Here is a 144,179-nt window from a genome sequence, read left to right as displayed (position 1 = left end):
AGTGACAGAAAAAGAGAATGGGGGAGAGGTAATGCTCAAAGGGAGAATATTTGAGACTGTTTCAGAATTGATTATAGATAAAAATGCTCAAAATCATGAAGTTCAGGAAATTCTGAGCAATATAAATAAAAATAAATCTATACCTAAACACATTATGAAATTATGGAATACCAAAATCAAAGAGAAAAATGCAACCAAAATGAAAAGACAGATGAACTACAAATGAATGAAAATTAAACAAAATCTAACCCATCAATAATGAAGCAAGTGAGAAGACAGGGAAATAAAAGCCTTAAAATGTTGAGAGGAAATAATATTCAACCAGAAGGAGGACAAAATAATGTCATTTTCAGATAAGAAAGAAATCATGGTATTTTTGCTGGCAAGATGGCCGAATAGGAACAGCTCCAGTCTGTAGCTCCCACTGAGATCAATACAGAAGGCAAGTGCTTTCCGCATTTCCAACTTAGGCACCTGAGTCATCTCATTGGGACTGGTTGGACAGTGGGTGCAGTCAAAGTTGGGGGAACAGAAGCAGGGTGGGGCATCACCTCACCAGGAAAGTGCAAGGCGTTGGGGAACTGCCTCTCCTAGCCAAGGAAAGCCATTAGGGACTGTACCATGCACTCAGGCCCAGATACTGCGCTTTTCCCATGTTCTTCACAACCTGCAGACCAGGAGATTCCCTCCAGTACCTACACCCTACACCACCAGGGCCCTGGGTTTACAGCACAAAACCAGGTGGCCATTTGGCAGACACCAAGCTAGTCGCAGGAGTTTTTTTCATACCCCAGTGGTGCCTGGAATGCCAGTGAGACACTCCCCTGGAAAGGGGGCTGAAGCCAGGGAGCCAAGTGGTCTGGCTCAGCAGGTCCCGCCCCCACAGAGCCCAGCAAGCTGAGATCCCCTAGCTTGAAATTCTTGCACCAGCATAGCAGTATGAGCTCAACCTGGGATGCTCCAGCTTGGTGGGAGGAGGGGCGTCTGCCATTGCTGAGGCTTAGGTAGGCAGTTTTACCTTCACAGTGTAAAGAAAGCTGCCCAGAAGTTTGAACTGGGCGGAGCCCACCACAGCTCAGCAAGCCCACTGCAGCCAGACTGCCTCTCTAGATTCCCTCCTCTCTGAGCAGGGCATCTCTGAAAAAAAGGCAACAGCCCCAGTCAGGGACTTATAGATAAAACCCCCACCTCCCTGGGACAGAGCACATTGGGGAAGGGGTGGTTGTGGGTGCAACTTCAGCAGACTTAAATGTCCCTACCTGTAAGCTCTGAAGAGAGCAGTGGATCTCCCAGGATAGCATTCGAGCTCTGATAAGGGAAAGCCTGCCTCCTCAAGTGGGTCCATGACCCCCGTGTATCCTGACTGGGAGACACCTCCCAGTAGGGCTCCCAGTAGGGGCCAACAGACAGCTCAAACAGGAAAGCTCTGGCTGGCATCTGGCAGGTGCCCCTCTGGGACGAAGCTTCCAGAGGAAGGAACAGGCAGCAATCTTTGCTGTTCTACAGCCTCCGCTGGTGATACCCAAGCAGACAGGTTCTGGAGCAGAACTCCAGCAAACTCCAGCATACCTGCAGCAGAGGGGACTGACTATTAGAAGGAAAACTAACAAACAGAATGGAATAGTATCAACACCAACAAAAAGGACGTCCATTCAGAGACCCCAGCCGAAGGTCACCAACTTCAAAGACCAAAGGTAGATAAATCTATGAAGATGGGGAGAAACCAACACAAAAAGGCTGAAAATTCCAAAACCCAGAATACCTCTTCTCCTCCAAAGGATCACAACTCCTCACCAGCAAGGGAAAAAAACTGTATGGAGAACGAGTTTGACGAGTTGACAGAAGTAGGCTTCAGAAGGTGCATAATAACAAACTCCCCCCAGCTAAAGGAGGATGTTCTAACCCAATGCAAGGAAGCTAAGAACCTTGAAAAAAGGTTAGACAAATTGCTAACTAGAATAACCAGTTTAGAGAAAAACATGAATGACCTGACGGAGCTGAAAAACACAGGACAAGAACTTTGTGAAGCATACACAAGTATCAATAGCCGAATCAATCAAGTGGAAGAAAGGATACCACAGATTGAAGATCAACTCAACGAAATAAAGCAAGAAGACAAGATTAGAGAAAAAAGAGTGAAAAGAAATGAACAAAGCCCCAAGAAATATGGGACTCTGTGAAAAGACCAAATCTGTCCAAGATGGCTGAATAGGAACAGCTCCAGTCTATAGCTCCCAGCATGAGCGATGCAGAATACGGGTGATTTCTGCATTTCCAACTGACGTACCAGATTCATCTCACTGGGGAGTGTCGGAGAGTGGGTGCAGGACAGTGGGTGCAGCGCACTGAGGGTGAGCCAAAGCAGGGCAAGACATCACCTCACCTGGAAAGCGCAAGGGGTCAGGGAATTCCCTTTCATAGCCAAGCAAAACTGTGACAGACAGCACCTAGAAAATCGGGACACTCCCACCCTAATACTGTGCTTTTCCAATGGTCTTAGCAAATGGCACACCAGGAGATTATATCCCGTGCCTGGCTCGGAGGGTCCCACGCCCACGGAGCCTCACTCATTGCTAGTACAGCAGTCTGAGATCCAACTGCAAGGTGGCAGTGAGGCAAGGGAAGGGGCGCCTGCCATTGCTGAGGCTTGAGTAGGTAAACAAAGCAGCCAGGAAGCTCGAACTGGGTGGAGCCCACCATAGCTCAAGGAGGCCTGCCTGCCTCTGTAGACTCCACCTCTGGGGGCAGGGCATAGCCGAACAAAAGGCAGCAGAAACCTCTGCAGACTTAAATGTCCTGTCTGATAGCTTTGAAGAGAGTAGTGGTTCTCCCAGCATAGAGTTAGAGATCGGAGAATGGGCAGACTGCCTCCTCAAGTGGGTCCCTGACCTCCCAGTAGCCTATCTGGGAGGCACCCCCGAATAGGGGCAGACTGACACCTCACACAGCTGTGTATCCCTCTGAGACGAAACCTCCAGAGGAAGGATCAGACAGCAACATTTGCTGTCAGCAATATTTGCTGTTCTGCAGCCTCTGCTGCTGATACCCAGGCAAACAGCGTCTGGATTGGACCTCCAGCAAACTCCAACACACCTGCAGCTGAGGGACCTGACTGTTAGACGAAAACTAACAGACAGAAAGGAATAGCATCAACATCAACAAAAAGGTCAACTACACCAAAACCCCATCTGTAGGTCACCAACATAAAAGACCATAGGTAGATAAAATCATAAAGATGGGGAGAAAACAGAGCAGAAAAGCTGAAAATTCTAAAAATCAGAGCACCTCTTCTCCTCCAAACAATCACAGCTCCTCACCAGCAACGGAACAAAGCTGGACCGAGAATGACTTTGACGAGCTGATAGAAGAAGGCTTCAGAAGGTCGGTAATAACAAACATCTTGGAGCTAAAGGAGGATGTTCGAACCCATCACAAAGAAGTTAAAAACCTTGAAAAAAGATTAGACGAATGGCTAACTAGAATAAACAGTGTAAAGAAGATCTTAAATGATCCGATGGAGATGAAAACCATGGCACGGGAACTTCGTGACACATGCAGAAGCTGCAAGAGCTAATTCAATCAAGTGGAAGAAAGGGTATCAGTGATTGAAGATCAAATTAATGAAATAAAGCAAGAAGACAAGGTTAGAGAAAAAAGAGTAAAAGGAAATGAACAAGCCTCCAAGAAATATGGGACTATGTCAAAAGACCAAATCTACATTTGATTGGTGTACCTGAAAGTGATGGGGAGAATGGAACCAAGTTGGAAAACACTCTTCAGGATATTATCCAGGAGAACTTCCTCAACCTAGCAAGACAGGCCAACATTCAAATTCAGGAAATACAGAGAACACCACAAAGATACTCCTTGAGAAGAGCAACTCCAAGACACATAACTGGCAGACTCTCTAAGGTTGAAATGAAGGAAAAAGTGTTAAGGGCAGCCAGAGGGAAAGCTCAGGTTCCCCACAAAGGGAAGCCCATCAAACAAACAGCAGATCTCTCGGCAGAAACCCTACAAGCCAGAAGAGAGTGGGGGCCGATATTCAACATTCTTAAAGAAAAGAATTTTCAACCCAGAATTTCATATCCAGCCAAACTAAGCTTCATAAGTGAAGGAGAAATAAAATCCTTTACAGACAAGCAAATGCTGAGAGATTTTGTCACCACCAGGCCTGTCATACAAGAACTCCTGAAGGAAGCACTAAACATAGAAAGAAACTGGTACAAGGCACTGAAAAACCATGCCAAATTGTAAAGACCATCGATGCTATGAAGAAACTGCATCAATTAACGGGCAAAATAACCAGTAAACATCATAATGACAGGATCAAATTCACACATAATATTAACTTTAAATGTAAATGGGCTGAATGCCCCAGTTAAAAGACACAGACTGGGGAGCCAAGATGGCAGAATGGGAACAGTTCTGGTCTACAGCTCCCAGCATGAGCGATGCAGAAGACGGGTGATTTCTGCATTTCCATCTGAGGTACCGGGTTCATCTCACTAGGGAGTCCAAACAGTGGGTGCAGGACAGTCAGTGCAGCACACCGTGCACGAGCCGAAGCAGGGCGAGGCATTGCCTCACTCTGGAAGTGCAAGGGGTCAGGGAGTTCCCTTTCCTAGTCAAAGAAAGGGGTGACAGATGGCACCTGGAAAATCGGGTCACTCCCACCTTAATACTGCGCTTTTCCAACGGGCTTGGAAAATGGCACACCAGGAGATTGTGTCCCGCACCTGGCTCGGAGGGTCCTACGCCCACAGAGTCTCACTGATTGCTAGCACAGCAGTCTGAGATCAAACTGCAAGGCGGCAGCAAGGCTGGGGGAGGGGCGCCCGCCATTGCCCAGGCTTGCTTAAGTAAACAAAGCAGCCAGGAAGCTTGAACTGGGTGGAGCCCACCACAGCTCAAGGAGGCCTGCCTGCCTCTGTAGGCTCCACCTCTGGGGGCAGGGCACAGACAAACAAAAAGACAGCAGGAACCTCTGCAGTCTTAATTGTCCCTGTCTGACAGCTTTGAAGAGAGTAGTGGTTCTCCCAGCATGCAGCTGGAGATCTGAGAACGGGCAGACTGCCTCCTAAAGTGGGTCCCTGACCCCTGAGCAGCCTAACTGGGAGGCACCCCCCAGTAGGGACAAAATGACACCTCACTCGGCCAGGTACTCCTCTGAGACAAAACTTCCAGAGGAACAATCAGACAGCTGAATTTGCAGTCCACGAAAATCCGCTGTTCTGCAGCCACCGCTGCTGCCACCCAGCAAAACAGGGTCTGGAGTGGACCTCTAGCAAACTCCAACAGACCTGCAGCTGAGGGTCCTGTCTGTTAGAAGGAAAACTAACAAACAGAAAGGACACCCACACCAAAAACCCATCTGTACATCACCATCATCAAAGACCAAAAGTAGATAAACCCACAAAGATGGGGAAAAAACAGAGCAGAAAAACTGGAAATTCTAAAAAGCAGAGCACCTCTCCTCTTCCAAAGGAACACAGTTCCTCACTGGCAATGGAACAAAGCTGGACGGAGAATGACTTTGACGAGTTGAGAGAAGAAGGCTTCAGACAATCAAGCTACTTCGAGCTACGGGAGGAAATTCAAACCAATGGCAAACAAGTTGAAAACTTTGAAAAAAAATAGATGAATGTATAACTAAGATAACCAATGCAGAGAAGGGCTTAAAGGAGCTGATGGAGCTAAAAGCCAAGTTTCGAGAACTATGTGAAGATTGCAGAAGCCTCGGGAGCCGACGCGATCAACTGGAAGAAAGGGTATCAGTGATGGAAGATAAAATGAATGAAATGAAGTAAGAAGAGAAGTTTAGAGAAAAAAGAATAAAAAGAAACGAACAAAGCCTCCAAGAAATATGGGACTATGTGAAAAGACCAAACCTACGTTTGATTGGTGTACCTGAAACTGACGGGGAGAATGGAACCAAGTTGGAAAACACTCTGCAAGATATTATCCAGGAGAACTTCCCCAATCTAGCAAGGCAGGCCAACATTCAGATTCAGGAAATACAGAGAACGCCACAAAGATACTCCTCAAGAAGAGCAACTCCAAGACACATAATTGTCAGATTCACCAAAGTTGAAATGAAGGAGAAAATGTTAAGGGCGGCCACAGAGAAAGGTCGGGTTACCCACAAAGGGAAGCCCATCAGACTAACAGCTGATCTCTCGGCAGAAACTCTACAAGCCAGAAGAGAGTGGGGGCCAATATTCAACATTCTTAAAGAAAAGAATTTTCAACCCAGAATTTCATATCCAGCCAAACTAAGCTTCATAAGTGAAGGAGAAATAAAATACTTTACAGACAAGCAAATGCTGAGTGATTTTGTCACGACCAGGCCTGCCCTACAAGAGCTCCAAAAGGAAGCACTAAACATGGAAAGGAACAACTGGTACCAGCCACTGCAAAAACATGCCAAATTGTAAAGACCATCGAAGCTAGGAAGAAACTGCATCAACTAACGAGCAAAATAACCAACTAACATCATAATGACAGGATCAGATTCACACATAACAATATTAACTTTAAATGTAAATGGACTAAATGCTCCAATTAAAAGACACAGACTGGCAAATTGGATAAGGAGTCAAAACCCATCAGTGTGCTGTATTCAGGAAACCCATCTCATGTGCACAGACACACAGAGGCTCAAAATAAACAGATGGACGAAGATCTATCAAGCAAATGGAAAACAAAAAAAAGGCAAGGGTTGTAATACTAGTCTCTGATAAAATAGACTTTAAACCAACAAAGATCAAAAGAGACAAAGAAGGCCTTTACAGAATGGTAAAGGGATCAATTCAACAAGAAGAGCTAACTATCCTAAATATATATGCACCCAACACAGGAGCATCCAGATTCATAAAGCAAGTCCTAAGGGACCTACAAAGAGACTTAAACTCCCACACAATAATAATGGGAAATTTTAACACCCCACTGTCAACATTAGCAGATCAACGAGACACAAAGTTAACAAGGATACCCAGGAATTGAACTCAGCTCTGCACCAAGCAGACCTAATAGACATCTAGAGAACTCTCCACCCCAAATCAACAGAATATACATTTTTTTCAGCACCACACCACACCTATTCCAAAACTGACCACATAGTTGGAAGCTCTCCTCAGCAAATGTAAAAGAACAGAAATTATAACAAACTGTCTCTCAGACCACAGTGCAATCAAACTAGAACTCAGGATCAAGAAACTCACTCAAAACAGCTCAACTACATGGAAACTGAACAACCTGCTCCTGAATGACTACTGGGTAAATAACGAAATGAAGGCAGAAATAAAGATATTCTTTGAAACCGACGAGAACAAAGACACAACATACCAGAATCTCTGGGACACACTCAAAGCAGTGTGTATAGGGAAATTTATAGCACTAAATGCCCACAAGAGAAAGCAGGAAAGATCCAAAATTGACACCCTAACATCACAATTAAAAGAACTAGAAAAGCAAGAGCAAACACATTCAAAAGCTAGCAGAAGGCAAGAAATAACTAAAATCAGAGCAGAACTGAAGGAAATAGAGACACAAAAAACCCTTCAAAAAATTAATGAATCCAGGAGCTGGTTTTTTGAAAAGATCAACAAAATTGATAGACTGCTAGCAAGACTAATAAAGAAGAAAAGAGAGAAGAATCAAATAGATGCAATAAAAAATGATAAAGGGGATATCACCACCAATCCCACAGAAATACAATCTACCATCAGAGAATATTACAAACACCTCTATGCAAATAAACTAGAAAATCTAGCAGAAATGGATAAATTCCTCGACAAATACACCCTCCCAAGACTAAACCAGGAAGAAGCTGAAACTCTGAATAGACCAATAACAGGCTCTGAAATTGTGGCAATAATCAATAGCTTACCAACCAAAAAGAGTCCAGGACCAGATGGATTCACAGCTGAATTCTACCAGAGGTACAAGGAGGAACTGGTAGCATTCCTTCTGAAACTATTCCAATCGATAGAAAAAGGGGGAATCCTCCCTAACACATTCTATGAGGCCAGCATCATCCTGATACCAAAGCCCGGCAGAGACACAACCAAAAAAGAGAATTTCAGACCAATATCCTTGATGAACATTGATGCAAAAATCCTCAATAAAATACTGGCAAACCGAATCCAGCAGCACATCAAAAAGCTTATCCACCATGATCAAGTGGGCTTCATCCCTGGGATGCAAGGCTGGTTCAACATACGCAAATCAGTAAATGTAATCCAGCATATAAACAGAACCAAAGACAAAAACCACATGATTATCTCAATAGATGCAGAAAAGGCCTTTGACAAAATTCAACAACCCTTCATGCTAAAAACTCTCAATAAATTAGGTATCGATGGGACGTATCTCAAAATAATAGCTATCTATGACAAACCCACAGCCAATATCATACTGAATGGGCAAAAACTGGAAGCGTTCCCTTTGAAAACTGGCACAAGACAGGGATGCCCTCTCTCACCACTCCTATTCAACATAGTGCTGGAAGTTCTGGCCAGGGCAATCAGGGAGAAGAAGGAAATAAAGGGTATTCAATTAGGAAAAGAGGAAGTCAAATTGTCCCTGTTTGCAGATGATATGATTGTATATCTAGAAAACCCCATTGTCTCAGCCCAAAATCTCCTTAAGCTGATAAGCAACTTCAGCAAAGTCTCAGGATACAAAATCAATGTACAAAAATCAAAGGCATTCTTGTACACCAATCACAGACAAACAGAGAGCCAAATTATGAGTGAACTCCCATTCACAATTGCTTCAAAGAGAATAAAATACCTAGGAATCCAACTTACAAGGGATGTGAAGGACCTCTTCAAGGAGAACTACAAACCACTGCTCAATGAAATAAAAGAGGATACAAACAAATGGAAGAACATTCCATGCTCATGGGTTGGAAGAATCAATATCGTGAAAATGGCTATACTGCCCCAGGTAATTTATAGATTCAATGCCATCCCCATCAAGCTACCAATGACTTTCTTCACAGAATTGGAAAAAACTACTTTAAAGTTCATATGGAACCAAAAAAAGAGCCCGCATCACCAAGTCAATCCTAAGCCAAAAGAACAAAGCTGGAGGCATCACGCTACCTGACTTCAAACTATACTACAAGGCTACAGTAACCAAAACAGCATGGTACTGGTACCACAACAGAGACATAGATCAATGGAACAGAACAGAGCCCTCAGAAATAATGCCACATATCTACAACTATCTGATCTTTGACAAACCTGACAAAAACAAGCAATGGGGAAAGGATTCCCTATTTAATAAATGGTGCTGGGAAAACTGGCTAGCCATATGTAGAAAGCTGAAACTGGATCCCTTCCTTACACCTTATACAAAAATTAATTCAGGATGGATTAAAAACTTAAATGTTAGACCTAAAACCATAAAAACCCTAGAAGAAAACCTAGGCAATACCATTCAGGACATAGGCATGGGCAAGGACTTCATGTCTAAAACACCAAAAGCAATGGCAACAAAAGCCAAAATTGACAAATGGGATCTCATTAAACTAAAGAGCTTCTGCACAGCAAAAGAAACTACCATCAGAGTGAACAGGCAACCTACAGAATGGGAGAAAATTTTCACAACCTACTCATCTGACAAAGGGCTAATATCCAGAATCTACAATGAACTCAAACAAATTTACAAGAAAAAAACAAACAACCCCATCAAAAAGTGGGCAAAGGACATGAACACACACTTCTCAAAAGAAGACATTTATGCAGCCAAAAAACACATTAAAAAATGCTCATCATCACTGGCCATCAGAGAAATGCAAATCAAAACCACAATGAGATACCACCTCACACCAGTTAGAATGGCAATCATTAAAAAGTCAGGAAACAACAGGTGATGGAGAGGATGTGGAGAAATAGGAACACTTTTACACTGTTGGTGGGACTGCAAACTATTTCATCCATTGTGGAAGTCAGTGTGGCGATTCCTCAGGGATCTAGAAGTAGAAATGCCATTTGACCCAGTCATCCCATTACTGGGTATATACCCAAAGGACTATAAATCATGCTGCTATAAAGACACATGCACACGTATGTTTATTGCGGCACTATTCATGATAGCAAAGACCTGGAACCAACCCAAATGTCCAACAACGATAGACTGGATTAAGAAAATGTGGCACATATCCACCATGGAATACTATGCAGCCATAAAAAATGATGAGTTCATGTCCTTTGTAGGGACATGGATGAAACTGGAAACCATCATTCTCAGTAAACTATTGCAAGGACAAAAAACCAAGCACCACATGTTCTCACTCATAGGTGGGAATTGAACAATGAGAACACATGGACACAGGAAGGGGAACATCACACTCCGGGGACTGTTGTGGGGTGGGGGAGGGGGGAGGGACAGCATTAGGAGATATACCTAATGCTAAATGACGAGTTAATGGGTGCAGCACACCAACATGGCACATGTATACATATGTAACAAACCTCCACATTGTGCACATGTACCCTAAAAGTTAAAGTATAATAATAATAATAATAATAATAATAATAATAATAATAATAATAAAAAGACACAGACTGGAAAACTGGATAAAGAGTCAAGACATCAGTGTGCTGTGTTCAGGAAACCCATCTCACATACATAGTTGCACATAGGCTCAAAATAAAGGGATAGAGGAAAATTTACCAAGCAAATCGAAAGCAAAGAAAACCAGGGGTTGCAATCCTAGTCTCTGATAAAACAGACTTTAAACCAACAAAGATCAAAAGAAGCAAAGAAGGCCATTACATAATGGTAAAGGGATCAATTCAACAAGAAGAGCTAACTATCCTATACATATATGCACCCAATACAGGAACAACCATATTCATAAAGCAAGTCCTTAGAGACCTACAAAGAGACTTAGACTCTCACACAATAATAATGGGAGAATTTAACACCACATTGTCAGTATTAGACAGATCAATGAGACAGAAGGTTAAAAAAGGATATCCACGACTTGAACTCAGCTCTGAAACAAGCAGACCTAATAGATACCTACAGAACTCTCCACTCCAAATCAACAGAATATACATTCTTCTCAGCACCACATCGCACTTATTCTAAAACTGACCACATAATTGGAAGTAAAGCACTCCTCAGCAAATGTAAAACAACAGAAATGACAACAAACTGTCTCTCAGACCACAATGCAATCAAATTAGAACTCAGGATTAAGAAACTCACTCAAAACCGCATAACTACATGGAAACTGAACAACTTGCTCCTAAATGACTACTGTGTAAGTAACAAAATGAAGGCAGAAATAAAGATGTTCCTTAAAACCAGTGAGAACAAAGACACAACGTATCATAATCTCTGGGACACATTTAAAGCAGTGTGTAGAGGGAAATTTATAGCACTAAATGCCCACAAGAGAAAGCAGGAAAGATCTAAAATTGACACCCTAACATCACAATTAAAAGAACTAGACAAGGAAGAGTAAACAAATTCAAAATCTAGCAGAAGGGAAGAAACAACTAAGATCAGAGCAGAACTGAAGGAGATAGAGACACAATAAACCCTTCAAAAAATCAATGAATCCAGGAGCTGGTTTTTTGAAAAGATCAACAAGATTGATAGACCTCTAGCAAGACTAATAAACAAGAAAAGACAGAAAAATCAAATAGACGCAATAAAAAATGATAAAGGGGATATCACCACCAATCCCACAGAAATACAAACTACCATCAGAGAATACTATAAACACCTCTATGCAAATAAACTAGAAACTCAAGAAGAAATGGGTAAATTCCTGGACACATATGCCCTCCCAAGACTAAACGAGGAAGAAGTGGAATCTCTGAATAGACCAGTAACAGACTCTGAAATTGAGGCAATAATTAATAGCCTACCAATCAAAGAAAGCCCAGGACCAAACGGATTCACAGCCAAATTCTACCAGAGGTACAAAGAGGAGCTGGTACCATTCCTTCTGAAACTATTCCAATCAACAGAAAAAGAGGGAATCCTCCTTAACTCATTTTATGAGGGCAACATCATCCTGATACGAAAGCCTGGCAGAGACACAACAAAAAAAGAGAATTTTAGACCAATATCCCTGAGAAACATCAATGCAAAAATCCTCAATAAAATACTGGCAAACTGAATCCAGCAGCACATCAAAAAGCTTATCCACCACGATCAAGTTGGCTTCATCACTGGGATGCAAGGCTGGTTCAACATATGCAAATTAATAAACGTAATCCATCACATAAACAGAAACAATGACAAAAACCACATGATTATCTCAATAGATACAGAAAAGGCCTTCAATAAAATTCGACACTGCTTTATGATAAAAACTCTCAATAAACTAGGTATTCATGTGACATACCTCAAAATAATAAGAGCTATTTATTACAAACCCACAGCCAGTATCATACTGAATGGGCAAAAACTGGAAGCATTCCCTTTGAAATCCAGCAGAAGCCAAGGATGCCCTCTCTCACCATTCCTATTCAACACAGTTTTGGAAGTTCTGGCCAGGGTAATCAGGCAAGAGAAAGAGATAAAGGGTACTCAATTAGGAAATGAGGGAGTCAAATTGTCCCTGTTTGCAGATGACATGACTGTATATTGAGAAAACCCCATTGTCTCAGCCCAAAATATCCTTAAGCTGATAAGCAACTTCAGCAAAGTCTCAGGATACAAATCAATGTCCAAAAATCGCAAGCATTCCTATACACCATTTCACAAGCATTTCTATACACCATTAACAGACAGAGAGCCAAATCGTGAGTGAACTCCCATTCGCAATTGCTACAAAGAGAATAAAATACCTAGGAATCCAACTTACAAGGGACGTAAAGGACCTCTTCAAGGAGAACTACAAACCACTGCTCAACGAAATAAGAGGACACAAACAAATGGAAGAATATTCCATGCTCATGAATAGGAAAAATTAATATTGTGAAAATGGCCATACTGCCCAAAGTAATATATAGATTCAATGCCAACCCCATCAAGCTACCAATGACTTTCTTCACAGAATTGGAAAAAACTACTTTAAAGTTCATATGGAACCAAAAAAGAGCCCGCATTGCCAAGACAATCCTAAGCCAAAAGAACAAACCTGGAGGCATCACGCTTCCTGACCTCAAACTATACTACAAGCTACAGTAACAAAAACAGCATGGTACTGGTACCAAAACAGAGATACAGATCAGTGGAACAGAACAGAGGCCTCAGAAATAACACCACACATTTACAACCATCCGAACTTTGATAAACCTGACAAAACCAAGAAATGGGGAAAGGATTCCCTATTCAATAAATGGTGTTGGTAAAACTGGCTAGCCATATGTAGAAAGCTGAAACTGGATCCCTTCCTTACACCTTGTACAAAAATTAATTCAAGATGGATTAAAGACTTAAATGTTAGACCTAAAACCATAAAAACCCTATAAGAAAACCTAGGCAGTACCATTCAGGACATAGGCATGGGCGAGGACTTCATGTCTAAAACACCAAAAGCAATGGCAACAAAAGCCAAAATTGACAAATGGGATCTAATTAAACTAAGGAGCTTCTGCATAGCAAAAGAAACTACCGTCAGAGTGAACAGGCAACCTGCAGAATGGGAGAAAATTTTTGCAATCTACCCATCTGACAAAGGGCTAATATCTAGAATCTACAAAGAACTTAAACGAATTTAGAAGGAAAAAACAACCCTATCAAAAAGTGGGCAAAGGATATAAACAGACACTTCTTAAAAGAAGACATCTGTGCAGCCAGCAGCCACATGAAAAAATGCTCATCATCCCCGGTCATCAGAAAAATGCAAATCAAAACCACAATGAGATACCATCTCACACCAGTTAGAATGGCAATCATTAAAAAGTCAGGAAACAACAGGTGATGGAGAGGATGTGGAGAAATAGGAACGCTTTTGCACTGTTGGTAGGACTGTAAATTTGTTCAACCATTGTGGAAGACAGTGTGGTGATTCCTCAAGGAGCTAGAACTAGAATTACCATTTGACCCAGCAATCCTATTAGGTATATACCCAAAGGATTATAAATCATGCTACTATAAAGACACATGCATACGTATGTTTATTGTGGCACTGTTCACAATAGCAAAGACTTGGAACCAACCCAAATGTCTTTCAATGATAGACTGGATAAAGAAAATGTGGCACATACACACCATAGAATACTATGCAGCCATAAAAAAGGATGATTTCATGTCCTTTGCAGGGACATGGATGAAGCTGGAAACCATCATTCTCAGCAAAGTACACAAGGACAGAAAACCAAACACTGCATGTTCTCACTCATAGGTGGCAACTGAACAACGCGATCACTTGCACACAGGGTGGGGAACATCACATACCGGGGCCTGCCAGTGGGTGGGGGGCTGGGGAGGAATAGCATTAGGAGAAATGCCTAATGTAAATGATGAGTTGATGGGTGCAGCAAACCAATATGGCACATGTATACCTACGTATCAAACTTGCACATTGTGCACATGTACCCTAGGACTTAAAGTATAATAAAAAAAATTAAAACAAAAAAGAAAATTATTCAGACAAGCATCCAACTCAAAACATTAGAAAAAGAACACAAAATCTAAAGAAAATAAAAAGGAAGGAAAATATAAAGAACATTAAATTAAAAAAAACATCTAAAAGGGAAAGAATAATTTGTGCAAGCATCTCAGGCATTAGATACTATGCAAAGGAGACCCCTACCCTAAAAGCCTATTACTGGGGCTTCAAACATTCTATGAGCACTCTCAGTTTCCGATGCGAGTTGAGAATTCCAGGCTATTCTCATGTCTTGTTTTTTATTTGCATTTTATGTGGCAGTTAGAAGGTAGCCCTGAAGAGTCAAGGAAGTTGTTACCAAGCCCAGGAAGAGTTGTAGCCATGGAAAAAGTGTTGTGTAATGGGGACTGTGGCCATAGGAGGTAGAACTCAGCCACTACCAAAATGCAACCACCCTCCAGTCTCCTGCTAGAGTCTCCCACCAGGCAATCAGTCAGAGGGGCAAGCAAGCCTAGATGTGACTGGCCAAAGAAATCAGGCTCCCAGGGCATAGAGCAGGTTGAGGGACGAACAAGAGATATGTAAGTGTGAGCAGAGAAAAACCAGCAAAGAATCTTTAAATCTCTTAATGATTCTTCTCATGTTAGAGCATTATCTAGGATCGTCAGTAGTGAGGACAGTGATACCTTTCTTTTGATCTTAATTAGAATGAATGCAAAGTATCTTCATTAATTATAATGCATGCTCTAGGTTTTTGATATATAGCACTTATCAAGTTAAGAAACTTCAGTCTCATTCCTTGTTTTCTAAGAGTTTACTACAAATAGACATTCAACTTTATCAGGTTTATTTGCATATATTGAGATAATTATTTCTTCCCTTTGATCCATTAATATGGTAAATTACATAGATACATTAAAGATTTTCTTTTTTTCCCATTGAAAATGTTTTACCTTTTACGTGAAACATAACTGTAAAAGTGTGTAGGTAAAATGTATATATATTTTAAGGAATAGTAATCAAATGAGCACTCATGTAACATTGATACAGCATGAGAAACAGAACATTACCAACAATTTAGAAGCTGTGTACTACTCCCCAATCACATACCCTTTCCTCTGCCAGAGAGGTAAGCACATTCTTAAAATTCATGTTAATCTTTTTTTAAGTCCTAACTCTTATATATGCACCCTAACAATACAATGTTTAGTGTTGGTTTTTAAAAAATGTTCAGATAAAATCATTGTATATATATTCATCTATAACTCATCTTTTTTTGCTTGTTTTTGAGATTCAGTTATGTTGAATTTCTAGCTGTAGTTAATTTTCACTATGATATGGCATTTCATCAAATGATTATACTGCAGTTTATGAATCCTTTCTACTGTTGATAAATATTTGAGTTGTTTCTAGATTTTTGCTACTGTGAATCATTGTGCTAAAATACTCTTTTATAGGTACCCAGGTACCTATGTGAAAGAATTTCTTTAGGTTATGTATCTAGTGTATACATTGCTGATTTGTAAGGTATGTACACCTTACCAAATGATAAAAAACTGTTTCCCACTGGCTGTACTAATCCACACTACCCTTACCAATATACCGAAGTGCCAAAACTTGCTAGTGTCCAACTTTTTAATTTTTGCCTGTCTCATAATTGTGAAAATGTATTTCATGGAGGTTTTAATTTGCATTTAAGTATTAATGAAATTGAATATATTTCCATATATTCCATGACCATTCACATTTCACCTTGGGCAAAAATGCTTATTTTGTCTATTTGCCTACTGGGTTATTTGAGTTTTTTTGCTTTTTGTTTTGTGTGTTTCTTTTTTTTACAGATTCATAGGAATTATCTAATATTCCATATACTATGCTTCTGTTTGTTTTAAATGATGCAGATCAATCTGAAAATTCATAAGTTTAGAAGATTAGGATGTGGACAACTTTGCGGGGAGCATTATTTTGCTTACCACAATTTTCTTTTGCTATTAGATCTGACTTCTTAGCAAGACAAGTTTCGGGTTTTCCTTTTTTTGAGACAGAGTCTCGCTTTGTCGTCCAGGCTGGAGTGCAGTGGTGAGATCTTGGCTTACTCCAACCTCCACCTCCTGGGTTCAAGCAGTTCTCCTGACTCAGCCTCCCAAGTAGCTGAGATTACAGGCGCATGTCACTGTGCCCGGCTAATTAATATATTTTTAGTAGAGATGTGGCTCTGCCACATTGGCCAGGCTGGTCTCAAACTCCTGACCTCAGGTGATCCGCCTACCTTGGCCTCCCAAAGTGTAAGGTTACAAGTGTGAGCTACCGCGCCAGGCCTGGGTTTTCCTTTTCAACTCTTCTATCCTATGTTCTTCATTTATTTGGCAGGCTAAGATATTCAATGCAGTCCTCAACAGAAGTAGTGATAGTATCATCCTTAATGTTCTTAAACTAAAGAGAATATTTCTAAAAAATTCATCACTGAATATGAGTTTACTGAATTTTTTTGAAGTTGCCTTTTATTGGTTAAAGTTTTCTTCTATGCATAGTTTCCTAGAAATATTAACCATGAATGTGTGTTGAAAATTATTGAATGTTCACAATTGCAAAGATACGAAACCAACCTAAGTGTCCATCAATCAATAAGTGGAAAAGTAAAATGTGGTATATATACATCATGGAATACTATTCAGCATAAGAACAAAATAATGTCTTTTGCAGCAACTTGGATGAAGCTGGAGGCCATTATTCTTTTTTTTTTTTTTTGAGACGGAGTCTCGCTCTGTCACCCAGGCTGGAGTGCAGTGGCGCGATCTCGGCTCACTGCAAGCTCCACCTCCTGGGTTCACGCCATTCTCCTGCCTCAGCCTCTCCAAGTAGCTGGGACTACAGGCGCCCGCCACCACGCCCGGCTAATTTTTTGTATTTTTAGTAGAGACGGGGTTTCACCGTGGTCTCGATCTCCTGACCTCGTGATCCGCCCGCCTCGGCCTGCCAAAGTGCTGGGATTACAAGCGTGAGCCACCGCGCCCGGCCAGGAGGCCATTATTCTAAGTGAAGTAACCCAGGAATGGAAAATCAAATACAGAGCGTTCTCACTTATAAGTGGGAGCTAAGCTATGGGTATGCAAAAGCATGCAGAGTGGTAACATGAACTTTGGAGACTCAGAAAGAGGAGAGTGGGAGATCGGTGAGGGATAAAAAGCTGCAGATCGGCTGGGCACAGTGGCTCATGCCTGTAATCCTAGCATTTTGGGAGGCTGAGGCAGGCAGATCGCTTGAACTTAGGAACTGGAGATCAGCCTGGGCAACATGGCAAAACCCCGTCTCTACAAAAAATACAAAAAAATTAGCCGGGTGTGGTGGCGCAAGCCTGTAGTCCCAGCTATTTGGGGGGCTGATGTGGGAGGATTACTTAAGCCCAGGAGGTTGAGGCTACAGTGAGCTGAGATCTTGCCACTGCACTCCAGCCTGGTGACAAACTGCGTATTGGATACAATGTACACTACTCGGGTGATGAGTGCACTAAAATCTCAGATGTCACCACTGTACAATACTTGCATGTAATAAAAAGCTACTTGTACCTCAAAGGCTGTTGAAATAATATATATTTATAGTATAAGTAATGCGTGTTATTATATATTATATAATATATATAATATATATATTTTTGCCATGTTGCCCAGGCTGGACTCCAACTCCTTCTCCCATTCTGAATATATATATTATGTATATAATAGCCTTGATTAAAAAAAAAGAAAATTATTGAATGCTTTTTCTCCTTTAATCTTTCTCTTTTAATCTTTTCATATGAAGAATTACATTAATTGATTTGACTTACTTGTATTTAATCCACCTTGAATTCCTCCAGTGAACTCAGGTCATGTTATATTTACTTTTTTTTGGACATTGCTGGATATTTTCACATATGTTCATAAAGTAAGATTAACAGAATATTTTCATTTATTTTAATTTCCTTATCTGATTTTAGACAAAGTTTTGTGTGTTTCTCCAGTTCATAAGAGGAACTGGAGAGTGTTCTTTTTCTATACTCCAAAAGAATAGGTAGAATTAGAGCAATGGTTCTCAACTGAGGGCAATTTTGCCCCTTAAGGGACATTTGGAAATATCTGGGACATTTTGGGTTGTCAAAATAAGGGAGGTGCTACTGACATCTAGTGAGTAGAGGTCAGGGACGCTGTTGAACATCCTCCAATGCACAGGACAGTGCCTCACCTCCCCCAGCAAAGAACTCTAGCTAACCCCAAATGTCAACAGTGCTGAGACTGTGAGATTTTCTCCCATTCTGAATAATCAGAATTTGTATTTGTAATTTTGTATTTTTTCAGAGGATACTTCAAAAATTATATAAGCTTCAGTCCCCATAGAACCAAAATATGGTGGAGGAAAGAGAGGACACTGTGAAGGAGATATGTGTGTCTGTAGGTGTATGTGCAGGTGCATGGGAGGGCAAGAGAGACAGAGACACACACATACACGCAAAGAGAGCGAGAGACCAACTAAATACAATGGTAGAGAGAGGAAGCGAGAGAGACGGGGAGAAAAAGAGAGAGAGAGATGAACTAAAGACAGTGGTAGAGAGAGGAAATGAGAGAGATTTTGTTCTGATATAATTTTTTTTTTTTTGAAACCAGGTATTGCTGTGTCACCCAGGCTGGAGTGTAGTGGTGCCATCATGGCCCACTGCAGCCTCAACCTCCCCAGGCTCAGGTGATCCTCCTTCCTCAGTTTTTGTTTTTTTCCTTTTTGTGGAGAATGGGTCTTGCTGTATTGCCCAGGCAGGTCTCAAACTCCTGGGTTCAGGCTATCCTCGGGTCTCTGCCTCCCTAAGAGCTGGGATTACAGGTGTGAGCCACCGTGCCCAGCCACAGTTTTTGCATTTTTAGTAGAGACGAGGTTTTGCCATGTTACCCAGGCTAGACTCCAAATCCTGGGCTCAAGCGATTCACCCTCCTTGGCCTCCCAAAGTACTAAGATTACAGGCATGAGCCACTGAGTCAAGCCTGTACTGACATAATTCTCAAATTATCAGTAACCAAGAAATTTGCCACAAGCAATAATATCCACAATATCAAGAAACTGAAAGAGAGTAGTAAGTGTGGTATACAGTCTAGCAATTCTAAACTTTGGTATCTATCCTAGAGAAATGCTTGCACATGTACATAAAGACATATCCCTGAAACACTGTAAAAATGAAAAACTGGAAGCAATCTATATGTCAAATCAGTAGACTAATGGATAAAGTGTCATATACTCATATAAAAACTCTACAGCAATAAAAGGGAACTAGATTTATATGTATCAACATGGACACATTTCAAAATATATACTTTTTAATATAAAATCAAATTGTATAACTATTCTTAGTGTATTTTTATATTAATACATTTATGTATGTATTTAACATATTGTTTATGTAATACATTTGCACTCAAACTATTATTACATATTCTCTATAGAAAAAATGCATGTAAAATACAAAGATGGCCTGAAAGGACATTATACACTGCACAAGTGCATATGAGTAGTTAACTCTGGAGGATAAAGGATAAAGCAACAAGACTGAGAGAGATAAACGTCAAATGCACACTAATTTTATTTGTATTAGTCACACTTTTAAAAACGGAATGTAATCATATGTTTCACATGTAATTTATTTTTTATTTTGAAGCAGAGTCTTGCTCTGTTGCCCAGGCTGGAGTGCAGTGGCACAGTCTCGGCTCACTGCAACCTCCACCTTCTGGGTTCAAGCAATTCTCATGCCTCAGCCTCCTAAGTAGCTGAGACCATAGGCACACACCACCACGCCCAGGTAATCTTTTTGTAATTTCAGTAGAGACAGGGTTTCGCCATGTTGGCCAGGCTGGTCTTGAACTCCTTGCCTCAAGTGATCTGCCTGCCTCCCAAAGTGCTGGGATTACAGGCATGAGCCACTGTGCCCGGCCCCACATGTAATTTTTTTAAAAGTAGATAATAGGAAAGAAAAAAAACTAGAAGATATGTCAAATTGCCATGTGTTAATTTTTTTTGATTGTAGGAATGTGGATGAATGGTGATTGGTTTCTGCTCTGTGCTTTTTGGATATTCAAATTTCCTAATAACAAAAATACAAAAATAATTTTACTTCTAAAAAAAAATTATATCTACTAATGAAAGCAGGGGAAATGAGAACTTAAAACCAGCCCGTTTCTGGGGGAGTTTGGCAGCATCCCAGCTTGTTAGAACAATGCTAGGATGAAAGTGCCACTCTAGGAGACTGATACCAAAAGACTCGTTTTATAATTTAGGTAGCTGGTTTCTGAAGTTTTACCACAGTTCTGACAACTACCAATTTTCTTTCCTTTGGTAAGTAACGGGGTAGGAGAAGAAACACTCGCCCACTCCCAAAGTCCTCCCAGGGCTCTGCTTACGTTCCTGGCCTTCCCTGGGCAAGAAGGACTGTAAGTTCAATAAGCACAGACTTCCAGGAAAGGAGATTACACAGTGCTTTAGCAACTCATTCATGATCTTTCTGAAACTGAAGGTCAGTTCTTCTGGAACAATTTAATACTGTTTTCTCATTTTACATCCTTGAAAGAGATGAAGGCCCATTCATCTTTAGGCTATTTTAACACATCACAAAGAACACTTGAAATGTTACATTAATTCTGATTATTTTTTTGAATCTTTCCATCAGTTTTTGCACCCAATAAATAGAAATTTTAGAAAGAGGCCAGTCTGTCGAGACATTGATCCAGCATATAGAAATGAGATCAGTAAAGGTGCTTAGAACCATAGTTGGTGTGTGGTAAATGCTGTTGTATTAGCTATTACTACCAATTCTACAGCTACTACTATACAGTTCCAACGTTAATACTACTACAGTAAGAAGCAGCAGACATTTTGGTCATTTTAAACTTTTGTATGATGTTTGAAACAAATGTTTAAAAATGAAAAACTTTAGAAGGTATTCGTATCTCCAGCAGAAGCCTGCTGTATGGGGTTTTAGTTTCCCCCGTGGGAGGGGCACTGGTTTTCCTCAGACCCCTAATCCCTGCCTAGATCTGTTCCACCAGTTCTTTAACAAGATTGATTAGAAAGTGTGTGGTTTTGCTCGGTGTTTGGAGGGATGGAATGGGACTTGGTCCTAGGTACCAAGGACTTGAGTTTCAGCATCTGCCTTCTTTCCTCCCTTTCAGGCCATGAAGTTTCACTTATTTACTTTATGAATTTGCCAAAAGCAAAAGTAATATGCCCTCAGTTAGAGACGGTCTCACAGGGTTCTATTACATGCATCTTGTTCCAATTTCTTGTGGCACCATTATCAAAAGCTTGGAGTGAGGCCAAAAAAGAGAACATAGAAGATAGTTGTTATGGTCTGAACGTTTGCATCCCTTCAAAATTTATATGTTGAAACTTAACCCCCATTATGATGGTATTAGGAGGTGGGAGCTTTGGGAAGTGATTAGGTCACGAGGGCAGAGCCCCTATAAATAGGATCAGTGCCCTTACAGGAGGCTACAGAGACGAGAGTTCTTCCTCTCCACCATGGGAGGACACACTGAGAAGGCACTGTCTATGAGGATGTAAGCCCTCACCAGACACCAAATCTGCTGGTTCATCTCGGACCTCTCCAGCTCTAGAACTGCTAGAAATAAATTTCCATTTTTATAAGCTACACAGTCTATGGTATTTTCTTACAGCAGCCCAACCCAAATGTATTAAAACAGTGTATTGTGATAGTGAGGTGAAATATATGTATAATCCTTGACCCTGCCCATTTCTGTCAACTTTTTATTTGTGTCAGTTTTCAAAGTTCCTGCAGAATTGGAAGGCTGTCACTCAAAATGGCCCTGGTTACTTACTCCTTGGTCAGTAGAAAGTTAAATACAATTGCTTTGCCATGTCTATTAGCTGATGACTGACTTTAAGCCCTGAAAAGTAGCATTGGCTCTGTTGTGGCTCACTCGTTAATTAGCATCAAATTCAGGTTGATATTCTACTTCCAAAAATCTCTGCCTTTTTAAAATCACCTCTTTCAAGATGGTTTGCAAAAGTGGAATTAAGTAATCGAGATGTGGCAAGATAATGTGTATACTCTGACAGGTGCGTGAAATTTTCAAAGTGTTAAAAAGCACTGAGCTAGTATAGTTTGCCAGAGTAACTTTGGTTATGCTAACTTCCAGTCATACAGAATCCAACAAATGAGAACTATTTAAACCAAGAATGGTACATTTGTTTAATGGAATACTATGTGATTACTTAAAACTATATCACAGAAAAATAGTTAATGGCATGGAAAGTTATTCATAATATATTAAGTGGGGAAAGGGGTAAATATGGTATATATAGTACAATTTGTGCAGAATCATCCATTTTTAAAACAAAAGGCACAGACCATATGTACAAGTATACAAGAAAAAAAGATGCCAAAACATACACCAAAATTTTAACAATGATTAGTCTGGGTAGAGGAATTATAAGTTTTTCCTTTGCATGTGTTTGTTTTTCTGTGTGTTTTCCCAAATTTTCTGCGTTGAACATGTGTTGTTATGGTAATCAGAGCTAAAACCAATAACATTTCCTTTTTAAAAGGATGGTGTTACAGCATGACTGAGTAGCTATTTAAAACTTGTAGAGTGTCTACATTTGTGAAGTCACCACAAGTTCAGGGACTCATTCTAAAATTTCAAGTTTAGAAACACAATTTGATTAGTTCACTAAAGACTAATCACATAGAAGGAACACATTCTAATGTTTGATAGAACAGTAGAGTGACTATAGATAACAATTATCTGTTGTATTTTTCAAAATAGCTAGAAGACTTGAAAGGGACCCATCACATAGACATTGTAAATACCCTGACTTAATCATTACATATCATACACATGTAACAAAATTGCACATGTACCCCATTAATATGTACAAATATATATATTCAAAAAATAATTTTTAAAAAGCTGAGGGGGAAAGAACAAATTTTAAAAAGCTGGAGGGGAAAGAACAAATTAAACTTTAACAGAAAGTTAATTACAAAGATAAGTAGAAATTATGAAATCAAAAGCCAACAATAGCAAAAATCAACAAGTTGTTCCTTTAAAAAGATTAATATAACATATGTAACCTCTACTAGATTAATAAAGAAATGAGAGGAAGAAATGAACAATTTACCAGTATCAGGTGTGAAAGAGGAAGCACCACTACAGATGCTGCAAATGTTAATGGATATTAACACATAACTTCATGTAATAAATTTGACAACTTAGATGAAAAGGACAAATTACTTGAAAAGCACAACCTATTAAAACTGACTCAAGAAGACATAGAAAATCTGAAATTATTTAATCATGCTATTCACACAGCTACTTCAGAGGCTGCAAGTCTTACAATGCGGGGTTTCTTGGCTCTTTGCCCCTCTCCTGGGGGATCTAGGAAATAAACGTTGCTATTGATCGCCAAAAAAGGGAAGGAAAAAAAAGGACTGATCATTGTACAAAAATGATGACTAGCTCCCTGCCCTCAGCTCCCATTACTAATGTCTATAATTCTTATTTGTTCATCAGGGTAGATTCCCCTAAACGTAATAACTTCATCAAACAATCGGACTTTTCTACAGCTCTTGAAGCAGAGCCTTTACTTTTCAAAAAATTCATGCTAGCAACTCAGGGAAGGACAGTACTGTTCCCTCCTGAGCACTGAGTTTTTTCGTTACTGACCGCCATTTGAACAGTTTAAAAATTATTCTTTATTTTTGTTGCAGTCTCACCAATGCACCTCAACGTAGCAGTTTCTCATTGTCTGAACTACTACCCTGGGTTCTTTGTCCTTACATCCAAGAAAATTAAGGAACGTGGACACAAAGGTGGGGTTGGAGCAAAAGTTTAATAAGTGAAGAAAGAAAATAAGCTCTCTGCATTAGAGAGGGGAGTCTGAGTGGACTGCCAAGTTGTAGAAAAAACGTCAGGGTTTTTATAAATGGACTACTGAGGAGGGGGTGTCTTATCTTCCCAGGGCCTGAAGATTTAGTTGGGACCAGGTGTGCTATCGGCATAGGGCAGAGTTTCCAACAGCCTTTACCCAATTCCTTGATCACATAAGCAGGCTTTTAGTTTGTGCAGCTCTGTGCTGCTTTGTGTCGCTTAAGTTTCTGTGTCTGTTCCCAGACATTTCCTTGCAGCTGCAGGCATCCCCCCCACCCTCCCTGCATAAGCGTCTAGCTTCCCTCTTAGTGTGCCTAAAGGGAAAGGAATGTACTTATTAAGTCCCACAGTTTTTACTGGGGCCCATTGTATGAGTATGAAGTCGAGACTTTCCCACTCCTGTGCTTGCTTATCTGTGCTTAAAGCTGTCTATCTGTCCAGGTGCAACCTGAGGTTTTCCCAGGGTTGTTTTATTTTTTGCCTGTTGCTGTGACTTTTCAGGTAGGCTGCTTCTGCAGTCTGAATTTTTTCAGTAATTTTTCCTTTCTGTCTCTCTCATTTTCATTTGCATTTAAGAAAATTTCCAGTAACTACGACAAGTTCACATGCTTTTTACTTACTCTTTTCTCTGGAGTGGAGTCCTTGTGTGAGAGGAAGAAGCAGAGACCTGGGAAAGGCGCTTTGGTCTAGGAGTCAGGAATCAGGGTTCTACTGCAATAGCTTTCTAAGTGGCCTTCCACTTCCACATTTGGTCCCCTCTAATCCATTTTCCACACAGCAACCAGAATGATTATTTAAAAACTTTAAGGCCAGGCACAGTGGCTCATGCCTGTAGTGCCAGCACTTCGGGAGGCCGAGGTGGGCGAATCACTTGAGGTCAGGAGTTATAGACCAGCCTGGCCAAAATCGTGAAACCTCGTCTCTACCAAAAATACAAAAATTAGCCAGGCGTGGTGGCGTGCACCTGTAATCTCAGCTACTCGGAAGGCTGAGGCAGAAGAACCGCTTGAACCAGGGAAGTACAGGTTACAGTGAGCTGAGGTGGCACTACTGCACTCCAGCCTGGGCGACTGGGTGAGACTCTGTCTCAAAAAAATCAAATAAAAAATTAAAAAAATTAAAAACTTTAATCAGATCATGGCCCTCTCCTGCTTAAAACTTTGCAATGGTTTCCCATTGCTTTAAAAATAAAATTCAGGCTTTTCCACGATGGACAAGGTTCTGCTAAAACCTTGTTCACTGCTCTGCAGCCACACTGGCCTTCCCACCTCAGAGCTTTTGTCCTTACTGGTGTGTTCAAGCAAAATTCTTTTGCCTGGGGTGCTCTTTTCTCAGATTAGTCACACAGTTTCTTCTTGTCCTTCAGGGTTTATCTTAAACATCACCACCTCTAAGAGGCCTTCCGTACTTCCCACCCATCAGGTTCATTTTGTTTTCTTCCTAACACCTGTCACAGTCTGAAATTATCCTAATCATTTGTTGTGTCAACCTTAAGTAGTGAAATTCAGAAAATATCATTAAGTATGGAGTTTATTCTAACGCAAAGCTTGAGGACAGTCACCTGGAAACACCAACTCCAAACAAATAGGGTCAATGTTCCAAAGTGAAGTTAAGGTTTCATTTACACAGGCAGAAACAGAGAAGGTTCAGCAGGAGTACATTTTCAATACAAGAGCAGTGCATAAATTACAGCGATTAGACTAGTTATAGATAGCTACATTCCAAGGAAGATAGCTATATTAATTTATGAAGAGGGGTAGTTATCTGAGGGGGTCTTACCTCTGTCTCTGTTTGGTCTTCCTATTTACAGGAAAAAACAAGGCAGACATTGCAGCCGTACGCCATGGGACTCAGACCCCATAGCCACATTCTTCGCAAGGCTCAGAATAATTTAAAGTTTCAACAGCTTTAAGTTTGAATTATTTAATTTCACAGTTGATTCGCTTGTTCTTTTCCTGTCTCCCACAATAGAAAATAAGCTCCCAGGGATGCAACCTTGGCAGGCTCCTAAACTGCCACGGCTCCAGTTTCTTGTAGATTAGACATTCATTATTAGTTGAATGAAAGGAGATTTAGACAGGCCTCGGTGCGCTGCCTCCTCTTTAACGAGAGGGCTTACTAGATGAATATGAGCAGACGGAAGCAGAACAGCCTCTTAATAGGCAGTGCATTCTAGCTCAGGGATTTCTAGAAACCTCCGGGGGCGGAAGTTTAACCAGAGAATTAGGAGGCAAGGGGAAGAGAAGCAATGAGGATAACCTGTGCAGTGTAGTCGTTTCACGAGTTTGAGAACGCCTAGCACGATGCCTTAACGGAGCGTCAGGCACAAAGTCATTTGGGAGGTTTTCTTTTTCGGGTTTTTGAGACAGGAACCTGATTTGAAGCAACAGGGAAGAAAACCAAGAGGACGAAGAGCCAAGGACGGGCGTGCCCAGGAGCTCTCAGACAGGTACATGGAAGAGGTGGGAGCAAGCAGGGCCTGACGTCCCCCTGCCTTGGCGGCCGTGGACGCCCCAGGTGCCACCCACAGCAGCCTCCCACCACACATGACTGAGGCTCGGGAAGCAATAAAGTGGCTTTCAAAATACTAAATGCAATTGACATTTTTTTCTGAGTTAAAAAAAAAAAGGAACTGAATGCCGAAATATACGGAGAACAAACTCCCGTTGCCACGTCCCCGGAGGTCTCCACCCAGTCCTGCCTGCTGTTTTGCCCTCAGTCTGGGCCTCGCACGGCGCCGCGGAGCGCGGGAGGGGCGGGGCCGGCCTGTTGTCGCTGCCGGACCTGAACTGCGCAGGCGCGGCGCGCGATCGCGGGAGCGAGCGCGCGGTACCAGTTCGCGGCAGTTCGCGCGGGAGCAGGGCGCGTGGGCGCTTGGGCGCCTGGGCTGCCGGACTGTGGGAACGGAAGTCGCTGTGGGGCGCTGAGGAAGCCAGGATGGCGACTCCGAGCAAGAAGAGGTCAACTTCAAGCCCCCAGGCTTCCAAGAGAGCTCTCCCAAGAGACCCTTCGTCGGAGGTCCCGAGCAAGAGGAAGAATTCAGCCCTGCAGCTGCCGGTGTTGCAGTCGTCTGGGCCTTTCGTGGAAGGCTCTATCGTCCGCATCTCGATGGAGAACTTCCTGTAAGTTGCCCGGAGGCCGCGCCGCGGGTGTGGAGGTGTGCTTGGCCAGCAGGCCCCGGGGCGCCGGCAGCGCGCGGGCGTGGGCGTGTGGGTGTGTACCTGGTGTACCTGGCTTGTGGGTCTGGCCTTAAATTCGTGCCGGGGTTCCCTTGAGGATTTTTCTACGTAGGCTGTGGAGATTGACGTGTATGATGTAGGAGATGTGTGCTTTGTGTGATGTGGTTTTTAAATTTAGTCCACCAAGGTTTTCCAAAGGCGTCATGTAGCAGGTAGTGGTTGTACGAGGGAGTAGGTCTCTGCCCGCTGGGAGTCGCGATCCATAGTGGCCCTGGTCTGGAATTCACAAAGTATTGTCCCCGGGAACTTAAGAGGAGGCAACAGTTAATTCGGCGTGGTAGTGATGCTGTGGCGGATTCTTAGGGTAGGCATTTGCCAGAGAGGAGCAGATAAGACGGTAAAGGTTGTTCGGGATGGGAGGGTTACAGGTACAAAAAAAAATAAACCCTTACTGGCAATTGTTGGACCTCCCTACAAACCCTTGGCCCCTCTAAACCCAGCTTTTTTCCCTGGTTCCTCCCTCTCCCCTTCAGACAACTAGTTATCACTTTAGAATTTAGTAAGTTTTAAACATATCATGTATTTGCCTAGCCCCTCCCAGTTCATTTGTTCCAGGTCTTTTTTTTTTTTTTTTTTTTTTTTTTGAGATGGAGTTTCGCTCTTGTAGCCCACGCTGGATGGAGTGCTGTGGCGCGATCTCAGCCCACTGCAACTTCCACCTCTCAGTTTCAAGTGATTCTCCTGGGTCAGCCTCCCGAGTAGCTGGGACTACAGGCGCGCGCCACCACGCCTGGCTAATTTTTGCTTTTGAGACGGAGTCTCATACTGTCGTCCGAGCTGGAGGGTAGTGGCTCAATCTCGGCTCACTGCAACCTCCGCCTCCCAGTTTCTTTTTCTTTTTTTTTTTTTTGAGACGGAGTCTCGCTCTGTTGCCCAGGCTGGAGCGCAGTGGCGTAATCTCGGCTCACTGCAAGCTCCGTCTCCCGGGTTCACGCCATTCTCCTGCCTCAGCCTCCCGAGTAGCTGGGATTACAGGCACCCGCCACCACGCCCAGCTATTTTTTTTGTGTTTTTAGTAGACACGGGGTTTCACCGTGTTGACCAGGCTGATCTGGAACTTTTGACCTCAGATGATCTGCCCGCCTCGGCCTCCTGTAGTGCTGGGATTACAGGCGTGAGCCACCGTGTCCGGCTGGAAGTCTTTTTTAAGCTTGTACATAGTGGCATAATGATAACAGAATTGTAATAATACTACCTTTTTTGTTTTCAAGCACCTATTGTGTGCCAGGTACACAGTGCACTCATTCTTTCTTCATAACAACTCTATCTTGATAATTTCCATTGCTGAAAGCAGCTCAGTAGGTTATTTTGCCCAGTTTTACACAGCTGTTATGTAGTTGCATTGCTATTTGAATCCAGATCAGGAAAGATAAATGTAATCACATGAGTTAGATACCATAACAACATATATATCAGGATCCTTCACAAAGGATGAAGTGGTTAGTTTTGTCTACAACTATGAGAAAGGGCTTTGTAAAGAAGATATGAAAGTCTTTGGTCTTGCTCTGTTGCCCACGCTGGAGCTCGGTGGCACGATCAGGGATCAGTGAAGCCTGGACTTCCCCTTCTCAAGTGATCCTCTACCTCAGCCCTTCAAGTAGCTCGGCCTATAGGCGCGTACCATACCTGGCTAATGTTTTAAAATTTTTTTTGTAGAGATGGGGTTTCACCATGTTGCCCAGGCTAGTCTCGAACTTCTGGGCTCCAGCAACTCACCTCGGCCTCCCAAAGTGCTGGGATTACAGGCATGAGCCACTGCACCCGCCTAAGAAGATAGGAAAGTCTTGAAAGAAGTGAAGAGCATTGAAGACAGAAGGAACTGTCTGAAATAGTTTGGTATATTTAGAAAGCGTCAAGTATTTTAGTAAGGCAAGAATATAGGATGTGAGTGAGTATTTGGACAAAGGGTAAGCAACCATTGAGGGGCCTGTATGTTCACTATGCTAAGAAGTTCCGGCATCATCCTGTAGGCAGCCACGGTGTGTTTTCAACAGGGAATGACATGTGTTTTATGTTATTCTGGAAGCACTGTAGAGGATGATTTAGAAAGGGTGCAAGATTGGAAGCAAAAAGACAATACGAAGGCAAGAGATGATCAGAGTTTGAAGGAATGAGATTTGACAGGATCCAGCAACAGAATAATTGTGAGGCATGGAGGAAAGGAAGGAAGCAGCATTTTTTCCCAAGTGTAAGTAAGAGCCTTAGCTGATTGGTCAGGTGCTATTTAGAAGAGGGAGCAGTTTGAGGAGAATAATAAATGCCTCTTAGATCCTGTGACTTAAAGTTTCCTTTGGGGCATCTAAGAGAGATGTTCTATAGGCAGAATGTAAGAGTCTAGAGCTTAGAGGAAAATATGAACAGATGAGAGATTTGGGAGTCATGCATACAGGTGATTGATGAAGTTGCCGAACTGGTTATGATTGCCCAATAGGAATTATAAATTGAAGGACTAGAAGACCGTGTACAGAGTCTTGGGAGAATACCTACATTTAAGGGTGAACTGAAGAAGGACTCAAAAGTCAGAAGGAACTATTCAGGGAAGTAAGATGAAAACATTGGGAGACAATTATCAAAGAAGTCAAGGAAAAAGAATGTTTCAAAAATACCACCTGCTACATTGAAGTCAGATAGCAGGACTGAAAAAAGCCCACTGCATTTAGCAATTGGGAAACCTTTGACCTTTTAATGAAGCAGTGGAAGCAGAAAACTTTGCAGGCCACAGAAGAATGAATGAGGGTGAGAAAGTAAAACTTGGATGCAAAGAGAAGAAAGAGAAGGTAGCTGGAAGTGCAGAGGTTGGTGAGATATTGTTTCTTTTAATGAGGGGATTTTGAGTTTTAGGCATGAGGTAGAGAAAGGTGGGTTTAGAGAATTAGCAAGGAAATAAGATGGGTAGTCAGAGAATTTAAATGGCCTGGAAGAGCGTAGTGAGTGAACCAAGTCAAATGGAGTTAGGAGTGGAGGAAGACACTTGAAGGCTGAGGGAATAACGTATGCAAAGACTTCAGAGAAATAAGGAATTATAGTCACAAAACTGAAAGAAGTACATTATAGGTAGAATTTAGAGATCTGAAGAGAGAATAGGGAAAGGAGATAAAAAGTAGAAAAAGATGAAACTCGGCTGTGATGGGTTTTTCCTTAATTTGTCTTTTTTAGCAAGTGACATCACATTTACAATTCTACCAGCATTACTTGGTGATTGATTGGATGATGGAGTGGTGGTTTGGGTGGAGTCAAAAGAGATGAAAGAACCAAAGATGATGCAAAACTAATGCCTAGGTTTCTGATTTGGGCAATGGAATGAATGATAATACCATTCACTAAGAGACCACAAGAGTGGTTTTGGATGGGAAAGATGGTGGGTTTCGTTTTAAATGTGTTGAGTTTAAATTGACTGTTGTGGGACATTCAAATAGCGTTATTGAGGTGATCATTGCATATAGAGGTCATCTGGACTACTTTCAGCATGTAGATGGTATGCAAAGACTTGGAGAAAAAAGGAATCTTGAGGCCATAGAGAATACATGAGATACCTTGTGAAGTATATGGAATGATAAGAGGGTGGGTCTTTACCAATAGCTCTTTCAGAGGGAGCTCAGAGGAAAGGAAACTCATGGTAAGGGAATTCCCAATAAATACATCGTAGAGTCAGAAGAATGATTTTAAACAGTGCAGAGACTCGATTTGGGTAGCTGAAGGCAAGAAAAATCCCCCCCCCCACCCCCATCAAAAAGAAAAAAAAAATGCAGAGGCTTTGTTTTTGGCAACTGTCCCTATTTGTAATATCGATGCATATTTTATAGGCCAGAAATTCTCATGCTTTTCCCTGTTCTGTTTTCTTAAATACCAGTTTCATCATTGTTTTAGTATAACATTCACACTGAGATTTCACAACAGGAAATCCAATGGGGTTTCATGTGTTGAGAGTAAGAAGTTCCATGTCAGGTGATTTCCTACATGTCTGAAGTTCCCAAACTAGTTTTATTGTAACCATTATAAAGGGCTCTTTTGAGACCCAGCTGCTAGCAGAACAAAACAGCTAAAAAGATAAAGTAGTAGATGCTGTGTAGAGGTGTGGGATTAGCAAACCTGCCAGAAAATACTTCTTTGCCACCTGTATTTTTATTACCACCTGACATTTCAAAATCATTAATTTCTTAAAATATTAATGTGTGTGCTTGGTTATTTATATACTTAGCAGGTGAATAGCAGGCTAAACATTTATTCATGAGGAATTAGTTGGCAGCTACCTGAGAGCTAAGTGAAATGCTGTGGACAAAGGACACTTTTTATGGGTTCAAATTCAGAGTATTCAAAGGCGAGTTAAAAGAATGTCTGAGTCAGAGTTTGCTTCACATTTTGTCATAACTGTCCCTAGCAACTAATAAAGATTAGATGCTAACTGTAATTAGAGTGCTAGACAGCTTTCAACTTGTTTGTTTTGTGGGGCAGTGTCTCTCTATGATGCCTAGGCTGGCCTTGACCTCCTAAGCTCAAGTGGTCCTCTGGCCTCAGCCTCCCTCATAGCTGGGACTATAGGCACATACCATGGTGCCTGGCTTGGAAAATAATTTTTGAAAGTTAATAAAATGAAACCTTTGGGTTGAGATATATCTTCAGTTTTGTAGTTAAAAATCTGCTTAGATTGTTTGAAATATTAAAATATGAATAACCATTAAGCATTATAATTTAAAAGAAATATGAATGTAAAATTCATGGATTCAAGGTAAGCCATGGCCTCTCCTATAAAATTTGTTTCAAAGTTACTTTGTGTAGTATCTTTGATATAATGTCCAGTGTTTTGTAATTATTAAAAAAAAACAAGGTATCAAACTTCACTTTTTTCAGCAGACTTTTGAAAAAAGTATATGAAATTATATTCTTTAGTTATGCATTACTGCCTTTTCATTTCTTCTATTGGTAGATTTTCTTTCTAAAGTAGTTTATTAAAAACCTATAAAAAAACATTAAATTTGTAGGGTTAGCTAGTTTTTAAAGGAATTTGAGGAAGCTCGTAGATAATGTAAAGCAAGGAAAAGCGGTTTTGTATCTCTCCTTAATTATTTCATCTTTTTATAATTCAGAACATATGATATTTGTGAAGTATCTCCTGGACCCCACTTGAATATGATCGTTGGAGCCAATGGAACAGGGAAGTCGAGCATTGTGTGTGCCATTTGCCTTGGTTTAGCTGGGAAACCTGCTTTCATGGGACGAGCGGATAAGGTGAGTTAACATAATTACTTTTTAAGAAAATTCGAAACTATTAATTGCTTTTAGTAACATCAATTTCTACACCTCAGTTCCTTGAGTATAGCAAACTTAATTGTGCGTGAATATAAGGAATAAATTTGGCAGGTAGAGAAGCTGGAAGGAGATTTTCATTTCTAGAAGTATTTTGGACCATAATACTAGAGGATTCTCCAAGTCTCTTACACCTAAAATGCTAGAAATAATGTAATAGGTCTTTTTTTTTAAATGCATCACTTGGCTTGTGGAACAGTGAAGTAAACTTACAAAGGGCAGAAACAAAATCCAGTCATATGTTGCTTAATGATGGGGATATATTCTGAGAAAATGCATCATTAGACAATTTTGTCATTGTGTGAACATAACAGAGAGTACTTACACCTAGATGGTATAGCCTACTATCCACTTAGGCTATATGGTATAGCCTATTGCTCCTAGACTACACTCCTGTAGAGCATGTTACTGTACTGAATACTGTGGACAATTGTAACACAGTAGCCTACATGGTACTTATGTAAACATCTCTAGATATAAAAAAGGTACAGTAAAAATACAGTGTAAAAGATAAAAAAAGATACACCTGCGTAGGGCACTTAACCATATTCATGAGAGTGGGGGATGGAAAAATACTGCCCGAACAATCCAGAAGGAGTCTTGAGAAAGGAGGAGGAGGAGGAGGAGATAAGAAACACATACAAAAAATGAGATCATTAAAAATGACAAAATATTGGCTGGGTGCTGTAGCTCATGCCTGTAATCCCAGCACTTTGGGAGGCCATGGTCAGGAGTTCCAGACCAGCCTGGCCAACATGGTGAAACCCTGCCTCTACTAAAACTGCAAAAATTAGCCAGGCATGGTGGCGGGTGCCTGTAATCCCAGCTACTTGGGAGGCTGAAGCAGGAGAATTGCTTGAACCCAGGAGGCAGAGGTTGTAGTGAGCCAAGATTGCGCCATTGCACTCCAGCCTGGACAACAAGAGTGAGACTCTGTCTCAAGAAAAATAAATAAAATGAAAATCAAAAAATAAGATGGTAAAAATATGTGCAGATACAATAACAATGATTATAAATGATCTAAACTAAACTCTCATTAAATTATAAAGTCTGTTAGAATGGAGAAATGAAACCATGTTTAGTTCTCTTTTGTTTTTAATAAGCATATTTAAAATAAAGTGCTACAGAAAAGTTGAGAGTGAAAGGATGAAAAAAAATACATGCCAGGCAAATATACAAAAGAAATCAGGTGTAGCTGGATTAATACTAGGAAAAACAGACTTCAGAGCAAAAAGTATTTTTAGAGATAATAGTGGTCATTAAACACTGACGAAAGTTTTAATTCACTAGAAGATAATTCAATTCCCAACTCAAATTCACATTATAATCTAGCTCCAAAATATATAGGCAAAATCTGCAGAATGCTAACAAGCAGTTAACATATCCATAATCATACTGGGAGAGCTATCGATAATAGATCAGTCAGATAAAAAAATTAGACTACAAAAGATTTGAACAATGAAGTTAAGCTTGAACTAATGGACATATTATAAAAAGTGCACTCAACAACTGGAGAGTATGCATTCTTTTCAAGCACAAGTTAACATTTCTAAAAGTTAATTGTATACTGAGTCATAAAGCAAGTATCAAAAAATTTCGAAAAATGGACACCACGTAGACCATATCCTGACCACAATGCTGTTAAGATAGAAATAATAAAAAAAAATTAAAATTTAATGGACGGTTACAAAATGGAAGCAAATTCCCCTTAAGATTATAAATTATTTAAAATGTGTGTGTATGTGTGTGTGTGTGTGTGTGTGTGTGTGTGTGTTTAGTGCTATATGAAAGACATTTATCAGGTAGAAGATACTTTTCTCTGTTAATAACTACCCTTGTGACCTTGAGCAATTATCTGGACTTCAGTTTTTCTTCATTTCAAAGATGAGAGAGTTTGAACAGATAGCATCCAAGGACCAACTCAGATTTTTATGAATATTGATATATAGTTTTTTAATTGTCAGATCATTTAGTCCCTATCTCTTTGTAATGGTCTGTTGGATTGTACTTCAGGGGCTGTACAGTAGGAATTAATTGGCTATAACAATTTTCACTAACTTTCTCATGTTGATTTTTGTCATGAAAACACATCTCTTCTCATCCTTGAGTGACAGGATTTTTAAGGGAGGCTATGGAGTGCAGTGTTTCCTAGATGACCGATTGCAGCCCTTTGGGTACACAGATGTATTTATGGGATGCCCAAGTTCTCAGCAAGAATATTTAATATATTTTTGTTTAAACGCTAATATAAAAATTTAACAAAAACATAATCAACACCATCTGTATGGATACTTTATAATAAGAACTGCCTCCTGATTTTTTTTTCCTCCTCATTGGTACCAAGTATTTTAATTCTTGCAAGCTAATGAGAGATAACATTCCTACATAGATGTCCTTGGTTTTCCTGTGAGGAAACAGAGAGGTTAAGTAACTGTCCAATGTCTGACAACTTGTATGTGGTGGAGTTGAGATTTGAACCTAGATAGTAGATGTTAAAACCTGTACTTTTAAGCATTAGGCTATACTTGGTGGTTACAAGATAAGGCTTTTTTTTGTTTTTTTTTTTTCATCTTTCTGGGACTCAGCTTTATCGTCTATAAAATGAATGTATACTTCAAGGTTGCTTATGAGTATTAAATGAGAAAATACATGTTTAGTGCTTAGCACAACAGTATATAGTAAATGCTTGATAAATGTTAGCTGTTGTCATCACTGTCATTATCACTATTAAAAAGATTACTATTTGTAAGGTATATTTTCTACCTTTTTTAATATTTATCACTTATTTATAGCCTGATTTAAGATCCAGTCTGATTTTTTTAGGCTCAGACTTTGTTTTGGGGCTTAGACTCATAAGCATATAGAAACTAGCACAGAGATGTCTGTTTCATCACGTAAATTTCAAATATATTGCTCCTTTTAAAACGATGATTGGTGGTAATTACATCATTAACAGGATAGGTAATATTAGCGTGATTGTTAATATTTAACCTGCGTGACTGTAGGAAGTCTTCAATGGTAATAAGAAGGTTTGAGTGCTTAGTGGTTATACTATAGGACCTGTTTTCCCACAGGCATTTTCTCTTCTCTCTGGGTGTTTAATATAGTGGACAAGTACACAGGCTCTGGAGCCAGATTTCCTGGGTTCAGATCCTTTTTCTGGCACTTACTGGCTTTGTCACGAGGTTTGTAAGATGCTATGGAGTGCATAGGAGTTCAATAAATTTTACCTAATATTATTATTATTGTTATTTTTGGGAGGGAACAATGGAGGAACCCAGATCTGGGAGGGATACCTTAGAAAGTGACAGGAGCGAACATAGAAGTGGTACCTGAAAAAAATCTTGATTTGACAAATAATAATGACTGCTAAATCTCTGATTGTTAACCTGGGAATGTCATTACACAGCTCACTTTTTCTTTTTTTCGTCTTAGGTTGGGTTTTTTGTGAAGAGAGGATGTTCTAGAGGCATGGTTGAAATTGAATTGTAAGTGTTAAAAGTGCTAAAACTCCTTTTTCCTATAAAATTCTTAGTTTATATTCATGTTTTCCTGATGATTAGAAAAGGGTATTAATATAGTATTATGGCATAAATATTGGAAATAATACTTAAAGAATACTTAATCCAGATAAGTAAGGGGTTTAAAAAATATATTTTTAAAACTTCAATTATAGGCCAGCCATGGTGGTTCATGCCTGTAATCCGAGCACTTTGGGGAGGCCGAGGCGGGCAGATCACCTGAGATCAGGAGTTGGAGACCAGCCTGGCCAACATGAGGAAGCCCCGTCTCTACCAAAAATAGAAAAATTATCCAGGCATGGTGGCACATGCCTGTAATCCCAGCTCCTGGGGAGTCTGAGGCAGGAGAATTGCTGGAATCTGGGAGGCAAAGGTTGCAGTGAGCCAAGATGGTGCCACTGCACTCCAGCCTGGGAGACAGAGCTAGACTCTGCCCCTCCCCCCACCCCCCAAAAAAACTTGTGGAAATTTTATTTTAAAAAAATTATCAAGGAAATGATAAGTTTATAGCAGGTAATGAAATAGAACTATACTACTATTAAGTAGTCATGATGAAGTTGCAATATTTTTCACAAATTTAAAGTATCTGGGTTTTTTTTTTTTTTGCTGATCTTGAAAGTAATACTTGCTTGTTTTTAAAAAACGCAAACAATGTAGAAGTGTATAATGTTGAAAATAAAAGCCTTCTTGCCATCATTCCTAATTCTGTAAATAACTACTATTAATAGTTTGGTGAATCTCATGTATGACAGGACTTGGTACTTCTGTCACCATTTTTTATTTTCTCCCTTATGACACCAGTAATTCATCATGGTATTCTTTTCCCTTGAGCTTGGATATTCTCAATTGGCCATTCTTGGCGCCTATTTTTGATAGACTAGAGTTGATGTTTATGATGAAACCAGTTGACCATCTTTGGTATATATAATTTTAATCCTTTACACATAAATATGCCCATTGTTTAGGTGATTTTTAGAGACTATTGCTTTTGGAATATTAGTGGAAAGTTGTGGCATTTTTGAGCTGAAAAGCCTTTAAAGATTATCTGATAGCCCTACTATTTGATATGAGATGAGGAAACGATCTTTTATAAAAAATTACTCAGAAAATTTTTATTTATATAGAGATGAGAAAGATACACATGGAAGTAAAAAGAAAATAAATTTTGAAATACCCAACTTATTAAAATATAATGATAGAATTTTATTGATCAGTATAAAATCAAGACCTGAAGAAATGGAGACACGTGATATGTTCTTAGAAACATAAAGTTAATGTCATTATTAACATGTCAGACCAGGTGCAGTGGCTCATGCATGTAATCCAGCACTATGGGAGGCCAAGGCAAGTGATTGCTTGAGTCCAGCAGTTGGAGACCAGCCTGAGCAACATGGCAAAACCCCATCTCTCCAAAAAAATACAAAAATTAGCCAGGCCTGGCTGCGCACCTGTAGTCCTAGCTACTCAGGAAACTGAGGTGAGAGGATCACCTGAGCCTGGGGAGGTAGAGGATGTAGTGAGCCGTGATTGTGCTGCCGCACTCCAGCCTGGGTGACAGAGTGAGACTCTGCAAAAAAACAAAAACAAAAAAAGTCAATCCTTTGTAAATTAATACATACATTTGATACAATTACAATGAGAGTCTCAACAGGTAAGTTTACAAGTTGATTCTAAACTTCATCTTGAAGAATAAATATGCCAGAAAACCCAAGGAGATTTTGAAAAAGCAAAGTTGTAAATAAGATTTTTGTCTACCACATGTTGAAGTATACTGTAAAGTTGTTGATTTAAAATAAGTGTGATACTAGTATAGAAGATGAGAGGAGCAAAATGTAGAAACCAGGAACAGATCTAAATGTACATGAGAACTTATTATAAAAGTGGCAGTTTAATTAAGTGTGGGATATTTTAAGAGATAGGAAAAACCAAACTTGTTTTTGCTATTCTCAAACTCAACACAGCACAGAACACTTCTACACCAGATGTGTGGGGTTTTTTCCCCACACCCTGCAATTCAGTTCAATTCTGACACCAAAAATTAGTGCAGGACCCATAGTTTAGGGGCTCAGTCACACAGGACTGCCCTCCACTTTATATGCCATTTGTAAGTCTTAGGTTGTGCCCTGTACTTCTGACTAACCAGCTGTAAATTGAGGTTCTCAGGACCCCTTTCTTGGTTCAGTTATTTGCTAGGATGGGAAACACTTAGGTTTACCCATGTATTATAAAGGATACTACAGAAGGTGTAGATGATTAGCAAAATACAGGGCGAGGTCTGGAAGGGTCCGGAGTGCAGGAGCTTCTTTCCCCACTTTCCCAGCATATGGATGTGTTTCTCAATCTAAGAGCTCTCTGAAACCCATGGTTCAGGGAATTTTATGGAGGCTTCATCACATGGGTATAAGAAACTCAATCTCTAGCCCTGCTTCCCTTCCCAGAGGATGGGGGATAGGTTGGTGGGGCTGAAGGTTCTAAGTTTCTATTCATGGCTTTATCTTTCTGGTGACCAGCCCACATCCAGGAGCCCACCAAGAGTTGCCTCATTAGAAAAAGACACACTTGTCACCTAGGAAATTCCAAGGGATTAGGAGTTCTGTGTCAGGAATTGAGGACAGAGATTAAATACTTTTTTTTTTTTCTTTTTGAGACGGAGTGTCACTGTCGCCCAGGCTGGAGTGCAGTGGCGCCATCTCGGCTCACTGCAACCTCTGTCTCCCGAGCTCAATTGATTCTTCCACTTCAGCCTTCCAAGTAGCTGGGATTACAAGCACCCACCACCACACCTGGCTAATTTTTGTATTTTTAGTAGAGACGGGATTTCGCCATGTTGGCCAGGCTGGTCTTGAACTCCTGACCTCAAGTGATCCACCCTCCTTGGCCTCCCAAAGTGCTGGGATTACAGGCGTGAGCCACCGTACCCGGCCTACATATTTCTTAATACAGGTTAAGTATGCCTTATCTGCAATGCTTGGGTACCAGAAGTGTTTTGGATTTTGGATTTGTTTTGAGTTTAGAATATTTGCATTATACTTATCGGTTCAACATCCCCAATCTGAAAATCTGAAATATGAAACACCCCAATGACCATTACCATTGAATGTCATGTTGGCACACAAGAAGTTTTGGATTTTGGAGCATTTAGGATTTTTGGACTAGGGATACTCAACCTGTGTATCACAGTATCATACTGTAAATTATTCAAATTAAGCTGTGATAATTATCTTATTATCTTATATAACTTTAAAGTTAATATTTTAAACATAAGTTTAGAGCTTTACCTAACACCCTACACATAAATAAAATTTAAGTATATAAACGTCAAGCACTTTTTCCACAAAGGTTCACGTGGCCTTGAGAGTACCAAATGTAAAACAGCTCATCATTAGTTGTTGAAATTATTGCCATTAAACAAGTGTACTAACTGGCCATGTTTTCCTTGAGTAGAATGGTGGGTAGAATAATCTCTGGCATGTATTTATGTAGTCATTTTCCAAATATTTATTGAGTACCTATACATTGGGCATATTCTTCTCTCATGGAATTTATAGTTAGGGGCATAAGGAGGGACAGTTAGATAAGTAAAATATATATTATGTTAGGTGGTGATAAGTGCTACATAGAAAAATAACAGAAAAGGAGGATAGGAGTGACAGAGTGGAGTTTTACAGTTTTTAAATAGCCTGATCAGGAAAGATCTCACTGAGAAGATAGGATTTAAGCAAAGACCTGAAGGAGGGAAGGTAATGAGCATGGAGATAATTGGGGAAATAATATTTCAGGTATAGAGATTTGCAAATGCTAAGGCTCTAAAGTGGTACCCACAGTGACTGGATCACATTAAAGAAGGAGAATAGTAAAAGATAAGCTGTGAAAATACCAGGAAGTCAAGCCTGTATTCATTGTAAGGACTTGGCATTTATTTTGCATAAGCTGTGAAGCCGCCTGGTTTTTAGCAGAGGAATGATGTGATGTAACTTAAAAAGTTTAACCAGATTGGGTTGCTGTGTGGAAAGTAAACTTTAAGAGAGCAAAGGCAAAAGCAAGAATATCAGTTAAGTGACTTGTAGAATAACCCTATGAGAGATGATAGTAGCTTATGATTTGCTTATGAATTATATGCTGGGTATGGGAGAAGGAGCAAGATATCAGGGAGGACTCCAAGGTGTCTGGCATGATTTAGGGTAGAGTTTCCATTAAGTGAGGTAGATAGACCTACTGCAGAAGGTTTTGGGAGTAGATCATACATCATTGAACTAAGATGCCACCACTTGTAGCTTCCAATTAAAATTGAACTAGCACAGATAGTTTGAAATGTGCATCCCGGTTTCAGAGATGTTAAAATGTTTTTTTAAAAAAGGAACTTTTCAGAATCAAACATGGTAAAGTTTGAGATGCCTAGTAGATACTCAGGCAGAGCTGGGCATGGTGGCTCATACCTATAATCCCAGCACTTAGGCAGAGGTGGGAGGATTGCTTGAACTCAGGAATTCGACCAACCTGGGCAACATAGCGAGACTCCATCTCCACACACACACAAAAAGGTCTGAGATTCAGGTAGAAATGTTTTTAGTGGGCAGTTAGATATATGAACCTGTCATTCCTGGAGATGTCTGGGCTGAAGATAAACACATTTGGGAAATCATTAGTATTATGATGGATTAAATCACCAATGAAGCAGAGATAAATAAAGGAAAGAAGAGTTCTAAGAACATTTCTGCTACAGTGTACCATTTAGAGATTGAACATAGGGAAAACTAGGAAAGGAAACTGAGAGTTGGCTAGTGAGTCAGAAGAATACAGTACTTGGAAACCAGTACTTGGAACAACTTCAGGAGGAGTCAGTTGTCTATCACCTGTGTCTGATAACTGCTGATAGGTCAAGTAAATTGAGAACAAAGAGTTTGTTATCAGTATTTATTGAGTTGGTCATATCATTTCAGTTGAAGAATTAATTAATTCCCTGATGTTTGCTCAATTTTGCATTCTTAGAATAACCCAGTTTGGTCATAGTTTTTTTGATGCATTGCTAGATTGGTTTTCCAGTATTTTATTTAGAATTTTTACATCCGTATTTTGTTTGTGAAAGATATTTGTGGTTTGAATGTTTGGTTAAGCTTACTGTTTTAAATAATCTGATGTGTATTATAGGGTGTCTTGCAAAAAAAAATATGGCTTTTTTTTTCTAACTATACTGTTATAATTTTTTTTCTAACTACTGATTTTATTTATTTATGTAATTGGTTGCTTAGATTTTTCTGTTTATTCTTGGATTACTGTGGTTATTTAATACTTCGTAAAGGATTTTCCCATTTTTCTTAGTTTTAAATGTTATTGACATGAATACCATCCTCTTATATGAGTTTACTATATATGTATTATTTTATATAAAACAGTATGTCTTCTAAAAATTGATTTGTCAATTTTAGTAGTTTTTTTCAATGAACTGACTTTTGCATTTGTCGTATATCATGGTTTCCTATTTCATTAATTTCTATTCTTACCTTTACTGATTCTCATTTTTTTGCAATGGATATTTATTGCACTAATTTTTAGTCTTTCGTTTACCCTAATATGAACAGTTAAGGTTAAAAATGTCCCACTTACTGCTTTAGCTCCATCTCTTAAATTTTAGTATATAGTATTTACTGTTTTTCAGTTCTGAATATTTTCTTTATGAGTTCATAATTAGAAGTTGTTTCTAATTCTAATGTAGTGATTTTCTTATTTTTTAGTATTGATTTCTACTTTGATTGTAGTGCAGTTAAATATATAGAGATACTGGTTTTATGTTACTCATCCTTTGAAATGTCTTTCTTTTTGTAATGAACTTTTGTAATTGTTCTTTGGCTAAAAGAATAAGTTTTCTTTTGTAGATACCTGCAGTGTTCTGTATTTGTGCATTAGTGCAAGTTTATTAGCTATATTGTCAAATCTTCTGTATTTTTGCTGATTTCAGTTGTCAGATTGATACCTTAATTACTGACAAAGGTATATTACACTATTCCTCTGTGCAGATTTGTTAATTTTCCTTGTCCTGTCAATTTTCGCCTTATGTATTTCTAAGACATTATTAGTTGCATCTAAGACTAAAATTGTTTATCTTCTCGCTTAGTCGCCCAGGCTGGAGTACAGTGGCATGATCTCGGCTCACTGCAGGCTCTGCCTCCCGGGTTCACGCCATTTTCCTGCCTCAGCCTCCCGAGTAGCTGGGATTACAGGCGCCCGACACTGCGCCCAGCTAATTTTTTGTATTTTTAGTAGAGATGGGGTTTCACTACGTTAGCCAGGATGGTCTCGATCTCCTGACCTCGTGATCCACCCGCCTCGGCCCCCCAAAGTGCTGGGATTGCAGGCATGAGCCACCGTGCCTGGCAGTGAATTCAACTTTCTATTGTTAGGTACTGACCTCTATATTTCTGTTGCCTTAAAGTCCATTTAGTTTGCCATTAATATAGTTAGCAGCTTTTTTTTTTCCCAGTATTTTTCTAGTTGTCTTTTTTCATTCATTTCATGTTTTTAATATCTTTTGTTATCTCATTTAAACTAATATAGCTGCGTTATTTTTTCTGGAGTCTTTTAAGTAAAGCATATAATCAATTTACAAATATATGTTTGAACTTATTTTTACTGTCTTATTCTCTGCTTTTTATTTTTCACACTCTTCAGCATTTCTTTCTTGTTTTTGTTGGATATTTGTTTCATTTTTCCTTCTCTTTTGTCTTGGAAATTATGCACTCTTTTATTTTAGTGGTTACTGGAATTTTAGCAGGAATACTTGTTGGAGTCCAGACTTAATATCTGCCTTCCTGCTAAACAAAGATTTTATAGTACTTTGTTCTTAATAACTTCTCTGAACTTACATGCTTTTAAATTTCTTTTTAAAACTCCTCAAAACATTATTATTAATATAGTTATATTAATTATGCTGTCAATGTTTGTTTAGAATTACCTCAGATATTTCTGTTTGTTTTGCTTTTCACTCCTTCTTCCATTTCTGATTTTCTCTCTGGGATCACTTTCTGCCAAAAGGATATTTAAAGTTTTCTTTTATGAGAGTTTTCTGTTGGAACACTCAGTTTTTAATCTGAAAATGATATTATTTTGCTCTAAATCTTGAAAGATGTGTTTCATGGATATAACATTCTATATTGACAGGTCTCTTTTCTCATATTCAGAGTATAATATCATTGTTGTCTTCCTTTTGTTTTTGTTTTTGTTTTGGTGACAGGGTCTCCCCCTGTCATGATCATGATCACTGCATCCTTGACCTCCTTGGTTCAAGTGATCCTCCTGCCCCAGCCTACGGGCACTCACCACCATGCCCAGCTTTTTAAATTTTTTTATTTTTTCTAAAGAATGGGGTCTCACTATGTTGCTCAGACAGGTCTTGAACTCCTAGGCTCAAGTGATCCTCCCACCTTTGCCTTCCAAAATACTGAGATTACAGGCGTGAGCCACCACATCTGGCCCGATTGTTGTCTTCTAACGTGAATCTGATCTTAGTTTATTTGATAGTAATCATTCTCTTTTTCTCGTTGTTGTCTTCTGATATGAATCTGATCTTAGTTTATTTGATAGTAATCATTCTCTTTTTCTCGTTATCTTCTGATGTGAATCTGATCTTAGTTTATTTGATAGTAATCATTCTCTTTTTCTGAAGATGCTTATAAACTCATTTCTTTTTTTAAGTATGTTAGTTTCATATATATTTAGGTGTGGATTTATTTTTTATTTATTTTTCTTGGTTTTAATGACACTCTTACCTATGGTTTGGTGTCTTTCATCAGTTTTGGAAAATTCTTTTTTTATTATCTCTTTAAATATTGCCATTGACCCATTCTCTGTCTCCTATCCTAGAATTCTTGTTAGATATATTAGGCTTTCTTAGTCATCCAAATATCTTTCATATTTTTCATTTGTGATTCTGCATTATGTTATTTCTGCCAGTGTTCTTGATGCTTTGTCCTCTTGTGTGTGTGTTGGTAGTGAGCTGCTCTTCTCCTTAGAACTTTATCTGTGTTAATTCTTTTAAGATAACATAGATTCCGGCCGAGGAAATTATTAACTTCTGCCAGAGACCATTGAATACTTTCAATTCAGAATCACAATGTACAGAATTCTCAGCTTGTGGTGGTAGCAGTGAAGTATTTCTAGTTTACCCTTACAGTGAGGGTATATCGCTTAGATATGGCTTTCTATTGGACTCTCCACGTTGGATAGCTGTGGGCTTTGTCTGTTTTTGTCCTTTATCAGCAGATCATGAAAATGAATCCTCAAGATCACTTGATTGGGTGAATGCCTTCAAGATGAAAGCCAATTTTATTTTTCCACTCTGAGTTTTCACCTATACTAGGATGTTAGCCAGAATTCCTTACTTTCATGCTAACTGATAAATTCATTTATGAAGATGTTTTAATATTTTGTTATTTTTAGTTGTTTACAGCAGGAGGATCAGTAAGGGTACTTTATTAGTCATTCTGCTGGAAATGAAAGTTTAAAACTACTTCCTTTAAAGTCCTAAAATCTTACTGTTTCAAGTGGTCTGATTACAGTATAATCTATATATACAACATTCATAAGTTATTATTGTCATTTAGCAATTGGATACCAATAATTTATCTTTCTGCCACGTGCTGCTGAATCCCAGTGAAGAAGATGGATGAATAGATGGGAGGTGTGGAGCAGTAGTACTTCTAAAAGCGAGAAATAAGTAAATACCCTTCTTTCAGATTCTGTATTGCTAAATGTTCGTTTATATCCATGTGATGTAATCCTCCCTGAATTTAGAGTGGAGTACATGGTGAGGAATCCATGGGCTACCTGTATGGGTAGTTTTGATTTCTGGAAATGCCTAAGAGTCAGTTTTCATTCATGTGTTTTCTGAGCAGGGGGAGTTTCAAGGTTTAACTGCTCTACCCTTTAATATACTAAAACATTTTGAATTGCAGTCAATGCATGTGATTGAAGAATAGCATAATAATTAAAGGATAAACAACTCCAGCTATGTGACTCCTCTAGTAGTGTTTATGAATTAGTATTCACATTTGCTTTAATTTTAACAGTTTAAATAATTTTGAATGTTGAGTAAGTAACTGATGTGGTCAGTTATGGTATTATGACTAATAAAATGCCAAAGTTTCCTTCTTGAGGGGCCAAAATATCAAAAGGAGTAAAAATCATAATAATAATTCTATTTGGCACCTGTTATGCAAGAGAATTTTGGGAATTTTATCTCTAAACTAATGTATATATTTTGAATATAAAGATTCTTAAATTATTTTTTAATTAGGTTCAAGGCTTCTGGAAACCTTGTAATCACCCGTGAGATTGATGTGGCAAAAAATCAGTCCTTTTGGTTCATCAACAAAAAATCTACAACCCAGAAAGTAGTGGAAGAGCAAGTTGCAGCCTTAAATATTCAAGTGGGGAATCTTTGCCAGTTTCTCCCTCAGGTATGAGAGAAATAAATGTAAAGATGGGAAAATTTTGTATATAGTGTTTCCTTTTTATGCCATAGAAGGGATATCATAATGACTGCTATTTAAATTGAACATAGCACTCTTACAGTTCTTTGTAAAGGTAGCATTTCATCACTTAGAGTATAATGTTATTAATTTATAGTAATTTGGAAAATTTCAATTAGTAAAAAAGTCCAAATTAGAGTATTTTGAAATAAAGTATTATTTTTTAAGTTCAGAGAGTATCTCAGATAGCTATGTGCTTCTATGTGTAGACCCTTAAAATGTTGTTAATGAACAACTTTTTAGTCAGTTTTTGTTCGTATACATTATACATATATAATATTTGATATATTTGAGTCTACAAAATATTTGATATAATAAAACTCCTATATTTATAATTATACCTTCTAAAATCTTGTTATAGTTTATTAAACATAAAAAAATGCTAATAATGTATGTTAAATGTTAAAGTCATGTTACCTCTTAAATTTGACTTCAAATGCTGTCTAGTGACAGCATTAACTAATACTAATTTCTTTTTTGTTCAGAAACACAATGATGATTTCATAATGTGCAAATTAAACAAAACTTAAACATTTTTAAAAGGTTTTTATTTAAACACTTATCAGCCGATGTCAGATTATCTCCAGAAGTAGATGTTTGAAATTGCCTTTTTTTTCTTTTTAAACCCTGCAACATTTCAACTGATATGTAATAGGCAGTGATCATTTTCATCTTGGGACTATGTGTTCTTTTATTCCCAAACTTTTCTTATACATATGTAAACATTTCAACCTTGAAATTTTGGCACAGAAAATTTTTAAAGACGATCAAAAAGATAACAATTTATACCCTGTTTATCTTCATTATTCTAAAGAATAATGCACAAAAGGTTTATATCTCAAAGATTTTTTTTAATGAGTTTCACCTTGACACGTGTAAGCATTGAGTGAAATACATTTTGAAGATATATGTAAATGAATGATAGTTGCTGATATTTAATTTTTGTGCTCTAGGACAAAGTTGGAGAATTTGCTAAACTCAGCAAAATTGAACTCCTCGAAGCCACTGAAAAGTCAATTGGTCCCCCAGAAATGCACAGATATCACTGTAAACTCAAAAACTTCAGAGAGAAAGAAAAACAGCTCGAGGTACTTTAAAATAGACAACTCATTTGTATTGTTTCTTATTGATTTCTGTATCTCAAAACATGGGAGAGAGAGTAGTAGTATTGATTCATTGAGTGAATTCGTATTTGTGATTTTTTTTCACTTAGGATTGTACTGCTAATATCAGTTAAAGTGACAGAGTGCGAATGGATCTAATGTGAAGTTTAAAAAGGTTGACTATTTCAGCAAATACATATTACTAATTGAATTTTTACGGAACCAATAACAGTATTATAAAAAAAAATTATCTCAGGAAGTTATTCTTTCATTGATTCAGTTATCTGTTAAACACCTACTATGTCCAGGCATTGTGTAAGGCTTTGAGTAATAGAAGAGATACCATGTGCCATTTAATATAGCACTTCTGTTGAACCAGTTCTCTCACGTATTTTTTTCAGTCACGTGAGGGTAAACTTTGGAAGAGAATTACACATTTATTTGGAATGTCGTTGGTTATTTTCACCATTAATAAACATAAAAATGTACTTTTATAGCATATCCTTTGTAAAGGTGTTTTATTTAATGGATCTTTTTTCTACATCCCAGCAACTAAAATAAATACAGTAAATTTTTCATAATAAGAAATCTTTTAGTCTGGGTGTGGTGGCTCAGACCTCCAATCCCAATACTTTGGGAGACTGATTCGGGAAAATCGCTTGAGTTCAGGGGTTCGAGACCAGCCTGGGCAACAGGGAGACCCTGTCTCTACATGAAAAGAAATGAGAAAAGTTAGCCAGGCATGGTGGCGCATGCCTGTACTTCCAGCACTTGGGAAGCTAAGGTGGAAGGATTGCTTGAGCCAAAGAGGTCAAGGTTGCCGTGAGCTGTGATTGCACCACTGCATTCCAGCCTGGGTGACAGAGTGAGACCCTGTCTCAAAAAAAAAGGAAATCTGGCTGGGTGTGGTGTCTCACGCCTATAATCCCAGCACTTTAGGAGGCCAAGGCGGGTGGATCACCTGAGGTCAGGAGTTTGAGACCAGCCTGGCCAACATGGTGAAACCCTGTCTCTAGTAAAAATACAAAAATTAGCCAGATGTGATGGTGGGCGCCTGTAATCCCAGCTACTTGGGAGGCTGAGGCAGGAGAATCGTTTGAACCTGGGAGGCGGAAGTTGAAGTGAGCCGAGAACATGCCATTGCACTCCAGCCTGGGCAACAAGAGCGAAACTCTGTCTCAAAAAAAGAGGAAATCTGTTTTTAATTTTAGGTTCAGGGGTACATGTGCAGGTTTGTTATATAGACACATTGTGTCACAGGGGTTTGGTGTGTCACCCAGGAAATAAGCATAGAAATCTTGTAACCAATTGCTTTCTCTTAAATTGTAACTTTATGTACTTAATAATATGTATTTTACTGTAATTAAATGTTATTTTTTACCTTTGTCCACCAGACAGGGAAAAAAATGTTTTTATTATACTTACTCAAAGTGAATAATCAAAGGAGTTGTTCTGAGCTTTTTATAGTTATTTTAGCTTCAGATATTCTGTTCTTTTACCTTTCTGTATGTCACACAATCAAATACTTTCACTTGAAACACTCACCTATACTCTCGATCATCCGCTGAAAGAAAACAAGCATACAAGCATATATTCTACTAGGTTCTGAGAACATCTTTGTATTTATTAATTGACAACATAAAGGCTAATTCTTAGTTTTCTTTCATCTTGTTTCTAAGACCTTTCAGTCATGAGTGTTTATTTAACATCCTAATCCTAGTAATATTACTTTTTATTTGTATATCACTTTTACAGCTTTTGTTTAGCTTTCATTTATATTAAGTGAATTGCTTCTACCCTTCAAGTGGATGCAGCAGGTATTTGGGCAAGAAGAGCCTGGGCTCAGATGTGACAGGGCTTCTTTACAGTTAGGACTAATAAATTGTAGACCCTAGACCAGAAATTGGGTATGAATGTTGCTTTTACACAGGTTTTAGGTGTTTTGTTGAGACAGGGTCTCACTGTTGCCCAGGCTGGAGTCTACATAGTTCTTAAGAACTCCTGTGAATTCTTTTTTGTGAAATTTTGCTATCATTGTTTATTTTTCATTGTTAAAAGATGTGACCTGTTGTCATTTTTCTGTCAAACTGATTGTTCAACGTATATTTATTGTAGACCTCATGCAAAGAGAAAACTGAGTATCTACAGAAAATGGTCCAGAGGAATGAAAGATATAAACAAGATGTGGAGAGGTTCTACGAACGGAAGCGACATTTAGATTTAATTGAGATGCTTGAAGCAAAAAGGCCATGGGTGGTAAGTCATAATTTTTAGAGGCAAAATAGGCGTTTCTTTAAGTAGCAGAGTAATTATGATGAAAGTATTAGTTACTGTGTATTCAAGTTAGGTGCTTCTTTTTCATTTTTGGCTTTATATGTTATACATAATAAAATTCATGTCTTTTTTTTGAGACAGAGTCTTGCTGTGTCTCCCATTTTGGAGTTCAGTGGTACGATCTTGGCTCACTGCAACCTCTGCCTCCTGGGTTCAAGCGATTCTCCTGCCTCAGCCTCCCAGTAGTTGGGATTATAGGCATGTGCCACCACACCTGGCTAACTCTTTTTTTGTATTTTTAGTAGAGACAGGGTCTCACCATGTTGGCCAGGCTGGTCTTGAGCTCCTGACCTCAGGTGATCCGCCCCCACCCCCCCCCCCACAGTCTCCCAAAATACTGATTACGGGCGTGAGCCACCGAGCCAGGCTTTCTTTTACTAGTTTATTACCTTAGCTGTGTGCTAGTTATTACTGTTTCATAAATAATAATTAACACAGTGCTCTTAATTATTCCAGATTTTAGTCCTCAACAGATAGTTTTTGATTGTTTTTTTAAAGATGTTAATGATCAGAAAATTAAATGTTTGGGTGTCCTCAGTCAGGTCACTGAGAATTTACTTGGCGTTTGCCACTAATATCAGCCTCAGTTACAGATGTAGCTGATGTGTCTTAACTGTAATCTTCTACTCATATGTTTTATGATTTTCCTGAAGCTAATCTGTTATTTCTAATCACTGTGTGATGTGTATTTTATTATTTAAGACTACAGTTTGGGTTAAAGATTCAATTCCCTCATTGCATTACTTTATAATTGGTAGAACAAAATAGGTAAGAAAGTTTTGTAGTGTTTGTTCCAAGGTTAGAATGGAAATCATTGTTACTTGCTTGAAAAGAGTATTTGTGGCATTCTTGTTCTGTCTTCCCCCTTCTCCCTATTCCATCATTTCATGATTCTTAAATTTTCGTTTCTTCGGCTTTTCTAAATTTTATTTTTCCTATGTCCATTATTACTGCTTCACTCACTGTGTCTTTTGATTTTCCTTATTTTTTCTAAGATTGATTTGCCTTTTTTCATTTTTCTTCTTTACTCATATGTTTATTTTTTCTTTTCTTACCATCATTCCATTCACTCTTATATAATGCTGTCTTAGTGTGCCACTTAATTTTGTTTTAGCAAATACTCCTATGACATGACAGGCATCACTTTCACCTACATGCTGCTTTTTATTTTCTTTTGACCCATTTTCATTTTGTTCTGTTTTTTTTTTTTTTTTCTTCATTTTTACCCTTTATCCTTGAGTTTCTTTTGTTTCTTTATGCATCCCTGTATCTCTTCTTTATTGACAGATTAGAGGTAAGTCACATTTTCGTAGCCATTAGGATATGTTTCAGAGAACAGGGTGGAAGTCCGAGAATCTGAACTGGTGATAGAAATAAACGCTCAGTGATTATCAAGACTGTTACTAAATCATTACACTGGTATTTACTATTTCTGAAGTTGTCCCAGAGGACAAATTTACATTAATAAACCTGTTTTGATGTCAAAACAATCTTTTCTTAAATTTGGTTTCTGCCTGTATCTTGATTTTTAGTATATGTGTTTAAGCTAGGGCATTAACTTCTGTTTGTTGAATTATTTGCAAGGAATATGAAAATGTTCGTCAGGAATATGAAGAAGTAAAACTAGTTCGTGACCGAGTGAAGGAAGAGGTCAGAAAACTTAAAGAAGGGCAGATTCCTATAACACGTCGAATTGAAGAAATGGAAAACGAGCGTCACAATTTGGAGGCTCAAATCAAAGAAAAGGTACTTTTTGGGTTCAATTTTGGATTATCTGAATTTTATTTTAGCAAATATAAAAAATATTTTGCAGGTGTTTGAAAATATTTTCAAGGGTTTTCCAGTATCTTTTATTTCTTAAGTTTTTTAACTAGGAATTCTGCCACCATAGGATTTTCAAGGACATACTCATTACTGTTGAAGTGTTGCTACTTTATAGGACTTCCAAGATATAAAGAGAGAAGAGTGAAATATGATTTTTTTTTTAGGTACAAGAGGATTCATAGTGATATTCCTGGAAACACTGAGCTCTTTTTGTGAATATGTTATGTATCTGCTTCATAATTATACACCCTTTTGAAGGAGGGCAATATAGAAAATCTGATGTTTTTGGAATAGATAATAGAATAATATTCCCTGTATTTTAAAAGTATAACTAGATATTTTTTATGACTATGGCTTCTAACCTTTGGTGGATTTTGAAGTTAGAGATTATTTCAGAATTGTTTAAATTCCTTCTTCTAAAATAACGCAGTATAGGCAGATCCAAAATTGTGCATGAGATTTTGGAGATTCATGGATGCACTGAAGTCAAGGTATTGACCCCTACTTAAGAACCTCTGATATGGCTGGGCACAGTGGCTCATGCCTGTAATCCCAGCACTTTGGGAGGCTGAGGCAGGCGGATCAGTTGAGCTCAGGAGTTCAAGACCAGCTTGGCCAACATGGTGAAACCCTGTCTCTGTGAAAAATACAAAAAAGTTAGCCAGGCATGGTGGTATGTGCCTATAGGTCCCTGCTACTTGTGAGGCTGAGGCAGGAGGATCACTTGCACCTACGAGGCAGAGGTTGCAGTGAGCTGAGATCGTGCCACTGCTCTCCAGTGTGGATGACAGAGCGAGGCCCTATCTCAAAAAATATATGTGATAATAAAAATTTAAAAATAAATCAAAAAAATAATTTCTGATATAAATTGTCAGTTGGCTCAAATATGTAGAATTATTTGTAATTAGACCAGTGGAATTTATGCTATATATAGGTTAATTTTATGAAACCAGAAAACCATTCATAATCTTTGTCTACTGTATACCCCTGATTTTGGCCACTGTGCTTGAAGATGGGTGTCAGTGATCGTAAAGGGTGGATCTTGGCCTGGCACTGCTATTGGGAAAAAAATTGTGTGAAACATGATTTCTGCTATTGAAAGATCATTTAGGAGATAGTGTATTACGAACTTAGCAGTATTTTTTTATAGGCATCGTCTCTATTTTTAAAGATTTTAAAGATTGTGTTTTATTCTCATGTGAATATACTACTCCAGGTTTTTTGTTACTGAATTTGAGATTGCCATTTATACAGGTTTGACTAATATAAGTTTCATCTTTTGTTTGTAAAAAAGAAGTTATGTGGAGCTCTTTGATTTCGAGATGTGATTGTACTTTCTCTTTTTAGGCACCTGAAAGTCAGAAAAATGGCTTCTTGAGCTAGATTGTACCAGATACTATGTTGAGCAATGTTTACTGAGTGAGAAAGGCCATATCTAGGAATATAAAGTAAACTTTGTAACAGAGGAAATGAATCAACAGTTTTGACTTTGCTACTATCATGTTGGAAAATCTCCACTATATCTTAATTCTAATACAGGTTAAAGTGAGTTAAAATTATTGCACTCAAGTCCAGAAAATTAAACAATTACTAAGATCAGATAAAGGTTTTAGGACTTGATTAGATCTGATTCTGAAAGAGCGCTGCCATTGGTCATTTTAAATGTTACGGGGGCGGCGGGGGGGGGGGGGGGGGGGGAAGGAATTGTAGATATTATCTAGACAAGTACCCTCATTTTATTGTTAAAGATACTGAATACCAGTGATAACACGACTTCCTCAAGGATATGAAACTAATAGTTGGCAGTCATTGTTATGTTAATGATGGTTGGTTGTAGTTAAGTTGTGGATTTGTAATTGCTTTTTTTTGTTCTTGAATTTTCTGTTACTGTAAAACTACTTTTGTAGTGGAAAATATGTACATAATAAATTTCAAATCTCTTAATTAAGGAAACATATTTAACCCTTTGTTTTGTCTATTTATAACAAGCCCAGCTATTGTTAAATTAGGCTCATTGTCAAACATCCACAAGCCTAATTTATTTATGTGAAAATCTGCATGGCCTAAGATGTTTCAGAATTATTTTCTTAAAGAAGTGATCCTGGATTCTGAAGTGGTACCTTATGTCAGTCTATAGTAAAAGTAGTTATTAGCACCCATAGCCTTGCAACAGTAATGCAGTGGTTAATTTTGTTTAATATTCATGCTGTTCTTCTTCCTGCTGGTTCTGTTCCAGCAGAAAACTTTTTCCAACACTTGTAATTTTTTTTTTTTTTTTTAATTCCAGGCAGGTGATAAAGTGTTACAGACAGGGCATAGGCTTTTGAGTCACACAGACCTGTATTTTAAATCCTCACTCAGCTGTCTGACCTTCAGCAAATCATTTAGTCTCTCTGAGTTTTATTCTCCTCAGTCAGGTGAGGATAGTAATAGTAATCTTTATCTTACATGATTAGCATGTATGATTTAAGCCTGCATACATCAGTGTTACTAGCATCAGAAAATTAGTTTTCCTCTATGGGAAGAAACTATTGTCTCTTGGCATCAGAGATCCACCAGAGACGTGATTTCCTAGGAGGGCTCACAGCTAAAATTTATTACAGCAAAAGGATGCAAAACAGTCAGGAAAGGGAAAATGCCCTGAGGACAAAGTCTAGAAGAAACCAGGCACAAGCTTCCAAGGGTCCTCCCCCAGAGAAGTCACACAGAATGTGCTTAATTCTTCTGTCATCAAATTATTACAACATTTTTAAAGTCCTGTCTATAGGGGAAGTGCATTACAGACTCAGCACCCAAGGTTTTTATGGGCTTTGGGCAACTAGGCATTCTAGCTGCACGTTCTCAACTTCCAGAATGCAAGAAGGAAAGCAGATGTTCTGCATCAGCCACATTGTTTGTACAAACAGGCACAGTGAGCCACTCTTATCAGTTAGGAAATGGTAGAAACACTCCCAAAATCCAAATTTCCAGACAACAACCAAGGACTGACCTTGCAAACAAGCCTTTCCAAGAATAGTAGTCTTAGCCTATAATGTTAATTGTTTTCTGTATAACCCTGTTTTCTACTGTTTGAATTACATATTATAGTTGTTAATGATGTGTAAGATGTCTATTATATGTCATGTATGTGTTTTATGTGTTAATGAAAAATATCAAGGAGGTAACATACTTGGTATGATAGAACTCTGCATTTGAAATCAGACCTGATTTTTTATAATTAGTTTCCATTTTTTAGCTATGTATACAGGTTACTTGGCCTCTTTTGAGCCCCACCAGTCAGTAATATTTGTCCTGATTTTCCTGTAGGGTTGTTTTTAGGATCAGATGAAATAGGAAGATAAATGTAAAGAGAAAAACATGCATGCGTATTACTGCAACTGTTTATTAATATCATTAGGAATAACCTTTTATAGACTTGCAAATAACTCTTGGTATTTTGTTGATAATTATGGATTTTGCTTGAAATAAATTTTTGTGGGTTAACTCAATATTTGAATGGGCAGGGCCATATAATTTGCTTGCATGAGTTTTTAACTAGCTGTCCCCCCCCCCTCTGGTTTAATTTTACAGGCGACAGATATTAAGGAGGCATCTCAAAAATGCAAACAGAAGCAAGATGTTATAGAAAGGAAAGATAAACATGTAAGGTTTCATACTAAAATTTTTATTACATCAAAGTTTGCTCTAACTTTTGTTTTCAAATACGTATTATGGGACAGATTCTTGTTGGGGAATGGCCAAGATCCTCTGCATTCTCTTATTTCTTAATCTGAGGGAATGTAAGATTTGGAAGTATAGTAGTTGCTTAGAGGACAATTGGGAAAAATTTCTCAAAACTACTGGCAGCTGTGCCTTACGATCTTTGTAGCTGAGTGGCTGTAGTTTTTTAATAGGATAATGGTGGATTTGGTTACCTTAACAGCAAAAATTAAGCTCTAAGGGATTTATTCTATTGTTTTTTAAAACACAGAAATAGACCTTTTATTTTGAAAAATCAGTGATAACACTTATGTAGAAAATGCATATGTGCATATGTACGTTTATGCATGATTGAAATTAATGGGACAAAGTATACTTAAACTATGGAACTTTTCGTCTTTTGTTTTTTGTTTTTGTTTTTTTTTTTTTTTTGGAGACAGGGTCTCTGTTACCCAGGTCGGAGTACAGTGGCTTGATCTTGGCTCACTGCAGCCTCTGCCTCCCAGGCTCAAATAATCCTCCCACCTCAGCCTCCTGAGTAGCTGGGATCACAGGTGCATGCCACCACACCCAGGTACTTTTTTGAATTTTTGTAGAGATGGGTTTTTGCCATGTTGCCCAGGCTGGCCTCGAATGCCTGAGCTCAAGCTATCCACCTGCCTCGGCTTCCCAAAGTGCTGGGATTACAGGCATGAGCCACTGCCCCTGCCTAGAACTTTTTATCTTTATTATATTTTTATTGTTGAGTTTTACTCTGTTTTGATATAATCTTGGTTTATAGCTCCAATTTCTAGAAATGAAGGCACTTAACGTTGTAAAACTTTAGCCTACTGCAGGTAATTTATTGCTAAGGAAAAATCTTGTTTCAATTTGTAGTATCGTGTTGTTTTTGATATGTGCAGCTTCTTCTCAATCTGAGAATATAAATTAAAAGTTTTTAAAGTTTTTTTCCTTTATAATATTGTTTTTTCTTAGTAGATTTTTGTTTCTTTTCTTATTTTGGTTTCTTGCTTTCTTCCTGGAGTCTTTCCTTGTTTATCTGGGAATCTTTGGTTCTCTTTATGGTTAAAAGTAAGGCATTAAAAGGCTGATTACAAATTTTTCGTGCGTGGGTGGGCCTGATGACAAAATTATGTTAGGATGATTAGGTAAGAAAGTGGGCTCTTTTGCTAACAGATGCCCAAATATATGTGTGTTTCTATTCTTCAGGACCATTCTGAGACTAAATTTTGAAATTACCTGCCTTAGGGGTAGACATGTAACTTCAAGCATTTCTGGTGGTTGAAGCATTATGTTAATCTCCTAGTTTTCAGCCTCACCCCTTTTTCTATCCCTTTAAGTCCCAGGCGGCTCATTTAATTTCTCCAAAGAATTAACCACAAATGTTCACAGAAGCAGCTTGGTTGTCAGTGTTACGTGCTTAGGGTTGTGTATGTTGGGAGAAGGGGATTGGGATATGAAGGAAGATATGAATAATTGCATTCTATGTGATGTTGTTTGTACTTGGCATTTCCTAGTCCTAAGAATTTCTGGGGTTTTTATTTGTTTTTATTTTTTAGAAGGAATAATCAGTTCTTCACATCCCTTTCTTTTTCACTCACCCTTTACACTATGGTTCCTATAATATACTGCTAAATTAGTTATTTGTTTTTTCGTCTTCTAAGTATTTATTAAACTTTCCATTTAGTGATCTCTCTTCCCTTTCTTTTATCCTCATAGGATGGATCCCTTTTTACTCCACTCCTATTATTTTATTAGGGTTAGGCAGAAAAAGACATAAAACTAATCCTATATTCCCAGACACAAATACAAAGTTGGTAGATTGCCTCATGTTGAACTTCCCTTGTATTCCTGCCTTAAATTTTAATTGATGTTTTAATACATTGTGGTATTCAACTATAAAATTTTGTATTTAGGATTTTTTGAACTGTGTGAGATTGGCCTATAATTTTATTGTTTGTTCTATTCTTAACTGGTTTTGTTTTCAGGCTTATGCAGACCTGGTAAATAATTTAATACTCCTTGGATCAGTTTCAATCATTTATATTTCTTCTCTTCCTATCACTGATATTTGTGTATCCATTTTTTCCCCTCATCATATTTGCCAGGGCTTGTCACTTTGTAAGTCTTTTCAACTAATTTTTTTAAAAAATCAACTTTATTTTTTGTTGACTATTTAATGATTTCCTCTTTCTTAATTCATCTTTCTGCTTTGAGTATTTTTTAACGTTCTTGAATTGTAAAAAGTGTGTTTCTTTTATTTTTCATCTTTCCTAATTTTAATAAATGCATTGTAGGATATAAATTTTTTTCTGGGCATCATTTGGCTACATCTCACATGTGTTGATTAGTAGGCTCTTTGTTTCAGTTTAAGATATAATTTTTGTTTAAATGTTTTCATTCATTTGAGGTTACCTAGCAGTTCTTATTGTTTTAATTTCTATGGATATGGAATTTTTTAGGCTTTTAAAAAATGTCGATTTCTACTTATACTGCTTTATGGTCAACAAATGTGGCCTTATGACTTTTTTAAAGAATTTTTTGAGACTTTTTTTTGGCTTTTATTGTATATTTGATTTTTGTACCTATTCTTCATGTATTTGAAAAGAATGTGCATTCTTTCTTCAGGTGTGGACATATGTATACACACACATACATACATACATTAGAATAGGCTTACTATAATTATGTATACTCATATATGTATACTCATATATTCTACTTTTTTGTTAACCTACTTGATTTAGTTTTTGTTGTTGTTATTGTTATAAGACGGAGTCTTGCTCTATCTCCGAGGCTGGAGTACAGTGGCACAGTCTTGGCTCACTGCAGCTTCTGCCTCCCGGGTTCAAGTGATTCTCCTGCCTGAGTCTCCCAAGTAGCTGGGACTACAGGCATGCACCACCATGCCTGGCTAATTTTTGTATTTTTAATAGAGACGGAGTTTCACCATGTTGACCAGGCTGGTCTCAAACACCTGACCTCAAGTAATTCACCTGCGTTGGCCTCCTAAAGTGCTAGAATTACAAATGTGAGCCACCGCACCTGGCCTGATTTAGTTATTTTTAAGGTGTCAGTATCTCCTTCTATGAGCATAGGTTTGTCTGTTTTTCCTTGTAATTATATCAGTTTTTGCTTCCTAGATTTTAAAGCTTTCTTACTTTGTTTTTATTTCTGTACCATGTTTTGGTTTATGTGCTGTAAATAATACTGGGTTTTGTTTTGAAATTTTTTTCAATTTGATGGGAAATAAAGGAGTTTAAACAGATGAAGTTTAAACAGTTCACATTTACTGTTATGTTTTCTACTTATACTTTTTACTTGATTCCTCCTCTCTTTCTATTTTCTGTTGCTGTTAACCAAGGTTTTCTCATTCTATTTTTTATTCTATAGGTTGAAAGTTGTATTTAGTCCTATTCTAGTGATTATCTTAAAATTTTAAGTGACACATTTCTAACAAAAGAGTTCATCAGTATCTTTATTCTCCCACCTAATTAAGAACAAAAAATTAGCAAGCTTATACTTTCTCTTCCTGTACTTCCATGTCAGTATCATCAGAAGTTTGACTTGTGGTTATTTAAAATATTATTATTATTATTATTTTACTGCCAGTATTGACATGTTGGGTATCTCTAATATGAAATCTAAAAATGCTCCAAAACCCAAAACTGTTTTGAGTGTATTGACATGATGCTTAAAGGAAATGCACTTTAGAGCATTTTGGATTTCTGGATTGGGGAAGTTGAACCTGTAAGTATAATGCAGATATTCAAAGGTCTTAAAAAATTTGAAATCCAAAGCACTTCTGGTCCCAAGCATTTTGGATAAAGGATAATCAGCCTGTGTTTAGATTTAATGATATGTTTTATTGGTTTATTTGATCGTGTTGCTTTTGTATTATACTTCCTCTGGCTTGCTAGGAAAGGAGAAATAAAGAGTTCTCTTTTGACTAAAGTCCCATCCTTTTACTTTAAGCCTGTTTGTGTCTTTGAATCTAAAATGTGCCTCTTGTAAACAGTAGATAGTTGGACCATGATTTTTTTGTCCTCATTAGCATAAAACCAGATATTGCAGAAAGGGGTTTATCACAATAATAAAAGACACTCCTGTCACTCAGAAAATTCCAAGGGTTTTAAGAATAATAAACGACACTCCTGTCACTCAGAAAATTCCAAGGGTTTTAAGAACTCTGTGCCAAGAACCTAGGACAAAGACTAAATATGTATGTTTATACCACAATAGTTCTTTTATATTGGATAGGAAGAAAAAAAAGTTATAAACAACAAAATACATTTATGTTATATTTTACATTTATCTATTTAATTACCTTTACTGGTTCTCTTGATTTATTTGTGTAGATTCAGAGTACTGTCTAGGGTCCTTTCATTTCAGCCTTAAAGATGCCTTTTAGTGTATCTTGTAGGGGAGGTCTGCTAGTGACAAATTGTTTTTTTGTTTATCTAGGAATGTCTTAAGTTTTTGTTTATTTTTGAAAGATAGTTTTTGCTGGATATAGAATTCTTGGTTTTTTTTTCAGCAGTTTGAATATGTCATCCCACTGCCTTCTGGCCTCCATGGTTTCTAATGAGTCAGTTGTTAATCTTATTGAGGATCCTGGTATATGATGAGTCACTTTTTTCTTACTTATAAAGTTTTCTCTTTCTTATAGCTAATCTTATTTCTAGTTGGGAATCTCCTTGAGTTTATCCTGTTTGGAATTCATTGAGCTTCTTAAATGTGCAGATTAATGTTTTTCATCAAAGTTAGGAAGTCATTGTTAAGTATTTCTTCATATATTCTTTCTGTCTCTTTTCTTTTTTGAGACTTTCATATTTTGATATGCTTGATGGTATCCCACAAATCTCAGAGACTGTTAATTTTTTTTTTTGTTGTTGTTCTGAGATGGACTTTAACTCTTGTTGCCCAGGCCAGAGTGCAATGGCACAGTCTTGGCTCACTGCAACCTCAGCCTCCTGAGTAGCTGGGATTATAGGCGCCCACCATTACACCCAGCTAATTTTTCGTATTTTTAGTAAAGACGGGGTTTCACCACGTTGGCCAGGCTGGTCTCCAACTCCTGACCTCAGGTGATCCACCCGCCTCGGCCTCCCAAAGTGCTGAGATTGCAGGCATGAGCCACCACGCCTGGCCCTCCGATTATTTTTCTTGATTTCTTTTTTCTTCCTCTCCCTCAAGCTGGATAATTTCAATCAACCTGTCTTCAAGTTCACTTATTCTTTCTTCTGCCTGTTTGAATTTGCTGTTAAGACCCTCTGATTAATCTTTCATTTCAGTTACTGCATTTTTCAACTCTAAATTTTTCTCTTTGGCTTTTTTTTATAGTTTCTGTGCTTTTATTGATACTCCATATTCAGTGAGATGTTGTTCTCTTCCTTTCCTTTAGTTTTTTTTTTTTTGACATGGTTTCTTTTAGTTTATTGAACATATTTAAAATAGCTGTTTTAATCCTTTTCCTATTTAGAAAAAAAGTACATGCAGCTCACTGCCAGCACTCATTTAATTTTACATAAACACACTCTGAGGCTTAACCAAATCTGACTGATTTTCAATGTGAAAGTAAGCACCGCTGGCAAGTATTCTCAGGGCAAACAGAAAAATGGTTAAAGCCCCTTTGTCTTGTAAGTCCATTTCTGTACTTCCTCAGGGACTTTTTCTGTTGACTGCTTTTTTCCTGAGTGTGGGCCATACGTTTTCCTTTATTTGAATGTGTTACAAGTTTTTATTGAAACTGGACGGTTTAAGTAACATACTCTAGCAACTCTGGAAGTCAGTCCCTTTCCCCTCCCCAGGGCTTGTTGTTGTTGCTGTTTCATTGAATATGTTGTTGGTGTTTGTTTGTTTAGTGACTTTCTTAGTTCTGTAAAGTTCTTATTCTTGGTCATATGTGGCTACTGAAGTCAATACTAGGTTAGTTTAGTGGTTAGCTAATGACTGAATCTGTATTTCCTAAAATGCCTGGAACCCATGTGTTTCCCAGTCTTTGTTGAGGATCTCTGTGTATATGTTGGGTCATGCCTTCAACATTCAGCCAGGCAGTATTCACACTTTACTGAGATACAATCATTTTTCTTGAATAAATGCTCCTAAGATTGTTGAAAACTTTGGTTAACTCTGTCTCAGCTTTCACTTCCTATTTGCACACAACCTCAAAATGAAACAGAGATGAGAACTTAGGGTCTTCTCAGGTCTTTTTGGATCATGTACATAGCCCTGGGCATGCACACAGTCCTGCTAATGCACATGACCTTCTAGAATCCCAGGAATTTCCAAAACCTCATATGGTTTGGGGAGAAGCTCATTCCCCAGCCTTTTCTTTTAAGATTTTTGGTTAGCTTATTGTTTGCTGTAACTGTTATCTGCTTCAGGCAGTTGTGATGCTAAACAATTGCTTCTGATTGTTTTTGACAAATGCATGCAAGGAAAAGGCTGTTTTGCAGTGGTGAGCTGTGAGTCAGGTCAAATACAAACAAGCCTTATACAAGTAAGTTTTCCCAGGAAACTGCTGGGTAGATCAGATAATGACATTTCTCTGAGAATGAGGATTTATTAGGTTGGTGCAAAAGTAATTGCATTTTTTTTTGCCATTAGAGCTCCAAACCTGTTCATATCTCTCCAGTGGCTGCTAGACTGCAGGTTTTCACTATGATTGTGGGCTGTTGCTTTTCAAGGATGCCACATGAATGGAACAAGGGGTTTAGGAATGAAGCAAGTTCAAAATTCTACAGAGCTTGCTGTTTTTACTGAGATTCAGCCATTTTTCTTGAATAAGAGCTTCCCATATTGTTACAAGCATTTGGTTAAATTCCAGAGTCCTGTGAAAGTGTTAATTTTGACGATTTTTGTCAGTGTTCTCATCACTTTTATGGAGGAGAAGATTTCTGGAGTTCCTTACTTCACCATTCCTGATGACATCCAAATCTTTTCTATATCTACAGAAAAATGTGGCTGGGATTTTAATAGGAATTTCATTAAACATTTGGGAAGAATTGAAATCTTTACTATGTTGAATCCTCTGATCTATGAACGTGGTATGTCTCTATTTATTTAGATTTTTTATTTCTTTCGTTAGCATTATGTAGTTTTAGCAACAAGTCCTCTGTGTGTTTTGTTAGATTCATACCTCTGACTTGATTTCTTTTTCTTTCTTCTTTGGTAGATATTTTGGGAGTTTCTACGTAGGCAGTCATGTCAGCTACAAATGGGGACAGCTTTATTTCTTTCTTTCTGATTTGTATGCACTTAGTTTTCTTGCCTTATTGCATTGGCTACAACTTCAGCGCTCTGTTGAATAAGAGTGGTGAACACTGAAATCTTCACCTTATTCTTGATCTTAGGAGGAAAGCATTCAGTTTTTCGTTATTCAGTACGTAATAATGGCAGGTTTTTTAAAAAATATGTATGTTCTGTCAGATTCAGGAAATTCTTACATGTATTCCTATGTTTCTGGGAATTTTTATGTTGAGTACATACTCAATTTTGTCAAATGCTTTTCTGCATCTGTTGATATGATTATGTAAGTTTTTAGGTGGTTAATAAGTGATGGATTATATTGATTGATTTTTGACTACCAAATCAATTTTGCATCCCTCAAATAAACCCCACTTGGTTGTGGTGTATAAGTGTATAATTCTTTTTACATATTGCTGAATTCTGTGTTAAAGGATTAAAGGATTTTTGCATCTGTATTCATGAGTGATACTGTTTTGTAGTCTTTTTGTGTTCTCTGCCTAGTTTTGGTATTAGGATAATAACTAGTTTCATAAAACGAATTGGGAAGTGATCCTTCCTCTTCTACTTTCTGAAAGAGATTATATAGAATTGATGTTTATATACTTTAAACATTTTGTGTAATTCTCAAGTGAAACTCTCTGGGTATAGAGATTTCTTCTTGGAGGGAGTTTTAAAATTAGGTTTTCAACTTCCTTAATAGCTATTAGACTAGTCAAATAATCTATTTCATATTAGGTGAATTGGTCCTTTTGTCTAAGTTGTCAAATTTATGTATGCATAAATTCTCTTATCCTTTGGTATGTATAGAATCTGTAGTGATAACCCTATTTCATTCCTGATATTGGCAATTCCCCCTATCCCCCACCCCTCCACTCTTTTTTTAGTTAATCTTGCCAAAGATTTGCTAATTTTATTCATTTTTTTTCAAGGAAGCAGCTGTTTGTTTTATTGATTTTTCTCTCTCTTTTCCATTTCATTAATATCTGTTCTTATCTTTATGATTCCCCTTCTGCCTGATGTAGATGGGCTCATTTTTTATGGGTTCTTGAGGTGGAAGCATAGATTATTGATTTGATGCTTTTCCTCTTATGTATACACTTAGCGTTATACGTTTTCCTGTTACCGCTGCATTAGCTGTGCCCCACAAATTTTGATATGTGCTATTTTTATTTTCATTCGGTTTATTGTGTTTTTCTTTTCATTTTTCTTGAGATCACACAATTTGTTTATTCACTAACCTGGTATTAGACATTTAGACTGTTTCTAGTTTTGGGCTACTGCCAGTAGATCTGCCATAGATATTCTTCTACTGCTTTTTGTATGGACATTTGCTTTTATTTCTCTTGAATAATTTCCTAGGAGTAGAATATCGTAGGTGTGCGTTCAGTTTTTTAAGGAATTGCCAAACTTTTCCAGAATTTTGGTATATTGTAATTAATAAAATTTGAATTGTGATGGCTTGGAATTTTTGTTTTTAATGGTCCTTTATGAAAAATTACACCTTCTTAAGGTGTAATTTGAGAAACATTTCTCTGGAGTAGCCTTGGAGGGGTTAGATTTAGGTAGCTAGATGGAGTCTCCTTACATTGTACAAAGTAAAGCAGAATGAGTAAGGATGTAGGTAAAGCGATAGATTTAAAAGCAAGAGAAGGAGGGAGTACTTTAATTATAACTTCTATTAATGGAATGAATATGAGGCAAGGTCATTAGCTGAGTGAGTAGAAGGAAGGTAGCAATAAAGGATTGAATGAGCAAAAGGTGTGAACTCATCTCAGAAAGAGAGCAAAAGTTTATTTAAAAAGTGTAGGCCGGGCGCGGTGGCTCACGCCTGTAATCCCAGCACTTTGGGAGGCCGAGGCGGGCGGATCACGAGGTCAGGAGATCGAGACCATCCTGGCTAACACGGTGAAACCCTGTCTCTACTAAAAATACAAAAAATTAGCTGGGCGCGGTGGCAGGCACCTGTAGTCCCAGCTACTCGGGAGGCTGAGGCAGGAGAATGGTGTGAACCCGGGAGGTGGAGCTTGCAGTGAGCCGAGATCGCGCCACTGCACTTCAGCCTGGGTGACACAGCGAGACTCCATCTCAAAAAAAAAAAAAAAAAGAAAAAGTGTAATAGGTTTATCTGGTAGTTTTGAGTGCCCGTTTAAGTTTTGTGCCATAGATTTAAAGTAAGACCAGTTTTTGAGGGTTTCTTTCATTAGTTCGATTGCTTAGATAGAGATAGTTAGAAGGTATATAGATAGGTTTAATTAGAACTGGGCTTTTTCCCCGGCCGCCCTGTCCGGGAGGAAGTGAGGAGCGCCTCTGCCCGGCCGCCCCGTCCGGGAAGAAGTGAGGAGCGCCTCTGCCCGGCCGCCCCGTCCGGGAAGAAGTGAGGAGCGCCTCTGCCCGGCCACCTATCGTCTGGGAGGTGAGGAGCACCTCTGCCCGGCCGCCCCATCTGGGAGGAAGTGAGGAGCGCCTCTGCCCGGCCGCCTCGCCTGGGAAGAAGTGAGGAGCGCCTCTGCCCAGCCGCCCCGTCTGGGAAGAAGTGAGGAGCGCCTCTGCCTGGCCGCCCCGTCTGGGAAGTGAGGAGCACCTCTGCCCGGCCGCCCCGTCTGGGAAGAAGTGAGGAGCGCTTCTGCCCGGCCACCCCGTCTGGGAAGAAGTGAGGAGCGCCTCTGCCTGGCCGCCCCGTCCGGGAAGAAGTGAGGAGCACCTCTGCCCGGCCACTCATCGTCTGGGAAGTGAGGAGCGCCTCTGCCCGGCCACCTATCGTCTGGGAAGTGAGGAGCGCCTCTGCCCGGCCGCCCCGTCTGGGAAGTGGGGAGTGCCTCTGCCCAGCCGCCCCGTCTGGGAAGTGAGGAGCGCCTCTGCCCGGCCACCCATCGTCTGGGAAGTGAGGAGCGCCTCTGCCCGGCCACCTATCGTCTGGGAAGAAGTGAGGAGCGTCTCTGCCTGGCCGCCCCGTCTGGGAAGTGAGGAGCGCCTCTGCCCGGCAGCCCCGTGTCTGGGAAGAAGTGAGGAGCGCCTCTGCCCGGCCGCTCCGTCTGGGAGGTCTACCACGGAGGCCAGAAGCAATGTGGGGGCTGGACGTGGTGGCTCACGCCTGTGGTCCCGGCACTCTGGGGGGCGAGGCGGGTTGATCACTTCGGGCTAGGAGTTCGAGACCAATCTGGCCAACTTGGCGAAACATGAAAAATACAACAGACAAACCAACCAACCCAGTGACAACAAAACAGGTCTACCCTGGAGTCATACTCTAATTTTTTCTACTTTCCTCCCTTTCTGATCCTTTATCCCACTTTCTTTTTCTTCCTCTTCCTTCTCCCTCTTCTTTGTCAAATAGAGGATTGAGTTATTATCACTGATCCATATAAAGTCCCTCTCTCATCTATTTTAACTCCCACCCCCCATTTCTATTCCCTGACTTCCCATGTGCAACCTTCCTAATATGTTTGATACGCAAAAAAAAAAAAAAAAAAAAAAAAAAAAAAAAAACAGAACTGGGCTTTTTCCTGGCCAGTGTGACAAAAGAAGAAAGGTCAAGGGATCTTTGCAAGGGAGTGGTTATGGCGCTGCATTGTGGAGCCTCAGCTGATTAAGGAAAGAAATGTAAAAAGGTAGTGGGGTTAATGGATTGCACAACCTTGTGGGGGTCAAAAGATAGAGTAGGAATACCAGAGTAAGTAAAATAGAAGAAAAGGAAATAGTGGCCAAAGAATAGAATTATGGAAATACATTTTTCAGAAGTGGTATGATTTGGGGGGCTTTATGATCTAGAACATAACCCTCCTCAGCTACCTTCCTCTGTTCAGTAAACAGGTGGCTGAGGAAAGGTTAAGGAAAAGATGATTGAAGTTGAAGAAGTAAGGGAACACAGAGGCCAAAGAGTTAGATTGATTTTCTGTAGATATGTTTAAGTCACATGATGACGGATATAATGATGGAGAGAGGAAGACAGTGAATCAGATGCCAAAGTCATCCCTGAATGGATAAGGTTGGGGAGGATTTTCAGGGAGGTAGTTAACATAGCAACAAGGGTAATGGATGACAAAGTCTGACCCCATGGTCTTCAGAGGAACCAAAGTGGGGCTCAATTAAAGGAGGAAGGAGTACAGTGGGGATTAATGAGAACACCCCCCCCACCTCCATGTCCTGAAATAATGGTTTCTGGCAGGAAAAGGTCACCACTTGAGAGGGCTCTGGGGAGAACAAGTGTCTTCCAGAAATAGCCAAGTTTCCATTAGAACAAGAAGAGGGAACATTCAGGCCGGGCGTGATGACTCATGCCTGTAATCCCAGCACTTTGGGAGGCCAAGGTGGGCAGATCATGAGGTTAGGAGATCGAGACCATCCTGGCCAACATGGTGAAACCCTGTCTCTACTAAAAAAAAAAAATAAAAAAAATTAGCCGGGCGTGGTGGTGGGTACCTGTAGTCCCAGCTACTCGGGAGGCTGAGGCAGGAGAATGGTGTGAACCCAGGAGGCGGAGCTTGCAGTGAGCTGAGATTGCACCACTGCACTCCAGCCTGGGTGACAGAGCGAGACTCTCTCAAAAAAAAAAAGAGGGAACATTCAGAGAAATTGCACATATAGAGCAGCATGGAGACAGTATCCTAGTGAAGGTAGGTGATCTAAGAGGTTTAGACTTACTGTACCTGAGCTAAACATGGATATTAGTCAGAGTAGGACTGATGTGATTAGTCATGGTAGTTTCTTGCATGAAGGTGACAAATGAGTTAGTGTTCAGAAAACTTAATTGAAAGGTAAGGGATCATTGGGCTGCTTTTCAGTTTTTCAGGTCAATATCTGACAAAGACCTTCTCTTGGTACAACTTTATATGGTAGGCCAGTGATTTTCAGTAGTTTGGTGGTCCCTGTTTTGCTGGGATTGCAGAGGTTCTATTTGTTAGTGAATCTTAATTCTGTATCGTCTTTAGTGTTTAGTGATTCTTAATTATATATTGTCATCTGTGATATGCTCATTTGTTTTCCTGAATCCCTTGAATTTCCTATTATCTGCTTTTAGGCCCATTGAACGTTATTAATGTTCAGTGACATGTATGTATCTTAATTTTTTCAGATATATTTTCTCTTGCTTCTGTATGGTTGGTTATAGGAGAGAGGATATATTTGGGGATATGTGCATTTTGTTACTGCCAAAGCTAAATTTTTAGAAAGGAAAAATCAATACCCACATTTCAACAGGAGATGGGATAAAATGTGGTATATCCATATCACAGGATATTATGCACAAGATGTTAAAATTTTATTTTGCAAGGACATGAGGGATAATGAGAAACTGCTCTCAATGCATTTTTAGTGATGCCATTTAGTAAAAAGAATATATATTCTACAGGCAGATATAAGTAGGCATTTAAAATGTAAAACTTTACCGAGGCAGGCAGATCACTTGAGGCTGGGAATTTGAGACCAGCCTGGCCAACATGGTGAAAACCCAGTTCTACTAAATACACAAAAATTAACCAGGCATGGTGGCACATGCCTGTGGTCCCAGCTACTCGGGAGGCTGAGACACAAGAATCACTTGAACCAAGGTTGCAGTGAACCAAGATCGCACCACTGCACTCCAGCCTGGGCAACAGAGTGAGACTCTGTCTCAAAAAAAAAAAAAAAAAAAAGTAAAAGTTTAAGGACATTGGCCGGGCGCAGTGGCTCACGCCTGTAATCCCAGCACTTTGGGAGGCTGAGGCGGGTGGATCACAAGGTCAGGAGATCGAGACCATCGTGGCTAACACGGTGAAACCCCGTCTCTGCTAAAAATACAAAAAAAATTAGCTGGGTGTGGTGGCGGGCGCCTGTAGTCCCAGCTACTCAGGAGGCTGAGGCAGGAGAATGGTGTGAACCCGGGAGGCAGAGCTTGCAGGGAGCCGAGATCACACCACTGGACTCCAGCCTGGGCGACAGAGTAAGAGTCCATCTCAAAAAAAAAAAAAAAACATTTAAGGACATTAAGATTATAAGTTATTTTTATTTGTTATAAGTCTCTGTATTTTCAGTAATGAATGCGTTATAACTTTTATACTGAGGAAGGGGAGGGAGTAAATCTGACTTGGAAATAAAGCTGGCTAAAACAGATTATGTGATGTGTTAAATTTATCTATTTTAATGCAAAATTCTAGTTGTAAAATGTAAATTGGGCATATAAATGTATATTTGTTTATATGTGTGTGTCCTAAAGAAAATCTTTACTCTGTCTTAGGTAGACCATAGTTTTGATAAAAATTTCACTGACATCAAGTGGCAACTTACATAGCTGGTTTTAAAAATATAATTTACCCTGAATGTAAGTGAAGGAATGTAAGCATATAGATTGATGATTAAAATCTCACAATATTAGTCTGAAGTATTGGTAGAAAATATTTCCATTGGAAGAAAATAGTTTATTTCTGTTTCAAATTACAGGTTGAGTATCTCTTATCCAAAATACTTGAGACCAGAAGTGTTTGGATTTCAGAGTTTTTCAGATTTTTGGAATGTTTGCATATACATAAGGAGGTATCTTGAGAATACAACCCAATTCCAAACACAAAATTCATTTATATTTCACATACACTTTATACACATAGCCTGAATGTAATTTTAAATGATGTTTTTAATAATTTTGTATATGAACCAAAGTTTGTGTATGTTGAACCATCAGGAAATAAAGGTGTCACTGTCTCAGCCACACCTGTGGTTGATGGCATCACCATCATTCCTGACTCTATTTATATGCTACTCATAAACATTCATTTTTAAATACTTATTCACACATAAATACTTAACAGTAAAAACTGACACACAACTAATATAGTGAAAAAATAATGTGTTCTGGGTAATTTGTGTTGTCATGTCAGCACTAAAAAAATTTCAGATTTTGGAGAATTTTGGATTTGGGATTTTTTGATTGGGGATATTCAGCCTGTAATAGGGTGACTTGTAATCTTTATTACCATTTTTATTATGGAAACTGTATCACATATGCCACATGACTGTTTTAATTTTGGTCTTATGGCATATAGTATGTACTTCCTGTAAATATTTAGAAATCCGTTGGGCTTTTAAAATACTTCGTTTATTCAGGAAATATTTAATAAGTGCTAATTATATACTGAGCACCACTTAAAGTATTTGAGATATATTAGTGAATGTGTAAAACAAAGATACAGGTAGTCTGGTAGAACTGGTAATGTGCTAGTCTAATTCTCACAGGACACCTTTTAGTGAGGAAAACACCTATGTTAGATTGTTTGTATGTTAAAAACTGTATTACTACAAAAGTCTTATAAACCAAGAGGAAAACAGTCTCAAGTACTAACCTACTTTTGTTTTATTAGATTGAGGAACTTCAGCAGGCTTTAATAGTAAAGCAAAATGAAGAGCTTGACCGACAGAGGAGAATAGATAATACCCGCAAAATGATAGAGGATTTGCAAAATGAACTAAAGACCACGGAAAACTGCGAGAATCTTCAGCCCCAGATTGATGCCATTGCAAATGATCTGAGACGGATTCAGGATGAAAAGGCATTATGTGAAGGCGAGATAATTGATAAGCGAAGAGAGAGGGAAACTCTAGAGAAGGAGAAAAAGAGTAAGTTTTCATAAAGTTGAATGAAATGTTTATAAAATGTAGATATATCTCTGTTGATTGGGCTTTCTTCTGCTTCTGGTAATTATTTCTATAAAATGTTCAAGTTGCCTTCTTGAGGAAGCTCAACTCAGTTCTTCCAATTTCATACCTTAATTATCTATATCTGTCATGTACTGTAATTTGCCATGATAGCTGACCACTGTCTTCTGTCAGATTATGGCACTTGATTTAATTCTCTATAAATGCCTAGCTTTATTTTCTTGACAAAGTCACTCACTATTACTCATATCAAATTTAAGCTCTTTATTCTAGCCTTCGTAACCTTCTGTTAGCTTAGTTCCTTGAAACCTGTCCAATTTCATCTTTGGTTTTCTTTTTTGTAGACCATGTGAATAGATCTGTGGTATTATTTGGATAGGGATTTTATATTCTGTCTGCTCAATATATATGACTAAGATCAGTTTTAAAAAAATTTTTATATGTTTATCAAAGTATTAGATGTGTATGGCTAACAAAAAAAAAAAAAGAAGAAGAACTAGAAGGATAGAAGGGTGGCACAACTCCTTTTTTACCTCCAAAGCCAATCAAGAGTAAGCACTTTTAACTCTTTAAGAAGATTTTTTCTAGTAATCCTTCCATATATATCATATTCTTATTTAACTATTGCTTGATTAATCAACTTTAGACATTATCTTTTTGTATGTACTCTAGATGTAGATTTTACCTTATAAAACATCTCTATTATAAATTCTTCAAATGGGATTATTAATAATGATTTGTATTATTATAAATAATATACATATCTTTTTTGGTCATTTAACAATTGTCAATATTGCTTCAATCCACACTTCATAAGTTACAAATACTAGTACTCTCTCCCACCCTTGCTTTTTACTTTCCTCCCTTCTCACATTCTAAATTCTTTCATTTATACTCTGGTTTTTATATTTTCAAGGCCGAAAACATTTAGTGTTTTATGTGCTTTATTTATGGGTTAATTCTAGAAGTTTAGAAATACTAAGTATTGTTTATTAAACTTACTCATGGCTGAACCAAGTTGTGCATTATAATTAAATTTCCCTTCATTGATAGCTTTTAAAAAGCTTTTAATTTTTTTTTTTGATTTCCTTAAGCATTTTCTTAAATTGAAGAGGGAAAAAAAAAGCTGTCTTACCAGGCATTCTCTTGAGTCCTGTAGCCTTCTGTCCTTCTCCTTCCATCTAAACTGGTTGTTCTTGAGGCCTGCATGGTTATCATTTGTAATTTTTCTCGTGCCTTTTCTGTGTTATAAACCTATTCCTGAATTCCATGTCTCATTTTCTTCTATCATACCCTTATTTTGTTGGAGTACATTTTCAGTTAACCTTCTAAGAAGAGATGTTTGGGAATTAACTTCAGAATCTTTGCACCCTTTAAAATATTCTTATTTCATCATCTCCCCACTTTTTTAGTTTTGTTTTGTATACAACTCTAGAATGAAAATATTAATTTTTCTTCCAGAATTTTGAGGGCCTACTGCTGTTTGTCTTTTGATAGGAAATCTAGTGTTTTCCTTGTGGGTTTTTTTTTTTTTTTTTTTTTGTGGGTTACCTGTTTTTTATATTTGATAGTTTCAGGATCTTATGTTTTCCCAGGTTTTTGGACATTTTAGAAAGATTTGTTCAGGTCACATATTTTCCACTATGGGAGTACTTGCTGAGTGGTGTTTGTAACCTTCAGATCTAGGGTATTCTTCTGTATTATTATTAGAGTATTTCACTAATTAAAATTTTCAGAGAAACAAGAGTTTGTTTTGTTTTACAATTTTAGGTGTGGACGATCATATTGTACGTTTTGACAGTCTTATGAATCAGAAGGAAGATAAGCTAAGACAGAGATTCCGTGACACGTATGATGCTGTTTTATGGCTAAGAAATAACAGAGACAAATTTAAACAACGAGTCTGTGAGCCCATAATGCTCACGGTAAGAAACTTTGTTCATCTTGGTAGTATTGGTTTTATTATTGTAATCGTAGATTTTTGTTTTAAGACATTTTAGTCCCAATATTACGCTGGTTTTACATTATCACACTTGTGGCATCTGGCATACTGCTGAATCTATACATGAGCTTTTTAAAGGTCCCCTGATCAATGAGGGTAATAACTGTCATAAAACCTGTGCTTTTTTCTAGAAAGAGGTATCAAACTGACAACTTACTGACCTAGAATCATGTTGAAAATTAGTTTGGTTAGCTGGTTCCTTTTGGCACTTGTTACTAGATTATAGCAGGGATTAGATTAAAACCTGCTGAAGAGGTAGAATGCGGCTGTAAATATGTTGATTAAAGGAAAAAAACTAAGAGGATAGGCAAGAAAATCACCTGCTACAAAGAACGGGCATTCTTAGGATTTTGAAAATGAAACCAATACTTTATTGACATCATAAAATTTTGATAGCTTTTGTTGATGATTGCGGGTCATCAAGAATAGGTGAAGCTATATTTAATAAATCATCTAGTGAAGTGTGGTCATGGATTTACTAAGATGTTTGCCATCCAGACTATTTAATATAGTAAGTTTGGGGCACATAAAAGGATGAAAGAGTAAAAAACTAACATTCTTTGGTAATGATATGTTAGAGCAAACTTAAAGCTTATCCTAAGATTACAAAAGGATTATTTTTGCTAGATAATTTTTTTCTTTAGCAAAGAAGACGTACTTTGAGGATTCGTGAAAAATTCTATTCTCTGTAACTCATGTTTGTATTATACTTTATTAAAAATCATTTTATATAGTTTTCAATTTTTTACCATATCTTAAATTAGCAAAGTTAATATTCATAACATTCTCCTATTCACGTATGTGTTATTAGAATATTTTTGCTAGATCAAGAAGAGAATTTCTATTTTAGATGCAGACATTGTTTTGATTAGTCTGATGAGGAGTGAAAGAAAGTATAAGAAAAAATATTGTGACCCTTATAAAAGTTATAATGCAGGTGTAATTGTTAAGATTTTTACTAAAATGCCAGTGTCAAAATAATACTTCAGAACTGGATTAGATTTGTCTCCTCTTGTCATTTGATTTTCTAATAGTAGCATATATCACCAAGTCAGATTAATAGCTGGCATATATTTCCATTTTAAATTACATTTGAATCTTTGAGATAAACAGATATATTCTACATTTTTACCCTTTTCAGACTAACCTTTCACCTTTCTTGCCACCTTCCTACATTCACATCTTCCACGCAGTTTACTCACCTTTCTAGGTCTAGTTGAAATGCCGCTACCATCATACACAAGTGAGCAATATGCAAACTTAAAATTTTAGTCATATAAATGGTCATTTAGTAGTCTATTTCTATGATTTATTTTTAACAATTCCAATCTAGAATTGGAGAAGTGTACAAAGATTTACATATGAACTCCTCACAGTAGTGTTTATGATAGCAAAATGATGGAGCAAAAAAAGAAAATTTATGAAGATGCTGATTGGTTAAATAAGTTACTTTATATCCTTATAATGGAATATTATGCCGCCCTTAAAATGTTGCTGTAGGTCTCTATTTACTAATATAAAAATAAATTTATGACATGTTAGTAAATCATAAAATAGGTTATGGAATAGGATGTATGGAAAAATTTTGTTTAAAAAATCATAAAGCAGAAAGCTGCCATCAACCACCAGATCATCACAGAGTGCTGCGTCTCCTATATCTACCTATCTCTATCTTGCTACTTTGATTGTGATATGACTGTGAAGTTCTTGAAGGACTTTGACAAATACTTTATTCACTGAACTCACAAACAGAGGGAACATCCCAAGAAAGTGGAACCTGCAGAGCCAACAAGGTGTCTAAATCTTCCTTAAGGGCTGGGCACGATGGCTCACGCCTGTAATCCAGCACTTTGGGAGGCCGAGGTGGGCGGATCACCTAACATCAGGAGTTCAAGACTAGCCTGGCTAACATGGTGAAACCTCGTCTCTACTGAAAATATAAAAATAGGTCGGGCACAGTGGCTCATGCCTGTAATCAGCACTTTGAGAGACTGAGGGGGTGGATCACGAGGTCAGAAGATCGAGACCATCCTGGCCAACATGGTGAAACCCCATCTCTACTAAAAATACAAAAATTAGCTGGTCGTGGTGGCACGTGCCTATAATCCCAGCTACTCGGAGGCTGAGGCAGGAGAATCGCTTGAGCCAAGGAGTTGGAGTTTGCAGCGAGCTGAGATCACGCCGCTACAATCCAGCCTGGCGACAGAGCTAGACTCCGTCTCAAGAAAAAAAAAAAAAAGAAAATATAAAAATTAGCTGGGCATGGTGGCATGTGCCTGTAGTCCCAGCTACTTGGGAGGCTGAGGCTGGAGAATTGCTTGAACCCGGGAGGCGGAGGTTGCAGTTACCCAAGATTGCGCCACTGCACACCAGCCTGGGTGACAGGGTGAGACTCCATCTTATAAAAATAAATAAACAAACAAACAAATAAATAAATATTCCTTAAGGATATCAGGGAAACCTCCAAACTGTGAATGTGTATTACACTTCGGAAAAAGTGTAAATAAGTCACTACTGGAACCACACAAACTGGCCGGTGACCCTACTTGTGTGACTTCCTTGAGTCTTCCTGAGCAAGTGAAATCCGTCAAAGAATTGAATTGCCATGTAAACCAGTTTATATACTCTGGAGGCTTTGGAATCTGACGTGGCAGAATATTTCTAACAAATACACCCTGGGGCCAGGCACGTTGGCTCATGCCTATAATTCTAGCATTTTGGGAGGCCAATGCAGGAGGACCACTTGAGTCCAAGAGTTTGATACCAGCCTAGGCAACATAGTGAGACCCTGTCTCTACAAAAATAAAAATTAGCTGGGCATGGTGGCATGCACCTGTACTCCTGGCAACTCAGGAGGCTGAGGTGAGAGGATTGCTTGAGCCTGGGAGGTCGAGGCTGTAGTGAGCCGTGATCACACCACTGCACTCAGCCTGGGCAACACAGAGTGAGACCCTGTCTCAAAAAAAAATAGAAAAAAAAAAACAATACAGTCTGGGAGAATGTGATCATGAGAGCTAAGTCCTAGACTGGCTTATCTATAACTATATATTTTTTTAAAAGATGACTTTCTGTGGTCATTTTGGGGTTACTTTTACCCTTTCTATAAGTTATTGTAAACATCCACATAAGTTTTCTTTTATTTGTATCATTTCTTCCAGTAAAGTAATTTAGTACCTCCCGCCCCAAGTTGTGAAACAATAGGCTCATTGTTTATAGCGTTTATGCCTGGATGATGGTTTTCATGTGGTTTTAACTTTTGTGTGTAATTGTTTTCTCATTTTTCTATACTGAATGATATTCTATAATTTAGAATAGCACTATTGGCCAACATTTATGTGACAAGCACTGTACTATTGTTTTAATTATGTTATCTCTTAATCCACATTTAGTTCTATGAGGTATAAACTGTTTTATTATGTCCATCTTACAGATGAAAGTAATGAAAGCTTTTGAGATTTAGGTAGTACTTGAGCAAGATCAAGCATATGATTTGAAAGGACATCTGTCTGACCTCAGAGCCCAAGCTCTTGGCTAGTTTGCTTTGTAATAGGTTATAGTACATAAATACCTCCCCTTTTATTATCTTTTCAAGAAAGCTGATTTCCATGTTTTGGAAATAATCGAATACCTCCCCTTTTATTATTTTCTCAAGAAAGCTGATTTCCATGTTTTGGAAATAATCGATCTCTAAAATTCCCTAGATAGTACTTTTTATATTTTTACGTTTCTCTTAATGGGAGTTTTATCATGCTCTACTTTCAACATAGTTATTCATCTGCAATAAATAACAGATTATGTACTTCCAGAAGTAGCTTTTTCCTTAACCTGTCTTAGTATCTTCCATAGCCTTGAGCCTCACTTGCAGAATTGTCTAATTCATATTTTTACTTTATTTTACTTTTTAGAGACAGTTTCACTCTATCACCCAGGATGGAGTGCAGTGTCACCATCATACCTCACTATAACCTCAAACTCCTGGGCTTAAGCGATCTTCCCACTTCAGCCTCCCAGGTAGAGCCATCACACCTGGCCAATTTTTTATTGTTATTTTAGAGACAGAGTCTCACTTTGTTTCCTGAGCTGCTCTCAAACTGGCTTCCAGTGTTATCCTCCCATCTTGGCCTCCCAAAGTGTTGGGGTTATCAGTGCTACCACGCCTGGCCCAGTTAATGTTTTTAAAATAGATCAGTAGGTCGGGCACAGTGGCTCATGCTTGTAATCCTAGCACATTGCAAGGCCAAGGCAAGCCAATCACTTGAGGTCAGGAGTTCGAGACCAGCCTGGCCAACGTGATTAAACCCTGTCTCTACTAAAAATACAAAAATTAGCTGGGCATGGTGACAGTTGCCTGTAGTCCCAGCTACTCGGGAGGCTGAGGCACGGGAATTGCTTGAACCCGGGAGGCAGAGGTTGCAGTGAGCTGAGATCGTGCCATTGCACTCCAGCCTCAGTGACAGAGAGAGACTCTGTCTCAAAAAAATAAAAAAGTAAAATAGATCAATAAGATTATGTTCTGATGTTGCAAACTTCAAGTTTCTCTTGAGGGCAGTAATAGTTACAAATAAGCCATAGCAAGGTGTTTTTTTTCCATTAGTTTTATGAAGTTTAAAGTTCTTTGTGTTTTTGTGCCTATTAGTTATTCCATCTATGAAGTTCTCTTGAAGATTAAGAAAATATGAAAAGTGTGGGGAAAGATAAGAAATGTTTACACTCAAGTCACAATCTTAGACTGTTTGAAATATTTTCAATGAGTTGACTAGAAAGGAACTAAAGTTATTTCTTAGATATTATCAGAATCATTATGCACTGTTCAAATCTTGGCCTTTGTTTCTGGGTAATGGATTAGATGTTTTAAAATAACTCTTTGATACCAAGTTCTTTTTTTTTATCTTCTCTTTTCTCAAGTATTATAATCTAAATCCAATTTTAATATAAACATGTTTTAATAATCAGTTGGGTTTCCTGAAATTCGACCTTTTTTTGTTTGTTCGTTTAGATCAATATGAAAGATAATAAAAATGCCAAATATATTGAAAATCATATTCCATCAAATGACTTAAGAGCCTTTGTATTTGAAAGTCAAGAAGATATGGAGGTTTTCCTCAAAGAGGCAAGTACTAACCAACACAACACTTTGATTCACTTGACACTTATCTTTCAGCACTTGAAGTTTTAACTTCACTAGAGCAAAATGTGATAGCTAATTTTACCACCAGTTCACTCTCATGCAAAATCACTGTTTCGCTAATTTCTTTCCTATTTATGGCATTGTGGGTCAGTTGATTTGCTTTATAAAAGGAAACCAGCCCATAATATTCCATCTGTAACATTTTGAAATTATCATTTGAAATTAATGTGAAGAGTAAGTAATTCTATCATGTTTTAAGAAAACAAAACATAATGATTGACTTTTGGTCTTAGACATCCTTTTTTTGAAAATGTATTGGAATGAACTCAGTGTTACTTTGAAAGGAAAATCAGTACAATGTTGCTTATTAATATAAATAAAACTTCTTTAAAAAGAATGAGAACCCTGTATCTGGCTAGAGAAAGGCCACTGACCAAGAATCTAAGCCACTGAAAGACAGTAAGGCTTAGTAGTTAAGAATGTATACTTTGTAGCTGAGCTGCCAGGATTTGAATTCTGGCATTGCTTCTAACCTGGGCAAGTTGCCTAAATGTTTTATGCTTCAGTTTTCTTGTCTATAAAATGAAGGGTAATGTTATCTACTTCAAAAGATTGTAAGGATTAAGTCAGTTAATAAATGTAAAGGTACTTACAGCAGTACTTATTAACTCATCATTGTTGTAATATATTCTTATATAACCTGCATAACACGTAGTATAATATATTGTTAGCTATGTATGACATTCTTTTATATATATATATGGTTAGCTATATGTTGTATTGTCTGTAAGACTTCTTACTCCTTTTGCATGTCTTCTATTTCTTTAAAAGGCTTATAAAGAAAGGTTAGGTTTAGATTTTTTTTGTATGTCTTGTTTAAAGAATTTTGTTAATTGGTCTAAGTGAGGAGAGGATTCTGAATCAGCTCAAGTGGTCCTCTGTTTCTCTGGTACACAAGTGCTTGGAAAGAATCTTGACCTTGCTTTGGCTTTTATTATATTGCCCTGCTTCTGGTTTGGGAGTTGGCAAGGTATGTGAACATAAAAGTGACTGGATAAAAAGGTTAGATGTATAAAATTATAAAATGGACTCCAAAAAGTTAAAAATTTGTGTATGTTAGAGCTGTTTAAGCCTAATCAGTGATTTATTGATCTGATGAAAGAGCTCAGTGGAGAAGTCAAGTTGCTTGAGTTGCATGTCTTTTAAGACATGATACATTGTAAAGGGCATGTAGTCAGGTGTAATTAAATGATTTCTATTTTGCAAATGACCAGCTTAGCCTGTTACTTTTCCTGGTGTCAAAAACTCATTCTGCCTCTGCACTAAGGATTTAAACCATATGTTGATGATACAATATAGATTCCTGATCATTTGACCTGTATTCTTTTTTCTTGTATTGTAACAATTAATTTTTCATAGCTGCTCATCAGATAGAACCAGAACTTTGTCCTATGACTTTTTGTGTGTATATTTTAAATTGTGAAATTTATTCTATATAACCTTCTCCTGTAATTGTATCTACTAGAGTACCATTTCTTATCCTTCAGTAAATTACAAATCATCTTCACAATTTTTGCTATTTCTACATACTATTATGTGCAACATCATAATTTTTGCCAAACCTGAGCACTACCTATAGTATTTATTTCTTGTTTTTCTTTCAATCACCTCACTTTTTGTTACTCAAACAAAATCTTCTAAAAGGAAATACATCATTACAAAGTTAAAAACAAATAATAGGCCAGGCATGGTGGTTCATGCCTCTAATCCCAGCACTTTAGGAGGCCAAGGCAGACAGATCACTTGAGGTCAGAAGTTCAAGACCAGCCTGGCCAATGTGGTGAAACCCCATCTCTGCTACAAATACAAAAATTAACTGGGTGGGGTGGTGTGCACTATTTTTTCTCTTTGTAATTGTTTGTGTGGAGATACTTTGAGATTGCAGATATTCTTTCCTCATGAAACCCTACCTAGTAGGTTTAAGAGCCATTAATGATTCTAGCTCTGTCATTCCTTCTGTGTTTATTAGTTAGCATTCTACCTATAAGAAAGAGCTTTTTCTTCTCTTCCATGTATTTGTTTGTTGTATCAGTATAGATTCATAGAATTGTTTTATGTATTTTAATTCATTACTTTTTTTTTTTTTTTTTGAGACAGGGTTTTGCTCTTGTTGCCCAGGCTGGAGTGCGATGGCACGCTTTTGGCTCACTGCAACCTCCGCTTCCCAGGTTCAAGCAATTCCTCTGCCTCAGCCTCTCGCATAGCTGGGATTACAGGCATCCACCACTGTGCCTGGCTAATTTTTTGTATTTTTAGTAAAGACGGGGTTTCACCATGTTGGCCAGGCTGGTCTCGAACTCCTGACTTACAAGTGATCTGCCCGCCTTGGCCTCCCAAAGTGCTGGGATTACAGACGTGAACCACCATGCCCGGCCAATTCATTACTATTTTAATGCTCAGATTGCCCCATATTTGGCCAGTGAGACCCTTTTCAGGTTGACTCCTGTTATTTTGATATGTTGCCATGGTATTTTGAGCACTTCTTTCTTTTTGCCATAGTAAGATGTTACAGGCACATCTTGAGCGTATCTTTTTGGGCCTTACAATCACTCCTTTAACCAAAACTCCTATTTTGTTTTAGACACCAAGCTCTGGATACTAGGTGTGTTCGTTGCTGCTGATATCTCGTTGCTTCTAAGTCTAACATGCAAACCCTTATGTCTATATTTATTTCCATATTTATCTAGAGACCAGATAATATGTGCACCATGAATTCACACTACTACTTACAATTGCAGTCCAACTTTGGTGTACCTTCTAGTCTTTCTCCTTTGCATATTTATAATTCTCTTCTGTATTAGCGAAAGACATAGCTCCCCTTACCATCAGTATATTTAGTAATTTGTTGAAGCCTAGAATCCTCCAAAAATAGTTTAAGAATTACTAATCTGTGGCCGGGCACAGTGGCTTACGCTTGTAATCCCAGCACTTTGGGAGGCCGAGGCGGGCAGATCACGAGGTCAGGAGATCGAGACTACGGTGAAACCTTGTCTCTACTAAAAATACAAAAAATTAGCCGGGCGTGGTGGCGGGCGCCTGTAGTCCCAGCTACTCGGAGAGGCTGAGGCAGGAGAATGGTGTGAACCCGAGAGGCGGAGCTTGCAGTGAGCTGAGATTGTGCTACTGCACTCCAGCCTGGGCAACAGAGACTCTGTCTTTAAAAAAAAAACCAAACAAAAAAAAGAATTACTAATCTGTGCTACCATGAAATTCCTCCATCCCACCATGCCTCTATTAAGGTCTCAACATTTTTTCTTTTTCATTGTATAATCTCTTGTTAAATGTGTATTTCACTGTCTAATTTTAAAATATATTTTTTACACTATCATAAATGGATTTCTAAAATGCATTTTCTAATTGTACATTGCTGGTACGTAGACATGCCGATTTTTTTAAACATTGACCTTATATCCTGTGACACTATTGAATTTACATTGAATTCTAGTACAGATATACAAGAGATATAACAGATTTATAAAGCAAATATTGCCATAAAGCAAGTCATACAAACTTTTTGGCTTCCCGGTATACATAAAAGTTAGGTTTATACTATTTATGTCTATTAAGTGTGAATAGCATTATGTCTAAAAAATGTACATACTTTAAAAACACTTTCTTGCCAAAAAATACTAACAATCATGTGAGCCTTCAGTGAGTTTAATCTTGTGGGTAGTGGAGGATTTTGCTTCCATATTGATAGCTGCTGACTGATCAAGGTGGTGGTTGCTGAAGGTTGGGGTGGCAGTGGCAATTTCTTAAATAAGACAACAATAAAGTTTACCACATTGATCAACTCTTCCTTTCACAAAAGATTTCTCTGTAGCATATGATAGCATTTTACTCATAGCAGAATTTCTTTTTCCTTTTTTTTTTTTTTTTTTTGAGACAGGGTCTTCCTCTGTCTCACAGACGGAATGGCCTCCCAAAAGTGCTGGACTTATAGGCATGAGCCACCGCGCCCAGCCTAGAATTTCTTTCAAAATTGGAGTTGGTCCTTTCAAACCCTGCCTCTACTTTATCACCTAAATTTATGTCATATTCTAAATCATTTGTTGTAATCTCAACAGTGTTCCCAGCATCTTCACCAGGAGTAAAGAAACCATTTTCTTTGCTCATCCATAAGAAGCTACTCCTCCTCCATTCAAGTTTTATCATGAGATTGCAGCAATTCAGTTACATCTTTGGGCTCCACTTCTAGTTCTCTTGCCGTTGCCACCACATCTGCCATTACTTCTTCCACAGAAGTCTTGAACCTCTCAGAGTCATCCCTGAAGGCTGGAATTCTTTCAGACTTCTGTTATTGTTGATATCTTGAGACCTCCTCCCATGAATCAAAAATGTTCTTAATGACATCTAGAATGAGGAATCTTTTTTTTTTTTTTTTTTTTTTTTTGGGCGGGGAGACACGGTCTTGCTCTGTCGCCCAGGCTGGAGTGCAATGGCACAATCTTGGCTCACTGCAACCTCCACCTCCTGGGTACAAGCAATTCTTGTGCCTCAGCCTCCTGAGTAGCTGGGATTACAAGTATGCGCCACCACACCCAGCTGATTTTTGCATTTTTTAGTAGAGATGGAGTTTCACCATGTTGGCCAGGCTGGTCTCAAACTCCTGACCTCTGGTGATCTGCCCACCTCAGCCTCCCAAAGTGCTGGGATTACAGGTGTGAGCCACCACACCTGGCTGATGAATCTTTTTTAGAAGGCTTTTTGTTTAATTTGCCCAGATCCATCAGAGGAGTCATTATCTGTGGCAGCCATACATAGCCTTATGAAATGTGTTTCTTAATAAGACTTGAAAGTCAAAATTACTCCTTGATCCATGGGCTGCAGATTGGATGTTGTGTTAGCAGGCATGAAAACAACATTAATTTGCATGTACATCTCCATCAGAGCTCTTGGGTGTCTAGGTACATTGTCAGTGAGCAGTAATATTTGGACAGGTGTCTTTTTTTTTTCTCAGGAGTAGGTCTCAACAGTGGGCTTAAAATACTCAGTAAACCATGCTATAAATAGATGTGCTGTCATCCAGGCTTTGTTGTTCAACTTATAGAGCGTGGGCAGAGTAGATTTAGCATAATTGTAAAGGGCCCTAGGATTTTTTGGAATGGTTAAATAAAGATTGGCTTCAACTTAAAAGTCAGTAGATACATTCATCCCTAACAAGAGTCAGCTTTCCTTTAAAGTTTTGAATCCAGTCATTGATTTCTTTTCTCTAGTTATAAAAGTCCTGGATGGCATTCCTTTCCAATAGAAGGCTGTTGGTTCTACGTTGAAAATCTGTCCTTTAGTGTAGCCACCTTCATCAGTGATCTTAGCTAGATCTTCTGGATAACTTGCTGCAGCTTCTACATCAGCATTTGCTGTTTCACCTTGCACTTTCGTGTTATGGAAATGGCTTCATCCCTTAAACATCATGAACCAACCTCTGCTAGCTTCAAGCTTTTCTTCTCTCACCTCTTTCAGCCATCAAATAATTGAAAAGAGGGCTTGCTCTGGATTAGGATTTGGCTTAAAGGGATGTTGTGGCTGCTTTGATCATCTAGTCAGACCACTAAAACTTTCTTCAGATCAGCAATAAGGCAATTTTGCTTTCTTATTTGTGCGTACACTGGAGTAGCACTTCTAATTTCCTTCAAGAGCTCTTCCTTTGCATTCACATCTTGGCTAGCTTTCGCCTAGCTCAGCTTTTGTCTTGCCTTCCTCACTAAGCTTTATTTTTAGCTTTTGATTTAAAGTGAGAAACATGTGACTCTTCTTTTCACCTGAACACTTAGAGGCCATTGTAGGGTTATTAATTGTTCTGATTTCAGTATTGTCGTGTGTCAGGGAATAGGGAGACCCAAGGAGGGGGAGAGTGACTGGAGAACAGATGTCCAGTGGAGCAGTCAGAACATATACAGCATTTATCGATTAAGTTCACTATCTTACCTAGGTGTGGTATGTGGCACTCCAGTGACAATGGCAGTATCAAAGATCATAGATCACTGTAACATATACAACAATAATAAAAAAGTTGGGAGAATTACCAAAATATGACACAGAGACACAACGAGATGAGCACATGCTATTGGAAAAATGGCACTTTAGAATTTTTTTGATATAGGGTTGCTGCAAACTTTGAATGTGTTAAAAAAAATTGTTTTTAAACCAGTCAAATTTAGCAGTTGGGGGTTGTATACCAACTTCAATGACACTGTGTTAATAACTTCTGATTACCCACTACCGTTGGACCAGCCAAAAAAAAAAAAAAATGTTTTTTAACGCAGTATCTTTGAAGTCAGTAAAGCAAAGCACAATAAAATAAGGTATGCCTATAGTTGCTTTGTAGAGTCCATAGGACTTCCTATGTAGAAAGTCCTGTCTTTTGCAAATAGGTCGTTTTACTTTCTTTTTTTTCCCAATCTTTTATTTCTTTCTTGTGCATTATTACATTTACTGATACCTCCAGGCAATGTTGAAGAGAAATGATGTATTAGTCCATTTTCACACTGCTATAAAGAACTACCTTTATTAGCCGAGCATGGTGGCAGACACCTGTAATCCCAGCTGTGCAAGAGGCTGAGACAGGAGAATCACTTGAACCTGGGAGGCGGAGGTTGCAATGAGCTGAGATCGCGCCACTGCACTCCAGCCTGGGTGACAGAGTGAGACACTATCTCAAAAAAAAAAAAAAAAAAAAACCTTCCTGAGACTGGGTAATTTATAAACAAAAGAGATTTAATTGACTCACAGTTCTGCATGTCTGAGGAGGCCTCAAGAAGCTTACAATCATGGCGGAAGGCGAAGAAGAAGTAAGGCACATCTTACATGGCAGCAGGAGAGAGAGAGTGGGCAGGGGACTGCAACAGACTTTTAAACCATCAGATTGTGTGAGAACTCACTATCACGAAACAGCATGGGGGAAACCGCCCCCATGATCCACTCACCTCCCACCAGGTCCCTCCCTCAGCATGTGGGGATTGTACTTTGGAATGAGATTTGGGCGGGAACATAGAGCCAAACTATATCAAATGACAAGATTGGACACCCTTACTTGTTTCCAGCCTTAGGAGGAAAGCACTTAATGTTTCATTGTTAGGTATGAGGTTTGCTGTGGATTTTCCACAAATGCTCTTTATTAGGTTGAGGAAGTTCCCTTGTCTACCTATTTTACTGAGAATTTTTATTGTAAATGGATGTCAAGTTTTGTCAGATGGTTTCCTGCATCTACTAAGATAATCATATGGCTTTTGCACTTTATTCTGTTAATATGATAAGTTAGATCAGTTGATTTTTGACTGTTACATCAGTCTGGCATTCCTGGCATAAACTCCGCTTGGTCATGTATACTGTTCATACATTGCTGGATTCTGTTTACCAGTATTTTACAAAGGATTTTTGCTTTTGTATTCCTGAGGGATATTGGTTTATAGACTTCTTTGTAATGTTTTTGTCAAGAGTTTGGTGTAAGAGTTATGTTGGTATCATAAAACGACTTGGGAAGTGTTTCATCCTTCTGTTTATTGCTTTAACTGTTTTATCAAATTTATCAGTGAAAACATCTTAGTATAGACTTTTCTTCATTAGAATTTTTATAGCAAATTGAGTTTCTCTACTACATGTAAAGGCTATTTCAGCTTCTTTTTCATCTTGTTTTAAATTTGGCAAATTGTGTTTTTAAGGAATTCTTCTAATTCATCTAAGTTATTAATGTGTTTGGCATGAAGTTTTTCGTGATATTATCTTTTTAATGTTTTAGGATCTTTCATCAGTAAGCCCATCAGTGAATTTTTCATTTCAGATACTGCATATTTTTGTTCTAGAATTTTCATTTAATTCTCTTTATTCTGTCTGCTGAGATTCTCCACCTGTTGATAATGAACCATAGTTTTCTTGAACGTGTATATATATATATATATAATAGCTACATTAAACTTCTTTGCTAATTCTAACATCTAGGCCTTTGTGGAATCAGTTCCTCTTAGTTGCTTTTTCTCTTGACTATGGTGGCATTTTATTCTTATGCATAGTAGTTGGTGTTTTTTTTTGTTTTTTGTTTTTGTTTCTGTTTTGAGACGCAGTTTCGCTCTTGTCGCCCAGGCTGGAGTGCAATGGCGTAATCTTGGCTCACTGCAACCGTCGCCTCCTGGGTTCAAGCAATTCTCCTGCCTCAACCTCCCAAGTAGCTGAGATTACAGGCGCCCCACACCATACCCAGCTAATTTTTTTGTATTTTTAGTAGAGATGGGCTTTCACCATGTTGGTCAGGCTGGTCTTGAACTCCTGACCTCAGTTGATCCGCCCATCTCGGCCTCTCAAAGTGCTTTGGTTACAGGTGTGAGCCACCGTGCCCGGCCAGTAATTTTTTATTATATTCTGGAATCGTGGGTAATAACATAGAGACTGGATTCAATTATCAATTATCTTCTTCCAAAGAGACTAGAAGGCAGTTAACTTAGCTGGATTTAAACTCCAAACTCTGTCTCTCAAGCAATGGACAGCAACTGAAAATCTCCATTCAGTGGGGATTGTTGTTGTTTTAGCCTTCCACTTGTTGCTTTCCTGCAATCCCCTGGAATTTTCCTGTGCACTCATAGTTCATGGGGCAGCCAAGGATTTAGATGGGTGTTTATATGCAGATTTTGAGGCTTCTCCCTTTGCAGCTCCCTTCTTCCAAGAATTTACCCTCTCAGTTTACAGTCATTCTAGTCACCCCAAACTCCATCCTTCCATCCTATGATCCCTCCAGCCAGAAAGACTGCAGCTTTCTACCAGAATTCTTTCCCCATTCCTGATGCTCCTGATTGGGGAATGCCCCCAAGCCACGAGCCACATAAACACAAATCTCACCTAGCGCTATTCTTTCAGATGTCAACTCCCTTCCAACTTCTTTATTTTGTCCATCTCCAGTGCCTCAGAATAATTGTTTTTAAAATTTTGGCCAGAGTTTACAATCATTGTTTGTAGAAAAGTTAGTCCAATACAAGATAATCTGCCAATAACGTAAGCATAACTATCTCCCTTCTGTATCATTTTGAAGTAATTCCCAGACATTCTATTTTACCTGAAAATATTTTGGTATATATCTCTAAAAGAATTGGACTCTTTTTATAAAAACACATAACTACAGTATTATCACAGTAAAAAAATTTATACTAAGTAACATCTAATATGCTGTGTTTGAGTTTCTTATCCATCCCACAAATGCCAGTAGGAGTATGGTAACTAAATCATTTCAGTAGAGAATATATGATAATTAAAATAATATTTTCTTTTCCCTATTCAGGTTCGTGACAATAAAAAATTAAGAGTAAATGCTGTTATTGCTCCCAAGAGTTCATATGCAGACAAAGCACCTTCAAGATCTTTGAATGAACTTAAGTAAGTCTTGAAAATATTATTAAGATTTATTTAAATATTGAATTATTCAACATTTATTGTTACATAAATAAGCTATTACAAGCTGTATTATTTCCTTTTAAGATCTCTCCTTAAGTCGAATATAAGGAAAAATTTAGGTACAGGACCATGATATAGTTAGCACACAGTGAGTGTGATGCGATGTGATGTTTCAAGTCTGCAGAACAATACTGAACTATTTAATAAAAGTTGCTAAAGTAGTTGGTTAGTTATTGGGAAAATGAAATGATAAATTATCACTTCATAATGCAGAAACAATTTCCAAAAGGACTAAATGTAAAAAAGTTTAATTATAAAATAATTATAAGTAAATATCTTAACTTGGAATATAAGTAAGCATTCTAAACATAATAGAAGAAATTTAAAAAGAGTAGTTTGTAATCATAAAAAGCTTAAGCTTTTCTGGTAAGTGAATAAGTCATACGTGATCTTAAAATATAAAAAAAAGAAAAAAGACTTGTCCTGTGTCATTGTTGAAATAATGTATGTTTTACTTATTGTTTATTGGTGGCTTATCAACTCCCAGATTTTTTTAACGATATTTTAAGAAGAAAAATCTAATCAGTACTTTTCCTTTCAGACAATATGGATTTTTCTCTTATTTGAGAGAATTATTTGATGCACCTGATCCTGTAATGAGTTACCTTTGCTGTCAGTATCATATTCATGAAGTTCCTGTAGGAACTGAAAAGACCAGAGAAAGAATTGAACGGGTAGGAAAGTAGTGAATTATGTACTGAATCATGTACCAAAAATGTAGTTTTGTTAAAACTTCTTAGCTAAAGGCAAGCAAAGCGTGTCAGAATTTAAGTAAGTCTGTTGTTTTTAACCATGCAGAAATTATCTTTGTATTAATTATTTTCCATATGACATAAAACATTGACTGTTAACTAATACATTATGAGAGGAGTGTTGTGGAATTAACTAGAATAAATACTTAATACATTTAGGGTAATTCAGTAGTTAAAACCTGAAAAGAGATACCTGGTACACTAACCTGATTCTGCCTTGCTTGGTAAACCTATGTTCAAACATTGTATTAATAGTTTAGTCTTTTAAATTCTTATATTTGAGATTATTTTTAAGACAAATTATACTTTAGAATGGTAGGCTGGGGTATAAAACTGTTTTTGGTCAGCCTTCCTTTTCTTAAAACTTGTACTTAAGATTATCTCAGATATGAATGACCACTCCTCATAGGATTTGTTCGGCTAGTACATACAGCCACAGAAACTCCTAGTTTCTGTATTCTGCTAGTGCTGTTTGGAATTTTATTCTTTAAAGCAACCTCCGTGACTCCAAACCATATGCACTTTTATCACAGGCAGAAACAGAGAGGAAATCTCTCCTGGAACAGGTTTTTCCAGTATTAATACCAAGTTGCTGTATTACTGCTTATAAGCATCTGGTAACCAATTATAGACCTACCTGCTACTTATTTATTAAAAAATATGTTTTACATTTCTAACCAGTATATAAATATTCCTAAGATGATTCATTTGGGGGCTTACTATACTTCATTAACAGAAGACAGAAAAATGAGAGCTCATTACCAACTCATTTTGCAAAAACAAGTTACTTATAGTAAGTTGCCTGCCTTTGATTAGAATTATATCATATTATGGTAATCATTTGTGAAAACCAAACGTAGAAGTCTCTATGTGGGTATACTATTCTTTTTTCTTAATTCACTGAGGTTTAGAAAAGAGGACAAGACCATATGCATAGACCAAACCAATTTTTGTCAAAGCTTTCGGGGTAGGTAGGGCTTTCTCTGAAAGTAAGATTAGTGGGACTTCTTTACTAATGCGGAAAGACAGTAGAAAGTTTGATAAGGACTTTTTAAACTTCACTTTGGGGCAGAAAGGAGCAATTACTTCATTTGGAAATTTTTTTCTTTTTTGAACATTGCTTCAAGTTGAGTTATTTTCATGTACTTTACTTTTAACATTTTGTTTAAGTCACCTAGGGAGCTTTGACACTGCTGTTTGTACTAGAGAAATAGCTTTGGAATTCATATAATTTATATTAAAAGTGAAATTCTTTTCTTCCCATTTCTTTTTCAGGTGTTTTCATTAATCTTAAACTCTTTGGTTTTACATACTGTATTTTTTAAATTCTCAAACACATCAAATACCTTATTGTCCCAATGCCTAACTCAGTTCTATGTTGTATATAAATAATTTATGATGATATACTTTTCAGACGTGTATGTACAAGAAAACCAAGTCAGAAAGTATTTCAAGTACCTAGTAAAGATTATCTTAGCTATCTTTCAGAAGATATAAACCTTTATTGAGGAAATTTACTACCTTTATATCCTCAATCCTTCTGTTTGAGACAATAATGGCTAGATAATGGCAATAATGGCTGTATCTCTTCCTCAGAATAAAAATATATTCTTTATGTTTTCCTTTATTATTAACTCTTAACATTTTAGGTTCTCTAACAGTATACCCTATTTACGGAATTGTTCTCTCATTAATTTCTAAGATTCTCCTTTTGGTTAAATTGTCTGCTGACTTCTTTAGCTTGAGATGTCACTTTTATGGGAAGTACTCTTCCTTCTCTAACTCTGTCAGTTCAAATCCAGTTTAAAACTCATTTTTGGGAAACTTGGATAGGCTAAAGTCATCCAGTCTATCCCTTTTTTTCAGATTAGTCAGGATTTAGGATTTATGCCCTGTTGACCTAGTGTGCTTAAATATGTCTTACTTCTTCACTTAGACTATAAACTTCTGGAAGGAAACAAGCCACAGTAGTATTACAATAGTATCTGAAGGTTTTTAGAGATTGGAAACAACCTCTAAAAATGCTCTGCATTGCAGCAGCCTACTCTATAAATCTACAGAAATAGATCAAATAATGGTATGGTTATGGTATTTATAATATATTTTAGTTTATGAAATCCATGTATAAATTCTTGAGAGAAAAGTTCTAAAAAAAAACTTAAAAATAAGAAAAGGCTTTGAAATCTATGAAAAATGTTTCATTTGATTATTCTTCCCAAATATACAGGAACTAAATATAAGATTATGTATCTTTGAACAGTATAACTGAGAGGAGGGGAGAGTAAATGACTTACCCAAGATAACATAGTTCAATGTACTGAGCACCCTTCTCTCCTGGTATCTCTTCTGTAGATGTAACAAAGCTCCAAAACTACTTGGGAGAGTCATATAGTAGTGTAGAAGTACAGCTGACTTTGCTAGTTGTATGGGCCACCTTTTTTGAAATTTTGTTGGATAGGTTAAAAAAAAATTGCTAGACACAGTAGCTCACACCTGTAATCCCAGCACTTTGGAAGACCCAAGTGGGAGAATCTCAGAGGCAAGAATTCGAGACCAGCGTGCCGATAGGAAGCATGGAAAAACTCCAACTCTCCAAAATTTTTTTTTAATTAACCAGGAGTGGTGGCACATGCCTGTAGTCCCAGCTACTCAGGAGGCTGAAGTGGGAGGATCACTTAAGCCTGGGAGGTTGAGGCTGGAGTAAGCTGAGTTCGTGCCACTGCATTCCAGCCTGGGTAACAAAGCGAGACCCTGTCTCAAAAAAAAAAAATGTATATCTGGTATATTTTGATCTCCCAAAATTCGCTTGGTCTGTATTTCTAATTATTTAGTACTTTAAGACATATAATTTATATTAGATGTGCACTAATCATTGTTTTACATTATAGGTAATAGAAGAAACCCGATTAAAACAGATTTATACAGCAGAAGAAAAGTATGTGGTGAAAACTTCTTTTTATTCAAACAAAGTTATTTCTAGTAACACATCTCTAAAAGTAGCGCAGTTTCTCACTGTCACTGTGGACCTAGAGCAGAGAAGACACTTAGAAGAACAGCTAAAGGTTGGTTAATTTGATCTGAATGTTAGAAAAGAATATTAACTGGATTTTTAATACTTTCACTGGAACAGTTTTTTAAATATGTTAACAATTTTTAAATATTTTATAGGAAATTCATAGAAAATTGCAAGCAGTGGATTCAGGGTTGACTGCCTTACGTGAAACAAGCAAACATCTGGAGCACAAAGACAATGAACTTAGACAAAAGAAGAAGGAGCTTCTTGAGAGAAAAACCAAGAAAAGGCAACTGGAACAAAAAATCAGTTCCAAACTAGGAAGGTATCTTTTAGCCTATTCAGCGGGGAGAGCACAAATTACTATATGGGAGACTATTAATTATACACTGTAATAACAACACCATTTCCACAAGCACACTTTGTAGTAATTTCTCTTTAATATTTAATCTTACTACATAAAACACAATTTTATTCCATAGGACAAAAGGAGCTGATTCTTGAGTGTTGCAAGTTCTTCTGTTCTTCCAGTCTCTGGACTCCTTTATATGCTTAAAAATTAATGAGGACCTTGAAGAGGTTTTGTTTACATGGATTGTATTTATTGATATTTACGATATTAGAAATTAAGACTGAGAATGTTTAAAATATTCATTAATTTATTTTATTTTTTTTTAGGTAGAGATGGGGCAGTAATTTATTTTAGAAATAACAAACCCATTATATGTTAACATAAAAATGAACTAAAAGATAGCTATTTTCCAGACAAAATAAGAAGAGTGGTGGTGTTTTACATTTTTGCAGATTTCTTTAGTTGAAGTCAGTAGGTTTTTCCCTACTTAATTCTGTATATTGAGTTTGTGGTGAGATGTTTGAGTTGAAGTATATGAAGGAAATCCGGCTTCCCATAAATATGCAGTTGGAAAAGGAGGAGTATTTTAGACTTTTCAGATAATTGTGGATATTATTCTTTAATACTACATCAAAACTTGCCAAAGTGTAGTTTATTAAAGTTTAATTGCAGTGTGGAATCTGAAACTGTATCAGTGAGCTTGTGTACTCTGCTACATTAAAATCCATTGCACTTTAGATGGCGCTTTTACTTATGAATGATTTAGTTATAGCATGCATTGGTCATTGGGAAAATACTGGTTCATCAAGTCACATAGATATTTCAAATGTTGACATATTTTATTATGTAATATTTTTAAAAAATCACACTGATCACTGATTCCATCAGAAAAGCTGTTAAGAATTGGGAAGTTGTCAAGCTTGCCGGTGGATACAGATTTTCTAAAATTGTAATTTTCATTTGAAAGTTTGAACTTTATCATTGGCAACAAATATTGTCAGTTATTTTCCTTGAAATGACAAGCTCACTTTATTCCTGTTTGGAAAAAGAAAAATGACCAAATAGCCAAGTCCAAATAATTATAGTTTGTCATTTTTTTAAATAAAAATGATATTCCATGAAAAAAACTTAAACAGTCACACAAGTGCTTTTCCTTGAAACAACATTTATACTTTTGAATATACTACAAATGTTTAATAAGCACAGCCTGCCCTCCATATTCGTGGGTTCCACATCCATGGATTCAACCAACCACAGATCAAAAATATTCAAGAGGCCAGGTGGAGTGTCTCATACTTGCAACCCCAACACTTTGTGAGGCCAAGGCGGAAGGATCACTTGAGTCCAGGAGTTTGAGACCAGCCTGGGCAACATGGCAAGACCTCATCTCTTTAGGCAGGGCAGGGAGGAGGGAAGAAAGAAAAATATTCAGGGGGACAAAAATGGATGGTTGTGTCTGTATGGAACACATACAGACTTTTTTCTTGTAATTATTCCTTCAGCAATACAATATAACAACTATTTACATATTATTTATGTTGTGTTAGGTATTATAACTAATCTATGGATAATATAAAATATATGGGAGGATGTACATAGGCCATATGCAAATACTACATCATTTTATCTAAGGGACTTAAGGATCTGTGGATTTTGGAATCCTTGGGGAGTCCTGAAACCAGTCCCTGATGGATACTGGGGGACAACTATATTATGTACTTCCTGTGTCATGACATTGAATATTAAAAATATGTATACTTAAGATTTTGAGGTTTAATAAAATTTACGAATTTTACTGCTTCGTTAAGGATATTCTTAAGGGAATTTGGCGTTTTTAAAAATTTCAAATGCATGGCAGTGAAGAATCTAAGGACTAGTGTACTTTGGTGCACTAGTTTTGGTACACTACCTTGATTTATTCTAAAGAACTAGCATTTTTACTTTCCATTGCTTTTACACCATCACTGCAAATGACAGCATGGTGAGAAAGGTAAATGATGTCCTGTTATTACCATGAAAATAGTTTTTAACTTACAGACTCCTCAAATAGTTTCAGGTATCCCCAGGAGTCTGTGGACCAGACTTTGAGAACCACTGCCCTACATGATTATCCAAAACAGTATGTCCCTTGAGTTCTAAATGGTAGGAGAGGGGAGGGGAAGGTTTAGGCAGAAAAATTGTCAAACTAGGCTGTTTTCTCTCTAGTTCTGAAAGAGAGTAATAGGGAAGGAGGAGGTTATATTGAGTTTTACAGAATAGATTGGGCACCTGAGGGTTTATCCCACTCATTTAGTTGCAGTCTTCCTTGTGACAATTAGAATTATGTCTGCTTGGCCTTAATGGGTTATATATTCCACAGAATTCTGTACAAAATGTAAATATAATATTGTCAAATGTCCTTTTTTTTTTTTTTTTTTTTTTTTTTTTTTTTTTTTTGAGACAGGGTCTTGCTCTGTTACCCAGGCTGGAGTGCAGTGGCATGATCACAGCTCATTGCAGTTTTGAACTCTTGGGCTCAAGTGATCCTCATGCCTCAGCCTCCTGAGTAGCTGGGACCACAGGTGTGCACCACTATGCCCAACTTATTTGTAGAGATGGGGTCTTGCTATATTGCTGGGGCTGGTCTTGAACACCAGACCTCAATCAGTCCTCCTGCCTCAGCCTCCCAAAGTGCTAGGATTACAGGCATGAGCCACCACACACAGCCAAAAGTCTTTTCTAAACAGAAAACTACTGACTTATTGTGAAAACCCAGTCACCCATTCTCAGAACGATTGTGACTTTTATTTTGAATTTAGATCTTTTGTAGAAACCAGAATATATAAGGTAGGATAACAGCTATTAGGGTATCAAGTCTGGGGAAAAGGCACACAGTTCCAGTTTCAAGGTTTTTTCCGTATCCTACTATAACACAGCCCACAGGTTTTTGTTGTTGTTGTTCTGACTTCTTGTCTATAGACTAAAGATAGATATTAGTGACATAATCTTTAATAATAAGTAACAGCTTATTGTCTTGAATAAGGTATGTTTACCTTGACTTAATATAGTTTGTATTCCTAAACACATTTATAAATTGAGTCATATTTGAAATGTATTAGGAAAATTTGTTCTTTGTTGTTTTTTTAAAGCAAACAATTGTCCATTAACTTCTATTTTTAAAATTGGTAATGTGCCTTGGTTGTTTAAAGCAAGATATATCTATTTAGTCTAGCTTCCTAGAATTTGTTTCAACTTCAAACCTTTTTTTTAAACTTTTTAACCCTTTCCTTCATTCCTATTCAACCTTCTGCAAAATGCTAGACCTTTATTTTGCAATTGCTGTATTGAACCCATTGTCTAAAACTAAACTTTCTCCTCATAAAGTAATGTTGATTTTTCACAGTGAGATGACTTTTCATACGTGTTACTAGCCTACTATCTCCTACTTCTGTTCACTTTGGACTACTGCAGTGGTGACCTAGTTAGTGGTCTCTGCCTGACTAGTCACTTCTGTATTTAATTCGTATTTAATTCATCCAAAAGACTGTTGCAATATTTGTTTTCTTTGCATGTTCCTACCCCATTCAAGAATATTCATCATGAGGCCAGGCGTGGTGGCTCACGCCTGTAATCCCAGCACTTTGGGAGGCCGAGGTGGGTGGATCACTTGAGGTCAGGAGTTTGAGACCAGCCTGGCCAACGTGGTAAAACCGTGTCTCTACCAAAAATACAAAAATTATCCAGGCATGGTGGTGGGCGCCTGTAATCCCAGCTACTTGGGAGGCTGAGGCAGGAGAATTGCTTGAGCTGGGAAGCAGAAGTTGCAGTGAGCTGAGATTGTGCTGCCGCACTCCAGCCTAGGCAAAAGAACAAGACTCCTATCTCAAAAAAAAAAAAAAAAAAAATACGACTTTCTACAGTTACTACATGAAATTTAATTAAACACTACTCTCCTTTAGGCAAGCTTTTATGATTATTCAAAATGTTGTTTCGCTCTACCCATTCCAACTTATCTCCTTCCCCTCCCCAACATACCCTTCCTTGTACTATTCTGGCCACTCTCTACCGCACCGGCTGAATTTGTTTATTGTTGCTTCCATCCTTTGTTCTTTTCTCTTGGAGGCAACATGGTGTAGTGGAAAGAACATGGACTTTGGTACCAAACACATCTTAACACTTAATATCTGTGATTTTAGGCAATTTACTTCACTTACCTGAGCCTTAGTTTCTTCATCTTGAAAATTGAGAACATACTATTAACTTTTAGGATTATTGTGTTGTGTTTTTCTGTTTCTGTTTTTTAGCTATTAACTCTGCCCAGTTAAGCTCTTTAAGGGAAGCAGCTGTTTTATAAACAATATTAATAGCAACAGAAACAACTTATATTGATTGATCGGTTATGGGCCAGGCACTGTATTTAGTGTGTTACATGTGTTACCCCCGCTCCATACATAAGGAAACAATGTATTACCTTTTTTAAGCTTCACCACAGCTCTATGAAGTACTGTTATTGTCTGTAATTTATAGATGAGGAAACTGAGGCTCAGAAGAGTTAACTTGTCCAGAGTTAAACTGCTCATTAGTGAATGGCAAAGAGGAAACAAAGCCATTTTTCTGATTCCAGATCCTAAACTATTAACACAGGCATCACCTGGACTATGCTGGGGCACATAATATATCTCAACAAATATTTTTTAATCCTGACTGATCACACAAAATGATTGTTTAATCGAGGAGCTAGCAGTTTATATATCTGAAAAGTATTGCTAAATATATATATCCCAGAAAACTGGGGGGGACCTAAGAATTTGGGCTCAATTCTTGTGTTTAACCCTGATTTCTTCATCATTATATGTGTCATACAGTTTAAAGCTGATGGAACAGGATACTTGCAACCTTGAAGAGGAAGAGCGAAAAGCAAGTACCAAAATCAAAGAAATAAATGTTCAAAAAGCAAAACTTGTTACCGAATTAACAAACCTAATAAAGGTAAGGTATTGTTTTAACTTTAGTCATTTTTTAAAGAAAATAGCAGGTAGATAAGATAGTAAAATCTTTAGAGGGAGGGAAGGTTTTGATTAAGGTTTTTGACATTTTAGTTATATAAGCAAGAGATCTTTATCATCAGTTTCAGCTTGCTTAGTTGCTTGACATTTTCTTTAGAGGTAATAAATAGGATAAAAGCACTCATTAAGCTAAATGTGTGTATTCCAGATGACTCTTAAAGGAAAACACTTTCTAAAAAATTGTTACAAGAACTGTTTGAGAGAGATGTCAGGCACAATAGGAAAATCATTTTTTCATGGTTTATAATTTTGTTTTAAAAAACTATACATTTTTTAGTTCTAAAACATAGGTAACATAAAAATTAACTCTTGGGGGTTTTTGTTCCTAGATTTGTACTTCTTTGCATATACAAAAAGTAGATTTAATTCTTCAAAATACTACAGTGATCTCCGAGAAGAACAAGTTAGAATCAGATTATATGGCCGCATCTTCACAACTCCGTCTTACAGAGGTAAAATTTTTGCCTTTACTTTATATTTTGAGGTTCTAACCTCAGACTGGTTTGAAAATATATATCATGTGTCATCACTAGCAATATATAGTTTGTTGTTTTATGCTATTTAACTTACAAATTTAATGCATCATGTTGATGAGGAAGCAATACTTAAAATACTTAAGACTGGTTGAGTAACTTCAGCAATTTAATCTTTTGTTAATATCTGACTGTGAAATGTTAAACACAGAAATACTAGGTGGAGGGGAGAACATGTGATACACCATATTAACTTAAAACCTGAAGGAGAGCTGACAATAAGATGGTAGTGACAGTGGCATAGTTGTTGAATCTCCAAAATCCCTTCCCCAAAATAGAAGAGCAGCTAGAATAATATAACAACAAACCTATGGACAACACGTATAACAAAGCTAAGTTTCAAGATATCCATATGGGCGTACTGCAGTACTATTCTGACGCTAACCATCCTGAGTCTCTATCAAACTGTATACCATAGGGGCTTGGTTCCCAAAAAGACCACCTTTACTTCAGACACTGTCTTCAAGTTTAGGGGTCTCCAGGTCACTTGTATTTCTGACCAACTAGCTACACATTCAAGAATTCCTATGACCCCCACTCAGGTTCAATAGTTTGATAAAACAACTCAGAATTTGAGAAAACACTATTCTTAACGATTATAATTTTATTATAAAAGATACAATCAGGGCTAGCAAAATTAAGAGACACAGGGCAACCAACTTCTTGGAGGGTCCTAAACTCAAAAGTTTCTTTACTCTTTTCTTGTGCAATTAGGGTACATCACCCTCCTCACACATCTCCTGGTTCACCAACCAGTAGGCTCTACCAAGCTTCAGTACTCAGGTTTCTTATTGGGGTTTCATTATATAGACATGGTTGATTGAATCGTTGGCCATGTGGTTGAGCTTGATCATCAGCCCTCTTCCTTGGAGTTTGGGAAGTTGGACTGAAATCATGTGGCTCAAATACATGTATATTGCTCAAATCATACAGTTGATCTTTGTGGCATTTTCTACCCCCATCCTGAGTCATATTCTTAGCATTAACTCAGGAGTGATCTAAGGGGCTCATGAGTAATACAGACTTTCCTATTGCCCAATTCCAAGAACTTTAGAGGAACCAGCAACAAAGCCCAGTCAAATTCTTTATTTTATAACACCTGTGAACTCCAGAATACAAGTGGGTAAAATAAATCAGCAGCAGCATCAAGACTAGCATGGTATCAGCAAGGGAGGGCTCAGAGAATCCAAGTATCAGACTGCCAGCATCCTGATCATCTTTAAAGGTCTCGTTAGTTGTAGAACGCTTAGAGATCAATTTGAGAGCAGCTAAAACTGGGAGGCAACTTTATGGACTTCAGAAAGGTTAGATAGTGCTGGAGTGATCTAGCCCTCTGAACTCTCTAACTGAAACTCCTTTGCAGAACAAAACTTCTTACTGAAGAGAACTAGAGCTACATGATAAAGGAGATCATAAAATATATATTCTATGGTTATAAGTCTGACAATGTAACTAAAGCATATTTCTCTGAAAATGCAAGAAGGGAAATAATGCAAGTAAAATAGAATATATTTACTGATTGTCCTATAGGTATTTTCAGGAAATAAAAAGTTATTACTTCAAATTAGAGGTTTTGAGAGAGGAAAATAAGGGAGATATAATCAAAATTATTTATAGTAGGGAGCCAATAGATAGTATCCCCCAAAACTATTAAGGACATAAGGATATTATATAAGATATTTGCATAATAATAAACTTTAGAATAAAAATAAAAGCCTTCCTAAATACCAAAAAGATATACAAAAACAAGAGACTGGCAGGGCAAGAAAATCACATAACTAAAGACTAGATATTTTATTTACAGATATAAGAGACATAAAAACAAATATGACATAAAACAGTGGCAGAGCTAAGGCCAAACATCAGTCATATTATTAAATGCAAATGGATATAATTCACCTATTAAAATATTTTTTGGAAGTAAATTCCAACACTGTGCAGAATGTGAAAGGTACATCTGAAAGAAAGAGATTGAGAAAGCTTTAAAATAAAAGGATGGATGGCTGCAAGGGATCTTTTTGGGTGATGGAAATGTAAAATTGGACTGTGGTGATGTTTACATAGCTATGTAAATTTACTAACAGTCATTGAATTGTACACTTCAAATGAGCGAATTTGAAAACTTAAGTAAATGGATGAGCAAAGGTGTACCAGGCAAATGGAAATACAAATTTTAAAAAGCTTAAATATCTCAATATGCTGCTATGCAGTGATATATATATTCTTAGGTCTAAAAAAGAAAGGAGAGAAAACTTTCTAGTATGTTATTATCAAAGAAAGGATCAGGGAAAGTGATTACTATGCCTTTATGTTGGCTTATTTAAAAATTACAATGATAAACCAGAATCTTTTTTTTTTTTTTTTTAAACTGGGGGTAGGAAAAGACAAGGTTAAAAGCTACACTTATCTAAATAGATCTTATATTTTTTCCACTTTGGAACCATCTGCCAGCAAAACTAAATGAAATTTTCCAAAAAGACAAGCTTAGTAAAAGCACAATGAAACAAATGCATCTAACTTTGTTTTGAGTTAGCAACATAGCCTAACAGAGAAAAATTATTCCAAATGACTATAAAACACTGTAATGATTCTAAGGGCAAAAAAAAATTGCAAAAAAAAATCATGTACTGTTTTCAGTAATCATAATGTTAATATTTGTAATGTTATTCTGAAAATATTATAGAGTAAAGCAAATAAGTAGTTACGTTAATGTAATTACAGTTTTTCAGCATAAGAGAAAAGGGATTTAGATATAAAAGAAGACAAGTAATAAAACCTTAAAGCTTTTAATTTGAATGTAAATATCAGAATAAACTCACAATGTGTTTTCTCAAAAAAAAAAACAAACATTTCCTAGCTTTGTCTACTAAAAAGACCTAGATTATGACTTCTAAATACTATTTTCCACCAAAGTGGCCCATTGGAGATATGGCTGATTTCAGGTCCAGGAGAAGAAATGTTTATATAAGATTAGCCATGATCATCTTGTCATAACAAAAGTCAAAGAAATTATCAGAGATGACTTGGTTATCAACAGGACCCAGGAGCCTACATGAAGAATCGTTTACCCGCCATACATGAAGAGATAATAGATGGAAACTTATCAAAAATGTCTAAATGCACAAGTTTATAATGATGCTAAAATAAAATAATATTGGTCACTTTGGAGGATACTGGGGAACTGGCTCATGACTGAAAAATGGTTAAATAGAGAATTTTGCATTTATCCTAAAATATGTCTAAATGCACAAGTTTATAATGATGCTAAAATAAAATAATATTTGTCACTTTGGAGGATACTGGGGAACTGGCTTGTGACTTTGAAAAATGGTTAAATAGAGAATTTTGCATTTATCCTGAAAATAACAAATACATGATGAAGAGAAGTTTATCTTTAAAGAAGTAATTTATAAACAAGAAAGGAATTAGGCTGTTACTACTTTGCAGCTGCTAATGAATCGGATTACATTAGTTTCCAGCATCACAAAAAGATAGCCAGATATTTACATGTATCCTAATGAAAGGACATACCACCACTATGGAATAGGGTATCTCTTCTCACACTGCTAAAAGGAACTACCTGAGACTGGGTAGTTTATGAAGAGGTTTAGTTGACTCAGTTCCACAGGCTGTATAGGAAGCGTGGCTGGGAGACCTCAGGAAACTTAACAATTATGGTGTAAGGTGAAGGTGAAGCAAGCACGTTCTTACCATGGCAGAGTAGGAGAGAGGATGAGGGGGAAATGCTACACACTTTTAAACAACCGGATCTTGTGAGAACACACTATCACAAGAACTACAAGGGGAATCCACCCTCATTATCCAGTCATCTCCCACCAAGATCCTCCCTCAACATTGGGAATTACAATTCAACATTTGATTTGGCTGGGGACACAGAGCCAACCATATCATTCTGCCCCTGGCCCTTCCGAAATCTTGTGTCCTTTTCATATTTCAGAACACAATCATGCCTCTCCCAGCAGTCCCCCAAAGTCTTAACTCATTCTAGCATTAACTCAAAAGTCTAAGTACAAGTTGAATCTGAGACAAGGCAAGCCCTTTCCACCTATGAACCTGTAAAATCAAAAACAAGCTAGTTACTTCCAATATATAATGGGGGCACAGGCATTGGGTAAATACCCCCTTTCAAAAAGGGAGAAATCAACCAAAACGAAGGAACTACGGGCCCCACACATGTCTGAAACCCTGCAGGGCAAACATTTAAGTCTTAATGCCCCAAAAAAGTCTTTGACTCCATGTCTCACATCAAGGCCACACTGATGCAAGGAGTGGGCTCCCAAGGCTTTGGGCAGCTCCACCCCTGTGGCTGTGCAGGGTACAGTCCCCACAGCTGCTTTCATGAGCTGACATTGAATGCCTGCAGCTTTTCTAGGCACACGGTGCAAGCTGTCAGTGGATCTCCCATTCTGGGGTCTGGAGGATGGTGGCCCTCTTCTCACAGCTCCACTAGGCAGTGCCCCAGTGGGGACTCTGTGTGGGGGCTGCAACCCCACATTTGCCTTCCATACTGCCCTAGTAGGGGTTCTCCATGAGGGCCTAGCCCCTGCAGCAGACTTCTGCCTGGACATCCAGGCATTTCCATACATCCTTTGAAACCTAAGCAGAGTCTCCCCCAAACCTCAACTCTTGCCTTCTGCACACCCACAGGACCAGCACCTTGTGGAAACTGCCAAGGCTTGGGGCTTACACTCCCTGAAGTAATGGCCCGAGCTGTATCTCGGCCCCTTTTAGCCACACCTGGAGTGGCTAGGATGTAGGGCACCATGCCCTAAGGCTGCACAGAGCAGCAGGGCACTGGACCTGGCCCAAGAAACAAGTTTTCCCTCCTAGACCGCCAGGCCTGTGATGGGAGGGGCTGCTTCTGACATGCCCTGGAGGCATTTTCCCCATTGTCTTGGCTATTAACGTTTGGCTCTTCTTTACTTCTGCAAGTTTCTGCAGCCTTGAATTCCTTCTCCGGGAAATGAGTTTTTCTTTTCTACTGCATGGTTGGGCTGCAAGTTTTCCAAACTTTCATGCTCTGCTTTCCTTTTAAAGTTCTAGTTTCAGGTCATTTTTGTTTATGCAAATGAGCATAGGCTGTTAGAAGCAGCCAGGCCACACCTTGAATGCTTTGCTGCCTAGAAATTTCTTCCACTGGATGCCCTAAATCATCTCTCTCAAGTTCAGAGTTCCACAGATCTCTTGAGCAGGGGCACAGTGCTGCCAGTCTCTTTGCTAAAACATAGCAAGAGTGACCTTTACTCCAGTTTCCAATAAGTTCCTCATCTCCATCTGAGACCACCTCAACCTGGACTTCACTGTCCATATCCTTGTCAGCATTTTGATCACAACCGCTCAACAAGTCTCAAAGTTCCAAACTTTCCCTCATCTTCCTGTCTTCTTCTGAGCCCTCCAAACTGTTCCAACCTCTGCTTATTACCCAGTTCCAAAGTTGTTTCCACATTTTCAGGTATCTTTACAGCAATGCCCCCACTTCTCTTGTATCAATTTTCTGTATTAGTACATTCTCACACTTCTATAAAGAACTACCTGAGACTGGGTAATTTATAAAGAAAGGGTTTAATTGAATCACAGTTCTTCAGGCTGTACAAGATGCATGCCCGGGAGGCCTCAGGAAACTTAAAATCATAGGGAAGGTGAAGAGGAATCAGGCACGTCTTACCATGGCGGCGAGAGAGAGAGAAGGGGGGAAGTGCTGCACACTTTTAAACAACCAGATCTTGTGAGAACTCAATATCATGAGATCAGCAAGGAGGAAATCCACCCTCATGAGCCAGTCACCTCCCACTAGATTCCTCCCCCAACATTGGGGATTACGGTTCAACATGAGATTTGGGTTGGGACACAGAGCCAAACCATATCAAATAGTCTTATTAAAAAAATCAAATTGCAGTCTAAGTCGCTACAACAGGGTTTCTCACCTCAGCATTATTGACATTTTAGAGTGGATAAATTTTTTTGTGCTTTTTAGAATGTTTAACAGCATCCCTAGCCCCTGCCTGTTAGATGTCAGTAGTATACACACACACATACTTCCCCCCAGTTGTTACAATCAAAAATGTCTCCAGACATTTGCCCCCTGGGGAGCAAAAGTACCCCCGGTTGAGAACCACTGGTTTAAAACTACCAGGTTACAATAAATTCAGGACAGGAAGAAATATATTAAATGACACTGAGGAATACAGTCAGCAAAACCTAGAATATAAGGAAGTCTGTAGGACAAATAATTTACTTCAGCACTGTCCAGTAGAAATACAGTGTTTAAGTTCTACATGTAACTTTTTTTTTTTTTTTTTTTTTTTTGAGACAGAGTCTTCACTCTGTCGCCCAGGCTGGAGTGCAGTCTCAGCTCACTGCAACCTCCGCCTTCTGAGTTCAAGAGATTTTCCTGCCTCAGCCTCCCAAGTAGCTGGGACTACAGGCATACCACTATGCCCTGCTAATTTTTTTGTATTTTTGGTAGAGACGGGGTTTCACTTTGTTGGCCAGGCTGGTCTCAAACTCCTGACCTCAGGTTATCCACCCACCTCAGCCTCCCAAAGGCTGGGTTTATAGGCGTGAGCCACCGCACCCAGCCTACATGTAACTTTGTAGTAGCCAGATTTTAAAAAGCAAAAAGAAATGGGTTAAATGAATTACAATAATATATTTTACCCAGTATATCCAAAATATTGTCATTTCAACTTATAAGCAATATTGAAAATTTACTAATAAGCTATTTTGTATCTCATAGTCTTCAAAATACTTTATACTTAAAACACATCTCAAATCAGATAGTAAATTTTCATCAGAAATACTTGATCTGTATTTTGATTTTCTCAAACTGATAGTTGAAAAAGTTAGGTTCACATACCCAAGCTGTTCCATTTTCCAATAGCTAGGAACAAGTATCAGTTTTTAATTTTAAATTTAGGTTCGAATTTAAAATTCAGTTTCTCAGTCGCTTTAGCCACATTTTAGTGCTTTATAGCCACACGTGACTAGTTTCTATTTTATTAGATAGTACAGTTTCTAAAATGCTTTCAAGGAAAAATGGAAGGGGAAACCTAAAAGTTTAAAAGGACTTAAGAAATGTATTAACCAAATATAATGTGTACACCTTATTTTGATTCTGATTTAAACAAATCAACTACTTTTAAAAGGTAGAAAAAAGGGAGATTTGAATACTGACTCAGTACTTGATAATAGAATTTATTGATAATATTTTTAGGTTTGATAGTGGTATTATGGTTATGGGGTTTTTTTTAAGTCTTTGTCTTTTAAAGATACATTTCCACAATATTTACGAAGGAAAGGATAGGCTGTCTGGGGTTGCTTCAAAATATTCCAGAGAGAGGGCCATTTAGAAAGAGAGTATACATGAAACAATATTGGTTATGATTTGATAATTGTTGAAGCTGGATAATAGGTATGTGAAAGTTTATACCATTCTCTCTACTTTTGTATATGTTTGAAATTTTTCATTATAAAAAGTAAAGCTTCCATTCTTGGTGATGATGAAGTAACCGGAACCATATTTACTGTCTCACTTGAAACCACTAAAAGATGTGACTATGTCAAATAGAGGTTTTCAGACATTGGACAACGGGCAGCACAGGACAGCGATCCTTGAGAGAAGGGGTAGAAAACAAAGTGAGCCCTATGATTCCCTCATCTTACTGCTTGGAAAGAGTTTCCACACCACAGTGCAGGGAGCATGACAGAATAACACTACAGATCCTATAGACATTAAAGGATATTAAGAGAATATGATTAAAAACCTCATGCCAATAAATTTGACAACTTTGATGAAATGGACACATTTCTTAAAAGACACAAAATTACCAAAGGTCACTCAAGAAGATAATACATAACTAGACTAACCTTATATTTATTTTAAAAATTGAATTTCCGATTAAAAATTTTACCACTAAGAGAACTTCAGTCCCAAAATCTTCACTGGTTAATTCTACCAAGCATTTATGAAAGAATTAATCCCAGCTGAGTGTAGTGGCTCACACTGTAATCCCAGCACTTTGGGAGGCCAAGGCAGGTGGAGCCCTTGAGTCAGGAGTTCAAGACCAGTCTGGGCAACGTGGCAAAACCCTGTCTCTACAAAAAATACAAAAATTATCCAGGCATGATGGAATGCACCTGTAATCTCAGCTAGCTACTCAGGAGGTTGAGGTGGAAGGCTCAGTTGAGCCTGGGAGGTCAAGGCTACACTAAGGTGTGATTGGACTAGTGTACTTCAGCCTGGGCGACAGAGTGAGACCCTGTCTCAAGAAAAAAAAAAAAAAAAAGAATTAATACCAGTTCTACTTAAGATTTTCCAGAAGGTGAAGAGGAGAGAATACTTCTTGAAGCATTATATGAGGCCAGCATTACCTGATACTAAAGACAAGAGAACTACAGACTAATACCTATCATGAACATAGACCCAAAAATTCTTAATATAATGTTAGCAGGTCAAATCCAACAATATGTAAAAAGTAATACATTGTAACCAATTAAGTTTTATCTCAGATATATAAGGTTGGTTCAATATTTGGATATTCATCAATATAATTCACCATATTAACAGACCAAAACTGAAAAACTAGGTGATCATTTCAATATATACAGAAAAATGTCAAAATTCAGCATCCCTTCATTATAAAAACTTTTTGCAACTAGGAATCGAAGACTTCATCATTCTGATAAAGGATATCTGAAAACCAACAGCTCCTATCAATCTTGGTGGAAAACTGTCCCCTTACGATTGGGGACAAGGAAAATGCCCATCCTCACCACTTCTAGTCCACATTGTACTGGAAGTTCTAGTCAGTGCAGTAAGGCTAGAAAAATTACATGTATTAAATGTAAAAAAAAACCTCCAAACATGATCATCTCTATGGAAAATCTTAAGGAATCTACAAAAATGCTACTAGAACCATCAATGAAAATTTAGCAAGATTGTAGGAGATAAGTTCAATATATAGAAATTCATTGCAGCCCCACCTACAAACAATGAACAATTGGCAATTGCAATTTTAAAACAGTGCTATTTACAATAGCATCAAAAATGAAATACCTGGCTGGTCATGGTGGCTCATACCTATAATCCTAGCACTTTGGGAGGCCGAGGCTGGAGGATGGCTTGAGCTCGGAAGGTCAAGGCTGCCATGAGCTGTGATTTCACCGCTGCACTTCAGCCTCCTGGACGAGGGGATAAAACCCTGTCATTAAAAAGAAAGGCTTTGGGAGGCCAAGGTGGCCAGATAATCAGAGATCAGTAGTTCAAGACCAGCCTAGCCAACATGGCGAAACCCTGTCTCTACTAAAAATACAAAAATTAGCTGGGCATGGTGGTACACGCCTGTAATCCCAGCTACTCGGGAGGCTGAGACAAGAGGATCACTTGAACCCAGAAGGCAGAGGTTGCAGTGAGCCGAGATCGTGTCACTGCACTCCAGCCTGGGTGACAGAGTAAGACTCTGTCCCAAAAAAAGAAAGGAAAAAAATACTAGGGATATATTTAAAAGACTTGTATCCTGAAAACCATGAAACTTTGATGAGAGACAACTTTGCTGAGAGAAATTAAATACATTGTGTTCATGGATCAAAAATTCAGGATTTCTTAAAATGTCATTTCTCTTCCAAATCTATAAATTCAATAAAATTCCCAGCCAGATTATAGAAATTGACTTATTCTAAAATGCAATGGACTTAGAAGAGCAAAAACAACTTTGAATAATAAGTTTCAGGACTCCCACTGATTTTAAAATTTATTATGATGTTACAACAATCAAGACATTGTATCTGTATAAAAGTAGATATATATGGATCAATGGAACCGAATAGAGAATCTAGAAATACATCCACATATTTATGGTCAGTTGTTTTTTTTTTTTGACAAAGATGCCCAGGGATTTCAATCGGGAAAGAGTAATCTTTGTAACAAATAGTGCTGGAACAATTGCATAGTCATATGGTCATATGTAAAAAATGAACCATACCCTTACCTCGTATCATATACAAATGAGTCACAGACTTAAATGTAAGAGCTAAAATTATAAAACTTCTTGAAGAAAATGTAAGAGAAAATCTTAGTGACCTTGGTTTTGGCAAGGATTTCTTAGATAAAATAGAAACAGCACAAATTAGAAAAAGAATCATTGCATTCATCACAATGAGTAACTTTCGTTTTCGGTAGATGCTGTTACAAAAAGGCAAGCTACAAACTGGGAGAATATATTTGCAATACACCTCACAGAGGACTTGTAGCTAGACCAAGAGGACTATGCCTGTGGGCCAAATCTAGCCCAAGGTCTTGTTTTTGTAAAGTCCCTGTGAGCTAAGAATAGTTTTCATATTTTTTAAAGAGAGAGAGAGTGTGTGTGTGTCTATGTGTGTGTGTGTAATGTGACAGAGACTTTATATGGCCCTCAAAGCCTAATTTCCTTACTGGCCTTTAAAGTTTGCTGACCCCTGATGGATGCTATAAAAATAATTTCAACTATCAATACAAAGAAGACCAACAACCCAGTGAAAAAATGGGCAAAGAATTTCACCATACTAAAGGAAGTATATGAATAGTAAATAAGCACGTGAAAAGATGCCCAACCTGACTTTACTGATCTTGGGTAGAAAAGAAAATATATATATATATAAAAAAAAAAGATGCCCAACCTTATTAGTCCGTAGGGAAGTTTATATTAAAGGCATGAGTTACACCATAGACTCACTAGAATTGCTAAAATTTTAAAAGACTGATCATCCTAAATTGCTGAGAATTTGGAGCAACTGGAACTGTCATACACTGCTGGTGGGAATTTAAAATGTATATAATCACTGTGGAAAATCATTTGGGAGTTTAAGGGCTAAACATATACCTAACATGAAATGAAAGGATATGTCTATGAAAGACTGGTACACAAATGTGTAACAGCTGTCTTTGTAATAGCTAAAAACTGGAATTAAGGCTAAGTGCAGTGGCTCATGCCTATAATGCCAGCACTTTAGGAGGCCAAGGCAGGAGAATCATGCCCAGGAGTTTGAGACCAGCCTGGGCAACATAGCAAGACCCTGTTTCTACAAAAAATTAAAAATTTGCCAGGCACGATGGTGAATGCCTGTAGTCCCAGCTACTCGAGAGGCTGAGGTTAGAGAATCACTTGAGCCTGGGAGGTTGAGGCTTCAGTGAGCAGTGATCATGTCACTGCACTTTAGCCTAGGCAGTAGAGCAAGACCCTGTCTTAAAAAAAAAAAAAAAAAAAGCAGCAACAAAAAACATGGAGGTTAATGCCCAGCAACACCTGAATGATTAAACAAATTATGGTATGTGGAATATTACTCTGCCACAATAAGAAATGAATTACTGATACACACATAAATGAATCTCAGTGAAGCTGAGTGGAAGAAACCAGACCAAAAGAGAGCATACACTATATAATTTCAGAACTTTTGAAGGTGATAGATATGTTTATTATCTTCATGGTAATAGCTTTACAGGTGTGTATATTTGTCAGAATTCATCAAGTTGTCTCCTTTAAATATTGCTGTTTATGATTCCTTGGTTACACCCCAAAAGTTAGGGAAGAAAACTGAAATGAGTTACAAAAAAAATTAAGTTAGAGTTTTATCATTTATTTCACTTGTCTTTTTACTAGTATTTTTATTACGTAACTTTAAACACATACAAGAATATGAAGAGTAACATAACATCCATGTGTCCACTACCCCTCTTTAACAAATGTTAACCCTTGCCATATTTGTTGTAGATTTTTAAACCTATTCATGTATTCAGAATCTGTTTTTACCCTTCCCCATCTATTCTTCTACTTCACCAGGGTCTGTCACTCTCCAGCAGGGTTATGTATATGATTCACCATAACTTAACTGCATAAATGTATTTGTTACATAAATGTGAGCTATATAGGAGTGCCTTTTCGTGGAAAGCATCCACAGAGGGTAGATTTTAGGAAATGTAGACATAGGACTGCACAGGTGAATGGAAACGTTAGATCAGAGTAAAGGAGCAGCTTTATTATTCTGAAGCCAACCTCTTCAAACCCTTTGACTTAAGAAAAACAGTTTTGCTAGCAGATAAGCAACTAGGAGCATGCAGGCACAAACACACATAGCCAAACGAAGCTGAAGATTAGGTTTGATATGCCAGGACTGGGCAAAAGCCAGAGATGTGGAAGACAGGAAAGTCCTCTCCCCAACTCCCCACCTTCACCAAGAACAAAGGAAGGAAAGGATGGCAGAATGAATAGCAATAGTATTCTAAATAGGTAGTCAGTGTCCAGCAAAAAGCAATCAAAGGTAAGTCCCAAATGGGAGTGGGGAGTGAAGAAACTGAACTAGCTACCAGAGGAGAGCCTCATCAGGGCTTATTTCCTGGGCATGTGGGGAATGTCATCTGCTACTTTTTCATCTGTTCTATTGGTAAGTAATTGTAGAGTCCATACTGAAGTTACTTCATTGATTGAGCTTATGAATGTGGTTGTTCCATATAGGAAATGTTGTTATAAAAGAGGTTTCATGAAGAAGTTGACCTATCAGGCAGATACTATTAATATGTGTAGTCATATTGTGTGTCATATCCAATAACACAATTGTATTAGTCCGTTTTCATGCTGCTGATAAAGACATACCCCAGACTGGGCAGTTCACAAAAGAAAGAGGTTTAATGGACTTACAGTTCCATATGGCAGGGGAGGCCTCACAATCATGGCGGAAGACAAGGAGGAGCAAGTCACATCTTACATGGATGGTGGCAGGCAAAGAGAGAGCTTGTACAGGGAAACTCCCCCTTATAGAACCATCAGATCTCGTGAGACTTACTATCATGAGAACAGCACAGGAAGGACCTGCCCCCATGATTCAGTTGCCTCTCACCAGGTCCCTGCCACAACACGTGGGAATTCAAGATGAGATTTGGGTGGGGACACAGCCAAACCATATCAACAATACAATATTTGATTCTGGTGCCTGAAGTTTTACATCAGTATTGATGAGAATTTAAGAAAATTAATTGTTTGTGTCATGTTTACAGAAGTATGAAATCAATGGCTTTGGAGTAAGTATGCTCTTAAACTTTAACCCACACTTGACACAGTGAGAGATACTCTTCCAGTAGCCCTTATAGATGGACTGAGATTAGTACAAGTTGGCAGGGTGTTCTCTCCTGATCCATTTTATTAGTAAATAGGATAAATACTGTGTTTTGAGGTTTTTTTTTTTTTTTTTTTTTTTTGGAGACAGTCTTGCTCTGTCACCCAGGCTGGAGTGCAGTGGCATGATCTCAGCTCACTGCAACCTCGGTCTCCTGGGTTCAAGTGATTCTCCTGCCTCAGCCTCCTAAGTAGCTGGGACTACAGGCGAGTGCCACCACACCCGGCTAATCGGCTAATTTTTGCATTTTTAGTAGAGATGGTGTTTCACCATGCCTGGCCTCAAACTCCTGACATCAAATGATCCACCCGCCTCGGCCTCCCAAAGTGCTAGGATTACAGGTGTGAGCCACTACACCTGGCCAAGAAATACTGTTTTGAGTAGAGCTGACTGCTGTGTTTCTGGAAAGTAGGAAAGTTTTTGGGGAGGGGGTTTTGTTTTTAATCAGTGAATTACTAATTTTTTTTTTTTGTTTTTTTTTTTTTGTTTTTTTTTTACCAAGACAGCCACTTTCAAATTTAAAGTTAAAATTCCTGTAGTTGACTGCATTTTGGTTATTCAGAAAGCACAAATAGCCAACGTAACTCGTTATGTATTATTTTGATTATATTTTAATAGTGCATAATTTCTCAACACATTTGCTGTTTTGTTTTGTTTCGTTGAGAACGGGATCTTACTCTCTTACCCAGGCTGAAGTGCAGTGGCACGGTCAACAGCTTCCTGCAGCCTGAAAATCCTTGGCTCAAGCAATCCTCCTGCCTCAGCCTTTCCTGGTATTTAGGACTACAGGTGCATGCCACACACCTGGCTAATTATTTTTTATTTGTAGAGATAGTTCTCACTATGTTGCCCTGGCTGGTCTCAAACTCCTAACCTCAAGCAATCTTCCCACCTCTGCATCCTAAAGTACTGGGATTACAGGCATGTGCCACCATACCCAGCCATTTGCATAATTTTAAAATTAACTGGAGAAACTTTACTTAGCACATTTTGATTCTCTTTTTGTTCTTGTTCCTTTTCCTTGCCCTTTGCCCAATTTAGACATTACCACATTACTAATTCACCTCTTTCTAACTATCATGGCTACCGCCCTGTCTAGACATTAAGTCCTAATAGCTGTGGCCTCACTCTTTACGAATTTTGCACTCATTTAACTGCCAGAAAAAAAAATTGTGCTCATTTTTATATTCTGCTGCAGAAATCTACAGCTTTATAATATTATACATCATCCAAAGCTTTACAGTAGTCTTCTAATGTCTACTTCCAACTTCTAGCCTTTTTTACCTTGGTTGGCTGTTCCAGTGTTCCTACCATTGTTCATAACCTCTGTATCTTTCCCGTATCGTTCGTTCACCTTTTTCATTCTGAGTCTGTTGCTGCTTTTAAGACCAGAACTCTTCCTTGACACACATAAGTAACCTTACTTAATACTACCTCTGACTTTATTTTGCATTTCCTCAGCAATATTTTACACCACTCTGTTTTTCTTATTCATATGTTGATTTGAAAGTTCTTAAATGATCTGAGTGTACCTATTGTCCCAACTACTTTGGAGGCTGAGATAGGAGGATCACTTGAGTCCAGGAGTTCAAGTCCATCCTGGGCAACATTGTAAGACCTTATCTCTAAAAAAATAAAATAAAATTTTTAAATGCTTTTCATTTATAAATGCTTTACCAGCCCTTTTGTAAGGTTCTTTCATTTCTTCTTGTGCGTGCTTAATAAATGTTTGTTGCTGTCTGATCATAGTCGTTAGCCACACATTTGAAAGAGTCAAGAATGATGACTAAAAGTACGTAGTAGAATAGGTGTATGGTAGTTCACTTTCTCTTTTACCTACTCTTGTTTTCTTCTCATGTTTGCTGCCATTTACCTGCACATGATTTTATCTAATCTGTTCCTGCTATGCAGCTTCATTTGAACCAAAGAGAAATTTTTTTTTCCTACTTGTCCCTTTGAACACATGGCAGGTTGCTCTGAGGAACTGTTGCTACCACTTGGTTTTGTCCTTTTTTCTGTCATGAAAATAAATTCACAAAAGAAGATTGACACAGAATTTCAGTGGAGATTGTATTTATGAGGGGACTTAGAGGTAACTAACCACCATGGAGTTTGATACTTTCTCAGATTTTTGGAAGGTAAATAGGGCAACAGACCTATAAAACCCCCTGAGAAAGGCAGATGGTGGGAAGCCTCTCTTTGGTAATGTCACTAACTTATGGACTATTTTTAGGACAAGTTAGTAAGCTGTGTGTGAATCCAAATACAGAGGTTGATAAAAATTTCTGTTATTTTGTTTTTGACCATGGGCAGGTTTCCTAACCACTCCAAGCTTAATCATTATCTGCAGCCATAAGTATGATACCTAATTTGGAGGGATATTATGATACTCAGTTTAATAATATACATCAAGATGCCTAGTGTGCTGCTTAGCATGAAGCCAGTGTTTCCTTTAAAAGTATAGATTTACATCAGAATTAGTATTAGTTATAGAAATGGAAAGTTGTTACATTTATTTGCTTATTCTAATACCAAATTTAGGAGTTCTGTGCTTTTCATCTGACCTCTTTTCTGCCTACCTGCTTGCCACTCCCTCAAAAAAGAACTGTTTCATAGGAGACTTTTTTTTTTTACTTAAATGAGATGTGTATAATTTTGAAGAAAACATTTTACAAGGAAATAGTATTATTCCCATTATTTTATTGTTTATGATTAAGTAGAATTTATGGTCTTGTGTATTAAAAGTTAAGATTATTATTCTAAATTTCTAGTATTACATTAAAATTTAAAGTTGACTTTCTAAAAAAATGAATGAATTTTATATTTTTAAGTGTGTATTCTGTCTGGTAACTAAAACAAATGGTTAACATTTGAATTTGAAATGAACTAAATTGGAATGACATTTTATTAAGGGAAAATTGAGGAAGAAATGTGTTAATTTACAGCTAATGTTTTAGTAAAAGTTGATACCTAGGACTTAATTTTATTCATATAGAAAATGGTTTTCATTTTATTTGATTCTTATTCTAATGAACTGTTACTAAAATAACAGTTTTAACATATACGGTTTTCATAAGAAATTCTGTGAATAATTCTTACTTCTTCCACAAGAGGGCCTTCTTAGAAAAGCTTTTTCTTGTTCAATGTCGAGGTATTTCTATACAATTTCCGTGACAAGTGAACTTTCACAAAAAGAATTTTAGAAAAAAAGATAATACTTACAAATTTTTTCTAGGGTATATAACTACAAAGTAATCTTTTTTGAGATGTTAGTGGGGGATATTTTGTACATTTCACTCATCTCTTAAACAGATGGAGTGTTTTCTATTCTCTATTAACTATTAAAGGCTAGACTCTAAGCAGAAATGTAGATAAAGCCTTTTCGCTAGTCTGACTTTACAGCATTATCTGATATAATTATATATGCCTTCCCACTTCCACCCTTAAAAAGCTCAGCAAGAATTGTGGTTTTAAAAACAAAAAGCAAAACAGGTGCTGTGTGAAGATCTGTATCACAAACACGTATTTATAGAATATTTTCTCAGTTAAATATTTTATTACACATATGCCACCAAACAGAAACTATTAAATGAGGTTTTGTCTTTCTAAGTCCAGAGCTTCAAATTATCAACTCATTGATATTTCTTTTCCATAATGTTCTAATACTTTATTTTAGCAAAGTCCAGAGGAACAGGAATCAGGAATAGAAGAAATTAGGAGTATTTAGTTTCTGTCCAGCTGTTTCTTGTTTTGCATTTGCCTGATTACAATGGTCCTTAGCAGAGTAGGGGTGATTGGGAGTCTTTAACATTTTCTTTTATTTCTCTCAAGCTATAGGGACTGAGGAATTTATTCAAGGAAACCATAGTACTAAGTGGTTAGTATAAAGGATTGCTTGTATTTTCAGTTTGGTCCAGTATATATCCTTTTACTTTTCATAACTATTGTCTTGGTTTAGTTTATTTGCCATCAAACCCGTGTGCATAAAAGTCACCTGAGGGCCCCCTTAATAATACAGGTGTCCAGACCTCAGCCCCAGAGATATTAATCAAATAGATCTGGAATGTGCTTAGGCCATTCCAGATCCCCCACCCCCAACTGTTTTTTGTGCCAACCAGAGTTTGAGGGTTAGTGAAAAGAGCAAACCAGACCTGTTTTATTTCTCAGAAATCTGCTAGTTCCATAACCTTGGGCAAGTTTCTTAATGTGTCTGAGCCACATCTACAAATAGAGATAACCCTTTTCTTTAAGATCATAATTGGGATTAGAACAATTAACAGGATAGTGGTTGTAACAGTGCTTGACCTACAGAAGACATTTAGTAGATGAGATACCTTCCCTGTTACATGTGAAATTTTTGCAGTCTGGCCCTTGTCCATTTTACCAACTCTGATCTTTTTACATCCTTACAAATTCCTCTCCTCCAACCACATTAGATTACTTGTTTCTTAAATAAGCAGGCCTTTGAGGCTCATATGCCTTAAAATTCATAATCACCTATCCTTGGAATGTCATCTGCTGCTGTTCCTTATTTCTTGTCATTTAAAGGCTGTTAAGTTGTCATAGCTTCTGTGACCACTCTGACCTTCCCTACATACATACTCTGTCCAATCTGCTCCTGCTGAGAGGTGCCATGCTGTAATGAAAAGAGCATGTGTCCTGTAAGCAGACAGGGATCTGAATCATGACAGTCTCTAAGTAAATGTGTGGGCTTGGGCAAGTTACTTAATTTCTTTCAGTCTCTCTTTTTTTTTTTTTTCCATGCACTAAATGACGATAATATTACTGTGCAGTGTTTGTGAGAAATAAAGGGAATCATGTATGCGAAGCACCTAGCCAAGGGCCTAGCACATAAGCATTCAGTAAAGAGTACCTGTTTCTGTTATGATAATGATTCTGTGTCTCTTTCTCCTTATTCACCTTTCTGTGACCAATGCAGATTATAATACTGGCATTTAATAGGTTCTCAGTAATTATTTGGTGAAGGAATGAATAGGTCCATGAATAAATAACTATATGGAAGGTACTTGGAAAACTATGAAGCATGATTTAAAGGTTCTAACTACATTTGAGTGCTGAGTTCTCTGATATGAAGCCTGTGTACTGTGTATCTCAAATCTGATTATAATATAATTACATGACCGGGCCTGGTGGCTCACGCCTGTAATCCCAGCACTTTTGAGAGCCCAAGGCGGATGGATCACTTGAGGCCAGGAGTTGGAGACCAGCCTGCCCAACATGGTGAAACCTTGGCTCTACTAAAAACACAAAAATTAGCCAGGCATGGTGGTACACATCTGTAATCTCAGCTACTCGGGAGGCTGAGGCGTGATAATCACTTGAATCTGGGAGGCGGAGGTTGCAGTGAGCTGAGATCACGTCATGTCACTGCACTCCAGCCTGGGTGACAGAGCAAGCCTGTCTCAAAAAAATAAATAAATAAATAAATAAAAATATAATTACATGGAGCTAAGCTAGACTTTCAGAAAAAGGTGGTAAAATTTAAATTTTACACCTCATGGATTAGAGAAATGCCAGGTTATTGATGTGCTGATGTATTTTAAAGTTTAAGTTCGGCCGGGCGCAGTGGCTCACGCTTGTAATCCCAGCACTTTGGGAGGCCGAGGCGGGCGGATCACGAGGTCAGGAGATCGAGACCACGGTGAAACACCGTCTCTACTAAAAATACAAAAAAATTAGCCGGGCGTGGTGGCGGGCGCCTGTAGTCCCAGCTACTCGCAGAGGCTGAGGCAGGAGAATGGCGTGAACCCGGGGGGCGGAGCTTGCAGTGAGCCGAGACTGCGCCACTGCACTCCAGCCTGGGTGACAGAGCGAGACTCTGTCTCAAAAAAAAAAAAAAAAAAAGTTTAAGTTCAAATTTAACCTTTATAATAGAAAGAGTCATTATTTAAGATAACGGTTTCAGATAATTTGATTATTATAATCAGAATTCAACAATGTATTTAATATGTGGTAGTTTAATAAAACATCCCTCTGCTTTAACAGTAACATTCAAATTTTCAAAATAAATTTTTTTAATAGCAACATTTCATTGAATTGGATGAAAATAGACAGAGATTATTGCAGAAATGCAAGGAACTTATGAAGAGAGCTAGGCAAGTATGTAACCTGGGTGCAGAGCAGACTCTTCCTCAAGAATACCAGACAGTAAGTATAAAAAGTATATAATGCTACAATTGCCATATTTAACATATTTTTAAGATTATAGGATCTTAGGCATTGTAACAGGCCGTGAAAAAACATGATGTGTCGTAAAAAATAGGGAGTTTTTCCACATTTTTAAACTGAATATATATGTATATAAAATAATGTCACTTAACAGATCAATGTTATTGGTACTATAACATTTATTCTTCCAATACAAATGCCTTTTAATGGGTACAGTTGGAACATATACAGTTTTTCATGGAAACATTGTACCAGTAATTGGTATATCAGAAATAATAAATAGGATATTTTAAAAATAAAGGGAAAATGAAAATGTTTCCCTGGAAATTGGGGTGTTTAGGGTTCAATAGGAGCTGAATATTTAGGGCTAACATCTGCCAGTAAGAAAAGGAAAAAAGAGGTCTTATTTCCATTATATTTTTTATGCTGACATACCACTCAGTAAAATTAGGAGATGCTGCCCTTTAGTCACATTCCACCGTTAATTATATACCTCTGTGACAAGTGGGGATGATACTTTGCCTTCATACCTATTCAGAATAATGTCAAAATGAAATTAGAAAATAAGTTTTAACCTCTGCCCGGCCGCCCCGTCCGGGAAGAAGTGAGGAGCACCTCTGCCCGGCCGCCCCGTCCGGGAAGAAGTGAGGAGCGCCTCTGCCCGGCCGCCCCGCCCGGGAAGAAGTGAGGAGCGCCTCTGCCCGGCCGCCCCGTCCGGGAAGAAGTGAGGAGCGCCTCTGCCCGGCCGCCCCGTCCGGGAAGAAGTGAGGAGCGCCTCTGCCCGGCCGCCCCGTCTGGGAAGTGAGGAGCGCCTCTGCCCGGCCGCCCCGTCCGAGAAGAAATGAGGAGCGCCTCTGCCTGGCCGCCCCGTCCGGGAAGAAGTGAGGAGCGCCTCTGCCCGGCCGCCCCGTCTGGGAAGTGAGGAGCGCCTCTGCCCGGCTGCCCCGTCCGGGAAGAAGTGAGGAGCGCCTCTGCCCGGGTGCCCCATCCGGGAAGAAGTGAGGAGTGCCTCTGCCCGGCCGCCCCATCCGGGAAGAAGTGAGGAGGGCCTCTGCCCGGCCACCCATCGTCTGGGAAGTGAGGAGCGCCTCTGCCCGGCCACCCACCGTCTGGGAAGTGAGGAGCGCCTCTGCCCGGCCACCCACCGTCTGGGAAGTGAGGAGCGCCTCTGCCCGGCCACCCATCGTCTGGGAAGTGAGGAGCGCCTCTGCCCGGCCACCCAGCGTCTGGGAAGTGAGGAGCGCCTCTGCCCCGCCACCCTGTCTGGGAAGTGAGGAGCCCCTCTGCCCGGCCGCCCCGTCTGGGAAGTGAGGAGCGCCTCTGCCCGGCCACCCATCGTCTGGGAAGTGAGGAGCGCCTCTGCCCGGCCTCCCATCGTCTGGGAGGTGAGGAGCGCCTCTGCCCGGCCGCCCCGTCCGGGAGGAAGCGAGGAGCGCCTCTGCCCGGCCGCCCCGTCCGGGAAGAAGCGAGGAGCACCTCTGCCCAGCCGCCCCGTCCGGGAAGCGAGGAGCGCCTCTGCCCGGCCGCCCCGTCCGGGAAGAAGCGAGGAGCGCCTCTGCCCGGCCGCCCCGTCCGGGAAGAAGCGAGGAGCGCCTCTGCCCGGCCGCCCCGTCCGGGAAGAAGCGAGGAGCGCCTCTGCCCGGCCGCCCCGTCCGGGAAGAAGCGAGGAGCGCCTCTGCCCGGCCGCCCCGTCCGGGAAGAAGCGAGGAGCGCCTCTGCCCGGCCGCCCCGTCCGGGAAGAAGTGAGGAGCGCCTCTGCCCGGCCGCCCCGTCTGGGAAGTGAGGAGCGCCTCTGCCCGGCCGCCCCATCCGGGAAGAAATGAGGAGCGCCTCTGTCCGGGCGCCCCATCCGGGAAGAAGTGAGGAGCGCCTCTGCACAGCCACCCATCGTCTGGGAAGTGAGGAACGCCTCTGCCCGGCCGCCCCGTCCCGGAAGAAGTGAGGAGCGCCTCTGCCCGGCCGCCCCGTCCGGGAAGAAGTGAGGAGCGCCTCTGCCCGGCCGCCCCGTCCGGGAAGAAGTGAGGAGCGCCTCTGCCCGGCCGCCCCGTCCGGGAAGAAGTGAGGAGCCCCTCTGCCCGGCCGCCCCGTGTCTGGGTAGAAGTGAGGAGCTCCTCTGCCTGGCCGCTCCGTCTGGGAGGTCTACCACGGAGGCCAGAAGCAATGTGAGGGCTGGACGTGGTGGCTCACGCCTGTGGTCCCGGCACTCTGGGGGGCGAGGCGGGTTGATCACTTCGGGCTAGGAGTTCGAGACCAGTCTGGCCAACTTGGCGAAACATGAAAAATACAACAGACAAACCAACCAACCAACTCAGTGACAACAAAACAGGTCTACCCTGGAGTCATACTCTAATTTTTTCTATTTTCCTCCCTTTCTGATCCTTTATCCCACTTTCTTTTTCTTCCTGTTCCTTCTCCATCTTCTTTGTCAAATAGAGGATTGAGTTATTATCACTGATCCATATAAAGTCCCTCTCTCATTTATTTTAACTCCCACCCCCATTTCTATTCCCCGACTTCCCATGTGCAACCTTCCTAATATGTTTGATATGCATCTTTTTGTTTGTATGTATTTTTAGAAAATGTTTATTGTTTTTGTATGCAAAAAAAATTAATAAAAAAAAAAAAGAAAATAAGTTTTAAAATATCTAGAATTGGTGTGTCTTTAAAATTCTTCATTTCAAATGCCATCTATTTCAATAGATAATGAAATGGCTACTACAGATACAAACAACTGGAAAAAAATTAATGAATTATAATTTTCAAATCCTCAATTGATTTATTTTATGATATCAGACACACAAATCCCAGAGAATGGATTCGACTATTTGGATACATACTAGGAACTCAGTAGATATCTTTAAAACAAATTGAGAAGCTTGTTTCTAAAAACAGTAGAATGTCTTCAGAATACATTGTGTTGTTACAAATATAAGTACAATCTGTACTAATTTTTTCTTTCAGAAAAAGCATGATTCTATTCTTGATAAGTCATACTGTTTTTGAATCAAAATTAGAAGATATTCATTAAAATGTATTAATTACCTCTTATATGTCAAGCATTGTACAAGACAGACATACTTCCTTCTCAGCTGAAACTTATATTCTAGTCTGGAAGATTGGGTAGATGAAAACACAAATCAAAAATCAGATAATGTCAGATAGCAAGAGATGCTAAGAAAAATAAAACAGGGTGAGGAGATGGAGTGACATGGATGGGAACTTGGTCAGGGAAGCCTCCTTTGAAAAGATACCATTTTATAACAGTCCTGAATGAAGAGAACAGATAGTCAAGTGAAGATGTCAAGGAAAAGTATTCCAGACAGAGAAAACAGCTCAGACAACGCCCAAGACAGAAGTATATTTGGGATGTTTCAGAATAAAAGGAATCTCATTAGGGTTAAAAATTACCCAAGCAGAGAAGAAGGCAGAAGCCAAGATTATGTAGGGCTTGTAGACTATACAAGGAATTAAGGTTATATTCTTTTGGGATGGACTCCAGTGGAGGATCTTAAACAGAAAAGTGACGTTACTACTTTTATGAACGAGCACTCTAACTTCTCTTCTTCCAAATGGAGGATAAAGTAGGGATACAAGAATGGAAGCAGTGAAACCATTTAGAAGGTCATTTCTTTGGACCATGCAAGAGATACATAATGGCATGAATTAGGGTGATAGCACTGAAGAGAGAGAGGGAGAAGTTGACAGATCTTAGATATCTTTTAGTGACAGAGCCAGCAAGACTTGCTGATGGATTTGACATGAAGGATGAGAGAGAGAACCCCTAAATTTTTCACCTGAACAAATTACAGTGCCATTTACTGGAATGGAGAAGATTGAAGGAGAAACATGGTTGCTTTAAAGTGGTAGGGAAGGTGGGTGAAGTCCAGATTCTATTTCACCATCTTAAATTTAAGATGCCTATTAGAGTCAAGTGAGGATATCGAGTAAATAAATGTTGGACACATGAGCTTAAATCTCAGTAAGTCAGAGATTCAACAAAGGAATATTTGAAGGTCTATAGAGGTTGAACTGCTTTCTAAGAGGTTAAAATAATAAGTTTAAGATATTAGATTAATATGTCAAGATCTTTTTCAGGGTTTCAGGATTCATTTTGTACCGTGTAGTATATAGCCTTTGCAGGTTGTGCTAGGCCAAACAATGTACTGATTGCCTCCCCTCAAAAAAAAAGTGTCTGTTCTAATTTGTCCCCATGGCATGGACTCAGAAGATAGTATTCAGGTGAAATTCAACTGTCAAAGTAATTAGATTCTCAGGATGCTTTTTTAGTTCTTCATAAGTGCAGTATAAAGTTCTAACTTCTTGCTCTCTTTCAATGCCCCACATATTCTGGACCCATTCTACCAATTCAGCAAGTACCCACCATTCCAAATGGACACAACTCCTCACTCCCCATGGTATGCAGTACTCATTCTTTTTTCCCAAGCTCCTATCTTCCCTCTGCCTTGCTCCGCCCTCGCCATTTGCTTTAAGGCCCGGAGATGAATTCTAGGCCTTTGAATTCTCTTAACTCTCCTATAGCATGAACTGATACTTCTTTTCTCTAAATTCCCTAGCCTATTTATGTACTGCTTGTTTTAATACTCAACATCAATACATTGCCTTAAAGTGTTATCCAGTACATACATTTTGTTTTCTTTAAAGTACAAGCTTTCGAAGGCAAATGACCCCGTTTATTATTCCTTTGTATCCTTGTGTGCCAGCATGCTGTTGAACAGATAGTAGATAACTTATTCAGCAGATTATTTTCCTTTTAACTATTTGAATGGAACTATTTTCATTGTATCTATAATGACAGGCAATTTTTTTCTTTAGGTTTTCCAAGACCTTCCAAACACATTGGATGAAATTGATGCTTTATTAACTGAAGAAAGATCAAGAGCTTCCTGCTTCACGGGACTGAATCCTACAGTATGCCTGTTTCTCTATTCCCATTCTGCATCCAACCACCACTACCACCCTCCCCATACACACACATACACACGCAGAGTTCCCTCCAGTACTTGCCTCCCACTCTGTACTAGAGCTCTTGGTAATAATAAGCTAGACAGCAGGAACAATGTGCTTTAAATGCCAGATTCTGAATCTATTAGAATTTTAAATAGATTCTTCCTAAGGAACACAATGTTCTGTGCCATTTCTTTATAAAAAGAATAGTTGGGCTAACCTGAAATACTGCAATGTCTATTTTTTCAAGGATAAAAAATGTCACTTTCAGTATGTAATAAGAACATATATTATTTGCATACAAACAGTGCAGCACAATTGGCATTTTCAGTTAATGTTTTAATCATTGCAAAATTGTATATAGTTTTATCGTTTGGTAGATTTATCTTAAAGAAGTTTTTTCTTCCCCTGCCAGATTGTTCAGGAATATACAAAAAGAGAAGAAGAAATAGAGCAGTTAACTGAGGAACTAAAGGGAAAGAAGGTTGAACTAGATCAATACAGGGAAAACATTTCACAGGTAATTTTTTAGTTTTTAATCTTTACTTTTTATCATGTGATTATTAATGAAATGGGAATGTAGAATAATGGAAAATGAGATGACATGCTTCTAAGAGAAGTGTGTTATGCCCAGACCGATACTGATACAAAATTTACATAAAATTTTGTGTCAGAATATAGTGATACTGCTTTGAAATTGTGTTTTTATATTGCCTTTATTTGTAGGTAAAAGAAAGGTGGCTTAATCCTTTGAAAGAGCTGGTAGAAAAAATTAATGAAAAATTCAGCAATTTTTTTAGTTCCATGCAGTGTGCTGGTGAAGTTGATCTCCATACAGAAAATGAGGTAAAATTGCATTTGAAATATGTTTCTGGCAAGTTTAATTATATGCTTAAAGTCCATATTAATTATTTATTTACTTTCGCGTTATATCTGTGAAAAGTGTTGTTTACCAAAATGTTGAAAGAAAGGAGAAAACCACCTATGGGATTCCATTAGGGTCACTTTTTTTTTTTTTTTTTTTGGTTATGTTTGGAATTAGTGACTAATACCTTATAGCTCTTTTTATACATCTGAGTAATGGTTATTCAGTTGTATTGAATAAATACATTATAAAGCTACCACAGCTGGAGTTAGAAGACTCCGTAAACAGGTTAGTTTGAAATATAGTATATTATCAGTGTCTTTTTTTTTTTTATAAAGAATTTAAGAATTCATAGTCAGGTGTGGTGGCTCATGCCTGTAATCTCAGCACTTTGTGAGGCCGAGGCAGACAGATAGCTTGAGCCCATGGGTTTGAGACCAGCCTGGGCAACGTGGCAAAACCGCATCTCTGTAAAAATACAAAAATTAGCTGGGTGTGGTGGTATGCACCTGTGGTCCCAGCTGCTCTGGAGGCTGAAGTGCAAGGATGGCTTGAGCCTGGAAGGTGGAGGTTCCAGTGAGCCAAAATGGTGCCACTGTACTCCAGCCTGGGCAACAAAACCAGACCTTGTCTCAAAAAAAAAAAAAAAAAAGAATTTAAGAATTTATGAGAATGAAAATATTGGGAAATTTGCTACTAATTTCTTGTGCTATAAGTTTATGCATTGCAATTTGGGCTAAAATTAATTTTTCTTTAAGACAGGCAAAGGCCAGGTGCTGTGGCTTATGCCTAATCCCACTTTGGGAGGCCAAGGCAGGAGGATCACTTGAATTCAGGAGTTTGAGACCAGCCCGGGCAACAGAGTGAGACAGAGACTCTGTCTCAAAAAAAGAAGTAACTACTAGAAAATTGAAAATTACGTATGTGGGTTGCATTGTATCTTTCTCTTGGTCAGTACTATCTTAGACCTTAAAGCTCTATTCAGTTAATAGATAACCTTTAATTAGTAAGTTTCATGTTTTTTGTTTTGGTTTTTTGAGACAAAGTCTCGCTCTGTCACCCAGGCTGGAGTGCAATGGCGCGATCTTGGCTCACTGCAACCTCCACCTCCTGAATTCAAGCTATTCTTCTGCCTCAGACTCCCAAGTAGCTGGGATTACAGATGCCTGCCACCATGCCCGACTAATTTTTTTATTTTTAGTAGAGATGGGATTTCCCCATGTTGGCCAGGCTGGTCTCAAACTCCTGACCTGAAGTGATCCACCCCCCTCGGCCTCCCAAATTGCTGGGATTATAGGCATGAGCCACCACACCCGGCCTAATTAGTAAGTTATGTATCTCATTTTTAAGGTAAATCTGAACCTGACATAGAAATGCCATCAATAAGAATAGTAAATAAACCTTAGAGCATCCTCAGTTTTGGCAACATTTATAAAACACTAATGTACTCATTACAACAAATATTTATTGAGCACCTATTATGTGCCAGGCTTGCTTTTTGCTGAGTATTGCGTGTATGTATGACTTAAGTTTTCAAAGTAATTCCTGCCTTGTTTTTCCCTTCTTAACCAACTGAAGAAGTTAGGGGGATTCTTGGCCCTCTGCAGTTACCATACACAGCCGCTTCTGTAGCACAAGAGAGCATGACACTTCATTATGTTCTAAATGCTTTCACCTACAGTTGAAGAACCTAGCACTTTGGAACTAGAATAGATAGTGCCTTTCCAGGACAGAGTTCCTCGCTCAGTAATTTCTAAAAACTCTTGGGGAAGCCCACTAAACTTGAATAGAATGGTATAGAGGAGGAAAATGTTAATTTAATCTGAATAGTTTCCTTATCTAAATAGATCCTTGAAAACCCTTAAAGCTTTTAGATAGTAACTGGTTGCTTAATATTTATTATTTTTAAAAATACATATATATTTATTGTTACATATTTAAACTAGTGTCACTAAATTTTGAGTTCTTTACTCTTACTCAGTTAATTCAATCCATTTTCAAATAATAGAATGACATTACCAGGAGAATCTCATTTTTCATCACTTTTTAAATGTTTTATAGGAAGATTATGATAAATATGGAATTCGAATTAGAGTTAAATTTCGCAGTAGTACTCAACTGCATGAATTAACTCCTCATCATCAAAGTGGAGGTGAAAGAAGTGTTTCTACCATGTTATACTTGATGGCACTTCAGGAGCTAAATAGATGTCCATTCAGAGTAGTTGATGAAATCAATCAGGTATGGTGATTGTTCTGTTACTTGGATCTTCTTATATCCTGTAATAGGAATAAATGTAATCATTATTATTGCCATTGTTTAGGGAATGGACCCAATCAATGAACGGAGAGTGTTTGAAATGGTTGTAAATACTGCCTGTAAAGAAAATACATCTCAATACTTTTTCATAACACCAAAGGTAGGTAAAAAATAACCTAAAAGTGGTCATATACTCAGAAATCCCCTGTGGCTTAATCATACAGTTTTTGTCCCAACAGGTACATATTAGCAGGAACACTCCCAAAAAAGGAATTTAAAAGGTTAACAGTAATATTTACATTATTAAAGGGACAAGTTCCAGTGTCATGCTTAATCAGAGGAAGAAATGTAGGAGGCATATTATTATGTTCTAAAATTGAGATTTTCTCATTCCTCTTCTAGAAAAGGTACTCTTGCAGCACTAAAAGATGAGTGGGGAATACAACCCTTAAGACTCTGGCTCTTCATTTTCCCAAAAAAGCCTCTCTTGTCATATACTGCCCTTCCTCTTTATTTGCCACTAGCACTATGCTGGCCCAGGGGAAATTTAAGTATCCCAACATCTTCTACTCACAGGTTAATTCTGATAAAAACAGAATTATCTTTGTAGATAATTTTTTGTAATCTAGAACGATTGCAATGGGAAATTTTCTTTTGCTAAATCTAGTGTTGTAAATTACAAAGCATATATATTCAAAGATACGTTTTTAATGTAAACAGATTTTTTCCGTTTTAAGTACTCATGAAAAGTTTTGGCCAGGTGCACTGGCACACACCTGTAATCCCACTACTTTTTAAGGCCAAGGCAGGTGGATCACTTGAGCCCAGGAGTTCAAGACCAGCCTGGGCAACATGGCAAAACCCTATCTCTACAAAAAAAAAGGCAAAAATTAGCTGGACGTGGCAGCATGTGCCTATAGTCCCAGCTACTTGGGAGGCTGAGGCATGAGGATTGCTTGAGCCCGGGAGGCGGAGGTTTCAGTGAGCCGAGATCACACCACTGCACTGCAGCCTGGGTGACAGAATGAGACCTTGTTCCAAAAAAAAAAAAAAATGTTTTTGCCCATCCTACATTCAAATTTTTATTAAATAGTGTCATCTGTCTTCTTTTTTTCAGCATATAGTCTTGTGGAATAGTCACATCTGTTAATACCCTACTGCTTGCCAAATACCTTAGCCTACAAATGTCCCTGTTACACACTTTTCAGGATACCAGGCTATCAAAGAAGTTGCTTGAAAAGTGTTTATAAATAAAAAGTAAAAGTATCTACCCTAGGAAAATTATGGAGGACATACTCTTTTCCAAGGTCTGCCAAGGAAGTTGAATTATCCCAGTTATCCTGTGAATCTAGAGGGCTCGATTATTCCTTATTTTGATTGTTCCTTAGGCCAGGCTACAGGTATGCTAATTTAGGTAAGAATTACAGTCTGGCAAGGTTTATATAGAGGTGTTTAAGAGCTTCTTAAGAGTCTTATTGGCTGGGCGTAGTGGCTCACACCTGTAATCTCAGCACTTTGGGAGGCCAAGGTGGGCGGATCACCTGAGGTCAGGAGTTCGAGACCAGCCTGGCCAACATGGTGAAACCCCGTCTCTACTAAAAATACAAAAAATTAGCTGGGCCTGGTGGTGCATGCCTGTAAACCTAGCTATTCTGGAGGCTGGCTGAGGCACGAGAATCTCTTGAATCTGGGTGGTGGAGGTTGCACCGAGCTGAGATCGCACCTCTGTACTCCGGCCTGGGCAACAGAGTGGAAAAAAGAGTTGTATTAATATTACAAATAAAATCATACATTTGACTGTACACATGTAAGGTTGGAAAACTATACTTCTCAGTATATAGCTTATATGATAATTTGTTTTAATACTTACAGCTCCTGCAAAATCTTCCTTATTCTGAAAAGATGACAGTTTTGTTTGTCTACAATGGCCCTCATATGCTGGAACCAAACAGATGGAATTTAAAGGCTTTCCTAAGGCGGCGGCGCCGTATTACATTCACTCAACCTTCTTAGTAAAAGTAAAGAGAGCGAACTTGGGAATTTTTTTTGTTAAATTCTGTTTATAAGTATGGCTCAACTGAATAAAAGTTAGGAGATTCATTAAAACAAAAAGCAGTGATTTTTGGAAACCTGCTTTTAAATACAAATAGGTTGATAATGGAAACCATAATGACCTTTCCAAAATATCATCTGATAGTAAAAGTTAAGTCTTCTTCAGTCTTGGTTGAACTTGAGTCCTTGGCACTCTGACCATGAGTCATTGAGTTCTCATGTTAAAAGGTACTTAATATTACAAATCAAAGGTACAGTGGAAGAGGGGTTAATCACAGGAAGTTACTTATATGGTAGCCCTGAGCTTTAATTGAAGAGTAACTTTAATTACTTTTAGAGCCTAAAGATGACTCTAGAGCCTAAGTCCTAGTTTCTCCCAGTGTTATATTTAATTTTTAAAAATTGACATGAAAATGTCTAATGTATAGTAATAATTTATGACAGATCTATTCATTTCTTCCTCTTAAAACAGATTACCTTATCTCCAGTAGGAAATGGAATTTTATGGGCCTTTAAAAGAAAGTTTTATGAAACTTGATGCTGTAATTTTATTGGTATTTCAAGGGAAAAAAGCACTGGGGTTCAAAAATAGTAGCAGAACTGCTTTGAAATGCTACAAGGTGGCCACTAGATGATGCAAAATACAAACAAAAGATTGAGAATAAACTTAGGTGACAAGCGTTTTTAAAGAATAACCTTGTAAAGTGTGGGGGCAGGAGTTGCTTTTTTTTATTTTATTTAAAGTCAATTGTATTTTACATCTTACATTTCTAAAAGCATTTTTATAATTATTTTTAGTAAGATTTTTCTTAAAATTTCATATACTGGTTTCTACAATTTATATTTGAAATTTCTCAGTGTTATGTAAAGAGTGACGGAAAAGCATTGATTTCTTTAAAACCATAATGTTTTTAGAACTTAAGCCTATAGGGCCTGTCTTACAATGTTGATGTACCCATTATCTTAGAAAATCTAAAACTGTTTTCTTACACCGCAAAAGAATTAAATGGGAAAATCATTTGTTTATCTCTAAGTTATACTAATTAGTAGAGCCAAACAAATTCTCTTCTTTTAAAAAATAAATCTTATAGGAAAATAGACAGTCCAAAGTCATGTCTTTGAACAGTGGATTGGATCTGTGCCAGTAATGACAAAATTATTTTTTTGAATTGCTTGCCTGAATAAATTGAAGAATTGCTTTCAGTTTGGGTTTTGTATATTCTTACGTAGCCATTGAAATTTATATTCTTATTAGGTCAAAAAATAATGAACCATAAGTTTATGTCCTCTCACTTAGACATTTTCTCTTTAAAAAGGTGTTTTCTTCTTTATAAAAATTTTAAAAGAGCCTTCCCTTCTTAAACTAACTCCAATGCATGAAGTATGAAAATATTTTTAAATGACATTTTTACTAGTATGAGCAAGTCATGTAAACATTGAAGAACTTGGTAACATATTAGTAAATGGATATTATCAAATGTTTTCATTGTTAATTACCTTGCTTTCCACCAAAATATCTTTACTAAAATGTGCTTGGTGTAGTTTGTTTATTGTCTAAATTAGTACCAGTCATCTTATTTCTCTGCAAAATGAGTATCAATGTGAAAAAGAAACGTGAAGATTAAGCATGTTTGAAAATAAAATGGTCAATTACATTTCAATTTACATAGGCCAATAACTGTTCCATACTTTGTTTGTAAACATTTAATTTCTCTAATGGACAAAATTAATATTTGGCTTTACATTGAATTTTGAGCTGTGAAGAATAAATTATGTATCATTTTAGCATATTAAATAGTAGTAAGTCTAGCACATAGGCTCAGCCACTTAAAACTTTATTTTCTGCAAAAGTTTTTTTGTTTGTTTGTTTGTTTGAGATGGAGTCTCACTTTGTTGCCCAGGCTGGAGTGCAGTGGTGTGATCTCGGCTCACTGCAACCTCCGCCTCCCGGGTTCAAGCGATTCTCCTGCCTCAGCCTCCCGAGTAACTGGGACAACAGGCGCGTGCCACCACACCCGGCTAATTTTTTATACTTTTAGTAGAGATGGGGTTTCAGCATATTGGCCAGGCTGGTCTCGAACTCCTGCCCTCATGATCCACCCACCTCGGCCTCCCAAAGTGCTGGGATTATAGGCGTGAGCCACTGCACCTGGTCAAAAGTTGATTTTTAATTACATAAAAATCGTAAAAACTTCTAGTAAAAACTTGATTTGGTGAATACAGTTATATTTAAAAACCTTAAGGTGACAAGCATTTTCTATGCCTAAATCTTCATTGGTTTGCCTGGGAAGAGTCTCTGTTAAAAGGTTTTCCGTATTTCAAAGTAAAAGGAAAGATTTTTTGCTTTCTAATTGTCTTTTGGACACATGCCTATTTTCTTTGGAGTATAAACCTTTAGATGTGAAAAATGTAATTTCACTCTGCTGTTGTGTGTGCTTGTGTGTGTGTAATTGAAAAAAACTTTGTGGGAAATCCTACTTCGTTGATAATAAATCAATATTTTCATATTCTTTTGGTGTATGTTATTTTAAGTGAGAACTATTTTTTATACTCTGAACCTTATTAAGAGTCATTTTGGTTTTCAGATTTATTAAAAACCAGTCTGTCGAGTACCCACATTTACAAAATAGTGTTCAGCAGTCTATTAGTGTTCAAAAGGGTAGAAAATTTAGTCCCTTGTCTGCCTGCAGTGAAATCACAGTCTAATAGAAGCAATAAACACTCATGAAAAAATGGTTTAGGCTGGGCGCGGTGGCTCACGCCTGTAATCCCAGCATTTTGGGAGGCCGAGGCAGGCGGATCACAAGGTCAGGAGATGGAGACCATCCTGGCTAACATGGTGAAACTTCGTCTCTACTAAAAAAATACAAAAAATTAGCCGGGCATGGTGGCGGGCGCCTGTAATCCCAGCTACTTGGGAGGCTGAGGCAGGAGAATGGCATGAACCCGGGGGACAGAGCTTGCAGTGAGCTGAGATCCCGCCACTGCAGTCCAGCCTGGGAGACAGAGAAAGACTCGGTCTCAAAACAAAAAGGTTTAAACCATTTAAAGAACCCAAGTTATAAGGCCGAGTATTCATCAGAGAGGCTGCAACATAGGTTAACTGTTTTTAGGTTTAAACACTAAGCTTGCTAACATGCCCAATAGCCAATTTTCACTTATTACTCCTTACATTAAGCTACTATATAATTTTTTTAAAATATATTTTTGAGTCAGGCAGACTTACAAGTTACTTGATAGTCTCATCATTGGTGAAATGAGAATCATACCTAATTCACAGAGTTGAGAGGAGCAAATGAGATCGGGGCCTATTGGGACACATAACGTTATAGTGAGTACATTATTAATGTTTATGTATCTTCTCATATTTTAAATCTTGAAAAATGTACTGTGAATTTTATACACCCAGGTCTGAGAATTCTAAATAAAGTGAAAGTAGAAATTAACTATTTTGTAGTCTATTGATAAATAGTTCAAAGGATGCCAATACCTGCAGACAGCATTGGGGAGTGCTGATAGTTATTTTTATAGATCTTGTTACCTTGTTAAATTCAAATATAAGTTAGTCAGATGAGCTTCTTTAAAGATATTCTATCTCATTTTATATTGATACATAATTTGGAAAATTTATAATTAATAGAATTTGCACATTTGGGAGATATGACTATGTTGACAATTTGGGCTTTTTATTTCCACCAAAAAAGTTAGGTATGGAGGATTCTATTTATTTTTTAATGTTGAATTATAACTGTTTATTGCTGCAAAATAAATGACTGGTGATTGGCTGGAAGATTTAGATATTTTCAAAAAAAGCCAGCTTTATATAATCCCAAAGAGAGAGAGCAGGGCTCCTCTGGTTAGCTTCATTCCAAGCTGTGCTAAGAGGACTTGGTGAAGCTGAGGGCAACCTAAAAACAGCTCTGGCCCTGGCCTTGGCCCTGGCCCTGGCCCTGCCTTTATCAGAGAGGCTGCAACGTAGGTTAGTTATTTTTAGGTAGGTCAGAAACACCTGAAAGATATTCTCCTTCCACAAATAGTACCTTACCTGCCTGACCATGCTTTTGTTAGTAAACTTTAATTTCCTTTTGCCTGAGGAGAATGTTACACGCTCTTGGCATTCAGGGTCATGCGTTTAGAGTGAAGGTTGAGGGGAAAGGGTGCCAAGAGGGTCACTTGACCATTTCTGCCAAATTTAAGGAGTGGGTTAATGAATTCCAGTGAAGGAAAGATTTGGGAGAAGCTGCCCAATGAATGTTATGATAGAATGGTAAATTTTACATTCCTTTCATATTACTTAGAATTTATTCTAAAAAAGAGATGAGGTGTTGGTATATTGCCTAGGCTTGTCTCAAACCAGCCTCAAACAATCCTCTCTCAGCCTCCCAAAGTGCTGAGATTGCAGGTGTGAGGCACTGCACCCAGCCTAGAATTTTAGTCCCAGTGATCTCTGACAGTGTGAAATTCTGTACTATCAGAGATGAGTTATTAGATTTAGGAGGGACCTTCTGAGTGATTTAGGCCATCCCCTTCTTTTCAGTCAGAAATCATGGAAAGAAGTTATTTGATAAGTTTTTTGTTTGTTTGAGACAGAGTCTTGCTGTCGTTGCCCAGGCTGGAGTGCAGTGGTGCAAACTCGGTTCACTGCAACCTCCTCCTGGGTTCAAGCGATTCTCCTACCTCAGCCTCCCAAGTAGCTGGGATTACAGGTGCGCACCACCACACCCAGCTAATTTTTTGTATTTTTAGTAGAGACGGGGTTTCACTATGTTTGCCAGGCTGGTCTTGAACTCCTGACCTCAGATGATCCGCCCGCCTCGGCCTCCCAAAGTGCCGGGATTACAGGCGTGAGCCACCACCCGGCCCCTAAAGGAGATTTTTTTTTTTTTTTTTTTTGCTTTGTAAGTATTTAAGTCTACATTGTCATATATAACAACTTTGTACTGTTGATGGAGAAACAGGGACTTAATGTTGAGTCTTTCAAGTTCTTTTTTTATTCTTTTTCTTTAAGACTGTTTATTGCTTTGGTTACCCAGGCTAGCCTCAAACTCCTGGCCTCAAGCTATCCTCCTGCCTCAGCCTCCCAAAGTGCTGAGATTACAGGCCTGAGTCACCACGCCCAGGCTCAAGTTCTTACTGTTGGTAAATGACAGAGGTGAGACTGAATAACCAGGTCCAATGCATTTTTTTTTTCTTAGAAAATACCATCATGCCTTGCTATCAAATATCAAACTACCTTGGCTTTTTGAGTTGTTGGAGTTATTACATAAGCAGTCCCTACTTTTGTAATTAACTTCCTTGTGGGTAAGATACTGCTTCTCCAGTATGCCCCCAAATTAGGGTACAGATTTCTTCTACTGTAACAAAGACCAAAATATAATGTATACAAGATAGAAGTTTATTATTAACAGAACATAAGCATGCTGGGGCTGATAGGCCGACTCCTCTCTCAACTTCTGTTGGTTGCTCTGCTCTCCTCAGGAACCTGTGTGTTCCCTCTCATAGTCCAAGATGGCTGCTTTAGTTCTTGCCAGCATATCTGTATCCAAACCATCTAAAGGAATAAAGAGCTGGCACTGTAGCTTATGCCTGTAATCCCAGCTATTCCGGAGGCTGAGGTAGGAGGATCACGAGGCCAGGAGTTCAAGACCAGCCTGAGCAAGATGGCAAGACCCTGTCTCTTAAAAAAGAAAAAAAAAAGGGACAAAGGGAGACCGTGACCACTTCTTTTAAGAGCATGATCTGCAAAAGGCACACATTACTTTAGCTCATGTCCAGAACTTAGCTACATAGCCTGAGCTAGCTGCAAGATAGAGCCATCAATTGATAGAGCCCATTGGCATTGTGCAGCAAAAGTCTTCAAAGCCCTAGAAGGAGGCAGCCAGGTCACCCCTGGAGGACTGCCTGATACAGAGCACAAAGTCTGCAAAGGAGGGGGAGGGGCACTGAGTCATGGGGCCCAGGGCAAGTTACCCACTTGAGAAACAGTCCAAATTTATCTGGACTACTCACACTGGCAGTATTAAAAAAAAGAGAAATGCGCATGGTTGTTAAGCCACTTATTCTCTGTTACAGTAGTGCAGAAATATTGTAATAAATATGCTCCCATATATCGGATATTACCAACCTTTTTCATTTTCATACTCTGATAAAAATGGTACTTTATTTTTGCTTAATTTAAACTTTTTATTAGTAAGGTTGAGCCTGTATTTATGTTTCTTGATCATTTATGTTTCTTCTCTGAATTGCCTATTAATGTCCTGTGCCCACTGTTTTCTACTAGGGACTTTTTCAGATTAAGTTTTAAGAGATATATATGATATCCCCTATAAGGTGACATTGTACAACACGCAATGAAGGAGGTAGCTGTGTGTCTGCAGTTGGTTCCTGCCGGTGGGTTCATGGTCTCACTGACTTCAAGAATGAAGCCGTGGACCTTTGCGATGAGTGTTACAGCTATTAAAGGTGAGTGTTACAGCTCTTAAAGATGGCGCAGATCTAACGCGCGAGCATCAGCAAGGTTTATTGTGAAGAGCGAAAGAACAAAGCTTCCACAGCGTGGAAGGGGACCCGACTGGGTTGCAGCTGCTGGCTGAAGTGGTCACCTTTTATTCCCTTATTTGTCCCCGCCCATGTCCTGTTTCTGTCCTATCAGAATGACCTTTTTTCAGTCCTCTCCACCATTGGCTACTTTTAGAATCCTGCTGACTGGTGCATTTTACAGACCGCTGATGGATGCGTTTTACAGTGCTGATTGGCGCATTTTGTAGAGCGCTGATTGGTGCGTTTTACAAACCTCTTGTAAGACTGGAAAATTCCTGATTGGTGTGTTTTACAATCCTCTTGTAAGACAGGAAAGTTCCCCAAGTCCTCACTCAAACCAGGAAGTCCAGCTGGCCTCACCTCTCAGCTGTCTGCCCTCCATATCTTTGATGAGGGAGATCCAGTTGGCCCTCTGTATCTATGGGTTCTGCAACTGGGGATTCAACCGACCACAGATTATTAGTTGTTCACTGATTTATTTTACTGAATTGATAGTGTACACTGGAGCATACCATAAAAAAACTAACTCATATGAGCTCATTTCTAGTAGTCCATTCATGAAATCCTATAAGTACCATCATACTTGATGGTGAAAATTTGAAAATTTTTTTCTTAGGAACAAGACAAAGATGTTCACTTTTTTTTTTTTTTTTTTTTTTTTTTTTTTTTTTTTTTTTTTTGAGACAGAGTCTTGCTCTATCACCCAGGCTGGAGTGCAGTGGCATGATCTCGGCTCACTGTAAACTCCGCCTCCTGGGTTCATGCCATTCTCCTGCCTCAGCCTCCTGAATAGCTGGGACTACAGGCACCCACCACCACACCCAGCTGATTTTTTGTACTTTTAGTAGAGACGGGGTTTCACCATGTTAGTCAGGATGGTCTCAATCTCCTGACCTCGTGATCCACTCGCCTCGGCCTCCCAAAGTGCTGGGATTACAGGCATGAGCCACTGCGCCCTGCCAAGGTGCTCACTTTCAATGATGAAGATTCTAGGCAGTGTGACAGGCAAGGGGAAAAAAAAAATCCATTTCAGGAAAAGAAGGGACAAAGCCATCTTTTTTTTTTTAGATGACATGAGAGAAATTTAAAAAGACCTAAGTAAATATGAGTTAGTTTCAGGGGTTTTTTTTTTTAATGGTATGCTCTAGTATACATCATCAACTCAATAAAATAAGGTAGTAAAAACTAATAACAACTCATGTAGAAAAACTGATGAAACCTATAAAAACCCTACTAGAACCAATAAGTGAGTTGACTGACTTTGTGGGATACAAGGTCAATATACAAAAATTAACTGTATGTCTATAGACTAGCAATAAACAATCAGAAATTGAAAATAAAAAACAATATTATTTGCAATGGCATAAAAAACATGAAATTATTAGGAACAAACCTAACAAAAGATAGGAAAAACTTATACACCAAAACCTACAAAACATTGAGAGAAATTAAAAACCTAAGTAAATGGAGAGAGACACCTTGCTCATAAATCAGAAACTCAATGCTGTTAAGATATCAATTCTCTCAAAATGATCTCTAGATTCAATGCAATCCAATCAAAATCCTAGCATGCATTGTTATAGAAATCAACAAGCTGATTCCAAAATTGATGCAGAAATTCAAAAGTCCTAGAGTATTCAAAACAACTTTGAAAAAGAATCAACGTTGGAGGACTAACACTATCAGATTTCAAGAATTATTAGTAAAAACTCAAGTAATCAATATACCAAGGGTATTGGAATAAAAATAGATAAATTAATAGAACAGAACCAACAGTCCAGGCCAGGCACGGTGGCTCATGCCTGTAATACCAGTACTATGGGAGGCCAAGGCAGGTGAATCACTTGAGCCCAGCAGTTTTGAGATCAGCCTGGGCAATATGGAAAAACCCTGTCTCTACCAAAAACTACAAGAATTAGCCAGGCATGGTGGCACATGCCTGTGGTCCCAGCTACTTGTGAGACTGAGGAAGTAGGATTGCTCGAGCCTGGGAGGAGGAGGCAGTGAGCGGAGGTTGCAGTGAGCCAAGATCATGCCATTGCACTCCAGCCTGGACAACCAATCGAGACACTGTCTAAAAAAAAAAAAAGAGTCCAGAAACAGATACACACACCTGTGAAGAACTAATTTTCAAAAAAACTGCCAAAACAATTTAATGGAGAAATGACAGTCTTTTCATCTGGAACAACTGGATATCCATATGTAAAAAAAGTGAGCTTCAATCCAAATTTTGCAACGTGTAAACTAACTCAAGCCAGGTGTGGTGACAGGTGCCTATATTCCCAGCTACTTGGGAGTCTGAGGTAGGAGGATGGCTTGAGCTCAGGAGTTTGAAGCTATCTTGTGTTATGATCATGCCTGTGAATAGCCATTGCACTCCAGCCTGGACAACATAGTAAGATCCCATCTCTAAGCAATAATAATAATTCAGATCATAGACCTAAATGTAGAAACCAAACTATAAAATTCCTAGAAGGAAACGGGAAAGTTTTTGTGACCTTGGCTTTGCAAAGATTTCTTAGATATGATGTCAAAAGCACAATTCATAAAATAGATTGTTCAGTTGTATTTCATCAAAATTAAGTAAACTGCTCATTGAAAGACACTATTAAGAATAAAAAAAAAAAAAGAGCTACCGACTGGTAGAAAATAGTTTCAGAGCATGTATCTGTATCCAGAATATATAAAGTACTCTCAAAACGCAATAATTTAGAAAATAACACAATTTTTAAGTGAGCAAAAATTTTCAACAGAAAATTCACCAAAGAAGATACGCAGATGACAAATAAACACAATAAGAAGTACTCAACATCATTAGTCATTAGAAAAATGCAAATTTAAACCATAATGCAATATTACTACACACTCCCTAAAATGTCTAAGCTGTAAAAGATTAATAGTACCAAGTGTTGAAAAGGATGTGAAGGAACTGGAACTCTCATACAAGGTTGGTAGGAATGTAAAATGATACATACAATCATTTTGGAAAACAATTTGCCAGTTCCTTAAAAAGTTAAATATACACCCATCGTAGGATACAGCTTTTCTATTCCTAGGTATTTACTCAAGAGAATTGAATGCATAATTCTGTGCCAAGATTTTTACATGGATGTTCATAGAAGCTTTATTTGTTAACCCCTAAATGAAAACAACCCAAATATCTGTTAATAGATGACGAGATAAGCAAGCTATCATAAATTCATGCAATGGAATATTGCATGGATAATCTCAAATAATTATGCTCAGTAAGAGAAGTCAGACCCTTCCACCCCCCAAAACAGAATATGCTGTTTCATTTCATATATCTACAATTCTAGGAAATGCATACTAATTTATAGTGACAAAAACTAGATCAGTGATCACTTTGGTTTGTGGCAGACGGATTAAGAAGAAATGCTGGGGAGCAGAGCTATTTTATTTTATTATATTTATTTATTTATTTTTATTATTTATTTATTTTTGAGACGGAGTCTTGCTCTCTCGCCCAGGCTGGAGTGCAGTGGCACCATCTCAGCTCACTGCAACCTCTGCCTCCCAGGCTCAAGCAATTCTCCTGCCTCAGCCTCCCAAGTAACTAGGATTACAGGCACCTGCCACCACCCCCAGCTAATTTTGTATTTTTAGTAGAGACAGGGTTTCATGTTCAGAAAGGCCTGTGCTGGGCCCTGTGTGACTGCATGGTTGCACAGCCATGATGACAATCATAAATCTTCATTATGGTTCTTGGCATTAAAGAGGAAAGTTTGGAGTAGCGTATTATACGGAATATCTTTTGTTGATACTATTTCCTGGGAGTCATCATAAGGCTCTTTTAATATAGAGTAAGCAAAAACCCAGACCCAAAAATCCTCTAGAAAATATCCTTGCCTTTAAAATTCTAAATGACTCATTTGTCATCATTGTAGAGGGAGGAGAACAATTTTCTCAGCTGATCATAACCCATAGTTGTTGTGAGGTTAGAGCCAAAGTCTAGTCTTACAAATCATTCCTCTCTGACTATATAAACCAGGGAAGAAGAATGCTGAGATTAACGAATTAATTACCATGTGTCTCCTGATGGAGATCAGAAAGTTAATTCTGTTTCTTTTTGTCTTTCTTATCAGAATGTGGAAATATAAATCTACTCTGTATAAGGTTGGATTCAGTTTACAAAAATAAGCCTGAAGCCTTTGAACTCAGGGGGCCCAGGTGGAGAGATTCTGTTCGTTATCTGTCCTCCTACCTCCAGCCTGTGCCATAGACTCCAAATGGATAACAGCTCTGTATAGAGAGGTTGTATTACCATGGAGTACAATATCTGTCAGATTTGGATAGAGGTGAACACAGTGGAGGAGAATAAAGAGAGAGCTGAGTTCTGTCTCAGTGAGCATGACAAAAGGCTGATGAACCTGTCAGAGGGCAGAAGTGGACCCCAAAGGCTTGTTCCCACGGACTTTGCTGGTTGACTGTTCTTTGCATTAATCTGGAATCATGGCGCACCGTTCCTCTTTTCATGTTGTGATATTCTCTTCACATTCTCTTCCTTGCTCCTCAATGCCAAATGTGTGACTTTTCAGAAACAAAATATTGAGGAATTTAAAGTGAGAATACCGTAGCAACCTGTGAGATGCATGGAAAATCATAAACTGTTGAAAAACTGGGATTGGGATTGGTTGCTGGAGGCATAAATTTTGTGTGTACATCCAAAGAATATGCCATGCTCTGAGACTTAGAATATAGTCATGTTGTGTGAATTTATGAATTATATTGAGTAGAAAATATATATATAGTCATTTGACATTAAGAGACAATGAATACATAAGTGTTGACCGGACTGGCCAACATAGTGAAACCTGTCTCTACTAAAAATACAATAATTAGCCAGGCATGGTGGCACATGCCTGTAATCCCAGCTACTCAGGAGGCTAAGGCAGGAAAATCATTTGAACCCTGAAGGCAGGGGTTGCAGTGAGCCGAGATGGTGCCATTGCACTCCAGCCTGGGTGACAGAGTGAGACTCCCGTCTCAAAAAAAAAAAAAAGGAAAAAGAAAAAAAAAAAGGAAGGAAGGAAGGGAAAAACAAAGGAAGACAGAGAGAGAGAAAATGGAAGTGTTGATAAATAGACAAAGTAGCATCTCTGACTGAAAAAAATTAAGTAACTTAGAGAACAAAGTGGCTGCTTAAAAAAAAAAAATTTTTTTTTTTAACTTGTAGTTTGGGTGCTGTGGCTCATGCCTGTAATCCCAGAGCTTTGGGAGGCTGAGGCAGGAGAGTCACTTGAGCACAGTAGTGCAAGACCAGCCTGGGCAACATAGTGAGATCCCGTGTCTACAAAAAAAAAAAAAATTAGCCAGGCATGGTGGCACACACCTGTAGTGCCAGCTATCAGGATGCTGAGGTGGGAAGATCTTGAGCTCAGGAGGCTGAGGCTGCAGTGAGCTGTGATTGTGCCACTGCACTCCAGCCTGGGTGGCAGAGCAAGAAAAGAAAAATGGAAATCTGTAAAAGTGAACAGATGTTATCAATATGTGAATTAATAGTAGGAAATGTTGACTGTTTTTTCTTACCAGTTGGCTCTTAGGCAATCTACTTGAAAACAGATTAAAATTTTAAACAATGAAAATGTTGTGGTCGGGCGTGGGGGCTCACGCCTGTAATCCCAGCACTTTGGGAGGCCGAGGCGGGCGGATCACTTAAGGTCAGGAGTTCGAGACCAGCCTGGCCAACATAGTGAAACCCCATCTCTACTAAAAATACAAAAAAAAAAAAATATATATATATATATTAGCCGGGCGCGGTGGCAGGCACTTGTAGTCCCAGCTCAGGAGGCTGAGGCAGGAGAATTGCTTGAGCCTGGGTGGCAGAGGTTGCAGTGAGCTGAGATCGTGACACTGCACTCCAGCCTGGGTGACAGAGCGAGACTATGTCAGAAGGAAGGGAAGGGAAGGGGAGGGGAAGGGAGGGGAGGGGAGGGGAGGGGAGGGAAGGGAAGGGAGGAGAGAGGGAGGGAGGGAGGGAGGAAAATTTAGCTTAATTAGCAGAATAGGTATAAATAATTTAAAACAATTCCGTTCTATTAAAAGGAACAAAATAGTCTGGGGGGAGAAATCCAAGGTTCATTAAAATTGCTAAGTCCCCCACCCCACATTATATTCTAGAAAAATGGTCAAAAATGACTATTGGTCAATGAAACTACAATTTTTGTTTGACTTACCATAGATAAATTAGATACCACAGCCTAAAAAAATGTGATATCTGGCAGGGCACGGTGGCTGATGCCTATAATCCCAGCAGTTTCGAATGCCCAGATGGGAGGATTGCTTGAGGCCAGGAATTTGAGACCAGTCTGGGCAACATAACAAGACCCCTTTTCTACAGAAAGAATACAAAATCAGCTGGGCATGGTGGCTCATACCTGTAGTCCTAGTTACTAGGGAGGCTGAAGCAGGAGAGTTGCTTGAGCCTAGGCGTTTGAGGCTGCAGTGAGATATGATTGTGCTACTTCACTCTAGCCTAGCCAACAGAGCCAAACCTTGTCTCCAAAAATAAATAAATAACTAAAAAGAAAAAAATTGATTTTTTTTAAATGTGAAATCAGAGATTTGAAATAATCGTTTGGTTTGTTATTTTGACAAACACTTTTCCACCAACTTTGTGGTAGAAATTTATACCAAATTTGTGACAGGATTTGTGCTTGAAAGTTACTGAAGTCTAACACACTAGCTTAAGCAGAAAAAGGACATGTACTTAAAAACATAACTGGGCTGGGCACGGTGGCTCACACCTGTAATCCCAGCACTTTGGGAGGCTAAAGCAGACAGATCACCTGAGGTCAGGAGTTCGAACCCAGCATGGCCAACCTGGTGAAACCCCGTCTTTACTAAAAATACAAAAATTAGCTGGGTGTGGTGGTGTGCACCTGTAATACCAGCTATTTGGGAAGCTGAGGCTGGAGAATTGCTTGAACCCAAGAGGCAGAGGTTGCAGTGAGCTGAGATTGCACCATTGCACTCCAGCCTGGGTGACAGAATGAGACTCCATCTCTCAAAAAATAATAATAATAAATAAAACAAAAACATAACTGGGATGTCCAGGGATGACAGTGGGCTCCGGGAACAGCTGTATTCAAGACTTCAGATACTGCCTTCTAGGCTCACACTGGTTCCACGTGTCAGTTCTCCTCCTCTCTGTATGCTGCCCTTTTTTTCTCCTGTGCACACAGTTTTCTGTGCCAAAAGATGGCCATTTGCAGTTCCAGACTTACATAGTACAACTCAGCAGGCCGGGCGCGGTGGCTCAAGCCTGTAATCCCAGCACTTTGGGAGGCCGAGGCGGGCGGATCACGAGGTCAGGAGATCGAGACCATCGTGGCTAACACGGTGAAACTCCGTCTCTACTAAAAATACAAAAAATTAGCCGGGCGTGTTGGCGGGCGCCTGTAGTCCCAGCTACTCAGGAGGCTGAGGCAGGGGAATGGCGTGAACCCGGGAGGCAGAGCTTGCAGTGAGCGGAGATTGCGCCACTGCACTCCAGCCTGGGGGACAGAGCAAGACTCCGTCTCAAAAAAAAAAAAAAAAACAAACAAACAACTCAGCAAATGTAGCAGACAAAAACATTCTCTTTCCCAACATCAATGGGCCAGTCTGAGTGTCTGGGGGGAGACAGCATATGGAGTCCTTAGAGAGAGAGGAGTAGCCACAGTACACTGAGGTCAGCAACACAGTCAAGAAACTGGGCCGAGTGCAGTGGCTCACACCTGGAATCCCAGAACTTTGGGAGGCTAAAGTGGGAGGATCACTTGAGCCCAGGAGTTTGAGACCAGCCTGGACAATAGAGTGACACCTTGTCTCTACAAAAAATTTTAAAAATAACCATGCCTGATGGCGCACACTTGTAGTCCCACTTGGGAGGCTGAGGTAGGAGGATTGCTTGAGCCCGAGAGGTCGAAGCTACAGTGAGCCATGCTCAGCACCACTGCTCTCCTTTATTTTCCTTGTTTTCTTTCTTTCTCTCTCTATGCAATTCTTTATTTTCCTTGACATTTTGGACACACTTGGGAGGCCTGCCCTGCTGTCCCCAGAAAACTCCTTACTTAAGGAGCAAACATTGCTGTCTCCTCAGTGTATGTGTGTGGCATCATCTTGACACCTGAACCAAATTTTGGGTGGAGGGTCTATCCTGCTCCCGCAGAGTGTCTGCAACCCCTAGCATGGAAGGAGTCTTGGTCTCTCTCCTTCATGGGCTGCCATATGAGTGCTGCCTCCAACTCCAACACATGGCCTCCAGCCTGGGCAACAGTGCAAGTCCCTGTCTCAAAAGATAAAAAGAAACCAAGAGCCTAGAGGAAAAGACAAGAGTAAACAGATTGCTTTAATTTTATAATGTTGTGTGCAACGGGAGCCCAGAAGAGTAAGTGGCTGAATTTTTGTTCTAAAATAATTTTTTTTTTTTTGAGACAGAGTTTCACTCCTGTTGCCCAGGCTGGAGTGCAATGACACGATCTCGGCTTACTGCAACCTCTGCTTCACAGGTTCAAGTGATTCTCCTGCCTCAGCCTCCCGAGTAGCTGGGATTACAGGCATGCACCACCACGCCCAGCTAATTTTGTATTTTTAGTAGAGATGAGGTTTCTCCATGTTGATCAGGCTGGTCTCGAACTCCTGACCTCAGGCGATCTGCCCGCCTCGGCCTCCCAAAGTGCTGGGATTACAGGCATGAGCCATCGCACCCGGCCTTTTTTTCTTTTTTTTTTTTTTGAGATGGAGTTTCGCTCTTGTCACCCAGGCTGGAGTGCAATGGTGAAATCTCAGGTCACTGCAACCTCTACTTCCTGGGTTCAAGCTATTCTCCAGCCTCAGCCTCCCAAGTAACTGGGATTACAGGCTCCTGTCACCATGCCTGGCTAATTTTTGTTTGCATTTTTAGTAGAGACAGCATTTCACCATGTTGGCCAGGCTGGTCTTGAACTCCTGACCTCAGGTGATCCACCTGCCTTGGCCTCCCAAAGTGCTAGTATTACAGGTGTGAGCCATGGAACCCGGCCCTTTGTTCTAAAAATTAATAGATTTAGTCATTCCACAGTGTATCCATATTTCAAAACATCATGCTGTATACACCATTAATATGTACATTTTATTTGCCAAAGATAAATAATAATTAGCAAAAAAAAAAAAAAAAACAGTTTCAGTCTGCCATGGTTAATATCAATGACTCATCATCTGAGTAAATGCATATAATCCTTTGAACTTTATACGTCATTTCTCTGAAGTATAATAGTTTCTCGTGAAAAGCTCTACAACTTACTGTCTCCTACTTCCGCCTTACTCTATCTCGTTATCCTTAGAAGATGAAAGACTCATCCTAACTTTTTACAATGAGCAACATTGTCTACTTAGTATGGTTCCCCAAAAATGCCTTGGGTTTATTTTTTCCTTGGGTTCATGTATACATTATCATCATTAAGATTGCAAATTGTTTTTGCTCTCTATGCAGGATCTAAAAAAAATTTTTTTTGCAAATTGCACTGGAGTGGGGTCAGAGTGAAGGAAAGCAAAAGCACTAGGAAAGTTAACTAAATGCCAATTTCAAAAGTAAACTTTAGGCAGTCTCATTCAAAAATGCCTTTTGGAGTATATATAAAAATCTCAGATGTTCAAATTGGAGAACACTTAAAAAGCAAGTAGTCAAATGTTGAGACATTCCATCATAGGATTCTGAATTGAAGCAAATACAAACGATGTATTTTGATAATAAAAATAAACACAAATGAAACATGCATAAAAGTTGGTTTGTTCAGGTAAATTCCTTGGAGGCCAATTGGCATTTCAATGGGTGGTGATAACAGAAAACGATTTTTTAGTACGCCCAAAGCTGATTGCCTTAACACCAACGTAGAAACACAGAAGGTGATTGCAAGCTTTTAAAAAGTTACTTTGATTTCTATAGAAAAAGAAAACATATTTTTAGCCATTATCTAATGCACTTAGGAACAACAAATTGCACATCAGTGTGGATCTCAACTCAGAAAGACGGAGAAACGAGTCATTTAACATGCACTTATCTGTGGCTCCCCTAAATATGTGGAGGGTAGTTGGAATCTTGGACAGCATAAAACACGATATAATGAAATTACTAAATACATCCTAGGAAACAAAACAAAGCAATAAAGCTTGAAGAAACAACAAACAATTTAGCACTTCCTCTATGGGAAGATCCCTATTTTAGAACGCTTCTGATTTGTCAAATTGATTTAAATATGCAAAACAGTGAAGAGTGGCCTAGGCAGGGGTATAAAATCCCTAGGAGCCGTTAAGGAAGAAGACTCCTCCAAGAAGAGGCTCCAAAACTGGAGGGGCTGCAGTGAGTTAGGAAGAGCTGGAATCCGGCTGCTTTAGGAAAACGGAAATTCTGCGACATTGGATAGATGACAGCTAGTAAAAATGCAAAGATACAAGACTGTAAGGCTTTTCCTAGGATGAACAGAAAGGAAACTTGCTCTAACAGTGGGTAAATATGGCTGTTTAGAGCTGGCATCAGAAGAAAACCTGCATATCTGAGTCTCCAAGGAGTGTGGTTTTTCTGCCTGAGACAGCCTGAAAATGACATAAAGGTTTCGCTCAAAATAAGCCAATCAAGTTGGGTTTGGTGGTGATTATCAGCACTCAAAACACAGTAGAGAGGTACCACTTGTACTTCAGCGGCTCCAGCCCCTTATGTCCTCTTCTCATGTGTACTGCTTTGTTTAGAGTTAGTTGGGTTTAATAAAGACTTTTTTACTGGCCGGGCGCGGTGGCTCACGCCTGTAATCAGGCACTTTGGGAAGCCGAGGCTGGCAGATCACTTGAGGTAAGCAGTTGGAAACCAGCCTGGACAACATGGTGAAACCCTGTCTCTACTAAAAATATAAAAAAAAAAAAAAAAAAAAAATTAGCTGGGCGTGGTGGCATATGTCTGTAATCCCAGATACTCAGGAGGCGGAGGCCCGAGAATCACTTGACCCCGGGAGGCGGAGGTTGCAGTGAGGGGAGATCGCACCATTGCACTCCAGCCTCGGCGACAGAGCGAGACTCTGTCCTGCGGGGGGAAGATTTTTTGCTTTTATAGAAAAAGCATAATGGAATAAATGGTGTGCTAGATTTGCCCTCCAATTATTTAAACTCAGCGTAAGCCTGATTTATGCAGCCAAAGCTGGCAGCGATTGCAGTCTCTACCAAAATACTCATTACCGTAGGTGAAAGGAGAAAAAAGTAATCTTTCTACAGAGGCTCTGCCTAAGGGACTGTACATCCCTGTTCCTGGGGATGCCTTTTGCAGTGTTAAACAGACTACCTGCCATTAGTATGGACCATCTTACCTACATACAGGTAAATGAGAAGGTAAAGACGACCACACTTCACCGGAATCCTCGCATTACAAAAGAATCACAGGGTCTTCTCAGGTGTTTGTCTATAAATCACTAAATAGGGGAGGCTAATGACAGAAAAAAAATAAATCCTACAGTACTGCTGATTAAATATCAATCAGTACAGAAGCAAAATACGAAAACAAAAATCATCAGAACTTAGAACAAAAGCAAATAAAAAATTATTTTAAAATGGAGATAACCAACCTAAAAGCTTAATAATAAAAACATTTTAACAGTCAATGTGGTGGCTGCTAACCAACAGGCAGGCAGAGAATACAAAAGGAAACATGCAATCTTAGCTGTGCCAAGGTTTGTGAACCCAAACCTATCACAGAATTCGTAGGAGTTGAAGAAATGTGATGGAAATGGAGATTTATTTTTATTAAGAGACAGTCTCGCTCTGTTGCCCAGGCTGGTTTTGAACTCCTGGGCTCAACCGATCCTCCCACCTCAGCCTCCCAAAGTGCGGGGATTACAGGTGTGAGTCACCATGCCTGGCTGAGATTTCAAAAATTAAGCCTTCAAAAAACATTATTTTGTATACTTTAAAAAAAAAATGCAATCCAATGAGCAACATCTTTCTTATC

General features: G+C 38.5%; 1 protein-coding gene across 12 annotated transcripts; it reads left to right on the top strand.

Moving 5' to 3' along the window:
* The first annotated feature begins 27,067 nt into the window (after nucleotides 1-27,067).
* On the top strand, nucleotides 27,068-128,178 carry SMC5 (structural maintenance of chromosomes 5). 12 transcript variants are annotated; one of them, XM_055272303.2, is made up of 25 exons: nucleotides 27,068-27,554; nucleotides 32,756-32,897; nucleotides 36,411-36,463; nucleotides 45,786-45,948; nucleotides 46,974-47,108; nucleotides 49,239-49,379; nucleotides 51,042-51,203; nucleotides 54,852-54,923; nucleotides 69,557-69,812; nucleotides 71,622-71,776; nucleotides 76,850-76,963; nucleotides 86,307-86,401; nucleotides 87,021-87,153; nucleotides 90,120-90,293; nucleotides 90,400-90,569; nucleotides 95,441-95,564; nucleotides 95,971-96,093; nucleotides 115,381-115,506; nucleotides 119,898-119,942; nucleotides 120,361-120,456; nucleotides 120,908-121,012; nucleotides 121,219-121,338; nucleotides 123,419-123,598; nucleotides 123,681-123,776; nucleotides 125,489-128,178. In XM_055272303.2, the coding sequence occupies exons 1-25, from the start codon at nucleotides 27,370-27,372 to the stop codon at nucleotides 125,627-125,629; spliced, it is 3,306 nt and encodes a 1,101-aa protein (XP_055128278.1). In that variant the 5' UTR covers nucleotides 27,068-27,369; the 3' UTR covers nucleotides 125,630-128,178. The 12 variants fall into 12 exon arrangements, with proteins under 12 accessions (XP_055128278.1, XP_063493068.1, XP_055128279.1 ...); XM_055272306.2 differs by lacking the exon at nucleotides 27,068-27,554 and adding an exon at nucleotides 29,647-30,466; XM_063636998.1 differs by lacking the exon at nucleotides 76,850-76,963.
* Nucleotides 128,179-144,179: the final 16,001 nt, after the last annotated feature.

This window comes from Symphalangus syndactylus, chromosome 3, assembly GCF_028878055.3.
Source record: "Symphalangus syndactylus isolate Jambi chromosome 3, NHGRI_mSymSyn1-v2.1_pri, whole genome shotgun sequence".
Lineage (NCBI taxonomy): Eukaryota > Metazoa > Chordata > Mammalia > Primates > Hylobatidae > Symphalangus > Symphalangus syndactylus.
This window is presented reverse-complemented; position numbering and strand designations above follow the sequence as displayed.

Coding starts and splice junctions, on each gene's coding strand:
- SMC5 (XM_055272303.2), top strand. CDS start 27,370: ATGGCGACTCCGAGCAAGAAGAGGTCAACTTCAAGCCCCCAGGCTTCC. Junction 90,570..95,440: donor ATCAGTTCCAAACTAGGAAG/GTATCTTTTAGC, acceptor TGTGTCATACAG/TTTAAAGCTGATGGAACAGG. Junction 115,507..119,897: donor TTCCTCAAGAATACCAGACA/GTAAGTATAAAA, acceptor CTACCAATTCAG/CAAGTACCCACCATTCCAAA.